Source organism: Oncorhynchus tshawytscha, linkage group LG08 (assembly GCF_018296145.1).
Source record: "Oncorhynchus tshawytscha isolate Ot180627B linkage group LG08, Otsh_v2.0, whole genome shotgun sequence".
NCBI lineage: Eukaryota > Metazoa > Chordata > Actinopteri > Salmoniformes > Salmonidae > Oncorhynchus > Oncorhynchus tshawytscha.
Window position 1 is genome coordinate 26,682,800 of NC_056436.1, and position 144,179 is coordinate 26,826,978.

General features: G+C 44.2%; 5 protein-coding genes and 1 long non-coding RNA gene across 8 annotated transcripts; 3 read left to right on the top strand and 3 right to left on the bottom strand.

The window, feature by feature from the left end:
• Positions 1–10,485: 10,485 nt before the first annotated feature.
• Positions 10,486–23,456, bottom strand: slc38a6 (solute carrier family 38 member 6). The gene is made up of 16 exons (XM_042325377.1): positions 23,137–23,456; positions 21,297–21,427; positions 21,079–21,152; positions 20,694–20,746; positions 20,452–20,491; positions 16,377–16,455; positions 14,292–14,377; positions 14,138–14,196; positions 13,989–14,054; positions 13,435–13,491; positions 12,751–12,830; positions 12,197–12,297; positions 11,815–11,939; positions 11,453–11,597; positions 11,120–11,214; positions 10,486–10,900 (listed from the first exon to the last, which is right to left on the bottom strand). Exons 1-16 carry the CDS (start codon positions 23,227–23,229, stop codon positions 10,817–10,819), a joined length of 1,368 nt encoding a protein of 455 aa, XP_042181311.1. The 5' UTR covers positions 23,230–23,456; the 3' UTR covers positions 10,486–10,816.
• A 121-nt stretch (positions 23,457–23,577) lies between these two features.
• LOC112256766 lies at positions 23,578–26,095 on the top strand. The gene is made up of 4 exons (XR_002954463.2): positions 23,578–24,341; positions 24,629–24,750; positions 25,599–25,895; positions 25,989–26,095. It is a non-coding gene; the product is annotated as an uncharacterized LOC112256766 (long non-coding RNA).
• Positions 26,096–26,201: 106 nt separating this feature from the next.
• mnat1 (MNAT1 component of CDK activating kinase) lies at positions 26,202–89,942 on the bottom strand. 3 transcript variants are annotated; one of them, XM_024430240.2, is made up of 9 exons: positions 89,864–89,942; positions 88,103–88,193; positions 83,750–83,902; positions 83,387–83,460; positions 82,831–82,934; positions 82,506–82,646; positions 78,946–79,074; positions 67,886–68,007; positions 26,202–26,584 (listed from the first exon to the last, which is right to left on the bottom strand). In XM_024430240.2, the coding sequence occupies exons 1-9, from the start codon at positions 89,871–89,873 to the stop codon at positions 26,464–26,466; spliced, it is 945 nt and encodes a 314-aa protein (XP_024286008.1). In that variant the 5' UTR covers positions 89,874–89,942; the 3' UTR covers positions 26,202–26,463. The 3 variants fall into 3 exon arrangements, with proteins under 3 accessions (XP_024286008.1, XP_024286010.1, XP_024286009.1); XM_024430242.2 differs by lacking the exon at positions 89,864–89,942 and adding an exon at positions 88,590–88,726; XM_024430241.2 differs by lacking the exon at positions 89,864–89,942 and adding an exon at positions 88,301–88,443.
• Positions 88,897–94,190, top strand: six4a (SIX homeobox 4a). The gene is made up of 3 exons (XM_024430238.2): positions 88,897–89,773; positions 91,420–92,099; positions 93,139–94,190. The coding sequence occupies exons 1-3, from the start codon at positions 89,046–89,048 to the stop codon at positions 93,756–93,758; spliced, it is 2,028 nt and encodes a 675-aa protein (XP_024286006.1). The 5' UTR covers positions 88,897–89,045; the 3' UTR covers positions 93,759–94,190.
• A 7,739-nt stretch (positions 94,191–101,929) lies between these two features.
• On the top strand, positions 101,930–104,114 carry LOC112255769 (homeobox protein six1b-like). The gene is made up of 2 exons (XM_042325378.1): positions 101,930–102,725; positions 103,447–104,114. Exons 1-2 carry the CDS (start codon positions 102,166–102,168, stop codon positions 103,739–103,741), a joined length of 855 nt encoding a protein of 284 aa, XP_042181312.1. The 5' UTR covers positions 101,930–102,165; the 3' UTR covers positions 103,742–104,114.
• Positions 104,115–137,640: 33,526 nt separating this feature from the next.
• On the bottom strand, positions 137,641–140,210 carry LOC112257160 (homeobox protein SIX6-like). The gene is made up of 2 exons (XM_024430719.1): positions 139,189–140,210; positions 137,641–138,123 (listed from the first exon to the last, which is right to left on the bottom strand). Exons 1-2 carry the CDS (start codon positions 139,758–139,760, stop codon positions 137,961–137,963), a joined length of 735 nt encoding a protein of 244 aa, XP_024286487.1. The 5' UTR covers positions 139,761–140,210; the 3' UTR covers positions 137,641–137,960.
• Positions 140,211–144,179: the final 3,969 nt, after the last annotated feature.

The window sequence follows — 144,179 nt, forward strand, 5'->3', positions numbered from 1 at the left end:
CACTTGTTGGACAATAATTGTACAAATGTAATGCCTTTATGGTGTCTGATGGAGTTGACATAACACCAGTTAGTTGCATTTTATGAAAAATAAGGTTGTTCCTTCACATGGTGTGATAGCTGATACTTGTCTATCCAAATATATATTTCAAATGTTGTTAATATTAACACAAATATTTGTTGAAAAAAGTTGAGATTGTCCCATCTTTCAAGAATCCCTGAGCTCTTAAAACAGCAACATTTTCTCTGACTCATAGTAAAATGTGTAAAATAGCATGAGATTTCTCAGACCTTGCGAACACCGAGAAATTCCATTATGCCACCGCTGACGCATCGACGCAACTGCACTGGACAGAGGTGGAAGTTAGGTAACGTCGGCTGTTTGACATGACATGAAACTAAACTACAGTTTTTAATCCCGGTGCTGAGCTAGTGTCTACCAGCTAATTGCTGTATGGCATGTGTTTGTAGAATTTTAAGTCACCTATCAACTGAGGTGACTGAAGCTACAGTAGCCAAGTTGATAATGGCTGGAGTAAATTTAGCTTATTTTTGCTGTTCTTCAAATTGTATTACCCTAGGTTTAGGTGAAATGATGCCACTGCTGAGTACCACTCTTTTCAAGTATGGTGGTGGCATCATGATACATCATGTTATGAATATGCTTGTCATCAGTAAGGAGAAGGGAGTTTTTGGGGGGATAAAAAGAAACAGAATAGAGCTAAGCACAGGCAAAATACTAGAGGAAAACCTGGTTCAGTCTGCTTTCCATCAGACACTGGGAGACAAATTCACCTTTCAGCAGGATAATAACCTAAAACACAAGGCCACATATACAGTGGAGTTGCTTACCAAGACTATCATTTAATATTCCTGAGTTGCTTAGTTACAGTTATCGGCTTGGCTGTCTTCCAATGATCAACAACCAACTTGAAGAATAAAAAATAATAATAATGAGCAAATATTGTACAATCCAGTTGTGTAAAGCTCTTAGAGACTTACCCAAAAAAGACTCCCAGCTGTAGTAACTGCCAAAGGAGATTCTAACATGTATTGACTCAGGGGGTTGAATACTTATCTAATCAAGATAGTGTTTTAGTTTTCATTAATTTAAAAACAATGTTAACATTTTCTTCCACTTTGACATTAGAGTATTTTGTGTAGATTGTTGACAGAAAATGACAGTTACATCCATGTTAATCCCACTTTATAACACAACAAAATGTGGAAGTCTAAAAAATAGACTCTTAGCTTTCATTTGACACCCAATTTGATATAATGCTATGAACTTCACATGTTGGTGCGCATGGGTCTTTTTTTTACATGGAAATGCCCTAATATGACTGGAGTGGTGTGAATGAGGGGACATCTGTGGACTTAAAAGAGTCCTCAGAGCGAGGAATGTTCTTAGTTTGACGTGAAAAGCATGGTTAGTGATACACCATGTAAATCGATTGGGGTTGAAGATGGTCTGGGGGATGGAGAGAAGCAAGGAGGAGGGGTTAGAGACAGCAGGATGACACGGTGGTTACGAAAACACAAGCTGTGGTGACACTGTCAAATTACATTATGTAGAGATCTATTATAGTATTTACAAGTAGATTCAGACTGTTCTCATGTCTGCGTGACATTCCACAATGTTAGAATAATGAAAACTCACACCGCCACTAGGAGAAAGTATAATATCAGAAAGTATTACAAGACTTCTTCTCAGTGCTGGCTTTGAATAGGTTGTAAAGGTGAACAGTAAGCAGGTGTCTTACAGGACTTAGATCTACTACAGTGCCAGATGTAGTAGATCTGGCACTGTAACTAAGCCACTGCAGTGAGCCTATAGTGACCGCTCCTCATCTGTTGCAGGAATGACCAGGAAGTGTGGCACTCAAGCAGAGGTTCTGCTCTCCCTCATGTCCACGCTCTCAGAGCCAACCACTGATCATCCTGGCTACTACCACACACCCTGTTACACCAGGACTACCTAAGGAAACCTGGACTGTCTGACCATTCATCTGTCTGGCCAGGACCTGTCTCTTCCTACTGGGAGGACTACAGGACATTATACTGGGTCCTCAGAATAGGAATACATTGAACTGGAATTCTTAGACTTTTGAAAATATGTATTTAAAATGTGCACACACACCCACAAACAGAAGGGTGTGATCATAACAACATACATCAAGTCCTTCCGTTCACCTGACTTAGAATTCCTCACAATCAAATGTCGACCGCATGATCTACCAAGAGAATTCTCTTCGATTATAGTCACAGCCGCATATATTCCCTCCCCAAGCAGACACATCGATGGCCCTGAACTAACTTTATTTGACTCAATGTAAACTGGAAACCACATATCCTAAGGCTGCATTCATTGTAGCTGGGGATTTTAACAAGGCTAATCTGAAAACATGACTCCCTAAAATATATCAGCATATCGATTGTGCTACCAGGGCTGGTAAAACCCTGGATCATTGTTACGCATATAAGGCCCTCCCCTGCCCTCCTTTCGGAAAAGCTGACCACGACTCTATTTTGGTCTTCCCTGCCTATAGACAGAGACTAAAACAGGAAGCTCCCGCGCTCAGGTCTGTTTAACGCTGGTCCAACCAATCGGATTCCACGCTTCAAGATTGCTTCGATCACTTGGACTGGGATATGTTCCGCATTGCGTCAAACAACAACATTGATGAATGCACTGATTTCGGTGAGCGAGTTTATTAGCAAGTGCATCGGCGATGTCGTACCCACAGCAACTATTAAAACAATCCCAAACCAGAAACCGTGGATTGATGGCAGCATTTGCACGAAACTAAAAGCACGAACCACTGCTTTTAACCAGGGCAAGGAGACCGGAAACATGACCGAATACAAACAGTGTAGCTATTCCCTCCGCAAGGCAATCAAACAAGCTAAGCGTCAGTATAGAGACAAAGTAGAGTCGCAATTCAACAGCTCAGACACAAGAGGTATGTGGCAGGGTCTACAGTCAATCACGGATTACAAAAAGAAAACCAGCCCCGTCGCGGACCAGGATGTCTTGCTCCCAGACAGACTAAACAACTTCTTTGCCCGCTTTGAGGACAGTACAGTGCCACTGACACGGCCTGCTACCAAAACCTGCGGACTCTCCTTCACTGCAGCCGACGTGAGTAAAACATTTAAACGTGTTAACCCTCGCAAGGCTGCAGGCCCAGACGGCATCCCCTGCCGTGTCCTCAGAGCATGCGCAGACCAGCTGGCTGGTGTGTTTACGGACATATTCAATCAATCCTTATCCCAGTCTGCTGTTCCCACGTGCTTCAAGAGGGCCACCATTGTTCCTGTTCCCAAGAAAGCTAAGGTAACTGAGCTAAACGACTACCGCCCCCGTAGCACTCACTTCCGTCATCATGAAGTGCTTTGAGAGACTAGTCAAGGACCATATCACCTCCACCGACACCCTACCCGACACCCTAGACCCACTCCAATTTGCTTACTGCCCCAATAGGTCCACAGACGACGCAATCGCAACCACACTGCCCTAACCCATCTGGACAAGAGGAATACCTACGTGAGAATGCTGTTCATCGACTACAGCTCAGCATTTCACACCATAGAACCATCCAAACTCGTCATCAAACTCGAGACCCTGGGTCTCGGACCCCGCCCTGTGCAATTGGGTACTGGACTTCCTGACTGTCCGCCCCCAGGTGGTGAGGGTAGGTAACAACATCTCCACCCCACTGATCCTCAACACTGGGGCCCCACAAGGGTTTGTTCTGAGCCCTCTCCTGTTCTCACTGTTCACCCACCACTGCGTGGCCATGCACACCTCCAACTCAATCCTCAAGTTTGCAGACAACACTACAGTGGTAGGCTTGATTACCAACAACGACGAGACGGCCTACAGGGAGGAGGTGAAGGCCCTCGGAGTGTGGTGTCAGGAAAATAACCTCACACTCAACGTCAACAAAACAAAGGAGATGATCTTGGACTTCAGGAGACAGCAGAGGGAGCACCCCCCTATCCACATCGACGGGACAGTAGTGGAGAGGGTCGTAAGTTAAAAGTTCCTCGGCGTACACATCACGGACCAACTGAATCCGTTATGATCACACCCTTCTGTTTGAATTTTCAAGTTTGCGGACGACACAACAGTGGTAGGCTTGATTACCAACAACGACGAGACGGCCTACAGGGAGGAGGTGAGGGCCCTCGGAGTGTGGTGTCAGGAAAATAACCTCACACTCAACGTCAACAAAACTAAGGAGATGATTGTGGACTTCAGGAAACAGCAGAGGGAACACCCCCCTATCCACATCGATGGAACAGTAGTGGAGAGGGTAGCAAGTTTTAAGTTCCTCGGCATACACATCACAGACAAACTGAATTGGTCCACTCACACAGACAGCATCATGAAGAAGGCGCAGCAGCGCCTCTTCAACCTGAAGAAAGGCTGAAGAAATTCGGCTTGTCACCAAAAGCACTCACAAACTTCTACAGATGCACAATCGAGAGCATCCTGGCGGGCTGTATCACCGCCTGGTACGGCAACTGCTCCGCCCTCAACCGTAAGGCTCTCCAGAGGGTAGTGAGGTCTGCACAACGCATCACCGGGGGCAAACTACCTGCCCTCCAGGACACCTACACCACCCGATGTTACAGGAAGGCCATAAAGATCATCAAGGACATCAACCACCCGAGCCACTGCCTGTTCACCCCGCTATCATCCAGAAGGCGAGGTCAGTACAGGTGCATCAAAGCTGGGACCGAGAGACTGAAAAACAGCTTCTATCTCAAGGCCATCAGACTGTTAAACAGCCACCACTAACATTGAGTGGCTGCTGCCAACACACTGACACTGACACTGACTCAACTCCAGCCACTTTAATAATGGGAATTGATTGGAAATGTAAATATATCACTAGCCACTTTAAACAATGCTACCTTATATAATGTTACTTACCCTACATTATTCATCTCATATGCATACGTCTATACTGTACTCTATATCATCGACTGCATCCTTATGTAATACATGTATCACTAGCCACTTTAACTATGCCACTTTGTTTACATACTCATCTCATATGTATATACTGTACTCGATACCATCTACTGTATCTTGCCTATGCTGCTCTGTACCATCACTCATTCATATATCCTTATGTACATATTCTTTATCCCCTTACACTGTGTATAAGACAGTAGTTTTGGAATTGTTAGTTAGATTACTTGTTGGTTATTACTGCACTGTCGGAACTAGAAGCACAAGCATTTCGCTACACTCGCATTAACATCTGGTAACCATGTGTATGTGACAAATAAAATGTGATTTGATTTGATTTTTGATTTGATTTGATTTGGTCCACCCACACAGATAGCGTGGTGAAGAAGGTGCAGCAACGCCTCTTCAACCTCAGGAGGCTGAAGAAATTTGGCTTGTCACCAAAAGCACTCACAAACTTTTACAGATGCACAATCGAGAGCATCCTGTCGGGCTATATCACCGCCTGGTAGGGCAACTGCTCCGCCCACAACCGTAAGGCTCTCCAGAGGGTAGTGAGGTCTGCACAACGCATCACCGGGGGCAAACTACCTGCCCTCCAGGACACCTACACCACCCAAAGTCACAGGAAGGCCATAAAGATCATCAAGGACAACAACCACCCGAGCCACTGCCTGTTCACCTCGCTATCATCCAGAAGGCGAGGTCAGTACAGGTGCATCAAAGCAGGGACCGAGAGACTGAAAAACAGCTTCTATCTCAAGGTCATCACACTGTTAAACAGCCACCTCTAACATTGAGTGGCTGCTGCCAACATACTGACTCAACTCCAGCCACTTTAATATTGGAAAAATGTATGTAAAAAAATGTATCACTAGCCACTTTATACAATGCCACTTAATATGTTTACATACCCTACATTACTCATCTCATATGTATATACTGTACTCGATACCATCTACTGCATCTTGCCTACGCCGTTCTGTACCATCACTCATTCAAATATCTTTATGTACATATTTTTCATCCCTTTACACTTGTGTGTATAAGGTAGTTGTGAAATTGTTAGGTTAGATTACTCGTTGGTTATTACTGCGTTGTCGGAACTAGAAGCACAAGCATTTCGCTTCACTCGCATTAACATCTGCCAACCATGTGTATGTGACAAATGAAATTGTATTTTATTTGAGTAGGGACATGGAATAAGAATTGGTGGTGGTACCTCACGTCCCGATCTCCAACAGAAGAAAAAACATGAAAAAAATAAAACTGACAGCTCTAAAAATTATGGGGCAAGCTGCAGCTGCCAACAGAGGTTTAATTTAAGCACCGTGTTCTCTCCTCCCCAATCCAACTCTCCTCCGTTAAGTCCATTAAGCAAAACAAAAACACTGAGGACACATGCATGAACCCTCCATCAAAACATCTCTGGTCTGCATTAACATACAGCTCAAACTCAGGGAAACGCTTGGAGAAAACTGCCGCATTTGGTTACATCTCTCTACCAAAGTCTACGTATACAAAGCACACAATGTCAACAAGCAGTGGTAGAGGTGGAGTCGAGGTTGCTGTGAGCTTGGTCAAACACTAGATGGTGCTTCTGTTCAGTGATTGAGGAATATTGACAACTTACTCTATACTGGTTCCTTTGGGAACATAAGACATGGCCATCAGTGTAGTGATGTTCCTGATTATCACCATTTCTGTAAAAACCTGTGTCCTGACCAACAGACAACAGTGGTGACAGATAGCTATGATATGTACAACTCATATCTGTTACTGTTTAACAAGCCTGTGTTTCTGCTGCAAAGCGTTACAGAAGAGCCTCTCTTTGCAACCAAAGTCGTCAGACAAGCAGACAAAGGATAGCTTTTGTTTGATCAGTTCACTGTGGAAATATGTAAAGTTATGGGGCAGATGAGAGATGAAAAGATCTCAATTGCGTACTCACATCCTTCTCAAAACCCAATGGATGAGAAAGCCAGGGGTCCCGCCACTCTTACCTTCTCCAATGAGTTTTGAGGCGGTGGTAAGGTGTATGCAATTGAGATTCTGCCCTTGGTTTCTATAAAGCCAAACTAGGAGATCCTTCCTCTGGGGTGCAAAGCCTGTCATAGGAAAGACACTGGACTCCTCACTGCTGAGGTAGACCAGAACTAAACCACATGTGAGCTAATCTAGCAAATCTCTACCAGAATACTCCAGCAATGACACACCATGTCCTCCCTCCCCTGACGATAGCAGATCTCCCATATGTGTGAGGAGTGGGCGGACTCCTGCTAGGCCTGGGGACCAGAGTACTCCATTCCTCAGATTAGAAGCAGCAGTGCAGCGGCCAGAGGTTCCAGAGGGTGCCGAGAGACAATCTAAACAGCATCATGATTGGAAACGTACTGGGCATTTGGCTTTCATTAGCTACAGACCCCAAACGCTACACTGCAGAGATTGTCCCAATGTCAATACAATGCATGCAAATACATGGTAGAGTGATTATTATTCCACAGTAAAGGAGATCGCAGCAGTACTCAATTAAAATTCCAAAGTCAATTACACAAGTCACAATGTTTCCCTTTTATTTTACAATAAATGTATCATGTAATACAGATGATAAACCATGATTAGCATTTTTAATGTTTAAAACCAGGTCGAAGTAAGACAGCAGGATAACTTTTCTACGATTGATACCTGAGGTGCAGTCAAGGAGTGTATAGTATATTCACTCAACACATCAGAGCATTAAGTAACTGAAAATGACATTGTCAGAGAGACCATGTAAACTACTAATATACACTGCTCAAAAAAATAAAGGGAACACTTAAACAACACAATGTAACTCCAAGTCAATCACACTTCTGTGAAATCAAACTGTCCACTTAGGAAGCAACACTGATTGACAATAAATTCCACATGCTGTTGTGCAAATGGAATAGACAACAGGTGGAAATTATAGGCAATTAGCAAGACACCCCCAATAAAGGAGTGGTTTTACAGGTGGTGACCATAGGCCACTTCTCAGTTCCTATGCTTCCTGGCTGATGTTTTGGTCACTTTTGAATGCTGGCGGTGCTTTCACTCTAGTGGTAGCATGAGACGGAGTCTACAACCCACACAAGTGCCTCAGGTAGTGCAGCTCATCCAGGATGGGACATCAATGCGAGCTGTGGCAAGAAGGTTTGCTGTGTCTGTCAGCATAGTGTCCAGAGCATGGAGGCGCTACCAGGAGACAGGCCAGTACATCAGGAGACGTGGAGGAGGCCGTAGGAGGGCAACAACCCAGCAGCAGGACCACTACCTCCGCCTTTGTGCAAGGAGGAGCACTGCCAGAGCCCTGCAAAATGACCTCCAGCAGGCCACAAATGTACATTTGTCTGCTCAAACGGTCAGAAAGACTCCATGAGGGTGGTATGAGGGCCCGACGTCCACAGGTGGGGGTTGTGCTTACAGCCCAACACCGTGCAGGACATTTGGCATTGGCTAGAGAACACCAAGATTGGCAAATTCACCACTGGCGCCCAGTGCTCTTCACAGATGAAAGCAGGTTCACACTGAGCACGTGACAGACGTGACAGAGTCTGGAGACGCCGTGGAGAACGTTCTGCTGCCTGCAACATCCTCCAGCATGACCGGTTTGGCGGTGGGTCAGTCATGGTGTGGGGTGGCATTTCTTTGGGGGGGGCCGCACAGCCCTCCATGTGCTCGCCAGAGGTAGCCTGACTGCCATTCGGTACCGAGATGAGATCCTCAGACCCCTTGTGAGACCATATGCTGGTGCAGTTGGCCCTGGGTTCCTCCTAATGCAAGACAATGTTAGACCTCATGTGGCTGGAGTGTGTCAGCAGTTCCTGCAAGAGGAAGGCATTGATGCTATGGACTGGCCCGCCCGTTCCCCAGACCTGAATCCAATTGAGCACATCTGGGACATGTCTCGCTCCATCCACCGACGCCACGTTGCACCACAGACTGTCCAGGCGGATGCTTTAGTCCAGGTCTGGGAGGAGATCCCTCAGGAGACCATCCGCCACCTCATCAGGAGTATGCCCAAGCGTTGTAGGGAGGTCATACAGGCACGTGGAGGCCACACACACTACTGAGCCTAATTTTGACTTGTTTTAAGGCCATTACATCAAAGTTGAATCAGCCTGTAGTGTAGTTTTCCACTTTAATTTTGAGTGACTCCAAATCCAGACCTCCATGGGTTGATAAATTTGATGTCCATTGATAATGTGTGATTTTGTTGTCAGCACATTCAACTATGTAAAGTAGTATTTCATAAGAATATTTCATTCAGATCTAGGGTGTGTTATTTTAGTGTTCCCTTTATTTTTTTGAGCAGTGTATTTATTTTCTACAGCACTTTCATTTACGAACAAGAATCTCAGTCTCTGAACGCCAAAACCAATTTAGGGATCTGGCAGTTCATGGTCTTCCACAGCTTCAAGTGATGTAACTCTACTAGTAGCAACGGTCCAGGGGTGTCATGCACCCATCATTTTAGAGGGGGCACAAAGTACATGAGGATATGCCTATTTTTCTGCATGGGTTATGTAAGCATACCTCTACCTGGTGTCATTTACCGGTTGTCGATTGTAATTTTGATGTGTCATTCTGACGGTTGTATATCACACATCTCGATATGCTGCACTAACATGCCTAGGATATTACACCAGTACATATGATCATTATCGTAAGGTGCCAGATTACATTTAAACTATCTATGTCTCTAGCGGTCTGGATCCTCCTGACCGGTGGTGCTTTTTTTAAAGAAACTAAATATGCTTCTCTGAATCTTTCCTTTCAATCTTTTACCCAGATTTTGGCAATGTGAGTCTTATTCAGTACATTTAGAAAGTCTAGCAACCTTGCCAGCAGGTATTCCAGCTAAAATGGTTAGATAAGATACTCTAATTTGACTGAACTAGCTACCAAGCAAATTGTGGTTGGTAGATTGGGAACCCATCTAGCTTAAGCTAACTTCATAAAATTGTTGTGGCTAGTACTACAGCAGAAACTAAATGTATTTTAATTTATTCATCAAGGAGTCAATAGGCTACATCACTTGTCAAATTAACTTATTAGCATACCACCTGCAAGTCCTACCCATCATGGCTCTATACTTTGCTCCATGGTTCACCTTGGAAGGAACCACTTACTAGGGAGAATTGGGGTGCCTCTTTGCCTGGTCCACTCAGTGTGCCCCCTCTGTCAAATATTGCTGACAGATCTTTTTTTAAAGAATTAAGGTAAAACATGGGCTTAAAAATTAAGTTGTCATTAACCTAACATCTGAAAAATTTGACAGATCTGCACATGCCCTTGTGCCCCCTATGAGCATGACACCTCTGTTGTCTGGTGATTGGCCGGTCTTCAGCATGGTCAGCCCCAATAAAAGAGCTTGGTTCGCTAAAGCATTATGAACTATTTCTTAATCTTGTCAATAATGAGGGAGTTTAAAAGCAGTTTAAAAATAATAGTATGAATAGAATAACTTCACCGACACTAATACGTCATCCCACATTCAAGATTTATTGTCAAGTGTACACATTGTCCAGAAGTAAAAAAGGCAACTCTGAAGCTTTAGAAGCATCATAGCTAAAAGGTACAGTTAAACATAAAAACACAAGAGCAGCACTGATTGTATGGGGGTGGTGGGCAGTCGAATGCTTTCAGAGTCTGGGTGAAGTGATGCAGTGATCATGCCACTGACCTGTGTTGTGGTCATACAGTTTTGTGGTCATGGAGTTCTGTTGTGCTGCCTAATAGTATTTCTTTGGCATAATTCTCCCTTTAGGCTCTATGGAGCAGAGCTGTGGGTGGTCTAGTTCTGCGGTCCTGTTCAGGGGTTCTGTGCCCAGGTGACCACGATGACACACAGACTGAGCAGTCCCACAAACAGGCCGAAGATCAGCAGACATACAGCCTGGGGGGGGGGTATATACTTTAGTATTAAAGTATATACAACCACAGGTAGTCAGAATCATTACATTGCCAGATGTTATTGTAGAATAACTGAGTAGATGGCTATATAAATTCAATAGTGGTGTTTTCTTGAGTTTCCAGCCATTACAAATTCCTATTTTCTATGAGTTGAGGCTAAACAACTATAGTATGAGGATGAATTGGGGAAGTGTGCACTTACCCCCACAGACTCCAGAGACTTGAGCGGCTGGTTGCTGAGCCGGAGGTAGAAGATCCCCGGGAACACAAACAACAGGCAGGTCGACGTGGTCGAGCCTGGAGGATGCAGAGGCGGTAAAACATCTCAACAGCTGAGAACATACAGTACACACACAATATATTTAACACCCAAATCTAACTATAGATTAAAAGACAGCCACCCTAAACAAGAGAACATTAACCAACCATTTGAAACCCATTTATCTGATAAGGACCTAATGTATGAATGCAAATGGTACAATAATAATCCCCCCCCTCAAAGAAAACCCCATTAGTTAAATGACTAAACACCTACCCACAACCCCGAACACATTCCTGATGTCAGGGACAAGGATGGCCAGCAGCATCACCACAGTCAGGATCAGGAGAGTGGAGAAGATATGATACACCCAGGAGAGAGGCCCATCTCCACAAAACAGCACTGACATTGCCTTCCGGGCCTTTAGGGCAGACAGCACAGGTTTAGAGCAGTCATACAACTGGACTAATTAAAATATGGTACTGTGATTGGAGGCAAGTCATAACTTTCTATGGGACAGACATGTACATTCTTGGTCATTTAGCAGATAGAATGTCCCAACTACACATATGGAAGTATAAGAGTGTAAGCAAACAAGCAGACGCAGAGCAGTAGTCTAAGAGGGGTACAGTACTTACAGGGAAATGGATGAGGGGTACAGTAAGCAGCACAGCCAGCAGGATGGCCAGACGCACAGCCATCACCAAGACATCACGCGGCAGGTACGTGTCGTAGCTTATCAAGAGCTCTGAGTCTACATGGCCTGTCAGAGATATAGCAGAGCTTGTCCTAATATTTCTTAATTCCATAACTTTTTAGATGGGTGTATTGTTAGATATTACTGCTAGGAACACAAGCATTGTGCAACACCCGCAATAACATCTGCTAAATGTGTGTATGCAACCAATAACATTTGATTTGAGTGAAGGACTGGTCCAACATTTTGGAAGGAGGGGGAGACACCATGGATTGAATAGTTTCAACCAGCGCTCTCTCTGTGAGGTGTCACTGTCCGCTTACTGTAGAAGGTGAGGTAGCCAAACAAAGCAGAGATCAGGTAGAGCAGGAAGCTCAGAGAGATGCTAACATTGGTCACATTCTGCATCCTCTTCTTACTGGGCCTAAACATACATCAGGAAAGTGATTAATAATTTCAGTATACATACATTTAAAAAGGCCCCACAATACATACATGATAACTGCAAAGGCCATGATAATTATCCATAGCAATATGCTGTGAATGTAAACAGGAAATGACTGCCCACTCAGCCTTGTAGTTTTTCAGAATGCTCTTCAATAGACAGAAACATGGCACAATGGTATTCAAGAGCAAAAACTTCCTAAAATGCATCTGGTAGAAGTAAATTCATCTACATACATTCATAAATAAAAATGACCAGAAATATATACATTTAGTGAGGAAGGATGAGGATAAACTGCGGCTGAGGTGATTATGCTCGATTAACAACAAGACAGAGAGCGACCCCATGCAGGCCGAGGGTTGTCGTAAGGACATCGAATACACAGGTATATACAGTATGATGTGTATGGGATGTGTCAGGCAGGGTACTGACCGGTCCATCTCACTGTAGATGGGCAACACGGCAGTGTGGCAGAGGAAGGAGAAAGCCAGGGTGGGGATGGTGTAAGCACTCTGAAACACACAATCATTCACCACACTGCAGTCATTTAGACCTTAGCAGTTTATAAGGTAACCCAGGGAGGGGGGAGCGGTTTATACGGTAACCCGGGGAGGGGGAGCGGTTTATACGGTAACCCGGGGAGGGGGAGCGGTTTATACGGTAACCCGGGGGAGGGGGGGACCCGGGGGGGGGAGCGGTTTATACGGTAACCCGGGAGGGGGAGCGGTTTATACGGTAACCCGGGGAGGTGGAGCGGTTTATACGGTAACCCGGGGAGGTGGAGCAGCAGTGTGTGTGTGTGGATCGAGTAGTTGAAGCATTAATAGTAGACATTACCAGCTAAACTGAAGTGTGGTAATGTCACACGTGTTATTCCATACACTGCACAATCCTGCACTCTTAATGATTGGGAAATGTCACCAGCGACCAACTAAGAACTAGAGAGACAGTGCCATTTACTAAAGTGCTAAAAGAGCCATAGGACTGCTTCTGCAACTGTCATCATTATACTGCACTACTTATTGCAGCTTACCAATTATTATATAGCTTCTGTGTGTTTTATGGACTACATATCCATGGTTGATGAAGACAACTTTTCAACCAATGCATACATACCTTACTGGAGATGACAAAGAGTTTGGGCGTACATTCCGATTCCGAGGAATTGGAAACCTGGAAAAATGTTATGAACAGAGAAAATGGAGCAAGGTTAAAGCTATTCCATTCTTTTTTTTCTTTTTTTAAATAAGACCAGTTGTAAAAGGTGGCTAAACATGTGAGCGTTGTTGCGGTAGATTAAATTCCAGTCATGGCTGTGGAGAATGGTAAATAGCAGCCATTTAAAAATGGACCCAAAGCCGTGACTGTGTACAAGGAAGCAATAGTGCTGCGCTTATACCCAACCAGGTCAACGGTCACTTCCTTGCACTGGCGAGGTCATAGGTACTTCCTCCCCTCCAGGACTGGCACCAATCACAGTGCAGTGTTCCCTGGTCTTCGTCATACATAACTAGCTCAGTCAGCCACCAAAGCCTCCCATTCAGAAATTCAATCTTGGCCTAATCCTATGGCCCTGAACCAGGCCTGCAGTAAAGCTCACAGCCTTCAGGTCAATGTGACCAACAGTATTTGGTGTTTGTGGCCAGGGCAGTTTGCATTGTGGTTGTTACCTGGTTGATGCTCAGGGTCACATTGCTTGGGAGGGGGCAAGGGATGGCCGATTTCTTGACCACAACCTGGGAAAGAGGCAACAGGTCAGATGGATTATGGAGGAAAAGAAACAAGTCTTTTACAAGCATAAAATTTGAACTGAACTCACCACAACTGTAAAGAAGAGAATGAAGAGGAATGCAAGGCTACTGGTGTAGCCCAAGAAACCTAGAGGTTGGAAGGAGAGGAATGGTGATATACACAGCCATCAAAAGATTTAGGGGCAAGAGTGCCAGATGACAAGACCAAACCAGGCCACTCACCAATCTTGGGCAGCAGAGCCAGAGGTAGAACCACACACACCGTCATCAGAATCAGCAACGTTTTGCCATCTTCATACCAGGCCCCCCTACAGAGAGATGGTCAGAGAGGATGACGGGAGAGGGGGAAATTAGAATATTGATAGTTGATATCTTCAGAACCCCCTCCCCACCAGTCTTATGATGAAGACACTAATGGGGAATCTCCCTCTCCCCTGGAACCCCGAACAAAAAAATTGTCTCCATTTCATGCTCAAATATAGCGAGACAGTCTCATCATGTGGTATACATTAAAGGCTTTAACTCTCACAAACCATAACAATTATGTAATTCACATGCAAACGTTCTGTCAGATGGGGCATGATTTCAATCGCTGTTTTTTTTCTGAGGGCGAATAATATTTTCCTTTGCTGAGGGATAGCCTTGGCAATTTATTCAGAAAGCGGGTGGTGGGGGAGCAAAAGGGTGACATGTGGAAGGCATGCTGGCTTCGCTGGGGTCGATCGGGATGGGAGCGAGCGGTGCTCTGGCTGCTGTGTGTTGGGAGGGAAGAGACGCAGTGTGGGGTCATGGGGGACTGGCTCCAGGGCTGTTTATGGGGCTCCCAGTATCAGCAGCACCTGCTCTGACCACATCAACACCAAGTGACTCGTTTGGCAGTTTCACGGCTCCTGGATTACCATAGTGGCCCAGTCTTCTGTCTGCACGGGGTGGACATTCTTTAACAGGATGCCATGTAAACAACCACTCTGACCCAAACGCCTGTCTCAGCTCAAACCTAAACCCTTCCTAGGACAATCAGGTTACACTACTGTTCAGTTCAGAACCTTTCCTCTGCTTCTACCAAAGGGAAGCCTATATCGCCACTGGCTATCTGGAGGATGTGGATCAACCCTGGTTAGATTACTCAATGGAGAGGGGGAAAAAAAGATTGTTGAAATGCCCGTGAAATGTGCTATAACAAGCTGCAGGATGGGATGGAGTTTTGACTAGCTCTGCCAATGAGTCCATCTCCACCAAGTGTTGGAGATTAGCATAAATCTGGTCAATGCAGCAGAAACCCATCCCAGCTGTCCATGACCGTGCCTGGCTTCGTCAGTGGCCTTTAACAAGGGCTCATTGACTTACTGTAGGCAGTACATAATTCACTACAGACACGACTCGAAAGCTCCAAAATAGACTACAACTGACTGCTTTTCACTCTGGGATACCAAGATAAATGAAAATGCTTTTTAATATAAATCAAGTTGGGGTATGCTATTTAATATAAATCAACTGGAGTATTTAGCATTTAATGGGCTTCAATATGAGCGTGTTAACATCCCAAAGCCACTCATCAACAGCACAGTTGTTTCCCTCAGCACGGCCGTAATTAAAATGGCAAAACTGATATCCCGTTGTATCGCTCTGATTCCAGGGAACATATGCAAGAGATTTGGGGCGAGGCAGTGCCTCTAATACAAAGCAGCTGTGAGGGGAAGAGTCAGATGTTGACGGATTGGGCCGAGACCAGCCACAGCTATCGCTCAGCTCAGTGTGGCTGATAATAAAGTGATAGAAGTTACAATCTAGGCCTTGGACTTCTCTGTGGGCTGTTCTCAGGAGGTAGGGAGGGGAAGGGGTACGTCTTCCAGGCAGCCAGGCCTAAATGAAGGACAGAACACTGATGGAGTCTGAGGAATGGTTCTCAGTCAGTCAGTGGTACAGTTCCTCCCCTGCTGCTCCACATTACACAACACCACTGAGGCTTTTCTCAAAGCCCTGCTAGACAGTGTTTTGTGGTTTGGTGACATATTTCCTCGACATTCTTCATGTGATCTTAGCTGAATCTGATGCCTGGCTAGGTATGAGTAGTTAATTCCAGGTTTAGCTGCCTTGTGGTTAGAATCCTTAGTCTTATGTCAGTTATTTGATCCAAATCTGCTCTAAATGGCATTTTACCGGTGTCAGTCATGTGATTAATGCACCATATGGACAGAAATAACTGTTAGTGATAAGGCAGATAAAACCACAGGAGGAATGTCTTAGTTTCTTGTTCGTTTGAATAAAAGCTCATTTGAATTGAAAATGCAGGAAGTGTATGCATACCCAGAGGTCTCTGGGCTCAGGAAGCTGGCAATGGCTGCAGGAAGCTCTGTTTTCAAGATGAACATGTATGACGACATGGCTGGGGAGGAATATCAGAGACGCTCATTATAGTTAAAACCACATTGTTCACACACGAGCAAATAGTCAAATATGCTGTTCCAACCAAACACAGGTCAGACAAAGGTTAAGAATATTAGTCCACATCTCTCCAAGCTGACAGAGGTGGGGCAGCAGACTCCGGGGATCACCCAGCTAAGCCCAAATTGCAGATACTATGCAGATGTTTCCACTGCAGAAGCCCCGTCAGGGCAGCAAGAATGGAGAGGGAAGGAATACTAACAATAATGATCCCTGACACTAATCCAGGTATTTCTCCTCCTCCCTCCTAGGAAACAGGATATTGTATGAGTCTCATGAGCAGCCCCCTCCCTCCCACCCAAACTCTTCTGACAGCCAATCATAGGCCAGGCTTTAGGTCACTTCCTGTGGGTCAGACTGCCCACCCCTAATATGAGAGAGCGGGACAGAGGGAGCAAATGACGTGAGGTGAGAAGTGCTTAGGTCAGGGTAAGTGAGAGAGTGTTAGTCAGTTGCTATGGTTAAGGGAGGCAGCGTTATGGGTATTAGATTGGGGAACGAGGGAGGGCCAGGGCCAGCTGCCTGGACCAGACTGCCCTGAGGCTGGACTTCCTGTCTCCTTTAAACTAAACTAACCTGTACCCTTATCCCTACTGATCCACTAATTGTTTTCATTAGAAAACGCTTCCAACACTACTGCCCACAGACAGCCACACATACAGATAATCATTAGGCGCCTATCTTGGACTCGCACAGATGAAATGAACACTGTGCCTTTAACAGTGTATTTTCTCATAGGATTTGAGGTAACCCCAGCATCAGATGCCAACTTGTCTCTGCCCTGGCCTTGATGAAGTGCAGTTACAGTGTTGGCATGCTTTACTATGGGGGTGCCAGGAATCTCCCTTCCTCAGACATAATAGCCCAGTGGTATGGCTACAGTGTGGGATATTCCTTGCTCACACGCTCAGTTCAGCTCACAGACACCATGGTAAATACAGTACATAACACCTAGTCTGGAGTTTAGTCTGACGTATGGACCACAGAACCCCGACCTTCCTTATGATCAGGCATAAAAATAGATTTGCATGTCCATACAGACATGGGGAACATGATGGAATTGTTTAGTCATGCAGTCATTTACGGTAAGTAGACAACGTCTTCCACAAGCCAGACACATTGGTAGTGGGGAATATACTTTCATCTCTAAACATAAAGGCCATGAGCATAAAAATGATATTCTTTCAATCAAAAGCTGTTGAATTATGGTCTTTCTCAACAACAAAAAGGAGAGTTGGTGTACTGTGTACTGTATTGGTGTATGTACAGTATGTACCCTGTGGACACAGTGGGAAGGTGTATTTAGCACAAGACAGAGGCACTTTCATTTCATTAAGCTAGTGGGTGGGGGTCTGAGAGAGTCCTAAGGACAGTGGTTCCCAACCCTTTCATTTACTGTACCACCAACTGAATTTTACTCTGCCTGGAGTACCCCCTCATGTGCATTTTACCAGTAGGTCTATGATCTCATGAGTCTTCTCAAGTACCCCCGTGGATAGGCCAAGTACCCCTAGTTGGGAGCCACTGCCGTAGGCCATGTAGTAATTAAGGTCGATAGGCCCATCAGCTTTTGGCAGGGTAGATAAGTGTTTACCCAGAGTGAGCTAATTGCACCCCTTACAAAAGGACGGACACGAGGGGTCATGGCAGTGCATAGGCCCCCTCTCAAGGACTGCCCCATGCGGGGACAACCACAAACATTTTAAAGGGCACTGCAATAATAATCCCCTCAGCCCTGCTGCTAATGACTGGGCAAGAGAGCACCTAGGCTCCCATCTGTGTGAGAAGTAGTGCTGAGGAAGGGAGGGGGTATAAGTGGGGGCTCCCATTAGGTCTCATCACTGAGGGGTGGGACTATGAGGGTCACCATCTGAGATCAATTAGTGCGTTTCAGACCCATATGGAAGGGGCCAGAGGAGACAGTGCCTTGAGGTTAAAGGTTATCAGGGACTCGGGCCAATGGCCACACCAGGAAGGGTTGTGGTGCAGGGCCCTTTGGTTTCCAGCAGGAGGCCCAGTAAGACTGCAGTAAACACGAGTCAAATGAAGAGTTTATTTACTATTATTTCATTTGACATTTACTGAACTAGGCAAGTCAGTTAAGAACAAATTCTTATTTACAATGACTGTCATTGATGCCTCTTGCACCAAGATTTTATTTATTTATTTTATTTCACCTTTATTTAACCAGGTAAGCTAGTTGAGAACAAGTTCTCATTTGCAACTGTGACCTGGCCAAGATAAAGCGTAGCAATTCGACATACAACACAGAGTTACACATAGAACAAACAAAACATACAGTCAATAATACAGTTGAACAAAAGAAAACAAAAGTCTATATACAGTTAGTGCAAATTAGGTAAATTAAGGAAATAAATAGGCCATGGTGGCGAAGTAATTACAATGTAGCAATTAAACACTGGAATGGTAGATTGGCAGAAGATGAATGTGCAGGTAGAGATACTGGGGTGCAAAGGAACAAAATCAATAAATAAATACCAGTATAGGGATGAGGTAGGTAGGTAGATGGGCTGGTTACAGATAGAGCAGTTTACAGATCACTGCACCTGTACTTAGCCTGACACCTGGTGCTTAAAGCTAGTGAGGGAGATGTGAGTCGCCAGCTTCAGAGATTTTTGCAATTAGTTCCAGTCATCGGCAGCAGAGAACTGGAAGGAAAGACGACCAAAAGGAGGAATTGGCTTTGGGGGTGACCAGTGAGATATACCTGCTGGAGCGTGTGCTACGAGTGGGTGCTGCTATGGTGACCAGTGAGCTGAGATAAGGCGGGGCTTTACCTAGCAGAAACGTGTAGATTACCTGTAGCCAGTGGGTTTGGCGACGAGTATGAAGCGAGGGCCAACCAACGAGAGTGTACAGGTCGCAATGGTGGGTAGTGTATGGGGCTTTGGTGACAAAACAGATGGCACTGTGATAGACTGCATCCAGTTTGTTGAGTAGAGTGTTGGAGGCTATTTTATAGATGACATCACTGAAGTCGAGGATCGGTAGGATGGTCAGTTTTACGAGGTTGTTTGGGAACATGAGTGAAGGATGCTTTGTTGCGAATTAGGAAGAAGCCGATTCTAGATTTAATTTTGGATTGGAGATGCTTAATGGGAGTCTGGAAGGAGAGTTAACAGTCTAACCAGACACCCAGGTATTTGTAGTTGTCCACATATTCTAAGTCAGAGCTGTCCAGAGTAGTGATGCTGGACGGGCGAGCAGGTGCGGGCAGCGATCAATTGAAAAGCATGCATTTAGTTTTACTTGCGTTTAAGAGCAGTTGGAGGCCACGGAAGGAGAGTTGTATGGTATTGAAGCTCGTCTGGAGGTTAGTTAACACAGTGTCCAAGGAGGGGCCAGAAGTATACAGAATGGTGTCGTCTGCGTAGAGGTGGATCAGAAAATCACCAGCAGCAAGAGCAACATCATTGATGTATACAGAGAAGAGAGAATCGGCCCAAGAATTGAACCCTGTGGCACACCCATAGAGACTGTCAGAGGTCCAGACAACAGGCCCTCCGATTTGACACACTGAACTCTATCAGTGAAGTAGTTGGTAAACCAGGCGAGGCAATCATTTGAGAAACCAAGGCTGCCGAGTCTGCCAATAAGAATGTTGTGATTGACAGAGTCGAAAGCCTTGGCCAGGTAGAGATGCCGTGCCTTAGACCGCTGCGCCACTCAGGAGCCCTAAAAGGAGTGGAGATGCCGGGGATTGAACCCAGAGCCTCATAGTTACAGGAAACATGTCCAGCTTTACAACCTCCTCACTCCCGCCAGTGACACATGATACTGTGACATCATTGAGGCTAAACCAGGTCTGCCTCACCGTAAGATGTTACTTCTCAATAGTGCTACCTCATTTCAAATGTTACAACTGCAGGATGCAGAATTGAGGAACTTAAGAGCAAAGAAACAAAGCTGACCTTACCTCCAATGTTTTGGATGAGAATACTGACTCCAACAAGAACCTACAAAAAATTTAAAAAGGGCGTTACATGAATGAGATTATTTCCTACGCAGGTACAAAAGTGAAATATCAGGGTTCATAACATTCCACAACTGTGTAGTACTATACTAGGCGTACAAGTCAAGCTTCATGTCTTACTTCCTTCTTGATGGAAACAGTGAATAATATTTATTTGTGACTTATGATTTGTTATTCGGACTCACTTTGCCTGGCTTCTGCAAGGCTCTGCCTCCTAGGTCTTCATATGAGGTGATACCTATGGGTGACAAACACATCAATCCACCATAAACAAACAGTGTACATTCTCTACAGTTCACACCTAATCTTAAACAGGAACTATATGGAAGCGTACTATAATTCAAATTCCCATTGACATCTCATCTAAACCAACTCTCAGGAGACAATACTGGTAGTAACATACTCAAGATGACTGAATTAGAGGTGTGCCATCATCTGACTGATCATGTGGGTTTATTTTAGCTTGTCTAAGAGCTAAGATGCAATGATCTAGATTGACATTATTACATTGTCAGCCTAATCATGCTATATCATACAGATGTTTGACATGAGATCTGAAGGCCAGCTCACCGGTTTGATCACACAGCTTCAGTAGGAGGTGTATAGAGTAAGCTGCCAGACTGGACACTAGCAGCAAGAGGATACTGCAGACATGGAGCCACATTCACATCACAGTGACATGCATAGAGATACAGTTGTAGAGCTTGTATGGGAAAGCTGAGCACACAAAGGATTTAAGAGGCAGCGCAATTATTTCTTAAAAATATGCCTGGATGTGTCCTACTCACCAAAAGCCCACTATGCCTGTGTTGGCCATAGCGTAGGCCAGGCCCAGGATGCCACTGCCCATGATGGCATTCATCAGGTTGAAGACCGAGGAGGTAAAGGAGGCCCCTTTAGCCCTTGGCTCCTCTGCTCTCTGGAGAGGTAGCGGAAGAGCGAGACGGGGGGGGGGCATAAGGAGAGCTCAGTCAATCACAAATCAATATACAACTCACTACACAATAGCTTACTTTTACTTGAAATCACAATTTATGATACAAAACATAATCAAGAAAGGGACACACGGACTGACTACTACTTAGGGGAAACCCTTCTGAGATACACTGATGTAATGGTGATGAGGATCACTGCCCTATAATGAAATGTAGGATGTGGGAATGGAATGAGGGATGAGTGGATTTGAGCTGCCTGAGCGGTGTATATTAAGGGTGATGCCTGGCTCGGCAGGGCCTCTATTAGGGAATACCCTGGAGAGATCCAGCCACAACCCTGGTGTCAGTGTCACAGCAAACAGGAGTATGAGTCTGGATTAACATACACGTTTTGGGAGCTGATATAGCCAAGGTTACAGCAGTGGTGGACAGGAAGTGCACTGTAATTACATAAAATGTTACTGGTCACGTGTTTAGCAGATGTTATTGCGGGTGTAGCGAAATGCTTGAGTTTCTAGCGCCGACAGTAAAGTAATATCTGACAATTTCACAACATACAACACACACACAAATCTAAGTAAAGGAATTGGATTAAGACAATATAAATATTTGGACAAGCAATGTCAGAGCGGCATAGACTAAGATACAGTAGAATACATCATATACATATGAGATGAGTAAGGCAAAATGTGAACACATTAAAAAGTGACTAGAGGGCTAAACATGAGGCGATATAGGGACTAGCAGAGAAGCCGTAGTAACATGTCTGAGGTGCTCCAATTCCCGTGTAAGTTAATTTGTTTCACAGCAATCAATCACCATAATGAGTAACCAGTCCAATCAATCATTTTTAAGACTAGTGTTGCAATGCTTGAACTTATTAGGGGCCATTATTTTCTTTGTCATGACCTCTAAGGTTCACTTTACAGTGGGATGTGTGAAAATGCCAAATTTAACAAATCATTCTAAATGGGATGTGTTCAGTACCTCCCTGGGGCCAAAGCATTCTAAATGGGATGTGTTCAGTACCTCCCTGGGGCCAAAGCATTCTAAATGGGATGTGTTCAGTACCTCCCTGGGGCCAAAGCATTCTAAATGGGATGTGTTCAGTACCTCCCTGGGGCCAAAGCATTCTAAATGGGATGTGTTCAGTACCTCCCTGGGGCCAAAGCATTCTAAATGGGATGTGTTCAGTACCTCCCTGGGGCCAAAGCATTCTAAATGGGATGTGTTCAGTACCTCCCTGGGGCCAAAGCATTCTAAATGGGATGTGTTCAGTACCTCCCTGGGGCCAAAGCATTCTAAATGGGATGTGTTCAGTACCTCCCTGGGGCCAAATCATTGTGAAATGTGGACTTTGCAATGCCAAACAGCCTGAGAAGAGAATGTGCATGATTTCCAAAGTGCTGAGGGAGACAATGCAAGTGAACTAAAGTGTCATGTGAGATAGAATTGTACAGATTGAGCATGTGATTCATGTTCACTAGCTGGGTCCTGCCTTCTATTTGACCGTTTCACTTTCTAACATAATATAGACTCCCTACTAGAGACCAGTTGTAGTAGGCTAGATTGGGATTGTAAACCGGTTGCCAAAAGTAACGTTACTGAAACTCAGACTGCCATTATCTGAGTGAGCACAAGGTTATTTAACGTATGCCTCTTAATTCCCGGCTAGAGCGGAGTGCTTACTTACATTTCCCAGGAGAGGGTTGGTCTCGCAGCCCATGTCATCCGCAGCGGCCCAATGGTCAGAGTGGACGGTGGTGCCTTCCCCATTGATACTCATGTCTCCAGGTGACTTACCCAAGAGCAAGGCGTTAGTATAATGTTACTTTCAACAACCAATACAATAGATACCTCATCTGTGCAGTTTGTGGTGGCTGTTCACGGCAAACCCTTCCTTTAACCAACAAAATATGCTCCACTATTAGAAACGTTCTAGCTGTGTTTGCAACTTCTCACAGTTGATTTGAGGTGGTCATATGACATGTTAACGCTTCCGCATGTATTCGTCGTCTTTATAGGTCGCACAACATTTTTATCAAATCAGAGATCGACAGTTCCATCTGACGAATCATGTGGCTGCAAACAAGTCCACTAATGATGACATAAAACATGTGCGCGTTATGCAGAGCCGATGTTGAGGTGATGAATGCGTTTCAATGTTTACATTTGTACTGAATAAAGTAATCTTTCCATGCAATATCAAACAGTAATCGTTCAGTGTTGTGTGTCAATTATCCGCTTTTTATTTTACGTATATTGTCTGTTTTTCATTTTCCTAATGTAGATGCTTAGGACAGGTAATATTTCAAAGAGACCTCTTCTACGATTTGTCATTGCAGGATTATTCCTAGAATATTCTCACTACTACAAATGTAAAACAGCTTGCAATCCCGCTATCGATACCGGACCCAGTGTTCTGCGGTCCCGAGCATCAACTTGTCCTGTGAGTTCCAGAATCAGATGCCTGTGCAGCAACAATACAGCGCGATGGAGCCCAGCCTATACACAGCTCCTCCAGAGGTCCGAGGTCTGACTTGTTTGGATAAAGAAGCCTTTGCCCAGACAGTTGTTGTCCCAGCCCTCCAGCGCCCAGGCATGTTAAAGCGTGTTTGGCGGTCGAAGGCAGCGATAATGACAGGCTCTTGCTGCTGGACCCTGCCAGTGTCTCCTCACCCAACTCATTCAGCGACGCCGAGGTGTTGCGGTCATTTGGAGTACCTCAAGAGCTACAGCTGCAACAAGCTACGGCTGACCTATGATAACCTGAAGAGTGAGGAGGTTCTATGCACTCTGCTTCCAGGGGGACAGGATTTCACTCAGGGTTTAGTCAAGTGGTTCACATTGCACATATGAACCTGCGGGAGCACCAGCTTCCCTACAGAAACATCATAGGTGAGAGTGCCACAAACATACTGTACTGTTCTGCATCACAATATAAGTAGTACTATCTGTCAGAAGACAGACACAGGCATGGGTATCAGAGATGCTGTTGACAGGTCATTGTGTATTTTACAAGTGATGCTTTCTTCATCCCCGACCACCCTCCCAAGATTGTGTTTCCTGAGTGGTCAATTAGCTACCGATGAAATACATTAAGTGTGTGTGTGAGGAAAACGATAGTGCTGATTCATTTTGTTTTACTGGCATGATGCTGTCTGCTGTTGCAAATCAATTTCCAGGCCAAGTCATAATGGATAAGAACCCTTGGGTGACCTGTGTGGTCAATAAGACCAACACCATCGACTCCACCTACCGCTCCTTCAAGATGGTGATGGTTGGAGAGGAAAATATGGTGGCCAAAGTAAGTCCAATGAAATTGTGATTTTGATTAAACATAGTTTGTCATGAAATCAGAGGCATTGCATTCATTCCTTATCTTCACTCTCCCTCTGCTATAGGTGCGTGAGAACGGTGTGACATATGAGTTTGATTTCTCCTGTGTGTATTGGAACTGTCAGGGGTTCACATAGGAGTCATGATCAGGGCTGTACCAAATGTTTGATGTATTATAATAATTGATTATGCTTATGTTATCTCCACCCGGCATAGCCAGAAGAGGACTGGCCACCCCTCATAGACTGGTTTCTTCCTAGATTTTGGCCTTTTTAGGGAGTTTTTTCTAGCCACTGTGCTTCTACACCTGCATTGCTTGCTGTTTGGGGTTTTAGGCTGGGTTTCTGTACAGCACTTTGATATTTCAGCTAATGTAAGAAGGGCTATATAAATAAATGTGATTTGATGTTGTATTAATAGAAGGGGAGGGGTTATAAGACCCCTCCCTCCTTACATTTACAGGGTCCTAGACTACAGATTAACAATATATATATATATATATATTCATTATAAAGGTTTAATATTGTTCCAGTCTTTTATAATCTCTGCCTCTTCTAAAGAAACTGTCTGAGAAATGTGTGACTGTGAAGACAGAACTCTGCAGGGGACTGTAAGAGATAAGAGACTAGTCAGACATTCCACTATAAATCAACGTGGACATTTACTGCTAAGCTGTTAGATAACACAAACTTTTGTTTAGCTATGCAGGCATGGGTTTGGTCTCATGGGAAGAAGGTAATGACGTAGGCAGTGACATCACTAAGATATATGACTGTAGGCATGATAAAACAACTTGGACCCTTTTCTATTTTGCAGAACTTACTCGGAAACACGCGTGCTATCTTCCTGTTGCCAACCTCTGTCTGCCTGCCCTGCTGAAGGGGACAGCCAGTGTACATGTGATGTGAAACTGCCGCAAGTGCACTGCTATGTGTTCTCTAAGGAGTACGACCCTCAGAGAAACATGGTGGAAAGGGCCTCAGCCAGCCTGGGGTTTTCCCTAGAGGGGCGGTGCTCTGTGCATCTGGTGAGGAATGTGGCCCCCAATAAGGAGATGTCTGTGACCTTCACTATCCCCAAAGAGGTGCTCTTCAGCAGTAAGAATACACACAGGTAGGTGAGCTTTCATTCACACAGTACTCACACATGCATGATTCATTCACTCTGAAAAACTGAAAATGCAAATACTCTTTCTCCTCTCCTCAGAAACCATAGAAGAACCAGCGCCAAAGAGATCTGGGGAGACGAAAGATTGAATATATTTGACCAAGGAAGTCATTCTGGGACATTAAAATTATACATTTTGTTTTTGATCTGTGAATGGTGTTCACATTTTAATTTTAAAGTGTCAATGAGGCGGTCATGATCTAAATCATGGTAACGTCTTGACTGGTCCATTATCCTGGTCAAACAATAAGGCATGGTTTCAAAAGCTTTATTATCCAACAAACGACATGGTTCAGACCACAACTGGCTAGTTTTTTAAATATTTATTTTAATAAAAATGAAAATAAGATAATACAAAAATAGCAACATATACATCCTGGTCTGACTTTAGACCACCATCCATAGCGGTCTATGGCTCCCTCCCCAATGTAGAGCAGGGTGGTGATTTGAGTCCTTAGACAAGAGTTTATATTGACAGCCTCATATTTCTGAGCTCCTCTCTGTTTTTGAGGGGTCAGCCCAGTGGATGGAAGAGCCCACTGAAGGCATCCTGGATGGCTCGATGACACGCCAGTCCTGAGTTGTATCCTCCAGCCATGTCCTGGGGCTGGGCAGTACGCACGTGGTTCAAATACCTACCAACAGAAAGAGAGAAGAACCATACCAGTAAAAAATATAATTTTGTAACAAAGCATTGTCAGCACCTACAGTGCATTTGGAAAGTATTCAGACCCCTTGAATTCTTCCACATTTTGTTACGTTACAGTCCGATTCCAAAATGTATTAAATGCATTTTTCCCCCTCATTATTTTACACACAATAACCCATAATGACAAAGGGAAATCAGGTTTAGACATTTTTACAAATGTATTAAAAATTTTAAAAACATCTACCTTATTTACATAAGTATTCAGACCCTTTGCTATGAGACTCGAAATTGAGCTCGGGTGCATCCGGTTTCCATTGATCATCCTTGAGATGTTTCTACAACTTGGAGTCCACTTGTAGTAAATTCAATTGATTGGACATGATTTGGAAAGGCACACACCTGTCTATATAAAGGTACCACAGTTGACAGTACATGTCAGAGCAAAAACCAAGTAATCAGGTCGAAGGAATAGAGTAGAGCTCCGAGACAGGATTGTGTTGAGGCCAGACCTGGGGAAGGGTACAATGGCCTCCATCATTCTTAAATGGAAGAAGTTTGGAACCACCATACACTTGCTGACTGCCATGCCAAACTGAGCAATCGGGGAGGAGGGCCTTGGTCAGGGCGTTTACCAAGAACCCAATGGTCACTCTGATAGAGCTCCAGAGTTCCTCTGTGGAGATTGGAGAACCTTCCAGAAGGACAACCATCTCTGCAGCACTCTACCAATCAAGCTTTTACAGTAGAGTGGCCAGATGGAAGCCATTCCTCAGTAAAAGGCACATGACAGCCCGCTTGGAGGTTGCCAAAAGGCACCTAAAGACTGACCATGAGAAACAAGATTCTCAGATCTGATGAAACCAAGATTAAACTCTTTGGCCTGAATGCCAAGCGTCACGTCTGGAGGAAACCTGGCACCATCCCTACGGTGAAGCATGGTGGTGGCAGCATCATGCTGTTGGGATGTTTTTCAGCGGCAGGGACTGGGAGACTTGTCAGGATTGGGGGAAAGATGAACAGAGAAAAGTAGAGATATCCTTGATGAAAACCTGCTTCCAGAGAACTCAGGACATCAGACTAGGGTGAAGGTTCACCTTCCAACAGGACAAAGACCCTAAGCACACAGCCAAGAGAACGCAGGATTGGCTCCGGGACAAGTCTGAATGTCCTTGAGTGGCCCAGCCAGAGCCTGGACTTGAACCTGATCGAACATCTCTGGAGAGACCTGAAAATAGCTGTGCAGCAACACTCCCCATCCAACCTGACAGAGCTTGAAAGGATCTACAGAGAATAATGGGAGAAACTCCACAAATCCATGGGTGCCAAGCTTGTAGCGTCATACCCAAGAAGACTCGAGGCTGTAATCGCTGCCAAATATGCTTCAACAAAGTACTATGTAAAGGGTCTGAATACTTATAAATGTGATGATTTTTAATATTAATAGATTTGCAAAAATGTCTAAAAAAACAGTTTTTGCTTTGTGGTTATGGGGTATTGTGTGTAGATTGATAAGGGGGGAAAAAAACAACTTAATACATTTTAGAATAAGCTTGTAACGTAACAAAATGTTGAAAAAGTCAAGGGGTCTGAATACTTTCCGAAGGCATGGTATATTAGTTTACTATCCCCTCTCCATCATCCCTATATTAGCATCACTTCTACTAACTGTATATGTGATGTGAAGATAAAATCTTCGGTCTGTCTTTAGAGGTGGTGAGGCCTTTAAAAACAAATCACCCAGTCAACACATCCAAAGCTTGGATGCAAAGGCATTGATGCAGTTGATGTGAAGCATTTCTTGAGCATTGGTTGATTTTTCCTCAGACACTTGGCCCGCACTGAAGGTTTTTCTAGCCCTACAGAATTCCCTCAGCACCATATGAAGGCAGGAGTAAACCGCCCGTCAACCCCACACAGTGCACACTCACAAACACCTTGTGCCTCGGAGCCCCTCCACCCTGCCTTATAGTATTATAGGTGTCTTTTATTTTTAAGTGCATACAGATGTTGCCCTAGCCCACCAGAGGATGGCGAGACACTGTTCATTTTCACTCTGAGCTGTAGATGGAAAAACAGCTGAGCTGTCTACTGTACCTTGTACCCTGGTCTCTGTGGTGACAGGGGTGCTCTTCCTGACTCTACCTCGCCTCCTCCTCACACTCAGTCCTAGGCTGTCAGTCAGCTCAGTGGGCACCAAGGGAGCGACCTCCCACCCCCACACGACTGGGCCTCCCTCACTGGGTTCTACAGTCTCTGACTACTAAGCTAACATAGTCCTCAAGCCACTGAGACCCAAAGCAACAGACAGCACACACTCACCCCTCTACCACACTCACAGCCCAAATACAGAGGGCTAAAGCCTCCACACGAGTTAAGCGTTGTGCCTCCTGTCCCTGAGAGCCAGGGAAAGTGAAATAGGAAGTGAGCACACAGACAGTCCTCTGATTTCTGCTCCAGTTCGGTCTGCTTTACAGAGTAACCCAACACATGGGGAGGCTCAGAGAGAGACTGTAGGAGTGGGAGGTGGTGTGTGTTGGAGTATGTGTTTATGGAGCATTTCTTTTTGGCAGTTTACATGTGTACCTGTGTGTACTTAACATTTGACATGATACACAGTACATGAAAAAAAATTACTAATATCTAAAAACCAACTGCTGAGCATAACGTATGCATGGTCAATATGGCATTTACTAATGTGTTATGCATTGACATGAACAGAAAATGAATTCTAGCCATCAGTGGTTAAGTTCCAGACGTAAGAAGAGAAGGACGGATCGGGTTTTGTACATAAAGACCACTCTTCACCCACTAGAGAAACAACACACAAGTCCAAAACAGGCATCCCAGTGATTAATAATAACTTCATTTAGCCTTAGCTCCTGTAGCCTGTCCTTCACAGAGCACTTGATGCCTTCTCCGATGGCTTCCTGCTCCTCTCCCCACAGCAGATGAGTGCTGACTATTGATTATACTGTACTGGGCCCTTTTAACAGTGAAAAAGTGGTCTATTTCCAGCCCGGCTAAGTCTGCTCTTCCTGCTAATCTAATCCCCAAGCTACTCGTGTGGTCATTCCTTCCAAGAAAGCTGAGAGCTCTGTGTAACTTTATACCAGCCTGCCCCTAAGGAGGGAGAGCGAAAGAGGGAGGGAGGGAGAATAATGGTGGGAGGAGAGAGAGAGAGTGGGAGGATGTAGAGTGAAATCACCTTCGAGTATCACCAGCGAGTCCACTAGTCTAAAGCCGTTAAACTAAACCAGTCAGTCTGCCTTCTGCTCCCCCCTAACGCCACACGTTAGTTCAGTTCAGCTCCATTAACTCTCCTCCTGTAAGTGCATCTCCTCTCAAAGCTCTACTTTACACACACACACACACACACATCCAGACAGACAGACAAATATTTTACATGGGTGCTTCATAAAACATTTGCAAACAGACAATGAAGTTTAGTAATTGGTACACAGCAACAGACATATACTGAATGAATGAGACACTCAACAGTATACATGGTGCACTGAACCAGCTTTGCTGCTACTATTTCACTATACTGTGTCTGTACTTCACCTTCTGAGACAAAGTTAGGCTTACACCTCTCCCCCACCACTCCTCATTCTCTTTCTCCCAGAGGACTGGCTGCCTTTTGTTCACAGGCCCCTGAAACCCAAGCCGTTTCGGCCGGTAACATCTTTCACTCTCCGGGCCCCACTGGAGCATTAGCTGCAACTCGATCTGGGCCTTTTCAAAGCCTCCTGTTATTGGGTAAATATGGGTCACTTTGGACTGGTCCATTATGTCGCTTAGGGGGGCGGGAATAGACTAATGCAGGCGATAGAGATGACAGAATGACATTTGTCAGCGTGATTTTAGTTGGTTCTTTAGTCCATACAAAAACCCATGATAACGTATGGATCCTATAGCACGTCCAGCTCTTTGTTATACTACACTGAACAAAAATATAAAGTATTGGTCCCATATTTCATGACCTGAAATAAGACCTAAAAAAATGCTCCATGTTCACAAAAAGCTCATGTCTCTCATATTTGGTGCACAAATATGTTTACATCCCTGTTAGTGAGTGTTTCTCCTTTACCAAGAAAATCCACCCACCTGACAGGTGTGGCATATCAAGAAGCTGATTAAATTGCATGATCATTACACAGGTGCACCTTGTGCTGGGGACAATAAAAAGCCATTCTAAAATGTGGAGTTCTGTCACACTGTTTCCAGAGAATTGAATGTTCATATCTTGTCATTCTAGAGAATTTGGTAGGATGTCCAACCCGCTTCACAACCGCAAACCATGTGTAAGGCGTCGTGTGGGCGAGCGGTTTGCTGATGTCAACTTTGTGCCTCATGGTGGCGGTGGGGTTATGGAACGGGCAGGTATAAGCTACGGTCAACAAATCCAATTGCCTTTTATCGATGGCAATTTGAATGCACGAAAATACTGTGAAGAGATCCTGAGGCCAATTTTTTTCATTTTTTTTTTCATTATCTGTCACCAGATGCATATCTTTATTCCCAGTCATGTGAAATCCATAGATTAGGGCCTAATTAATGTATTCCAATTGACTGATTTCCTCATATGAACTGTAACTCAGTAAAATCAAATCAAATTATTGCATGTTGCGTTTATATTTTTCTTCAGTATACATTGTCCTACACGGCCTAGAAATGGAAAACTAATGATCCTACTGTTAAACCTAAAAACATGAACACCTTGGATCAGTGTATTACCACAAGGGAGTAATAACAATATTACTCTAGAATTCGGTTTTCAGTGTTCATGCTACCATTCAACCCTTTCCGAGAACCAAATGCCTCCAAACTGTTGGAGCGAACAGCATTTTTCCTCTGGCATGGAACGGTGAATACCTGGGAAATGTCTCCTGCTAACGCTAATAATCGTCTTGGATTTCCGGTTGGAACCTCAAAAGTATTCCCTGCTTCAGTTGCCTGGAAAACTACACGGAGGCACATCTCTAATTCAAAGTGAAAAGATAAGTGCCGAAATGTTCCGGAAGGTTCCGCGTGGTTATCATCTGAAAATGTGTGGCTTCTCTTTCTGTTGTGCGAGTGCGTGTGTGTGGAAGGCTGGGAGGGTGTTAGACTTCAGTGAAATAGCTGAAGGACTGAGGCTGAGTGAAAACGGCCTGCTTTGGAGCAGCTACCTTATGTGAGGGACTGGCAAAGTGGCTGGATCGAGGCCCTCGTCTAGACTCCATGTGTTGGCTGTGGGGAAACCCAGCCATGATGTAAAGAAGAGAGACCCAGATATAATGCTGCCACAACCACACTTGCCTATAGATGGCCAACAGTTGGTGGTGCTCTCACAAACCACATACACAAGAGACAATGTATTAATTCATTTGGACCAGCCTTATTAAAACATTGCTGATTGACACTGTGGGATTATGGCAGGTTGCTTGGTTGTAGTCCTCTATGAAAACATCCCTGTATGTAGGTCTGAGTGGGTTGTGCTCATATACAATAGCGTATCAGTATAAATTAACTCCACTGCGAATGTATAAGAGAGGCCCCTGTCAGAAAACCATGAATCACTGAAGCATGGCGTCTAGTAGTGGTAGCCAGCTGTTGTTACAGTAAGTCTCCGTCTCCCTCCTCCTGCTACTGCACTTTACTTTCACAACGGTCTGGTCACTGACCCCAGACCAGGCTGCAGCTCAGCACCTGTCTGCTCCCAGACCACACTGTCTGATCCTGGGAATGCAGTTGTTTTTGCAGCACAAAAGATCAGAGAGAAGTGTTACTTCCCATCACTCGTGACCATGGTAGAGACGGAGCATCTTAACTCCCATCACTACCGCACTATGGGACAAAACAGGGACAATTCTACTCTGTACACAGTGAGAGAAAAAAATATTTAGCAATGTCAAAACTCAATTAACTTTCAACTATCCAAGACTACAGCCTTCTGGTTGAAGGTGGTGGAGGGTTTTGTGTAAGATATCAGGGCTGAGGTGTGTGGTGACAGTAAAGGGTTATTAAGGTCAGTGTTTGGGAGGTCCTGGCTGGAGCTCTCCACAAAGACCTGTTTCATACTTCTGAAAGGCCAGTCATGAGCCTCTTGGACAGCAGGCCTCATGTCCGGAAGTCTTCCTTTAGCGCTTCGATCCAGCAGGGGTTGGAAATCCTGGCCTGGGAATGAGGGGGTGGGGGTGCAGAGCCACACACCTGCCGGATGATTTGTCATTATAGACGGGTCAGCACTCAGCTGTCAACCCCCTAATCACCCTCCCCACCCCAACTGCTCCTCCAGAAACACCCCTGCATTCCTTAGCCAGCTCCAGTTACACTCACAGCTACACACACACACACACACACACACACACACACACACACACCACTGCCCTAAAAACAAGAGCACCGCTGTGTGTGGGTGTGTGTGTCTCTATGTTACAGGGTACAGTGACCTGCATATCTTTCCCAAAACCTTACTAGCAATATACTTCCTCTCTGCAGAATTTACTAGAAGGTATGCTAGCTAAAACACACCCATCCACCCAGGAACAAAAAACCCTGCAGTGGAGACGAACATAGAGCACTCTTACAGGTAAACTAAATATGTCAACAGCAGCCTTTCATCATCAGGGGCCAGAGACCAGTCTCATCTCCCTGGGATGGAGTTTCCTTCAGGACATGAGAGTGTGAGATTATATTGTGAACCATTTGGATGATATGGCATGGCCCAAAACCCTGTTGTACACTGGAGAATTGGTCTGTGACATCACACACACGCACGCTTGGTCATCGACTCCTTATCCTTTATCACGTATCTTATCATCACTTGCAGGTCAACTCCACTGACAGAGGGTGTCTCTCAGAGAGCCATAAGGGGCATCAGTGACACTTAGTTAAGGAGGGCCACTTTCAGGGTGTTAACACAAGCATTGTATGACACTTGACATTAACACTTATAGAAATACACTCATTTGTGATTGACAACCGGCAAGCAGAACCTATAAGGCCGGTTTACATTAATCACAGCAAGAGTATGAATGACATTTTTGTGTCTGTGATTTTAAGGCATTAAAGAACAGAGGCTTAAGTAGACGCCTAAAACTTAACTATACTTCCTTCACAAAGTGTCACCTGTCACCGCTCCTCCAGGACTGTCTGTGTCACAGACCTGTTCTTTCCATGTCTGGCCTGATGGTGGCGGTAGAGGCTGCCTGACAGCACAACAGGACAGCCCAAACTCTGTACTTCAGCCATGGCATGGAAACCCACCACTAACTAGCCACTTGACACAGGAATCCACGTTAGGGCAGTGAGATGCCAGGCAGGTACTGCGCATCTATCCCCTGGAGAGCCGGGAGAATACAATCAGGGTCCTCGTTAACCAAATGGGCCCATAAACAAGGGAAGGGCATATGCTCGTCACCAAATGGTTGTTAGCGCGGGACACAGCCACAAAACACACCACACGGGAGTGTTGATTGTCATATGTAGCAAATTGTGAATAGAACACTGGTACACTGCGGAATAAAAACCTTCTCCCAGTTGGGTTCTGAAACACTGGTATCAGTTTCCACGGACCCTCAAGCTTTAGGGAGAGGCCAGATAATTTCAATTAGAGGGTGGGAAGGAGATTCAAACATCATAATAGAAAGGTACCTACTACAATTAGCTGTGTGAGGCAAGTCCCCACAACACAGCACCAGATGACGGGAGTTTGTTTTCTTTCCCTAGCTCTTAAGAGGGAAAAATGAGCCAGCTAATCTCCCTGTACATCACTGAACCCTGGGAGGGAAGGAGGAGACACACAGCAATCCACTGTGCCAATATGTGTGTGTGTGTGTATGCCTATAGCTAGGGTGAGAGGAGCCTGCCTTACACACCTCTGCATATACAGTGGGGAGAACAAGTATTTGATACACTGCCGATTTTGCAGGTTTTCCTACTTACAAAGCATGTAGAGGTCTGTAATTTTTATCATAGGTACACTTCAACTGTGAGAGACGGAATCTAAACCAAAAATCCAGAAAATCACATTGTATTATTTTTAAGTTATTAATTAGCATTTTATTGCATGACATAAGTATTTGATCACCTACCAACTAGTAAGAATTCCGGCTCTGCTTTGTAAGTAGGAAAACCTGCAAAATCGGCAGTGTATCAAATACTTGTTCTCCCCACTGTATTAGGGGAATGTATAAATAGTAAGGAGATATCGCCCCTCTCTCTCGTTCTTCTGGGAGTTGACCCTGCAGTCTCTAACCAGCGCCACAAATAAACAAAGGAGGCAGCAGACAGCTAGCTAGCTATCCCTAGTCTGCATCACTGTGGCTGGCCTGTTGTGTGTATGGGAACACCACCCGCCTGCCTGGGGAAGAGGCTGGCAAGGGGACCTAATAAGAAAAACAGAAAACAGCCCTTTCTCCATTCAAACCCACAGACAGATCCCAGGAACACCCAGTGGAGGCCTGGCATGGCGACTCCCTTGCTTTCTGCTGTTTTTACAAACAAACCCATAAAGCTAAAGAGCTTTCTACTGTCAGCAGAGAAGCCTCCTCCTCCAATCCACTGGCCTAATGACTCACACTCAATCAATATTTGCACAGATCACATTAAGAGACAACAATAAATCCGGTTTATACAGAGCTATGCTTGTTTTGCTTCCGTTTCCTAGGACAGAGAATATTCTCTGTGAGTGCAGGTCAGGACAATGAGTGGATTCTGTACTATACAACATTCACACAATACCCTGGGAGTAGCACAGCTACCCCTGTAACGGAGAGAACCACCACCACTCCCCTTCCCCCTATTTCCAGGCTTGCCCCACGAAAATACAGCACCTGGCCATGCGAGAGTAGCGATAATAGAAAATCAGAGCTGAGTGTGATGCTGGGTAACAGCTCATACTGTGGGTTTGCCAGTCAACCCTGCATTAAAGATCTGGCTCCCATACTCTCATATACTCCCTGCAGTATCTTTTGTCTATGTAAATGTCAAATCTGTGAGCTACAGCTTTCACTCGTGCTCACTGCTCTGAGAGGGTGTGGATAGAGCATCCAGAGAAGCAGTATCTTGCAATGGTTTGCTTTACCCAGCTAGCTGCCAGCAAAAGTGACACTTTCAGCCTGAGCTTTTGAGAAACAGAAGGTATACCATATTTGTTACACAAAAGTATCCTATAACATAAATCTTTATGATTCATTGTTGTTACGTTATACATTTCAATCGCCCCCACAAAAGCTTGAATAAATTAGGGAAGGTTATGTAATTGCAGTAAAAACCAGATGAAAGACCTTGGATTCATCAGATCATACTAGACAGCGCTTTTCTCGCCTTCATCCAGCCCCATAACTCAATCATCAAAGCTACATTGTGTGTGTGTGTGTGTGTGTGTGTGTGTCCAGTATGCGAGGCCTTCACTGTGAGGTGCCGTCACGCTCCTCTGTCCCAGGCAGCCCCCCAGGACCCTGTGAAGACCTCAACCCCTCCCAACCCCCTCTCCCTCCCAGGCCCAAGGCCCATCAAGTGGATTTGATCTCAGCTGTGATCAGAGAGCCGTGGGCCGTATGGAAAAGCCATTTCAGGCAATTTTGTGTAAACAGTCCCTCTGGAGTGGTCCTCAGCCAAGCACACGCCTGCTGCTCTCCACACACTCAGAGAGCGAGACGCACGGGAGCCACAGTGACTAAGATTTACTGACTCCTACTAGTGAGGGAAGTGGGGAGGGTGGGTGGTGAGAGAGTGAGAGGGGGGGGGGGGGAGAGAGAAAGAAAATGGAGAGAGACAGAGGACAATTAACCCCCTAGGTCGATGTCCGCGCCCCTGCGGAAATCTAATTAGTATATAAAACAAGAATCCCCATAAAAATCTCTGTTTAAGCTAGAAAATGCTGTGAAAAGTGACAGAGCTAGAGCGGTGTTTGTCAGACCATGAGACATCACAAAAATCAGTCTTCTCACGAAATCGTCTATAGCGTCCGAACGGTTTGGCCAACTATCACGAACACGATGGTGTTCTGCGTTTTGCTCTACGACCCTAGCAAGCGTAATTGGAAATCGTCTGAAGTTGGTGCAGCCGAATACCACGAATGAGACCCCTGTGTAAAGTTGAGACTCTCATGGACACATACATATTGGTTAGTTTGACTCGTCTGAAGGTCCCCTGGTACCAGTCGAACACAATTATGGAAGACTATAGCGACTGTTTAGTGACAAAAATAAGTGGTTAAAAATCTAATCAATTCTAATTGTATTTGTCACATGCCCGAATACAACAGGTGTAGACCTTACTGTGAACTGCTTACTTAAAAGCCCTTAACCCACAATGCAGTTCAAGAAATAGTTCAAATAAACTAAAGTTTAAAAAATCCAATCAAAAAGTAGCACACATTTTCATAATTAACGAGACTATATACAGGGGGTACCAGTACCGAGTCAATGTGTGGGGGTACAGGTTAGTCGAGGTAATTTGTAAAGTGACTATGCATAGATAATAAACAACGAGTAGCAGCAGTGTAAAAACAAATATAAACAAATGTAAATAGTCCGGGTGACCATTTGATTAGCTTAGTTGTTCAGCGATCTTATGGCTTGGGGGTAAAAGCTGTTAAGGAGCCTTTTGATCCGAGACTTGCTGCTCCGGTACCACTTGACGTCTGGTAGCAGAGAGAACAGTCTATGACTTAGGTGAGTCTTGGATGTCAAGAAGCTTGGCTCCTGGGATGTACTGGGCCGTAAGCACTACCCTCTGTAGCACCATACCATCAAATACTGAGCAGTTGCCATACCAGGCGGTGATGCAAATGGTCAGGATGATGTTGATGGTGGAGCTGTAGAACTTTGAGGATAAGGACCCATGCCAAATCTGTTCAGTCTCCTGGAGGGGGAAAAGTTGTTGTGCCTTCTTCATGACACCAAGCAAACCATGTCGTGGTGTGCTTGGACCATATTAGTTTGTTGGTGACGTGGACACCAAGGAACTTGAAGTTCTCAACCTGTTCCACTGCAGCTCTGTAGATGAGAATGGGGGCATGCTCAGTCCTCCTTTTCCTATAGTCCACAATCATCTCCTTTGTCTTGATCACATTGAGGGAGAGTTTGTCCTGGCACCACACAGCCAGATCTCCTCCCTATAGGCTATCTTGTCAGTGATCAGATCTACCACTGTTGTGTCATCGGCAAACTTGGTGTTGGGAGTCGTGCCTGGCCGTGCAGTCATGAGTGAACAGGGAGTAAGAGGGGACTGAGCATGCACCCCTGGGGGGCCCGTGTTGAGGATCATCATGGCAGATGTGTTGTTGCCTACCCTTACCACCTGGGGGCAGCCCGTCAGGAAGTCCAGGATCCAGTTGCAGCGGGTGTTTATTCCCAGGGTCCTTAGCGATGAGCTTTGTGGGCACTATGGTATTGAAAGCTGAGCTGTAGTCAGTGAAGAGCATTCTCACATTAGGATCTGTTGGGGCGGTATGCAAATTGGAGTGGATTTAGCGTTTCTGGCATGATGGTGTTGATGTGAGACATAACCAGCCTTTCAAAGTGCTTCATGGCAACGGACGCGAGTGCTACGGTGTGTTAATCATTCAGGCAGGTTACCTTCTCTTTCTTGGGCAGAGGGACTATGGTGGTCTGCTTGAAACAGATATTACAGACTCGGTCAGGGAGAGGTTGAAAATGTCAGTGAAGACACTTGCCAGTTGGTCCGCTCATGCTTTGAGTATACATCCTGGTAATCCGTCTGGCCAGCGGCTTTGTTAATGTTGACCTGTTTAAAGGGCTTGCTCACATCGGCTATGGAGAGCGTGATCCCACAGTCGTCGGGAACAGCTGGAGCTCTCATGCATGCTTCAGTGTTGCTTTCCTCAAAGAGAACATAAAGGCATTTAGCTAGTCTGGTAGGCTCTCGTCACTGGGCAGCTCACGGCTGCGTTTCCCTTTGTAGTCTGTAATAGTTTTCAAGCCCTGACACATCCGACGAGCATCAGAGCCGGTGTAGTAGGATTCAATCGTAGTCCTATATTAACGCTATGCCTGTTTGATGGTTAGTCAGAGGGCATAGCAGGATTTCTTATATGCGTCTGGAATAGTCTCCCGCTCTTTGAAACTGGCAGCTATAGCCTTTAGCGTGGTGCAGATGTTGCCTGTAATCCATGGCTTCTGGTTGGGAAATGTATGTACGGTCCACTGTGGGGATGACGTCGTCGATGCACTTATTGTTGAAGCGGTTGACTGAGGTAGTATACTCCAATGCCATTGGATGAATCCCGGAACATATTCCAGTCTGTGCTAACAAAACAGTCCTGTAGCATAGCATCCACGTCATCTGAACAATTCGTTATTAAGCGAGTCACTGGTGCTTCCGGCTTTAGTTTTTGCTTGTAAATTGGTTTAAAGCATCGGTTTGTGGTGGTAAATAGATGGCTCCAAATATTATAGATGAGAACTCTTGGTAGATAGTGTGGTCTACAGCTTATCATGAGGTATTCTACCCAAGGCGAGCAATACCGCAAAAGTTCTTTAATATTAGACATCGCATGCCAGCAGTTATTGACAAATAGACAAAGACCCCCACCCCTCTTCTTACCAGATGTAGCTGCTCTGTCTAGCCAAAACGCATACAATTGAAGTCAGAAGTTTACATACACCTTAGCCAAATACATTTTAACCTGTTGAGTGTAAGGGGCAGTATTTGGATGTTTGGATGAAAAACGTACCCAAATTAAACAGGCTATTTCTCAGGCCCAGGAGCTAGAATATGCATATAATTGTCCGATTACGATAGAAAACACTAAAAAGTTTCCAAAACTGTCAAAATATTGTCTGTGGGTATAACAGAACTGATATTGCAGGCGAAAACCTGAGGAAAATCCAACTAGGAAGTGCCTCTTATTTTGAAAGCTCCCTGTTCCATTGCATGCCTTCCCTCCATTTAAAGGGATATCAACCAGATTCCTTTCCCTATGGCTTCCACATGGTGTGAACAGTCTTTAGACATAGTTTCAGCCTTTTATTCTGAAAAATGAGCGAGAACAATCACATCGCGTCAGTGGATGGCTGGGTGCCAGCAGTTTTGCATACGCCAACAGCTTGGAGCAGAAATTTTCACTCTCTCTCCTATTGAAACAGCTACGGTCCGGATAAAATATTAGCGGTTATTTATTGTAAAAACAACCTGAGGATTGATTCTAAAAACGTTTGAAATGTTTCTACGAACTTTACGGATACTATTTGGAATTTGTCTGCCCCGTCATGACCGCTAGAGCCTGTATTTTGCCAGGTATTTTGGATATAAAATCATCTTTATGGAACAAAAGGAACATATATTGTGTAACTGGGAGTCTCGTGAGTGCAAACATCCGAAGATCAAAAGGGAAGCGATTTAATTTACTGCTTTTCTGACCAAACTACTTGGCTGCTAGCTGTTTGTTATGTTTTGTCTGCTGAGAGAGATGTCCTTACGTAAACGCTTGGTTTGCTTTAGGTGTAAAGCTTTTTTGAAATCTGACACGCCAGGTGGATTAACAACAAGCTAAGCTGTGTTTTGCTATATTGCACTTGTGATTTCATGAAAATTAAATATTTTTAGAAATTTAATTTGAATTTGGCGCTCTGCAATTCAGCGGATGTTGACGAAAATGATCCCGCTAACGGGATGGGTGTGCTAAGAAGTTAACTCAGTTTTTCACAATTCCTGACATTTAATCCTAGTAAAAATTCCCTGTTTTAGGTCAGTTAGGATCAACACTTTATTTTAAGAATGTGAAATGTCAGAATAATAGTAGAGAGAATGATTTAAAGATTTTAGTTCATCACATTCCCAGTGGGTCAGAAGTTAACATACACTCAATAAGTATTTGGTAGCATTGCCTTTAAATTGTTTAACTTGGGTCAAACGTTTTGGGTAGCCTTCCACAAGCTTCCCAAAATAAGTTGGGTGAATTTTGGCCCATTACTCCTGACAGAGCTGGTGTAACTGAGTCAGGTTTGTAGGCCTCCTTGCTCGCACACGCTTTTTCAGTTCTGCCCACAAATGTTCTATAGGGTTGAGGTCAGGGCTTTGTGATGGCCACTCCAATACCTTGACTTTGTTGTCCTTAAGCCATTTTGCCACAACTTTGGAAGTATGCTTGGGGTCATTGTCCATTTAGAAGACCCATTTGCGACCAAGCTTTAACTTCCTGACTGATGTCTTGAGATGTTGCTTCAATATAGCCACACAATTTTCCTTCCTTATGAAGCTATCCATTTTGTGAAGTGCACCAGTCCCTCCTGCAGCAAAGCACCCCCACAACATGATGCTGCCACCCCGTGCTTCACGGTTGACCAAATACTTATTTTCCACCATAATTTGCAAATAAATTCATTAAAAATTCATTAAAAATCCTACAATGTGATTTTCTGGATTTTTTTTCTAATTTTGTCTGTCATATTTGAAGTGTACCTATGATGCAAATTACAGGCCTCTCATCTTTTTAAGTGGGAGAACTTGCCCAATTGGTGGCTGACTAAATACTTTTTTGCCCCACTGTATATGCATAACAATTCAATTGTTCTACCTTGTTCACAAGCAAATAGATTAGCTGACTATTCACTAGCATGTGGGCTTGTGCTTGAGAGACTGTTGATGAGACCTGTGTTCATTTTATTGAATGTCTGCTACAAGACGTTGGTCATTATTAATGGATGCACATGGTTCTGGTTACATTTGCAACAAAAAGGGTGATCAGTGATTATTGCAACAGCAAAAAAAGCAAGTTAAACTATTTTGGTAAAAATAATTAGTGGGTGTTAAGGTTGTGGGAGGCTTATATTTAAGCCTAGGGATAATTTTACAAGCCCTGAGTTCATGAAGTTATTTCTGACTGTTTGACATGCAGATACATATGATGAATCAGAAATAACTTTGAAAAAAATTAAAGAGATGTGATTTTTAGGCCATATGGCCCAGCCAGCGTGGCACGAACCTTTGCGATACATTGGCACATGACAATTATTAGAATGTCAAATATTTGTCAATTCTTGCATGCTGTCCATGCTGGCTTTTGCGGCTTACCTGAGACATGAAACAGATAGGGCATGCATGCTGTTGCCAACTTATTAATGAGCAATTTTCCAAAATGGGTAATGGAAAAAGTTTATTTTTATTTGACATAGTAGGTTTTTGCCAGAATTATATATTTTTTTGGTTTGACCTCATGTCCAGCTGTTTTTAAAATCGACACAAAAATGTCAAATGGACACACACTCTTACAGGCAAATGTCAAATCTATTTTCTATGCAAACTTTCTAAATGTCCACAAAAGTGAATGGAAACATAGCTTATGGTAGCTTAACAACAAAGCGTCCTTTTCTCTATATGTACCAATCAATCCCCTCCATCCATCCCTCAGAGAGCTTGAACCCTTAAAGCCATACTCCAGTGAGTCTCAGGAGCCTCCATGGCTCAGGATCACTGCTTCCTGGTCTGCAGCTCAGCTTAGCTCTGGGTCCCCTGGAGAGGAGCTCCAGACTAAACATCGAGCTCCCCCCTCCCCCTCACTCATCTGCTCCCCTTCACCCCAACCAGGTGAGGAGAGACGGCCGCCTGACAACCAACCTCTCCACGACGAAAACCTCACTTTTTCCACCAATTAGGTAGAGCTGGGAGGGAAGAGGGGCGGGGGTAAAACTTCTAAATATTATCTACATTGGCAATTAAAAAGTGGCGCGTTGAGCAACCCCTGTCACAGAGATGGACTAATTTCAGGGCAACCTGTGCCAACACAAACAACTGCTCTCTCTAGCTTTCATTGTCAGCACTTGAGGTTTTAGTAGAATGTTTGAGTGTGGTGCTGCCAATTTCTCCTTCTCCCTATTTTCCCCCCACGCGATTAGTCATTGTCCAAGATTTTCTCCCCTTTCTCTCTAGAGCGGCAGACAACTTGGGTCTGTCATCGCCTACACAGTCAGAGCTTAAGAAGTGCACTAGAAGAGACACACACACACACACAGAGAGAGATCAAAGACAAGCACACATAAACATGCTCCCTCTTTCCATTTCTCAAAGACACACAACAAGACCAAAACAAACCTTCTCTAACAAACACACAAACCGTACATGACTTCCAAAACAGTAACATATGTTCATAATATACAAATGTACCATTATTCAGGTTCTCTTTTCATCCACAGACAGCAGAAGAACAGATAGTTCAATGGCATCCCTCTGTGGTGTGTGGAGTCAAGTGGTGAAACCTCAGTAATCAGTTTCCAACCATGTCACTGGAAGTCAGACTGGGCTGAGGCGGCTTGGCGTGCCAGGAGAGGCCAGTATTGACCCAGCCACACCTGTCCCGAACACCCGAAGTTCTAAGACTACAGTAAACCACACCTTCAGTGGTCCAGATCACAGTGTAGGAGGAAAATTCACATTATGATCTGTTATGGTAATGCACAGCAAAAGGTATTTTCGGTGCGGAATAAATTAATACATGTGCCAATCAGTGAAACAGAATGTGTGACGCTTCCTTTTCATAAAATGTCTTCACACTATAGGGGGCCTCCTCTCTTCTGTGGTTTTTAAATCACACACAGAGACACATGCACAAAGACATGCACATACAGAGTGTGTATGTGTGTTGGTGGGGTGGGGTGGAAGCTGAATGGACACTTTCGGGGGCCCCTGTTGCCTGAACATGCAGCCTTCTCTCTCCCTCATTAGTGTGGCAGCTGCCTTTAATAAGAGTTCAGCCCATATTTATTCAGGTACTGAGCGCGAGAGAGCGCCGAGAGACCGACAGGGCACGCACCAGCAAGAGAGACTGACAGACAGAGCGAGCGCGACAGACAGAGCGAGAGCGAGCGAGCGCGACAGACAGAGCGAGAGCGAGCGAGCGAGACAGACAGAGCGAGCGAGCGCGACAGACAGAGCGAGCGAGCGCGACAGACAGAGCGAGAGCGAGAGCGAGCGAGCGCGACAGACAGAGCGAGAGCGAGCGAGCGCGACAGACAGAGCGAGAGCGAGCGAGCGCGACAGACAGAGCGAGAGCGAGCGAGCGCGACAGACAGAGCGAGAGCGAGCGAGCGCGACAGACAGAGCGAGAGCGAGCGAGCGCGACAGACAGAGCAGAGCGAGCGAGCGACAGACAGAGCGAGCGAGCGAGCGCGACAGACAGAGCGAGCGAGCGAGACAGACAGACAGAGCAAGCGAGCCAGACAGAGCGAGCGAGCGAGAGAGCGAGCGAGCGAGACAGACAGAGCGAGCGAGACAGACAGAGCGAGCGAGACAGACAGAGCGAGCGAGCCAGACAGAGCGCGACAGACAGAGCGAGCGAGCGAGCGAGCGCGACAGACAGAGCGAGCGAGACAGACAGAGCGAGCGAGCGAGACAGCGAGCGAGCGCGACAGACAGAGCGAGCGAGACAGACAGAGCGAGCGAGACAGACAGAGCGAGCGAGACAGACAGAGCGAGCGAGCGAGACAGACAGAGCGAGCGCGACAGACAGAGCGAGCGAGCGAGCGCGAGCGAGACAGACAGAGCGAGCGAGCCAGACAGAGCGAGCGAGCGAGCGAGCGAGCGAGACAGAGCGAGCGAGCGAGCGCGACAGACAGAGCGAGCGAGCGCGACAGAGAGCGAGCGAGCGAGCGCGACAGAGAGCGAGCGAGCGAGCGCGACAGACAGACAGAGCGAGCGAGCGCGACAGACAGACAGAGCGAGCGAGCGCGACAGACAGACAGAGCGAGCGAGCGCGACAGACAGACAGAGCGAGCGAGCGCGACAGACAGAGCGAGCGAGCGCGACAGACAGAGCGAGCGAGCGCGACAGACAGAGCGAGCGAGACAGACAGAGCGAGCGAGCCAGACAGAGCGAGCGAGCGACAGACAGAGCAGACGAGCGAGCGCGACAGACAGAGCGAGCGAGCCAGACAGAGCGAGCGAGCGAGCGAGCGCGACAGAGCAGACAGAGCGAGCGAGCGACAGACAGACAGACAGAGCGAGCGAGCGCGACAGACAGAGAGAGCGAGAGCGAGCGACAGACAGAGCGAGAGCGAGAGCGAGAGCGAGCGCGACAGACAGAGCGAGAGCGAGAGCGAGCGAGCGACAGACAGAGCGAGAGCGAGAGCGAGCGAGAGCGACAGACAGAGCGAGAGCGAGAGCGAGCGAGCGACAGACAGAGCGAGAGCGAGAGCGAGCGAGCGACAGACAGAGCGAGAGCGAGAGCGAGAGCGAGCGACAGACAGAGCGAGAGCGAGAGCGAGAGCGAGCGACAGACAGAGCGAGAGCGAGAGCGAGAGCGAGCGACAGACAGAGCGAGAGCGAGCGAGCGACAGACAGAGCGAGAGCGAGAGACAGACAGAGCGAGAGCGAGCGAGCGACAGACAGAGCAGAGCGAGCGCGACAGCAGAGCGAGCGAGCGCGACAGACAGAGCGAGAGCGAGAGCGAGAGCGAGCGAGCGCGACAGACAGAGCGAGAGCGAGAGCGAGAGCGAGCGCGACAGACAGAGCGAGAGCGAGAGCGAGAGCGAGCGCGACAGACAGAGCGAGAGCGAGAGCGAGAGCGAGCGCGACAGACAGAGCGAGAGCGAGAGCGAGAGCGAGCGCGACAGACAGAGCGAGAGCGAGAGCGAGCGAGCGCGACAGACAGAGCGAGAGCGAGCGAGCGCGACAGACAGAGCGAGAGCGAGCGAGCGCGACAGACAGAGCGAGAGCGAGCGAGCGCGACAGACAGAGCGAGAGCGAGCGAGCGCGACAGACAGAGCGAGAGCGAGCGAGCGCGACAGACAGAGCGAGAGCGAGCGAGCGCGACAGACAGCGAGAGCGAGCGAGCGCGACAGACAGCGAGAGCGAGCGAGCGCGACAGAGAGCGAGAGCGAGCGAGCGCGACAGACAGACAGAGCGAGAGCGAGCGAGCGCGACAGACAGAGCGAGAGCGACAGACAGAGCGAGAGCGAGCGAGAGCGACAGACAGAGCGAGAGCGACAGACAGAGCGAGAGCGAGCGAGCGCGACAGACAGAGCGAGCGAGAGCGACAGACAGAGCGAGCGAGCGCGACAGACAGAGCGAGCGAGCGACAGACAGACAGAGCGAGCGAGCGACAGACAGAGCGCGACAGCGCGACAGACAGAGCAGAGCGAGCGAGCGACAGACAGAGCGAGCGAGCGAGCGCGACAGACAGAGCGAGCGAGCGACAGACAGAGCGAGCGAGCGAGCGCGACAGACAGAGCGAGCGCGACAGACAGAGCGAGCGAGCGAGCGACAGACAGAGCAGAGCGAGCGCGACAGACAGAGCGAGCGAGCGAGCGCGACAGACAGAGCGAGCGAGCGAGCGCGACAGACAGAGCGAGCGAGCGCGACAGACAGAGCGAGCGAGCGAGCGCGACAGACAGAGCGAGCGAGCGAGCGCGACAGACAGAGCGAGCGAGCGCGACAGACAGAGCGAGCGAGCGCGACAGACAGAGCGAGCGAGCGCGACAGAGAGCGAGCGAGCGAGCGCGACAGAGAGCGAGCGAGCGAGCGCGACAGACAGACAGAGCGAGCGAGCGCGACAGACAGACAGAGCGAGCGAGCGCGACAGACAGACAGAGCGAGCGAGCGCGACAGACAGAGCGAGCGAGCGAGCGCGACAGACAGAGCGAGCGAGCGAGACAGACAGACAGAGCAAGCGAGCCAGACAGAGCGAGCGAGCGAGCGAGCGAGCGAGCGAGACAGACAGAGCGAGCGAGACAGACAGAGCGAGCGAGACAGACAGAGCGAGCGAGCGAGCGCGAGCGAGACAGACAGAGCGAGCGAGCCAGACAGAGCGAGCGAGCGAGCGAGCGAGCGCGACAGAGCGAGCGAGAGCGAGAGCGAGCGAGCGCGACAGACAGAGCGAGAGCGAGAGCGAGCGAGCGAGCGCGACAGACAGAGCGAGAGCGAGAGCGAGAGCGAGCGCGACAGACAGAGCGAGAGCGAGAGCGAGAGCGAGCGCGACAGACAGAGCGAGAGCGAGCGAGCGCGACAGACAGAGCGAGAGCGAGCGAGCGACAGACAGAGCGAGAGCGAGCGAGCGACAGACAGAGCGAGAGCGAGCGCGACAGACAGAGCGAGAGCGAGCGAGCGCGACAGACAGAGCAGAGCGAGCGAGACAGACAGAGCGAGAGCGAGCGAGAGCGACAGACAGAGCGAGCGAGCGCGACAGACAGAGCGAGCGAGCGCGACAGACAGAGCGAGCGAGACAGACAGAGCGAGCGAGCCAGACAGAGCGAGCGAGCGAGCGAGCGAGCGCGACAGACAGAGCGAGCGAGCCAGACAGAGCGAGCGAGCGAGCGAGCGAGCGAGACAGACAGAGCGAGCGAGCGCGACAGACAGAGCGAGAGCGAGAGCGAGCGAGCGCGACAGACAGAGCGAGAGCGAGAGCGAGCGAGCGCGACAGACAGAGCGAGAGCGAGAGCGAGCGAGCGCGACAGACAGAGCGAGAGCGAGAGCGAGAGCGAGCGAGCGCGACAGACAGAGCGAGAGCGAGAGCGAGAGCGAGCGCGACAGACAGAGCGAGAGCGAGCGAGCGCGACAGACAGAGCGAGAGCGAGCGAGCGCGACAGACAGAGCGAGAGCGAGCGAGCGCGACAGAGAGCGAGAGCGAGCGAGCGCGACAGACAGAGCGAGAGCGAGCGAGCGCGACAGAGCGAGAGCGAGCGAGCGCGACAGACAGAGCGAGAGCGAGCGAGCGACAGACAGAGCGAGAGCGAGCGAGCGACAGACAGACAGCGAGCGAGCGCGAGACAGAGCAGAGCGAGCGAGCGCGACAGACAGAGCGAGAGCGAGCGAGAGCGACAGACAGAGCGAGCGAGCGACAGGCAGAGCGAGCGACAGACAGACAGACAGAGCGAGCGACAGACAGAGCGAGCGAGCGACAGACAGAGCGAGCGAGCGACAGACAGAGCGAGCGACAGACAGAGCGAGCGAGCGACAGACAGAGCGAGCGAGCGACAGACAGAGCGAGCGACAGAGCGAGCGAGCGACAGACAGAGCGAGCGAGAGACAGACAGAGCGAGCGCGACAGACAGAGAGCGAGCGAGCGCGAGACAGAGCAGAGCGACAGACCGAGCGAGCGCGACAGACAGAGCGAGCGAGCGCGACAGACAGAGACAGACAGACAGAGCGAGAGCGAGCAGACAGAGCGAGAGCGAGCGAGCGCGACAGACAGAGCGAGCGAGCGACAGACAGAGCGAGCGACAGACAGAGCGAGAGCGAGCGAGCGCGACAGACAGAGCGAGAGCGAGCGAGCGACAGACAGAGCGAGACAGAGCGCGACAGACAGAGCGAGAGCGAGCGAGCGACAGACAGACAGAGCGAGCGACAGACAGAGCGAGAGCGAGCGAGCGCGACAGACAGAGCGAGAGCGAGCGAGCGCGACAGACAGAGCGAGAGCGAGCGAGCGCGACAGACAGAGCGAGAGCGACAGACAGAGCGAGAGCGAGCGAGCGCGACAGACAGAGCGAGAGCGACAGACAGAGCGAGAGCGAGCGAGCGCGACAGACAGCGAGAGCGAGCGAGCGCGACAGACAGAGCGAGAGCGAGCGAGCGAGCGCGACAGACAGAGCGAGAGCGAGCGAGACAGACAGAGCGCGACAGACAGAGCGAGCGAGCGCGACAGACAGAGCGAGCGAGCGAGCGCGACAGACAGAGCGAGCGAGCGCGACAGACAGAGCGAGCGAGCGCGACAGACAGAGCGAGCGAGCGCGACAGACAGAGCGAGCGAGCGCGACAGACAGAGCGAGCGAGCGCGACAGACAGAGCGAGCGAGCGCGACAGACAGAGCGAGCGAGCGCGAGAGCGAGCGAGCGCGACAGACAGAGCGAGAGCGAGAGCGAGCGAGCGCGACAGACAGAGCGAGAGCGAGAGCGAGCGAGCGCGACAGACAGAGCGAGAGCGAGAGCGAGCGAGCGCGACAGACAGAGCGAGAGCGAGAGCGAGCGAGCGCGACAGACAGAGCGAGAGCGAGAGCGAGCGAGCGCGACAGACAGAGCGAGAGCGAGAGCGAGAGCGAGCGCGACAGACAGAGCGAGAGCGAGAGCGAGCGCGACAGACAGAGCAGAGCGAGCGAGCGCGACAGACAGAGCGAGCGAGCGCGACAGACAGAGCGAGAGCGAGCGAGCGCGACAGACAGAGCGAGAGCGAGCGAGCGCGACAGACAGAGCGAGAGCGAGCGAGCGCGACAGACAGAGCGAGCGAGCGCGACAGACAGAGCGAGCGAGCGCGACAGACAGAGCGAGCGAGCGCGACAGACAGAGCGAGCGAGCGCGACAGACAGAGCGAGCGAGCGCGACAGACAGAGCGAGCGAGCGCGACAGACAGACAGAGCGAGAGCGAGAGCGAGCGAGCGCGACAGACAGAGCGAGAGCGAGCGCGACAGACAGAGCGAGAGCGAGAGCGAGCGAGCGCGACAGACAGACAGAGCGAGAGCGAGAGCGAGAGCGAGCGCGACAGACAGAGCGAGAGCGAGCGCGACAGACAGAGCGAGAGCGAGCGAGCGCGACAGACAGAGCGAGAGCGAGCGAGCGCGACAGACAGAGAGAGAGCGAGAGCGACAGACAGAGCGAGAGAGCGAGCGCGACAGACAGAGCGAGAGCGAGCGCGACAGACAGAGCGAGAGCGAGCGCGACAGACAGAGCGAGAGCGAGCGAGCGCGACAGACAGAGCGAGAGCGAGCGAGCGCGACAGAGAGCGAGAGCGAGCGAGCGCGACAGACAGAGCGAGAGCGAGCGAGCGCGACAGAGCGAGAGCGAGCGAGCGCGACAGACAGAGCGAGAGCGAGCGAGACCGACAGACAGAGCGAGACCGAGCGAGACCGACAGACAGAGCGAGACCGAGCGAGAGCGACAGACAGACAGAGCGAGAGCGAGCGAGAGCGACAGACAGAGCGAGAGCGAGCGAGAGCGACAGACAGAGCGAGAGCGACAGACAGAGCGAGAGCGAGCGCGACAGACAGAGCGAGAGCGAGCGCGACAGACAGAGCGAGAGCGACAGACAGAGCGAGAGCGAGCGCGACAGACAGAGCGAGAGCGAGCGCGACAGACAGAGCGAGAGCGACAGACAGAGCGAGAGCGAGCGCGACAGACAGAGCGAGCGCGACAGACAGACAGAGCGAGAGCGAGCGAGCGCGACAGAGCGAGAGCGAGCGAGCGCGACAGAGCGAGAGCGAGCGAGCGCGACAGACAGAGCGAGACCGAGCGAGAGCGACAGACCGAGCGCGACAGACAGAGCGAGAGCGACAGACAGAGCGAGAGCGAGAGCGACAGACAGAGCGAGAGCGACAGACAGAGCGAGAGCGAGCGAGCGCGACAGACAGAGCGAGAGCGACAGACAGAGCGAGAGCGAGCGAGCGAGAGCGACAGACAGAGCGAGAGCGAGCGAGCGCGACAGACAGAGCGAGAGCGAGCGAGCGCGACAGACAGAGCGAGAGCGAGCGAGCGCGACAGACAGAGCGAGAGCGAGCGAGCGCGACAGACAGAGCGAGAGCGAGCGAGCGCGACAGACAGAGCGAGAGCGAGCGAGCGCGACAGACAGAGCGAGCGAGCGCGACAGAGAGCGAGAGCGAGCGAGCGCGACAGACAGCGAGAGCGAGCGAGCGCGACAGACAGCGAGAGCGAGCGAGCTCGACAGAGAGCGAGAGCGAGCGAGCGCGACAGACAGACAGAGCGAGAGCGAGCGAGCGCGACAGACAGAGCGAGAGCGAGCGAGCGCGACAGAGAGCGAGAGCGAGCGAGCGACAGACAGAGCAGAGCGAGAGCGCGACAGACAGAGCGACAGAGCGAGCGACAGACAGCGAGAGCGAGCGAGCTCGACAGAGCGAGCGCGACAGACAGACAGAGCGAGAGCGAGCGAGCGCGACAGACAGAGCGAGAGCGACAGACAGAGCGAGAGCGAGCGAGAGCGACAGACAGAGCGAGAGCGACAGACAGAGCGAGAGCGACAGACAGAGCGAGAGCGACAGACAGAGCGAGAGCGACAGACAGAGCGAGAGCGACAGACAGAGCGAGAGCGACAGACAGAGCGAGAACAGAGCGAGAGCGAGCGCACTCAGCCCTCAAGTGGGTGTAGGACATACTGTGCAGAGCCGGGCCCTAGAGGCCACAAGGGGTGTGCATGGCTAATCGCCCAAATCTCCTGTCCCCCCCCAAATTTCCCCTGTCCTAGACAAATTGGGCCCTGGGCCCTGACCAAGAGGAACAGCCCTGTTAAAGATAACACCCTAGGACAGTCCCTGCTTCCCTATTCATATTGTAGGTCAAAAGACTGACGCTCTGGCCCAACGCTGCACTGGAGAACTCCCTTCCAACCTCTCCATAAACTCCCACTGTTCTCCACACGCCTTTCAACCACATCTGTTCTGGCCAGAAATGCAGACTAGGACGTGTGTGTGTGTGTGTGTGTGTGTCACTATGCAAGTTTTTGGTGTGTGTCTGTCAGACTTTGGCGTGCGTGTGTGTGTGTCCATGCACGGGCGCATAAACTCTGAACTTAGCTGAATCACAAAACTGCCAACAATGCAGAAGTGTCAGCAGCATTCCAGCTCAAGCTAACAGAGCCCACTGCATCATGGGAGTTGTGGTTTATTTGTCAAACTGGGCTACAGTAGTCTGTATGGCTGCCTGCGCCAGAGGGACTGGGGTTCCTCATTGAGAGGAGCCTCATTTATCTCAGTGTCAGGGCCCTTCCCCACCAGCCTTGGTCCTGCAGGACCCCTGAACTGCTGACACCAGACACCACCCCCTCTTAACGGTGTGTTTCATCTGCATATTGATCAGCCTGGCCAAAAGAACAAAAACCTCAGCATTACACTGCATATATAATGTACACTACCGTTCAAAAGTTTGGGGTCACATAGAAATGTCCTTGTTTTTGAAAGAAAAGCACAGTTTTGTCCATTTAAAATAACATCAAATTGATCAGAAATACAGTGTAGACATTATTGTTGTAAATGGCAATTGTAGCTAACTGGCTAACTGGAGAGACGCAATCCGAAGCGGTGCAGCCAGCGGGTTTCTCCACGCATCGCGCCGACAGAAACAAACATCTTTCTGGTAAGAAGAGGGGCGGGGGCGTATGTCTTATGGCCAACGTGACATGGTGTGATGAAAGAAACATACAGGAACTCAAATCCTTCTGTTCACCTGATTTAGAATTCCTCACAATCAAATGTAGACCGCATTATCTACCAAGAGAATTCTCTTCGATTATAATCACAGCCGTATATATCCCCCCCCAAGCAGACACATCGATGGCTCTGAACGAACTTTATTTAACTCTCCGCAAACTGGAAACGATTTATCCGGAGGCTGCATTCATTGTAGCTGGGGATTTTAACAAGGCTAATCTGAAAACAAGACTCCCTAAATTTTATCAGCATATCGATTGCGCAACCAGAGGTGGAAAGACCCTGGATCATTGTTACTCTAACTTCCGCGACGCATATAAGGCCCTGCCCCGCCCCCCTTTCGGAAAAGCTGACCACGACTCCATTTTGTTGATCCCTGCCTACAGACAGAAACTAAAACAAGAAGCTCCCACGCTGAGGTCTGTCCAACGCTGGTCCGACCAAGCTGACTCCACACTCCAAGACTGCTTCCATCACGTGGACTGGGAGATGTTTCGTATTGCGTCAGACAACAACATTGACGAATACGCTGATACGGTGTGCGAGTTCATTAGAACGTGCGTTGAAGATGTCGTTCCCATAGCAACGATTAAAACATTCCCTAACCAGAAACCGTGGATTGATGGCAGCATTCGTGTGAAACTGAAGGCACGAACCACTGCTTTTAATCAGGGCAAGGTGTCTGGTAACATGGCTGAATACAAACAGTGCAGCTATTCCCTCCGCAAGGCTATCAAACAAGCTAAGCGCCAGTACAGAGACAAAGTAGAATCTCAATTCAACGGCTCAGACACAAGAGGTATGTGGCAGGGTCTACAGTCAATCACGGACTACAGGAAGAAACCCAGCCCAGTCACGGACCAGGATGTCTTGCTCCCAGGCAGACTAAATAACTTTTTGCCCGCTTTGAGGACAATACAGTGCCACTGACACGGCCTGCAACGGAAACATGCGGTCTCTCCTTCACTGCAGCCGAAGTGAGTAAGACATTTAAACGTGTTAACCCTCGCAAGGCTGCAGGCCCAGACGGCATCCCCAGCCGCGCCCTCAGAGCATGCGCAGACCAGCTGGCCGGTGTGTTTACGGACATATTCAATCAATCCCTATACCAGTCTGCTGTTCCCACATGCTTCAAGAGGGCCACCATTGTTCCTGTTCCCAAGAAAGCTAAGGTAACTGAGCTAAATGACTACCGCCCCGTAGCACTCACATCCGTCATCATGAAGTGCTTTGAGAGACTAGTCAAGGACCATATCACCTCCACCCTACCTGACACCCTTGACCCACTCCAATTTGCTTACCGCCCAAATAGGTCCACAGACGATGCAATCTCAACCACACTGCACACTGCCCTAACCCATCTGGACAAGAGGAATACCTATGTGAGAATGCTGTTCATCGACTACAGCTCGGCATTCAACACCATAGTACCCTCCAAGCTCGTCATCAAGCTCGAGACCCTGGGTCTCGACCCCGCCCTGTGCAACTGGGTACTGGACTTCCTGACGGGCCGCCCCAGGTGGTGAGGGTAGGCAACAACATCTCCTCCCCGCTGATCCTCAACACTGGGGCCCCACAAGGGTGCGTTCTGAGCCCTCTCCTGTACTCCCTGTTCACCCACGACTGCGTGGCCATGCACGCCTCCAACTCAATCATCAAGTTTGCGGACGACACAACAGTGGTAGGCTTGATTACCAACAACGACGAGACGGCCTACAGGGAGGAGGTGAGGGCCCTCGGAGTGTGGTGTCAGGAAAATAACCTCACACTCAACGTCAACAAAACTAAGGAGATGATTGTGGACTTCAGGAAACAGCAGAGGGAACACCCCCCATCCACATCGATGGAACAGTAGTGGAGAGGGTAGCAAGTTTTAAGTTCCTCGGCATACACATCACAGACAAACTGAATTGGTCCACTCACACAGACAGCATCGTGAGGAAGGCGCAGCAGCGCCTCTTCAACCTCAGGAGGCTGAAGAAATTCGGCTTGTCACCAAAAGCACTCACAAACTTCTACAGATGCACAATCGAGAGCATCCTGGCGGGCTGTATCACCGCCTGGTATGGCAACTGCACCGCCCTCAACCGTAAGGCTCTCCAGAGGGTAGTGAGGTCTGCACAACGCATCACCGGGGGCAAACTACCTGCCCTCCAGGACACCTACACCACCTGATGGAAGGCACACAGGAAGGCCATAAAGATCATCAAGGACATCAACCACCCGAGCCACTGCCTGTTCACCCCGCTGCCATCCAGAAGGCGAGGTCAGTACAGGTGCATCAAAGCTGGGACCGAGAGACTGAAAAACAGCTTCTATCTCAAGGCCATCAGACTGTTAAACAGCCACCACTAACATTGAGTGGCTACTGCCAACACACTGTCAATGACACTGACTCTACTCTAGCCACTTTAATCATGGGAATTGATGGGAAATGATGTAAATATATCACTAGCCACTTTAAACAATGCTACCTTATATAATGTTACTTACCCTACATTGTTCATCTCATATGCATACGTTGATACTGTACTCTATATCATCGACTGCATCCTTATGTAATACATGTATCACTAGCCACTTTAACTATGCCACTTGGTTTACATACTTATCTCATATGTATATACTGTACTCGATATCATCTACTGTATCTTGCCTATGCTGCTCTGTACCATCACTCATTCATATATCCTTATGTACATATTCTTTATCCCCTTACACTGTGTATGACAGTAGTTTTTTTTGGAATTGTTAGTTAGATTACTTGCTCGTTATTACTGCATTGTCGGAACTAGAAGCACAAGCATTTCGCTACACTCGCATTAACATCTGCTAACCATGTGTATGTGACAAATAAAATTTGATTTGATTTGATTTGATTTAGCTGGAAATTGACGATTTTTAATGGGATATCTACATAGGTGTACAGAGACCGATTATCAGCAACCCTCACTCCTGTGTTCCAATGGCACGTTGTAGCTAATCCAAGTTGATCATTTTAAAAGGCTAATTTTAAAAGGCTAATTGATTATTAGAAAGCCCTTTTACAATTATGTTAGCACAGCTGAAAACTGTTGTGCTGAATTTAAAGAAGCAATAAAACTGGCCTTCTTTAGACTAGTTGAGTATCTGGAGCATCAGCATTTCTGGGTTCGATTACAGGCTCAGTCTATTCATGTTGAGAAATGAAGGCCACACGAGAAAATGCCAAGAAACTGAAGATCTCGTACAACGCTGTGTACTACTCCCTTCACAGAACAAACTGGGCCTAAACAGAATAGAAAGACTGGGAGGCCCCGGTGCACAACGGAGCAAGAGGACAAGTACATTAGAGTGTCTAGTTTGAGAAACAGACTCCTCAAGTCCTCAACTGGCAGCTTCATTAAATAGTAACCACAAAACACCTGTCTCAACGTCAACAGTGAAGAGGCGACTCTGGGATGCTGGCCTTCTAGGTTCCAGCTAGAATAGTCATTTACAACATTAGCAATATCTACACTGTATTTCTGATCTATGTGATGTTGTTTTAAAATGGACAAAAATAAGAAAAAAGTGCTTTTCTTTCAAAAACAAGGACATTTCTAAGTACTGCAAAGTTTTGAACGGTAGTGTAAAACAAGTCCCCGTTATTCTACTAAAGCCTCCTGCAATCCTTTAAGGAAGGTTTCACTTCAATTAGGTGGCTCAGGACTTCATTAGGGAAATGAGAAATGATTTTATTTTTAGTTACTCATAGGGCATTTTTATTACATATAAAATGTTGACCATGTTGATTGTTGACCATATCGGAATCGGCCGATATTAGCTAAAAATGCCAACAACGTGCGTACATAACATCATCACGCCAAGTAAAATGTTGCGCTACACTTGCAACACAGCATTCCTAACCTAGCCCACAAGTTCTGTGGTGTGGATCGAGCAGTCAACAAGTCGAGCAGTCATTTGAAAGAGTAAGAACATTTCAGTGAGACAACTCAAAAGGCGAAATCCATTAACGCCAAGACAATGGAATTCATTGCCCTTGACAATCATCCGTTCTCTGTTGTGGGTGATGTTGGCTTTCAGACTGGTCAAGCACCGCTACACACGACCAAGTGTGCTATTTTTCAGCGACTCCTACCGGAGTTACACAGTAATAGCATCACGACATACATACTATGGAACGCCGTTTGTGTCTTTGAGTGTCAAAAAAAGATACAGTAGCACTGTCAAAGCTGTAAAACAAAAATACAAAAATTAAAAAATAAGTCTGCAAACAAGCAAACACCGGCCACGAACGATGTGTTTACAATACCACGTTGGTAATAAAGCATCATTTGTTTGACCGCAACGTCTGGGGTAGCTAGCTTTCTCTTGGTACCTAACTAGCACCAATACAACCAGCCTGAAATGACTAGTAGAAACTGCAGTCATTTTCATTAGTTCTTAGCAATGATTTAGGAATCCTTGTGAGTAAGTATTAGCTAGGTTGCCACTTGTTCGCCAATGGAAATTGAACTTCAGTTCATGAAAATAAATAGCTAGCCAGCTACTTAACCCTGTTGCCAAAAGCTAACGTTATAAACCTCTATACCATCCACTGCATCTTGCCTATGCCATTCTATACCATCCCTCATTCATATATTTTTTTATGTACATATTCTTGTTCATTCCTTTACACTTGTATGTGTATAAGGTAGTAGTTGAGAAATTGTTAGGTTACTCGTTGGATATTACTGCATTGTCGGAACTAGAAGCACAAGCATTTCGCTACACTGGGTTATATGTTGTGAAGCTAGCCACAATAAGGATTAGGCACAAGAGGAATTTGCGGTATGCCTTCAAAATAAAATAGTAGAATTGTGTCATTTTTAATTTGAAGGCTAGCCGCAAAGTCCACTATTGTGGCTAATTCTTATGGTGGTTAGCTTCACATAGATGGGTCCGACCACCATTAATCAAATAAGAACTGTATTATAAATTAGGGTTTTTTAGATGTTGACACCTAGCTACTGAAACAGATTGTCATTTTATGTTTTTGGGCAAGAACATTGTTTGCATCCATGAGCTAGGTAGCTTTTTTTGACCAGCAATGTAGGTGCGCGAGACAACTTTACCAGCATCATAGCATACGGATCGATGAATCGTTGTGACATATGAAATACGAGTGTAATCAATGTGTAATAATTACGTTAAAAAATGTATGAACGTGTTAAATTATTGTGACGTGCAGTCATATTCATGTCCTGATTGGTCAACAAGCTTATTTCACATGTCAGTGTGTTATTTGACGTGTATCTTTTTTGACACGCAAAAACCCAAATCAGCGCTCCATAGAAATCCTGGTTGAGAATGAAACGACTGAACAAATGAACAACGAATCACAGCAAGTAAGTGAAAGAAATAGGTTTTGATTTGGTCTTACTGGTAATGGGGAAATATGTAAAAGCCAACCAAATAACTTTTTGGTCAGTGTGGTGTGTGTGTAACCTTTATTTAACTAGGCAAGTCAGTTAAGAACAAATTATTATTTACAATGACGGCCCGGACAACGCTGGGCCAATTGTGCACCACCCTATGGGACTACCAATCAAGGTCGGATGTGAGACAGCCTGGATTCGTACCAGGGACTGAAGTGACGCCTCCTGCACTGAGATGCAGTGCCTTAGACCGCTGTGTCCATGTGTTAATTATTTAACTGTACTAGAAAGCTTAAAAGGCCGCAAAAGTTCTAAATTACACATTTTTTTTTTTGGTAAGGAAAATAACAGAATCGGCCAAAAATGTCATATCGGTGCATCACTAAAATAAAATAATTTAAAACTCAATGGAAACGGCAAGATAATCATCCCTCACAAGGGTCTGAAATTCTTCCTTGCAAGACTATCATCTGGAGGCCACATGAAATGTAATCTCTGCTGAATGATGGTAATATGAGGTAGATACACTCCATAAGTGTATTTATTTGGACAGTGAAGCTAAAGCTTTTAATTTGGCTCTATAATTCAGGATTTTGGATTTGAGATCAAACGTTAAATATGAGGCGACAGTACAAAATGTAATTTTATTTGAGGGTATTTTCATACATATCTGTTTTGCCATTTAGAAATGAAAGCACTTTCAGTAGAGTTGAAGTCAGAAGTTTACATGCACTTAGGTCGGAGTCATTAAAACTTGTCTTTCAACCACTACACAAATTTCTTGTTAACAAACTATAGTTTTGACAAGTCGGTTAGGATATGTAGATATGTACATTGTGCATGACACAAGTCATTTTTCCAACAATTGTTTACAGACAGCTTATTTCACTTAAATCACTATTCCAGTGGGTCAGAAGTTTACATACACTAAATTGACTGTGCCTTTAAACAGCTTGGAAAATTCCATAAAATTGTGTCAAGGCTTTAGAAGCCTTTGGTAGGCTAATTGACATAATTTGAGTCAATTGGAGGTGTACCTTTGGTTGTATTTCAAGGCCTACCTTCAAACTCAGTGCCTCTTTGCTTGACATCATGGGAAAATCTAAAAAAAACAGCCAAGACATCAGAAAATAATTGTAGACCTCCAGAAGCCTGGTACACCCTTGGGAGCAATTTCCAAACGCCTGAAGGTACCACATTCAACTATACATACAATAGTACGCAAGTATGCATGGGACCAAGCAGATGTCATACCGCTCAGGAAGGAGACGTGGTATGTCTCCTAGAGATGAACGTACTTTGGTGCAAAGTGCAAATCAATCCCAGAACAGCAGCAAAGGACATTGTGAAGATGCTGGAGGAAACGGGTACAAAAGTATCTATATCCACAGTAAAACAGGACTGGTGCACATCAAAAAATGGATGGATTCATGAGGGAGGAAAATTATGTGGATATATTGAAGCAACATGTCAAGACATCACTCAGGAAGTTAAAGCTTGGTTGCAAATGGGTCTTCCAAATGGACAATGTCTCCAAGCATACTTCCAAAGTTGTGGCAATGGCTTAAGGACAACAAAGTCAAGGTATTGGAGTGGCCATCACAAAGCCCTGACCTCAATCCCATAGAAATTGTGGGCAGAACTGAAAAGGCGTGTGCAGGCAAGGAGGCCTACAAACCTGACTCAGTTACACCAGCTCTGTCAGGAGGAATGAGCCAAAATTCACCCAATTTGTGGAAGGCTACCCAAAACGTTTGACCCAAGTTAAACAATTTAAAGGCAATGCTACCAAATACTAATTGAGTGTTTGTAAACTTGACTCACTAGGAATGTGATGAAAGAAATAAAAGTTTAAATAAATCGTTCTCTCTACTATTATTCTGACATTTCACATTCTTAAAATAAAGTGGTGATCCTAACTGACCTAAGACGGGGCATTTTTACAAGGATTAAATGTCAGGAATAGTGAAAAACTGAGTTTAAATGTATTTGGCAACTGTATCTAGTCCATATGAAGGTGTCATAAGTACTTGGACAAATTCAATTTCTCTGAGTACACAAAAATCCATGTAAAAGCTATGATCGCTTATTGGATGTCACTTGTTAAATCCACTTCAATCAGTGTAGATGAAGGGGAGGAGACAGGTTAAAGACAGATTTTTAAGCCTACCATAAAGCGGGCAAACGCAAGTATTTCCCATGACTGTGTCTCAAAACCAAATGTTTACCTGGCCCACCACTCCACTCTGGACTTGAACAGTCTTTATGACCAGGTCCACCTATACAAGGCAGCAGTGCCCACCTTCACCCGAAAAGGACATCGCCCTCAAACGCAGCCCCAACACTTGACCAAGGAGCAACAGATCAATACACACCAGCAAGACACTCCCAGACCTGCAGGACGAAGTTACAGAAAGCTAGCAGTCCCATCCACCAAACTACCAGGTGTGAAACAGGGAAGGGATTTGGTATAGAACAGACCTGCTCACTCTATTAAATTAATCAAAACAGGACCATTTAACATTTGGCTAGAAATTCAAAAGGATATTATCTCAAAATGTCCTCCTGTGTGCTACCTACATCACCCCACTAGAATCCCCATACTTTATTAAAGACAGCTTCTCCATCCTGGAACGAGAAATCAATCATCTTCAGGCCCAGGGACTAGCCTGTGGCAACCTAAATGCCAAAACTGGACAGGAACCAGACACACTCAGCACACAAGGGGATAAACATCTGCCTGGAGGCAACAGCATTCCCACCTCCATATACACCCCCTAGCACAAGTACAACAACATAACCAATAAAAATGGGTAGAACCTTCTGCAGCTCTGTCGCACACTGGGTATGTACATAGTCAATGGTAGGCTTCGAGGGGACTCATATGGTAGGTACCCCTTTAGCGCATCTTTGGAAGTAGTACTGTAGACTACTTTATCACTGACCTCAACCCAGAGTCTCTTAGAGCGTTCACAGTCAGCCCACTGACACCCCTATCAAATCTAAGCAAAATCAGTCTACTTGGAACAAAGCAATACTCAATCATGAGGCATCAAAGCCAAAAGGAACTGAATAATATAGATGGAAGGAATGTAGTGTGGAAATCTACCAAATACAATAAAGCAACAACAAATCCATTCCTTTTTAGAGAACTTCCTAGACAAAATATTCCACTGTAATAGTGTAAACTTGGCAGTAGAAAACCTAAACAGTATATTTGACCTCTCAGCTTCCCTATCATATCAAAAAAAAGAAAACCGAAGAAAATGAACGACACAATGGCGTATCCAAGAAGGCATAGCAATCGGATACGTGTGTGTCTTTGTCTTATCCCATGTAAATAGACCGTTTTTTTTCTCGTCTCTCTTAATCTCACCTATCTATGAACTAAATATACTTTCCTGCAACCCGCCTCACCCAATGTGGTATGGACCTGCTATTTTTATTCCTTATAACTGGAACCTCCATCGGGAGCTAGCCAGCTATCAAGCTACAAGTCTTTGTTAGCCTCGGCTAGCGGTCTTCACCTTTTTCTCGGTCACCAGCCAGCCTAAGCTCGGACAATACCTGCCAGTCTGCACAGCACGATATCAACTCAGAGCCTATCGGACAGCTTCTCATAAACCACATCACTGGATTCCTGCAGCTCTGGATCATTACACCAGATCGTCACAGCAAGCTAGCTGCAATCAAGTGGCTACTGTTATCTAACGCCGCTGTCCCGAAGCAAGCACCAGTTAGCCTTGAGCTAGCCTCGAGCTTGGCCCATATACCAGCTAATTCTAGGTCTACAATACCTTGTTTGCCAATTGGCATGGACCCTTTATTGTCGACACGGAGCCCCGCCAATCCATCACGACTGGACTGCCGACGTGATCGCCCGATGTGGTCTCAACAGGCTATTCTGTTACGATGTTGCCAAATGAACCATTTGCTAGCCCCGGCCCACTAGCTTTCTGAACGCTGCGTCCCCTGTTCGCCTAGCGTAGTAGTGACTACCGAACAGCACCCTGACTCACCTATTGCGGCTCTTTTCAATAACACGGTACCTCATATTGTTTACATGTCGGCCCCAGCCTCGAACTCAGGTTGTGTATGTCCTAACCAACCCGCTCTGCACATTCATCGCTATATACCCGTTGTTGTCATAGCTCTCCTGGCCTGTGATTGCTTTATGCCTCTCTCTAATGTCAATATGCCTTGTCTACTGCTGTCTTGGCTAGTTCTTATTGAATATGTGGACAACAAATACCTAGGCATCTGGTTAGACTGTAATCTCTCCTCCCAGACTCACATTAAGCATTTCCAATCCAAAATTAAATCTAGAATCGGCTTCCTATTTCACAACAAAGCCTCCTTCACTTAGGCTTCTAAACATACCCTCGTAAAACTGACTATCCTACCGAGCCTGGACTTCGGCAATGTCATTTACAAAATAGCCTCCAACACTCTACTCAGCAAATTGGATGGTGTCTACCACAGTGCCATCCGTTTTGTTACCAAAGCCCCATACACTACCCAGCACTGCGACCTGTATGCTCTCGTTGGCTTCATATTCGTCACCAAACCCACTGGCTCCAGGTCATCTATAAGTCTTTGTTTGGTAAAGCCCCGCCTAATCTCAGCTCACAATAGCAACACCCACCCATAACACATGCTCCAGGAGGTATATTTCACTGGTCATCCCCAAAGCCAGCTCTTCCTTTGGCTGCCTTTCCTTACAGTTCTCTGCTGCCAATGACTGTAACGAATTGCAAAAATCACTGAAGCTAGAGACTTATATCTCCCTCACTAACTTTAAGCATCAGCTGTCAGAGCAGCTTACCGTTCATTGCACCTGTACACAGCCTATCTGTAAATAGCCCACCCAACTCCCTCATCCCCATAGTGTTATTTATTTTTTTGCACCCCAGTATCTCTTCTTGCACATCATCTTCTGCACATCTATCACTCCAGTATTAATGCTAAATTATAATTCAATTTCGCCACTATGGCCTATTTATTGCCTTACATCCCTAATCTTACTACATTTGCACACACTGTATATAGATTTTTCTATTGTGTTATTTACTGTACGTTTGTTTATCCCATGTGTAACTCTGTTGTTTGTGTCGCAATGCTTTGCTCCATCTTGGCCAGGTCACAGTTGTAAATGAGAACTTCTTCTCAACTGGCCTCCCTGGTTAAATAAAGGTGAAATTTAAAAAAATGGTTTGATGAAGAATGCAAAAACCTAAGAAAGACATTGAGAAATCTATCCAACCAAAAACAGAGACCCAGAAAACCTGAGTCCACACCTTCACTAAAATGAATCACAAAAACAATACAGAAATACACTACGGAAAAAGAAATAACAGCACCTCAGAAATCAGCTCAGTGTAATTGAAGAAACCATACACTAACCACTTCTGTGAAAATTGGATAACAACAGAGTTATCTAAAACAGAGATGGGTAAACCACTTCTCCAATCTTTTTGGCCCTATAACAAAGAACAAACAGAAAAGCCATATACATGATCAAATACACATCTTAGACTACCAGAACCCACTGGATTCTCCAATTACATTGAGTGAACTACAGGACAAAATACAAACCCTCCAACCCAAAAAGGCCAATTTAAATTGGCTATACTTAAACTCTAATATCATCCTCAGCTCTGGCATCTTCCCCAATATTTGGAACCAAGGACTGATCGCACAACAAAAGTGGAGAAATATTTGACCCTAATAACTACAATGGGATATGAGTCAACAGCAACCTTGGGGAAAATCCTATGCATTATCATTATCAGACTCGTACATTTCCTCAGTGAAAACAATGTACTATAAAATCCATGTACACAAACAACAAGTGAGTTAAACAAGTTAAAATTGGCACACAAAAAATATATTTCCACAGGGCCGTGGGGTGAGACAAGGATGCAGCTTAAGCCCCACCCTCTTCAACATATATATCAACGAATTGGCAAGGGCACAAGAACAGTCTGCAGCACCCAACCTCACCCTACTAGATTCTGAAGTCAAATGTCTACTGTTTGCTGATCTGGTGCTTCTGTCCCCAAGCAACGAGGGCCTATAGCAGCACCTAGATGTTCTGCACAGATTGTCAGACCTGGGCCCTGACAGTAAATCTCAGTAAGACAAAAACAATGATGATCCAAAAAAAGGTCCAGTTGCCAAAACCACAAATACAAATTCCATCTAGACACCGTTGCTCTAGAGCACACACAAAAAAACTATACATACCTCAGCCTAAACATCAGCGCCACAGGTAACTTCCACAAAGCTGTGAATGAGCTGAGAGACAAGGGCCTTGTATGCCATCAAAAGGAACATAAAATTTGACATACCAATTAGGATCTGGCTAAAAATACTTGAATCCGTTACAGAACCCATTGCCCTTTATGGTTGTGAGGTCTGGGGTCTGCTCACCAACCAAGAATTCACAAAATGGGACAAACACAAAATTGAAACTCTGCATGTAGAATTCCACAAAAATATCTTCTGTGTACAACGTAAAACACCAAATAATGCATGCAGAGCAGAATTAGGCAGATACACGCTAATTCTCAAAATCCAGAAAAGAGACGTTAAATTCTACAACGACCTAAAAGGAAGATTCTCCCAAACCTTCCATAACAAAGCAATCACCTACAGAGAGATGAACCTGGCGAAGAGTCCACTAAGCAAGCTGGTCCTGGGGCTCTGTTCACAAACAAACCCCACAGAGCCCCAGGAAAGCAACACAATTAGGCCAAACAAATCATGAGAAAACAAAGAGAGAAATACTTGACACATTGGAAAGAATTAACAAGAAAACAGAGCAAACTAGAACGCTATTTGGCTCTAAACAGAGAGTACACAGTGGCAGGATACCTGACCACTGTGACTGACCCAAACTTAAGAAAGTTTTGACTATGTACATAGCCTTGCTATTGAGAAAGACCGACGTAGGCAGACCTGGCTCTCAAGAGAAGACAGGCTATGTGCACACTGCCCACAAAATGAGGTGGAAACTGAGCTGCACTTCCTAACCTCCTGCTAAATGTATGACCATAGTGACACATATTTCCCTCAGATTACACAGATCCACATAGAACTGGGGAAAAAACTATTTTGATAAACTCCCATATCTACTGGGTGAAATAAGTGTGCCATCGCAGCAGCAAGATTTGAGACCTGTTGCCACAAGGAAAGGGAAACCAGTGACAAACACTATTGTAAATACAACCTATATTTCTGTTTATTTATTTTACCTTTTGTACTTCAACTATTTGCACATCGTTACAACACTGTATATAGACACAATGACATTTTAAATGTCTTTACTCTTTTGGAACATCTGTGAGTGTAATGTTTACTGTTCATTTAGTTTATTATCTACTTCACTTGCTTTAGCAAATTTTAGCATATGTTTCCCATGCCAATAAAGCCCTTAAATTGAATTAATTGAGACAGATTGTGCGAGTGCCATTCAGAGGGCGAATAGGAAATGCAAAAAATGTAAGTGCCTTTCAACAGGGTAGTAGGTGTCAAGGTGTCAGGCACACCGGTTTGTGTCAAGAACTGCAACGCGGCTGGGTTTCTCACACTCAACAGTTTCCCGTGTCTATAAAGAATGGTCCACCATCCAAAGGACATCCAGCCAACTTGACAACTGTGGGAAGCATTGGAGTCAACATGGGCCCGCATCCTTGTAAAACACTTGACACCTTGTAGAGTCCATGCCCTGACAAATTGAGACAGTTCTGAGGGCAAAGTGAGGTGCAACTCAATATTAGTACGGTGTCAATGGTTTTGTACACTCAGTATATGTGTATTCAAGTAGTCAGATGTTTAGTATTTGGTCCCATATTCCTAGCAAGCAATGACTACTTAAAGCTTCTGACTCTACAAACTTGTTGGATTTACAGTTTGTTTTGGTTGCATTTCAGATTATGTTCTGCGCAATAAAAATGTAATGGTAAATAATGTGACACGCTTCCTCAACGCGTCTGAAGTTGAAGACGCGTGCAATTGGAATGCAGACTGCATGAATGTTCACCAGAGCATTTGCCAGACAATTTAATGTGAATTTCTCTACCATAAGCCAGCTCCAATGTCATTTTAGAGAATTTGTTGTCAGTTTGTACAACCAGCCTCACAACCGCAGGCCACGTGTAACCCCGCCAGCCCAGGACCTCCACAACTCATTCTGATTGGTAAGGCCAGGCTCCCCAGTCACCTGTGGGATCGTCTGAGACCAGCCACCCAGACAGCCGAAAGTTGGCATCCTATGACGGTGCCACGTTGAAAGTCACTGAGCTCTTGAGTAAAGGCCATTCTACTGCCAATGTTAGTCTATGGCGATTGCATGGCTGTGTGCTCGATTTTATACACCGGTCAGCAACGAGTGTGGCTGAAAATAACGAATCCACAATTTTTTAGATAAAAATATGACACCTTGAAATGGGGGGACTAGACACAGTGTTTTCATTTCTAAAACATACACAGTACCAGTCAAAAGTTTGGACACACCTACTCAAACAAGGGTTCTTCTTATGTTGTAGAATAACAGTGAAGACATCAAAACTATGAAATGACACATATGGAATCATGTAGAAATCCCCCCCAAAAGTGTTAAACAAATCAAAATATATATTTATATTTGAGCTTCTTCAAAATAGCAATCCTTTGCCTTGACGGCTTTGCACTCTCTTGGAATTCTCTCAACCAGCTTCATGAGGTAGTCACCTGGAATGCATTTCAATTAACAGGTGTGCATTGTCAAGAGTTGTGCTATGACATGGTAGGGATGGTATACAGAAGATAGCCTATTTGGTAAAAGACCACGTCCATATTATAGCAAGAACAGCTCAAATAAGCAAAGAGAAACAAAAGTCCATTACTTTAAGACATGAAGGTCAGTCAATATGGAACATTTCAAGAACTTTGAAAGTTTCTTCAAGTGCAGTCGCACAAACCATCAAGTGGTATGATGAAACATGCTCTCATGAGGACCGCCACAGGAAAGGAAGACCCAGAGTTCTCTGCTGCAAAGGATAAGTTCATTAGAGTTACCAGCCTCAGAAATTGCAGCCCCAATAAATGCTTAACACAGTTCAAGTAACAGACACATCTCAACATCAACTGTTCAGAGGAGACTGGCAATAGACATTAGACAGGTGGAAATCTGTTCTTTGGTCTGAAGAATCCAAATTTGAGATTTTTGGTCATTCTAAGGCATTCTAAGGCCAGAATCCCAGAGTCACCTCTTCACTGTTGACATTGAGACTGGTGTTTTGCGGGTACTATTTAATGATGCTGCCAGTTTAGGACTTGTGAGGCGTCTGTTTCTCAAACTAGACACTAATGTACTTGTCCTCTTGCTCAGTTGTGCACCGGGGCCTCCCACTCCTCATTCTATTCTGGTTAGGGCCAGTTTGCGCTGTTCTGTGAATGGAGTAGTACAAGATCTTTCTCGCATGGAATAGCCTTAATTTCTCAGAAAAAGAATAGACTGACGAGTTTCAGAAGAAAAGTCTTTGTTTCTGGCCATTTTGAGCCTGTAATCGAACCCACAAATGCTGCTGCTCCAGATACTCAACTAGTCTAAAGAAGGCCAGTTTTATTGCTTCTTTAAAAATCAGAACAGTTTTCAGCTGTGCTAACATAATTGCAAAAGGGCTTTCTAATGATCAATTAGCCTTTTAAAATGATCAACTTGGATTAGCTAACACAACGTGCCATTGGAACACAGGAGTGATGGTTGCTGATAAAAGTAGATATCCCATTAAAAATCAGCCATTTCCAGCTACAATAGTAGTTACAACATTAACAATGTCTACACTCTATTTCTGTTCAATTTGATGTTATTTTTAAAAAGGGACAAAAAAAAAGTGATTTTCTTTCAAAAACAAGGACATTTGTAAGTGACCCCAAACTTTTGAATGGTAGTGTACCATCAAATAAAAAAGGTGACATTCTGTACGGTCGCCTGATATTAGAAATGTTCTCAAATACAAAATGCTGGAGTAGAGCCAAATTAAGTTTTAGCTTCACTGTCTAAATAAATACAATAACAGTCACCTCCTTACACCACTGAGCGCTCTAATTCGTCTCCATGTGCCACTCTCCACTAATTAGATCAGGGCTCTTGGCAGGTGGGAGGGCCTTAGTCAAGTCAAATCAAATCAAATTGTTTTTGTCACATGCTTCGTCAACAGCAGGTGTAGTTTAACAGTGAAATGCTTACTAGTGCCAGCCTGTCCCCGTGGAGACAGACGGCTGGGCACTGTCTGATGGATGGGCTGTGTTGGGTGATGAGAGGAGAGGGCCAATGACGTCGACGAGTGTTTGGCCCAGGGGGCCCGGCATTGAGAAAGCACTTCCTGTGTGTGCTGACAGACAGCAAGGTCCAGGAGAAGCAGTGAGAGGGAAGGGGCAGAGGGCTGGTGCAGGGGAACTGGTTGGCTGTTCCCCTTTACTAACCCTTGCCCTCCCCCCACCTCTCACAGCTAATCAAGGGCAACTTCAGAGAAGAAAAAAAAACAGACTTCCAGAGCAGCCTCACTCCCAGTTAAATGCCTTACTGTACCACATCAGATATGCTGTGCAAACTAGGCCAGGCCTTATACTAAGCTGGTCAACCTTTGGAGGTGCTGATTACACTACTGTTCACTGAACAATATAAGCAAGGCCTTACAGTGTGGTGCTTTCCCCTGTAGTTATTTATCAAACCATTGGCATCTCCAGATTATTTTGTGCAGCAGCTAACTTTGCCAGTTGTGCAGAGCTGTGTGTGTTACAGGATGGGTTCTTACCCGAGTCGCCCCAGCTGCTCCAGCTCAGGGACGGGGGGTCCGTATGTGTGCATGTGGATGGGCTGGTAGTGGTACAGAACCTCTTCTAACCGGTTCACAGTCAGCAGCGACACAGTCTGACCCTGTAGTACAGGAGAAGCGACACATTACAGTCAAACATGTTTGCCGGTGTGAACATCACTAATAAATCACCACAAAGACATTTAGCAGTTGTAGAACAAATATGCAACCCAAATCCTTAAGGAAACAACCGGTGGTCGTCAACCTATGTCGTCGTAAGAAGGCATGCTAGATCGAACAGCATTGACCAAGTCCAAAACAGCCCCCAAAGTACACAGCAAGAGTTAAGCAGTGAACAAAGCTATTTTTCTCAATAGTGAAAATAGCCTACCCTAAGTTAAACCCTCTGGTGGTGATTTGGATAGGGAAAGCCTGTGCTTATGCTAGAGCTCGAATTGTACAAAGCAAGAGAGCTACTCAAAAATAGTTCTGAACCAAAGTAAATACTATAAATACCCAGAATAAATCCTGTGGAGAACAAGGTAAGTAATGATGAGAAATACAGAACACAGACTGCCCAGAAGGTTCCGGTGATTCATGATAAATTAACTTTACAGGAGGGAGGCAAAGTCATGGAGGAGAGCAGTAACCGTCCGTCCGTCCGTCCGTCCATCTGTGTGACTCCAATCAACGGGAGCTTTAAGTGGATTCATCCAGAAACACCATCATGGCACGGTGGGTGGCCAACCAAATTACCTGAATGACATCACTGCCATTTGGTACGCTCTCCGGTACGCCAAACGACCCACATTAATCTGTCGTGTATCCTCCAATCAGAAAATATGCTGTGAAACAGATTTGATATCTGCATATTCTCTTCCAATCCATGAAGGTTGAAAGGGGTTTCAAATTTGTCTGCCTTGCCTCGCAGTCAAAATGCCCTTGACTGTGGCCATTGAGCAAGAAACATGATCCTTCTTCAGGACGTTGCAGCATTGTTCGATCTCAGCCTGTGCCATTAGTCAGAGGGACTTTCCGGTCGGCCATGTTCTCTACTGAGTTTCAGTCTAGCTTTAAAGCATTTAGACTGGAAGAAGGGTAATGGATGAGTTTGGATGACAATGAAACATAGATAATGTTTAAACAAAAATAGAGAAACAGAGTAATAAAAAGAAGAGAGAAACAGAGTGATAAAAAGAGAAACAGAGTGACAAAAAGGAGAGAAACAGAGTGATACAAAGAAGAAACAGAGTGATACAAAGAAGAAACAGAGTGATAAAAAGTAGAGAGAAACAGAGTGACAAAAAGTAGAGAGAAACAGAGTGACAAAAAGTAGAGAGAAACAGAGTGACAAAAAGTGAGAGAAACAGAGTGACAAAAAGTGAGAGAAACAGAGTGACAAAAAGGAGAGAAACAGAGTGACAAAAAGTGAGAGAAACAGAGTGACAAAAAGGAGAGAAACAGAGTGACAAAAAGGAGAGAAACAGAGTGACAAAAAGGAGAGAAAGTGACAAAAAGGAGAGAAAGTGACAAAAAGGAGAGAAAGAGTGATAAAAAGGAGAGAAAGAGTGATACAAAGGAGAATAGTGATAAGTGAGAGAAAGAGTGATAAAAAGTGAGAGAAACAGAGTGATAAAAAGTGAAACAGTGATAAAAAGTGAAACTGATAAAAAGAAAGAGAGAGAGAAAGAGTGATAAAAAGTATGAGAGAGAGAAAGAGTGATAAAAAGTAGCGAGAAACAGAGTGATAAAAAGGAGACAAAAACAGGGAGACAAAGAGCATAAACATTACAGTGAAAGGGGAGCTGATGAAAACCAACTGAACTAGTAACATGTGGCCCCTGGCCTCCGACTGCTGTTCTAACGCATGCTGCTGGCCAGGCAATCATGCACAATAGAATGAACAAAGCTGGGGCTGACTCAAGCAACACAGTCCGGTGTGACACACAGCTCAAAACAATGATTCAGTGGTGTGGGACCATATAAAATATCTGAATATTATGTGATAAAAATCAAGATATTGCCACCAACAAATAAAACAATCATAGGTTTCTATCCAACTGGCGACAGATTTTCAGAAAAATATTCTAAAATCTGCATAAAAACAATATGCGCATTTTCCGACCAGGTGTTTCCATCAAACTGACTTGTTTTGCAGATAAAATGGCCTGTGCGTGATGACATAGCGTAACATAGCGTTTTTTAAAGCACTTTGGCGGTCCAGTTCCCATGACGAAAATGTGTTTAATTGCATTTCCAACTCCACTGATGGTTTGTCACAAAAACAACTGGTCTGATTAATAGCAAACTAGTTAGCTGATGAAGTGCACAGGGTGTTATATGAGATATGGAAAAGAGCAAGATCATTTTATTTGATCATTGGCAGCCAAGCACTGATCATCATGTCACAAGCAATCAAATAAGAGCCTACCCTCCATATTTAGCATATGGGTAATTTGCATGATCACTGTGCACTTTACTAGCATGTGAAGTTCATAACTTATTTAATCTGCTTATTACACATCATACTTTTCCTTGTCGTGGTGGTAGGCCTACAACAGCCTGATGTGATTCTATCAATATTGGCATTATCACCTCAATTTTTCTGAAACAAGAAGTTCCCATGTCAAACTAACAAATTGTCTATCGACATTTATGAAATTGCACCATAATTTCCTGTTTCCATCAGCCCTGTCATGACTTTGTGTGTCAGGTTATTCATCCACATGAAACGGTTAGATGGAAATCTGGTTATTGACAGTCAAACATTCACTCCACAAAACAAAAATACTCTCCTCCTCCCACGCATACATTTCTCTGCTGCTGCCACTCAACCTTTAACCCTGTGGGGCCAGTGACCCAGGCAGACTCTTCCCTCCCATTCATCCCTACAACACTTCAGCCCCAACACAAGCTAATCAAACCCAGACCGGCCACTCTCTCTCTCCCCGCTCTCCATCAATCTTCTTTCAGTCTTTCTTTCAGCACTGTATTACTCCTACTCTCCCCTGCACCAATCACCCAGACAGACTAGAGTGATGGTGGGGTGTGAGAGAAAGCGAGACAGAAAGTGAAAAGAGAAAGAGTCACAGATGGTGAAAGGGCAGTAAATCTCATTTGACAGACAGACAAACTAGAGCAGTCCAGAGAAGTTTGTTGCATTCCTTTCCAAAGGCACCTTGAAAACTGGCAGGAACACACACATACTGTATCGCTCACCCCTACACCACACACAGAGCTCCCCTGTTAAATGTGTCTGCATCACTGGAACATCAGTATTGTCAACATCCAGTTCATTCACTAGCTGCCTGCAGATTGTACAATGGGATTGAAAAACAATACCTAACAACAAAGTGTTGACTGGTTTACAACTGCCAGACATCGAGAATGATGACCACATACATGACAGGTAGCATCACAACTGCATTTAAATATTAAAATGAGTAAAACAAATAAACATCAACAGTTAAGTCTCAATGATCGTATCTCTCCCGCATGTGTGACAGAAACTCATCACGTTCTATTAAAAGCTGTGTGGATCAGTGTAAATGGTTGTTTTCCGGGCGCTCACTGTCAACACAGCAGAACAACTCGGAGATCTAGGCTCCCGTGGCCCACGTGACTGTCCGAGAGAGAGAGCACCACTACCACAGGGCCAAAACAAACATCTGCAAACTATATTAAGAGGCCAATCTTAAAACCCAAGGAAAAAGTGTGTAATTGCGTGTGTGTTTAAGATTCCCAAAAAGTCCCATGTGACGCTATAGTAAAACTCTTGGGACCATCCATCTTAATTAAACAGCAGGGGAGGATAACTTGAGGAAATCTCAGTGTCCCTCACTACTCCCTTCTAGTTATCCCTACTCCGGTACGGTCCACATCAGGTTTAAGATCACACCATCTTTATTTAACTCTCAAGATACTGAATTAGCCAGCCATTGTAGCCAGCATATGATTGTAGAAAAGCAACCCACATTCAAACATGGGAGCTACTTAGTCAGTGCTCTGCTCACACACACACACACACACACACTCTACCCCCAGGGAGCCACTACCTACGCCACACAGTCCACTTGCTCTCGTGAGCAGCCCCTCTCTATCACCACAACTGTGGAGCTCTGCGGGACATACCAAGATCGCTGGAGACAACCCCCCCCCACCCCCATGGGTAGCCTAACTTCAGCTGAGCTCTATGTAACCCAGGCAGAGCCACAGGGGGCTCCATTCACTAATGGCCAGTGATAATTGCTGCAATCAAAACAGAGTGAGGTGGCGGGAGTAAGACGGCCACTGTGTGGAATTGTATTGGGGATAAGTCTAATGACCAGAGTTAGGATGAACTGCACCAGCGAGCGAGAGGGTCAAATCCTCCCACGTGTGATCCTCCTGCCTCCCTCACCCTCTCTGCCACCCCTACCCGGTCACGGATGGTGCTTCTGTGTGGATAAAAAGCTTTGTGGCCCCCTCTGGCCCACTGAGCACAAGTAGCAAGTGTAAACGCTCCTGCCTTTGCAGTGCCTCCCCTTCCCTCGGAGGGTTAAATATAACCATCCTGCAGGCAGCAGCTGCACCAGCGCAAAGCCCTTAAAGCTGACAACTATCCTCTGGGCTGGGCCGGCCTGCCTGTAGGGTTCTGGGGCCAAGCAAAACAAGGCCAAACCAGAGGCAGGGGCACAAGTGTGAATGAATGCCCACAGATGGTGCCAATCGGGGGGGGGCTACTATCCTTTACCCCAAAAGTCATCTCCCAAACCCCCAGCCCACACATCCCTGCCCCACAGCCATGGGACTCCGTGCCAACAATGGAATATAAGAGCAAAGGTGAAGGGTCGAGCCCTCTCCCACATAAAACAAGCCAGGCTTTGAGATGTGAATGACACACTAGTCAAAATGAATGTCAATCACGTTGGTGGGGTATAAAGGGAAACATGCTACTAACATATACAACCACACGTTTAGAGACCCGTGTTAATACACATAATGGAAGTGTTTAAAAGAAAAAGAAGAAATCTGAGCAATGGCTAAGTGGAGCAGCAAGAGGAGGAACATATCACAGCATTGAGAGAAGAAATGGAGTGCATGATTAAGACTCAAGAGTGAAAGAGAAAGAGTGAGGGGAAGTAGCTGTGTGGTGTAGCTGTAGCAGACTGCCTCCACAGTAGAACAGGTTGAGCCAGTCTGCCAGACAGAGCTTGGCTTGGCCTTGAATGAGGAGCATGACTACCCAACAAAGGTCACTGCAGAGGACAGCACACTACCAATGAAAAACAGGCCAGCCCAAACACACACCGAATGTGTGTTCACCAAGGCCCTTAAATTCCATTCTATGGAGTCAAGCCAAAGAGGACCCTGAGAATTGTAGCAAGGTACACATCTGTGTTAAGGGATAAACTTCCCACATGCATTTGACCAAGTATTAGTTTTGCTCTCGCGCTCTCATCAAGAGCACACGTCAGGCATGTCAGCTGCTCTGCTGGCCACGAGGCGTGCATCTCACCCCTGTGTCAGTGGGACGTTTTATTTAAGATGGCGCTGAAAGCTGGACCAAGGTGGAGATTCTCTACAGGTCAACAGCAAGCAGGCATGGAAGACTGTTCTAGTCGGTCTGTGTGTGTGTGTGAGACAGCTGCAACACACACAGTTACCTAGGCTACTTCCATGAACCAGTGGATAATTGAACTAAAGTAACACAATTTAACCAAGGTTTAATTTTGCAAACAAGCTTGGCTATGGCAGACTATAGCTATCAGACTATAACAAAAAGAGGGAGAGAGCCATCATCAATAGCTAGTTTCAGCATGGAAGGGTTACCTCCCACATATCCAATTTCTTTTGATTTCAACAGATGTCTACTTTAAAAAGAGAACATGCTTCACTTTGGTCTTCGAAGGATGTTTGCCCAGGCTGGGTAACGTGTGTGTGTGTGTGGAGTACACGGATGTGTGTGTGTGTTTGAGAGACATCAAGGCAGGGAGGGAGAGTCTCTTTGTTCAGTGGAGTGCTACAAAGTCAGGGATTACCCAGACTGACTTTGGACCATTCAAGTTCACATGCACAAGTACAGTGAAATGCCTTTCTAGCAAGCTCTAACCCCAAAAATGCAGTAAGCAATAACAATGTAATACTAAAAATACCATAAGGTAGAACAAAAACATACAAGAAATAAACATATACAGGGTCAGTTCCAATGCCATGTTTACAAAGATACTGGAGTGATAAAGGTAGACAGTGTAGGTATAGGGGTAAAGTGACGAGGCATCAGGATATACAGTGCATTTGGAAAGTATTCAGACCCCTTCACATTTTCCTCTTTGTTACGTTAGGTTTTTAGAAATTTAAAGTTAGAAATGTAAAGTTAGTTAAAAATGAAAAAACAGAAATACCTTATTTACATAAGTATTGAGACCCTTTGCTATGAGACTGGAAATTGAGCTCAGGTGCATCCTGTTTCAATTGATCATCCTTGAGATGTTTCTACAACTTGATTTGAGTCCACCTGTAGTAAATTCAACTGATTGGACATGATTTGGAAAGGCACACACCTGTCTATATAAGGTCCCACAGTTGACAGTGCATGTCAGAACAAAAAATAAGCAATGAGGTTGAAGGAATTGTCCGTAGAGCTCCAAGACAGGATCGTGTCGAGGCACAGATCTGGAGGAAGGGTACGAAAAAAAATTGAAGCTCCCCAAGAACACAGTGGCCTCCATCATTCTTAAATGGAAATAGTTTGGAAATAGTTTGGAACCACCAAGACGCTTCCTACAGCTGGCCACCAAGCCAAACTGAGAAATCGGAGGAGAAGGGCTGCATCACATCCGGCTGTGATTGAGAGTCCCATAGGGCAGCGCACAACTGGCCCAGCATCGTCCAGGTTTGGCTGTCATTGTAAATAAAATTTTGTTCTTAACTGACTTGCCTAGTTAAATGAAGGTTAAAAAGGGGTTGTCAGGAAGGTGACCAGAACCCAATGGTCACTGACAAAGCTCCTCTGTGGAGATGGGAGAACCTTGCAGAAGGACAACCATCTCTGCAGCACTCCACCAAATCAGGCTTTTATGGTCGAGTGGCCGTTCAAAGCCACTCCTCGGGTAAAAAGACACGACAGCCCGTTTGGCGTTTGCCAAAAGGCACCAAAAGGACTCAGACAATAAGAAACAAGATTATATGGTCTGATGAAACCAAGATTGAACTCTTTGGCCTGAATGCAAGCGTAACATCTGGAGGAAACCTGGGACGATCCCTACGGTGAAGCATGGTGGTGGCATCATGCTGTTGGGATGTTTTTCAGCAGCAGGGACTGGGAGACTAGTCAGGATTAAGGGAAAGATGAATGGAGCAAAGTACAGAGAGATCCTTGATGAAGTCCTGAGTGCTCTGGAGCAGGTTATCAGACTGGGGCGAAAATTCACCTTCCAACAGGACAACGACCGAAAGCACACAGCCAAGACAAACGCAAAAGTGGCTACGGGACAAGTCTCAAAGTCCTTGAGTGGCCCAGCCAGAGCCTGGACTTGAACCTGATCGAACATCTCTGGAGAGACCCGAAAATAGCTGTGCAGAGACGCTCCCCATCCAACCTGACAGAGCTTGAGAGGATCTGCAGAGAATAAATGGGAGAAACTCCCCAAATACAGGTGTGCCAAGCTTGTAGCATCATACACAACAAGACTCAAGGCTGTAATCACTGCCAAAGGTGCTTCAACAAAATACTGAGTAAAGGGTCTGAATACTCATGGAAATGGGATAGTTATTTTTTTAATTTGCAAAAATGTCTAAATGTCTTTGTTTTGTCATTATGGGTTAGTGTGTGTAGATTGAGGGTGAAAACAACCATTTAATCCATTTTAGAATAAGGCTGTAACAAAATATGGAAAAGGTCAAGTGGTCTGAATACTTTCCAAATGCACTATATGATAAGAACAGAGTAGCAGCAGCATATATGATGATTGTTTGAGTGTGGGTGCGTGTGTAAAGCAGGGTTTCTGTTAACCTACAGTTGCCGGCTTTTGGCCGCATTTTTATTTTTAAGCTGCAAATATATATATAATGCTGGCCAAACCGGGCTATTTTAGATTTTTGTTGCAAAAAAAGGCTCTTTATTCATTGATGGAAATACATTTGACCGTCATGCCTATGGGTCTTTATCCCGCACAACTATCACATATGCAGAGCAAACAGAGCCCATCTATTGTGGGATTTCTCCTGCTGCTCCTCTGCTGGTTGCTGCTGGAGTAAAACTTGCTTTTAAATCAACCCATTCAGTGCGCAACAATTCTAAAGGCAATCGCATGTTAAAAACAGTTTTAGTGCATGATTAAAAATAGCTACCATTTTTATTTCTCAACTGGTAATTGAAGCGTGCCTCCCAATCACCATTCAAGTGCAGGCAACAGGCTATCAGCGCGTCACCACTTTACAATGTGAGCTGGAGGCCGTACGCATTTTGAAAACATACTTAATTGTTTGAAATCTGAATGTATTTCTCATATTATGAGGAATGTCTTACCTTGCTTCAAAGTAGACAAAAGCTAAATCCAACCATGGAAACGTGGAGGCAATTATTTTCTAAAGACTTCATAGGCGGCACGTGAGTTTCAAGTTTGTGCAAGTTAACAATTTATCCTGACATTTCTACCGTTCTGCGTGCCAGTTATGTTTTTCATGTGCATTTTTGTGAAAGTTTAATTTCAATAACAGTTTTCATTTGCTCAATAATTGTCCTGTGGTAATCATAAAAATCTGAATCTAAATTAATGTTAAAGTCAACTATGCGAAATCACTGGCCTCTGCCATATGGACACATTGATACACCCTGATCCATTGGCAGCTAAAGAAATTAGCAAAATGGAACTCATAGCCTATAGGTCAATGCAGCAGGAGGCCAATAACTTCCATTGCTCTTTCACACCAAGGATTGGTGGTTATCGTAAAGATTTTTTAAATTACTTACTGAGGAACTACACTCGGCCAGTTTATTAAGTACACCACCCCATTCACGAAAATACAGAGTTCCTACAGAGTGAGTCACGTGGCGGTGGCTTGCTATATAAAAGCAGGCAGACAGGCATCGAGCCATTCACTAACTGTTTAATTGAGCGTTAGAATGGGCAAAATGAGTGACCTAAGCGACTTCGAGAGTGGTATGATCGTCGGTGCCAAGTGCGCTGGATCCAGTACCTCAGAAACATCCGCTCTCCTTGGCTTTTCAACTACGACAGTGTCTAGGGTTTACTGAGAATGGTGCGACAAACAAAAAAAACATCCAGTCAGCAGCAGTCATGTGCGCGACAGCTCGTTGATGAGGGAGGTCGAAGAAGAATGTCAAGAATTTTGTAAGCTAACAGGCATGACACAAACAGTCAAATAACGGCGCCATACAACAGTGGTGTGCAGAACGACATTTCGGAATGCACAACTCGCCGATCCTTGCAAGAGACGACCACACCGGGTTCCTCTCCTATCTATACTGACAGCTCACCTTGGCCTGCCTGCCAGGAGAGACTCTTCAGTGTGAGGCCAAACCCCCTGCCAAACCCCCTGCTTCCACACCCCCAGAGGGGTGTCTGCTTCTATCTCCAGGATATGATAGTTAAGAGGAGCGCGAAGCGCCCTTCTTACAACCATGTGGTGCCTATAATTGATTAATGGCGAGATAATTTGTTAATTCTCTTGCTCTCTCGCTCTCAAATGACAGCAACATGACTCTGCATCTTCTCTTTTGAATCCTACTTCAACAGGACACCAAAAATGAAGAGATAAATAAGACTGCGTTCTCCAGGAATCAACTGCGACATCTTGAAACGCCACCAAGTCAAACAGCAGTCTTCTGGACTGAGGTGAGTGGAAAACAAAACCACACTGAAACCAAACTGAAGCCTCAACTCCTCTACCCCACCCCGAGTCAGAGTGAGGAGAAAGAGGGGTAAAGAGGGAGGGAGGAGAAAGAGGGGTAAAAGTGACTGGAAAAAGCCAGAGTCCGAGCCAAGAGCAACAGCATCTTACAACCTTCTCTCCATCAGCAAGTAGCACTTAATGCTGCATATCCAGTCAGTTAGAGAGAACCACATCCTCCTGAAGCCAGCCATACTGGAGCAACACTTTTTCCAACGGTGGAGGAAGACTGGACGGTGGTCATGTCTTTGGGTTTAAATGGATATCAAATAAACTCATGGTACAAATATATTGCCCAGAGGATTACCCATGCTAGCTGGGCTGATGAGACAGAATAAAAGGTTTCTAGATTCTGCAAGCAAAACTAGTATATAGGTATGCGAGTGTGTGTGGAGAAAGACAGCTGGACAGAGAGAGACTTCACAATTCTGTCACGGATTTGGGACTAGTTGAGCACAAAGACAAGATTTCTCCCACGCAACATTGCACCCTGAGAAGTCAGCCACACCTCCCATATGGGCTTGTGGAGAGAAAGGTGGGGGGATATCGCTTTATCTCGTCATGGTATAATGAAAATAAACTAGTGTGAAGGAAAACATAGCCGTTGCCAAATGGAAGGAGGCCTCAACAGCTACCCTGAACAACAAAGCTGACAACTCAACAAAACAAGAATGAGCCCTCATTCTGTCTCTGAGAGCTGCAGGTAGGAATGTGATGAAACTATGGATGAGATGAGGGCTTGTTCCCACACCAGGCAGAGAAGCGCACTAAGGGATTGGACACAGTGCACTGCAGCAACACTCTCCTTCAGGGGCTCCTCAACCATTAGCATGAAGCTAAATCTAAACTGACCACCACTGTAATATGCTAACAATGAATTAGCATTTACCTAAATGGCAGTGTGTGTGCCCCATTAAGCTAGCCAGCATTGGGCTCTGTTTAAGTATGCTAACAATGCGTTACTTGAGTGAAATCATGCAGGCAGAGTGTTCGTATGACCTTATCATGCTTTAAAGCTAGCTAAAATAGGCCGACCTAGGGTGCATGCTGGACTTTCATTAGCATTTCTGTGTGGGTGCTGTTTGTATGCTAACTATGCGGTAGGCTTAAAGCATCCTTCACAGTCAGGACAGTCAGCGTGTTTACACGTGGCGTGCGGTACTCACCATAGGGATGCCGGTGGAGAAGATGGTAGTTTTGACCACCTGTTTCTGCTTCTCAATCTGGGTCTCCAGCTGGGCAGCCCGGTCCTTGTGTTGGGCCAGCAGGATGGTGGCGGGGACATGAGAGCGCTCCTGGAGGGGAACATACAAATACAGGTATGAATATATCATCATATTTCTGTGTGTGTGCGCGCATTTTCAAAAACCACTGACTAGCCATGATCTAGCCTCAAGCAAAACCTGTATTTAAGCCAAGTAAAAGATGGGAGGAGATTCAAAGACTGCCACCTGTAAATGAGATGTATAACTTGGGAACCTCGGAGTTTACAATATCAATCACACACATCTCCCTATAACTGCACAACTAAGAAACCAAGGTGCTCTGAGGCGAGTCATTAAATTATTAATGCAGGCCAAGTTAAAAACAGTAGTATTATGTCGCTCTGCGCCATCTTTACCTCCAAAAAGACAATGCATGGTGTTCAGATGAAGCAGGACGTTATTGTCGAGGTATACAGGCGGTATGGACAGAACTGGGAGTGTTTTCATCACTAGGCAGGAAGGAAAGTGTGGCGCAGAATAATTAACAGCTGGAGGTGATCAACCGATGTATCCTTATCAGGATCTATTGCAAACACGATCAGTCTATGATCGTTTGTGCGTGTGTGTGTGACCCCGACCCTCAGAGATTGCTAGTGTAAATGCCAACACACAGCAGCATGTCCCCGGGGGCTGACTGCTCATCTCCCAACAGACGAGGCCCAGTGTTTAAACAAACAAACAGCTCAAACTGCTATCTGTGATCGCGCTTTACCAGGCAGCTCTTCAGGGACAATCCCTTCCACAGCCTGTTGCTAAATAACAGCTTTGCACACTTGGCATTCTCTCAACCAGCTTCCTGAGGTAGTCACCTTGAATGCATTTCAATTAACAGGAGTGCCTTGTTAAGAGTTAATTTGTGGAATTTCTTTCCTTCTTAATGTGTTTGAGCCAAACAATTGTGTTGTGACAAGGTAGGGGTGGTATACATAAGATTAGAGGTCGACCAATTAAATCGTAATGGCCGATTTAATTAGGGCCAATTTCAAGTTTTCATAACAATCGGAAATTGGTATTTTTGGACACCGACTTGGCTGATTTTTTTTTTTTGTTGATTTTTTAAAATTATTATTATTTATTTTATTTTTTTTACACCTTTATTTAACTAGGCAAGTCAGTTAAACACATTCTTATTTTCAATGACGGCCTAGGAACGGTGGGTTAACTGCCTCGTTCAGGGGCAGAACGAAAGATTTTTACCTTGTCAGCTCAGAGGATTCAATCTTGCAACCTTACAGTTAACTAGTCCACCGCTCTAACCACCTGATTACATTGCACTCCACGAGGAAACTGCCTGTTACGTGAATGCCAAGGTAAGTTGCTAGCTAGCATTAAACTTACCTTATAAAAAACAATCATAATCACTAGTTAACTACACATGGTTGATGATATTACTCGATATTATCTAGCATGTCCTACGTTGCATATAATCTGACTGAGCATACAAGTATCTAAGTATCTGACTGAGCGGTGGTAGGCAGAAACAGGCGCGTAAACATTCATTCAAACAGCACTTTCGTGCGTTTTGCCAGCAGCTCTTCATTGTGCATCAAGCATTGCGCTGTTTATGACTTCAAGCCTATCAACTCCTGAGATGAGGCTGGTGTAACCGATGTGAAATGGCTAGCTAGTTAGCGCACACTAATAGCGTTTCAAACATCACTCGCTCTGAGCCTGTGGTTGTTTCCCTTGCTCTGCATGGGTAACGCTGCTTCGAGTGTGGCTGTTGTCAATGTTTTCCTGGTTCGAGCGAGGAGAGGGACGGAAGCTATACTGTTACACTGGCAATACTAAAGTGCCTATAAGAAAATCCAATAGTCAAAGGTTAATGAAATACAAATGGTATAGTCGGAAATAGTCCTATAATAACTACAACCTAAAACTTATTACCTGGGAATATTGAAGACTCATGTTAAAAGGAACCACCAGCTTTCATATGTTCTCATGTTCTGAGCAAGGAACTTAAACGTTAGCTTTCTTACATGGCACATATTGCACTTTTACTTTCTTCTCCAACACTTTGTTTTTGCATTATTTAAACCAAATTGAACATGTTTCATTATTTATTTGAGGCTAAATTGATTTTATTGATGTATTATATTAAGTTAAAATAAGTGTTCATTCAGTATTGTTGTAATTGTCATTATTACAAATAAATAAATCAGCTGATTAATCAGTATCGGCTTTTTTTGGTCCTCCAATAATTGGTATCGGCGTTGAAAAATCAGAATCGGTCGACCTCTACATAAGAGTCCTATTTGGTAAAAGACCAAGTCCATATTATGGCAAGAACAGCTCAAATAAGCAAAGAGAAACAACAGTCAATCATAACTTTAAGACCTGAAGGTCATTCAAAATTGAACATTTTCAGAACTTTGAAAGTTTCTTCAAGTGCAGTCGCAAACACCAAGTAGTATGATGAAATTAGCTCTCATGAGGACCGCCACAGGAAAGGAAGACCCAGAGTTCTCTGCTGCAGAGGATAAGTTCATGAGTTACCAGCCTCAGATTGCAGCCCAAATAAATGCTTCAGAGTTCAAGTAACAGACCCATCTCAACATCAACTGTTCAGAGGAGACTACGTGAATCAGGCCTTCATGGTCAAATTGCTGCAAAGAAACACTACTAAAGGACACCAATAAAAGAAGAGACTTTCTTGGGCCAAGAAACGCAAGCAATGGACATTAGACCGGTGGAAATCTGTCCTTTGGTCTGATGAGTCCAAATTTGAGATTTTTGGTTCCAACCGCTGTGTCTTTGTGAGATGCAGAGTAGGTGAATGGATGATCTTCGCATGCGTGTTTCCTACTGTGAAGCATGGAGGAGGAGGTGTGATGGTGCTTTGCTGGTGACACTGTCAGTGATTTATTTAGAATTCAAGGCACACTTAACCAGCATGGCAACCACAGGATTCTGCAGAGATACGCCATCCCATCTGATTTGCTCTATCATTTGTTTTTCAACAGGACAATGACCCAACACACCTCCAGACTGTATAAGGGCTATTTGACCAAGAAGGTGAGTGATGGAGTGCTGCATCAGATTACCTGGCCTTCACAATCACCCGACCTCAACCTAATTGAGATGGTTTGGGATGAGTTGGACCGCAGAGTGAAGGAAAAGCAGCCAACAAGTGCTCAGCATATGTGGGAACTCCTTCAAGACGGTTGGAAAAGCATTCCAGGTGAAGCTGGTTGAGAAAATGCCAAGCGTGTGCAAAGCTGTCAAAGGCAAAGGGTAGCTACTTTGAAGAATATAAAATATATTGTTTTAAAAAAGTGGTTACTACATGATTCCATGTGTGTTATTTCATAGTTTTAATGTCTTAAAGAAAAACCCTTGAATGAGTAGGTGTGTCCAAACTTTTGACTGGTACTGTATGTCACCTGATTGTTTTCTCTATTTGCCTGTGTGGTGCTATGTGGCAATCTGTGTTTATTAGTGTGTGTGTGTGTATGTCTCACCAGTTCATCCAGTAGAGCCTGCTTGCTCTTCCTCTTAGCCTGTAACTGTCTCTGTTCTTCCTGCAGAGTCTCCAGCCTGCGCTGCTCATTCCCCTGCTGCTCCAACAGCAGCAGCTCCTCCAACTCCTCCTGCTCTCGAGTCTGACAAAGAGAGGGAGAGGAGTCGGAGAGAAAACAATCAATATCATAGTAGACAGAGTATTGCAGAGGAGGAGACAGAGGTCCAGAGAGGAAGCTTGACCATTTAGTACAACAGAATAATGCATAAGTGATGCGTTTCACCAGGCAAAGCAGAGTGAGTCAGTGTGGGGTTACAGGTACCCACCAGCTTGGCCTTGTTCTTCTGAATGATGTCTCTATTCTCTCTCTGGTAAGCCTCCATGATCTGTTTGGTCCCCTCCACCTCTAGGTTGTTGGTCAGGTTATAGACTGGAGAGAAGGGAGCAGGGCAGCCCTCTATCAACATACTAGCATGGACTTCACTTCAAATGATTTAGGACTGATACTGGAAATCGGATTTGGCACAAGCTGAATTATGATGTTGCAAAGCATCTGACTAGATACTTATTTAATAAAAACGCATTGAATCAAGGTTTAATGTTGAAATTGTATATATTCCTATTTAAAAGAAACAATAGAAACACATAGGGTTTGCCAGTGCATTTCTCTAAAAGTAATTAGCCATGTTTCTGACGATGTAAGCATAGGGGACAGTAGGAAAGGTACAACACATTGTCACAGTGCAAACACCATCTGACAGAAATCTCTGAGAATTGGCACAGAGAGACTGGTGTGTCTCTGACCCTGGCACTGAAGCCTGTAAAACATCAACATCCAGAGGCAAGGCCAGATCAATCAGGCTACACCCTTCCCTCTCTCACCGATCTCCTCCACTCGCTCCAAGTAGTCATTGTATTCTCTCAAGTTGGAGAAGTCAAAGTCTCTCTTGTTGTAACTGAGGGAGAAAGCGAAGAGTTATTATATGCATTAGGCTTAATGCTTGTTTACAGACATTGCATTGAAACAGCAGAGCTAAAGAAATAAAGATGAGGGATGGATGGAATAGGAGGGGCTGAGAGAAAAGTATGGCAGGGAAAGAGCTTTCCTATTTGAGCAAACCCTGGGGGGGCCATTGTCTACAAAACAAACAGCATCATGACAATGACAAAGGCAGCTTAAGGAGAGGTAGGAGTGGGCTGAACACACAGAGACACACCCTTCTCCCCCCCGTGCCCCTCACTCACATCTTGAGCACCTTCTTACGGATCTCCACCTCCTTGTCGACGGCAGGGTCTTCAAAGAGCTGCACACGGAAGTTACTCTTCCTCAGGGGCGTGTCGCACTGCACACAGTTCCCCGAGCCGCGCACAAACAGCATGTCCACACAGCTCTCACATCTGAGAGGAGACAGACATAGTAAACCAGCCTTTTCCCATACTTGGTCCTCGGGACTATGCAGCTGATTCAAATTATCAAAGCTTATTGATGAATTGATTATTTGAATAGCTTGTGTAGTGCTAGGGCAAAAAAACGAATGTGGCAAACACACACAGCTGTAGAGGAAACTATATTATATGGAGCATGCATGTCAACTACTGCCTACTGTATGTGCATGTCTAATGCACTTTTCCTTAGCAAAGGCCTGGTGGTATATTTCAATTTGATATTTTGTTATCAGCCTCACAGCATGTGATAATGGCCATCTTGTATTTTTACAGTAGGAATCATGAATGGAATGTTGATTTACCCCCCCACACACACACACACACTAATCTGACACCCCTGCCATTGACTGTGTCTGCACTGGAAAAACAGTTGTTTTTTTTCATTTCAAAGGAACTGCATAGGATATAGAATCTAGTTCAGCAATGTACCCACAGCTCCTCTCATCACTAAACCATTTCAAATTCGACTGATCCTGAAGTTCCCTAAAAAGCTCTGGGTTCTTTCAACATTGTCAGGATTGTAATCATTTTTAAAATGACCTTGAAAGTGCTCTAGCAATTGACCTAATATGAATTAAATCAAAACAATTGCAAAACAGTTATAGTAGATTTAGGCTAAATTACGTTAGGCTAGAGATGAATATGTCATAAGGCATTATGAACTGCATCGATAAAGAAAGTCTAACCACATGACTACTATTGTTGCATGATACACAAATCCCATCTCATCATTAAGTCAATTTTGACCAAAAGGAAAGCATTCCAATGCAGCAGGTTCTATCCTCCACAAACCATCAGGACAACACAGCCATAGCAACGACAAAAGCCAACTTTGAACCGAGCAACACTTACTAATCAATCACACCTTTCAGCAGATAGGCGTTTGTCCATGAAGACAATGGAAAAGGCCTTAATTCTTCCCTAAGTAGGCGGCAGGAGAGGTGAGCAGGGGGGGCTGAATAAACATTTGCACAGTCCACTCTTAATTAAGTCTCTGAGAAGCTTTATTCCACTGGAATTCACCTTTGTAGGCTTCCTGCTCCTAGCTGCCCACCTTCAAAAGCAAGCCCCAACATCTGGTTTCCAAATGGCCACATCTAGGGTGACTACTGCCGTTTTCACCCCCAAAATGTTGTTGCTTATTCAATGTGATGAAATTCTGGAGGAAATCATCTTGTGTCTCCATGTTTTTTTAATTTGTTTCCAAAGTCACATTGCTTTCAAAACTTCTTTAGAACGCAAGTCCTTCCGGCCAAGTTGCAGTAAACTCTTTTCACCTCATCAGCAAGATTCTCAATTAAAAAGCAGTTATGGGAGAATCTGCAGAAACTACAGGGCTTTGCCTGTTTACATATCGGATATGGATCAAACAAAGCAAACCTGCCAAAAGATAATTAACACCAAAACACCCTCTAGTATAGAACAGAGCTCACAAAACATTCACAAATAGGCCTAGTGTTCAACAACCACTTGATTTAGCACAAAAACATAGATGAAACAAATTATCCTATACGTGGTTGGTCCCCAGGACCATGAGAGAGCCTTCTGATCAAGTGCAGCCCAGTGGGGGCAGATGTTCACTGTGGCCCCAGGCTACAGGAGATGTATAGGCCTGGCCATATGGAGGTAGAAGGGGGAGGGGTGTTGCTTGTTTCCACAGGCCCACAAAGAGCCCATTCATCAAGCAGGGCCAGGAGTGGGGCATAGCTTGCCCCCTGCCCCATAAATGGACCACACAACAGACCCTCCACAGGGGAAATCCTGTGTAATTCTAGAGCGAAGAGGTGAAGCTATGAGAAGATTGAAGGGAGGAGACTTTCAAAGTGAACTTGCCATCTTTAGGCTAGCCATCTGTATAGGACCCTCTTTCTGATTGTGCCCTTCTCCTGCTTCTGGGCATAAGGGCTTGGGAGAGACCATATGTCTAGCATCATACACACAGTTTCTCTGGCATATGCTCTCTCTCTCTCTGTTTCCTTCTCTCCCAAGGCTATTCTCACTGCAGCAAAGTGGTGAGTGAGCCCTGCACCCCCAGCCCTCACCTGTCCTGTTCAGAGCTCCTGGCTCATATCTCTCCCATCTGCAGCTGTCAGCAGGTCAGGGGGAGGTAAACAGGGGCCTGGCAGGGCAAAAACAACCCCCCCACCACCACAACCCAAGGGCCAGTGACATTGCCTGCCTGCCTCCCTCCTCCTCTACGGTAGAGAAGGTAAGTACAACACAGCCACATAGGGGCTAGTTCACCCGCTTCTCCCATGAAGCCCTCTCCATGCTCTGGACTGGGCCTAGGCCCAGACAGGAGATCCCTTTGTGTAGTAATCACCTGTAGTAATCATCAAACACTGCTAACCTGCTGTGATGCCCCTTTCCTGCCTGTGACACCCACCACCTGCAGAGCCACAGCCAGAAAACACTGGGACACTTGATTGGCTCTTAAAAATAAATGGGAAGAGGAATTTCATAAATTACAATGTACATTGTCAAGCATGGGAAAGAGTAAAACTTCCTAAATTAGTTTGATTAAACTACACCGATCTGCCCTCGAATGGGTAGGTGGCTGACAGATATAAAGAACCTAGCCTCCACCTGCAGAAGTATCCCTATCACACCTTCCTCAATCTCTACATACACACCCTAATGTACCTGGCCCACAGTCATCTGTGCTGTGCCCAGTCCCTGTTTCCAAATGCCAAAGGACATAGGCCCTGCATCATGGTGTGTAGGTAATAAATAACATAAGGCCAGTGTTACTGGCGACGGGGACACTAAATGTGCTGCTGTGTGATTTAAATTTAGACACAGGGTGGAGCGGTTACATATAGCGTGTGGGGCGGCCTACACCGGAATGGCTTCATAGCGTTGTCAGCAAGACTCTCTCCCCAGTGCAGATAAGACCTTGCCACAGTTTGACAAACCGTCAGTCAGACCAACGGACAGACAGGAAGATAAACTGGTCGGCACAGGATATTTTTGTTTCTTCAATTTCATTCAAACATAGTGAATCATAATCAACACATTGTCTATGAAACTTTTGTCAAGTTTAGGCTCTTGTGTGACAGATCAAATTTGGTTCTGGGTTCCAAGATAGCATAAATATTGTGCATCAACAATAGCACACCAAACCTTGAAATCATGAGTTATCAAATGACCAGCAGTCAGGACAGTCAAAAACAATTACCAACGTGTGTGGTTGCAGTTTCCTAGCAGCACCCAAATAATCTGGTAAACAGTTCTTAAGAGCACCATCAAGGTGAACAGAGCTAGGGAAGGGTGATCCTCTAAATTGCTTTATTGCAAAGTTATTTACATTTTCTCCCAGTGTGACCCTGCGTCCAGATAGAACAGAAGCCCTGAGTTATGAGTGTGCTGACTTGATGACGAAGCACAGCCACTTCCTGATGGTACGGATAATAAAACAAACAGGGTCAAGCATATGCGCCAACAGACACCAGCATTTTCCTCACCCACTGTCACTGCATAACAACACCCATAAAAATCAACCCGTCTCCTCTCCTTCATCAGGGAGACTGGGAGGATGTCTGGGCTTACAAACAGGGGATGTAATTGAGGACAGCTTTCTTGCCATCTTTTTATTTAACTTCCATAGAGACTGAGGCAGTACATCAACCTGAGTTGATAGCTATATGGTTACGTTTCAGTATCACATGTTCTTGCAATAAAAATAAACAAGCCAGCGTTGTCTATTTAAGTGATTAATGCCCGAGAAGCCAGTTTTTGGAGGATATATTGGCACGGGTGTTAAGCCAGAGACGAAAACATTTACTTGTGCATTCTGTACAACTTGTAATCAAGACACGCTGAGACAAGGGGAAGTGTTTATGTTGCAGATAGAAAGGGATGAAAAACAAACATCGTGCACCTAAAAAAAAAAGGTAATAGTTCTTCACGTTCAGCTTTGCTAGCTACATAGTAACGCCAACAGATTAAACTCCACGAGTTTAGTCGACTAGCTAACGTTACATAGCAGAAGTACTACTAGCTAACATTACATTTTATATTCCTTGTTGTAATGGTCTGGCTAAATAACATATTTAACGGGTTGAAAACCTGCAGCTATATCTGTGAAGCTAACTCGCTCAGGACACTGCTGGGCTTGTTAGCTAGTTAGCATGAATGGATAACGTTACTCACAGCGTGTGGCCACAAACATTCACCATCAGTTTCAGGGAAGGATTCCTGTATTTCGTTGTCTTGCATCTCGGACACCCTTGGTCGTCCATCTCTACAAAGCACAGTAATGAGAGAAAATAGAACTAAAATTAACTAGCCAGCTAGCTAATAAGTTAGCAATCTTTCTTGACAGTTCACTCAAGCGGTCAAATGTGTCACCTTCAAATAGTCCCGATAAGAACGTCGCTGGTAAGAACGCTTCCTAGTTAATGGTTCCTCAAAGTGCGTCGCACAAAGTGGACAAATGCAACATAGTGATAAATATTGTTATTGTCCAATGATTACAAGAAAAAACTCACACACACGAACATTTCAGAATTCCACAATGTTTAGGCCTACCGGTATTTCAAAAATGTAACTCATTAGCCTAACTTTCATCAGTTCACTTTTTTACATTAATCGAAGGTGGAATTGAAGGCAAAATGGCAAGGGTAGGCTTTCATCTCACCGAAAATGTATTTCTTTCGCTAAAAGGGGCAGTCCATTGTCACATAGCTCAGTTGGTGCAATCAAAAAAGAATATGCCATAATGCAGGCAAGATGGATAGTCTTTTCCGCTCCCATAACAAAATCCCAAACACATTCACCTTGTACAGGTAAGCCTCTGAAATACTGTACGTCATGTCTGAGTGACAGATGCAAACCAAACACTCGTCTCTGAATCGTGGTCGCTCCTCCCTGGTATAGCCCGTCGTAGCCAATTGGGTGACTCTCAGACAGACCCCAATGCCCCATCTTGCTACAGTTCCCGCAGAGTAAAAAACACATTGGAACTAAAGGGGAGAGCTATCCATTTACAGCTGCTGCCAGACATTCGATCGTGTTCGCATGGCGAGGGGGTAACCTGATCGGCTGAAGGCTTGCCGAAACCAGGGAGGAGTGACTTACAAGGAAGGCTTGAAAAATGTCTTCTTCTTCAGGAGAAGTCACAATTTCAAATAACATCAAGAAGGAAAATGTGAAGACGGACAAGCGAGATTGCATCAAGCTCCTAGCGCTGGAAACCGCGGAGTTGTCTATGGAGCGCGCAACTTCGAACACTGATGCAGTCCACAGTGAACTTCTGGTGAGCGCGGCTTCCTCGCTGGCATTCTCCCCGGATCAAGTGGCGTGTGTCTGCGAGGCTTTGCAGCAGGGAGGCAATGTGGACCGGCTGGCCAGGTTTTTATGGTCCTTACCACAGAGTGACCTGCTACGTGGCAACGAAAGCATCCTGAAAGCCCAAGCTCTTGTCGCTTTTCATCAAGCTCGGTACCAGGAGCTCTACAGTGTTTTGGAGAACCACAACTTCAGTCCATTCAATCACTCCTCGCTGCAAGACCTCTGGTATAAGGCACGGTACACCGAGGCAGAGAAAGCGCGGGGGAGACCCCTGGGCGCCGTGGATAAATATCGCCTGCGGAGAAAGTACCCACTACCCCGGACTATCTGGGACGGGGAAGAGACCGTATACTGCTTCAAAGAGAGGTCCCGCAACGCGCTGAAGGATCTATACAAGCAGAATAGATATCCCTCTCCAGCCGAGAAAAGAAACCTCGCTAAAATCACCGGACTCTCCTTGACGCAGGTCAGCAACTGGTTCAAAAACAGGAGACAGAGGGACAGAAACCCGTCCGAAGCACAATCAAAAAGGTGAGAAAATAATCCGTTTGATTGCTTGATTTTACGCAAATGGCACAGTGTGCATAATAGTTTAAGAAATTAAACTCATAAATTCATTACCAGGAGTCATTTTGAGAGATTATTGCTGGCAAGGTCGAGCAGGCTTGCCTTGTATGGTACATGCACACCTGACTGAAGCCTCTGACTATTGCATGGTAATCGCTCATAGAGCTTGGTGTGCGAGTTGACAGCGTAAATCATTAACATTATAATATAGGCACAAAAAAATTGTGCAGGGTAGCTTACACGCCGCCAATGTTTTGAAATATGAGGCTGTTGCCATCCAGATCAGGTTTCATTTGCGTGTTAGGGCACTAAGAGCATGGACCCCAGTCCAACAAAAGCCCACTCTATTCTAAATATAACTTTTATACTCTAAATTGTGTTATAAATAAGTTGCTTTTTTAGATGTAGCCTATACATATGAATAGTCTCCGTTCGTGTGTTAGGGTTCACAATTAACTGAATCCAATTCTCACCACATAAATCACTTTGGCAATTTTCTTTCCCTCTTATCAAACCAGGGGAATTAGAACACCTCCCTTTCATTAGAAAATCCCCCAGACAGATAGATATTATTCCCTTCTTTTTATGTTTTCTTCTCGCGCGCACCTGGTGGAGGTGACCTCTTACCCACCCTGCAGACATTGGTTGAATCAACGTTGTTTTCACGTAATTTCAACGGAATTACATTGAACCAGCGTGGAATAGACTTTGAATTGAGGTCTGTGCCCAGTGGGTACTCTCTCTCTCACCACAAACTTCCCCAAAATAATGCTATAAATTGATCAAAGGCATTTGTTTTTGCAATCCACTTTATTCCAGTTTGTGGGGGCCAATAATTATATTGCCACTGACTAAACATTATTGTGCTTTGAGTGACAAAATAAGTGATTATAAGCCTGAGCTAATTTATGGAGAAGATGAATAGGATTTATGCTTTACTAACATTATTAACTTAAAAAGTGAAGCTATGCAAACATAAAATAAAAAGACGTTATATGCCAATGACCACATGAGAAAATACAAATAAAGGTATTTGACCATGTGTTGTCACGCTGCGACCGCTTGCATTTGTCACCCCGGAATTTATTACGCCAAATGGTAGACCTGAATGAGTTTTTTCTAAAGGAGGGCTATAATCCAATTTACTCTCCATGGGGTAAAACGTTTGGTAGTCGACTTTCCTCATGTTTGAGAGATCTCCATTGATCCCACTGCCCACAAATATTGTGTGCCAATAAAATTATATAGCCTGTGTAATGTGGTTGTATCATTGTTTTCATAGGCTAAGAGAGTTGAGGTATGGACAAAGTTGCTTTGACATATCAGCCATATTTCTTTGTATGCAAATAATGTCTTTCTATGGTTATTTCGGTTTCAAAATCTGTCTGTCACTCACTCTGTCAGTAGTAAGACTCAACCTGTGCACTCACCAATGACAACAACATAAGTCAAACCAGAAGGACAACTTACTTCGCTGAGCTCAATTCTTCCTCACACAATTCCATCATTAAAGTCTACCAAGAGTTAAGAAGAGGACATATTTTCTTCAGACAGTCCCTGAGCTGCTTTCAATGTCTCACTCTCTTCTCCCCCCTGCATTTTTTCCACAGTGAATCTGATGGCAACCACAGCACAGAGGATGAGTCTAGTAAAGGGCAGGGGGAGCTCTCTCCATGCCCCCTCTCCAATTCATCTGACGGGACGATGACCCATGGGGTCCTCCCCCTGCAGACAGGGTCTCTGGACAGTGGTGTAATCATCCAACAGATTGGAGACATCAAGATACCCCCTGGATCCAGCAGCGAGGTGCTCTTCAACGGAAACCTAGTGACAAGTAACCCCTCCACTGTCTTCCATAACGGTGGCTCGTCTTACCTCCAGGCCCCCAGCAACATCCTGTTCAATGGGCTCAACCTGGGCATCCAGCCCTTGGCCTTCAACTCCCTGCGGCCCTCTGGGGGGGTCTTGATGGGGGGCTCTGGTGTGGACATGCAGATGCAGGCAGGCCAGGAGAAGGGGCTGGGCGGCTCCAGTGTGGACTACGCCTCCTATTCTGGCTGTGTAAACGGAGCAGAGGTGAAGCTGGAGGGGGTTTACAGCATGGCAGCTCAAAACGGCGGCTCGTCTGTCCTCACGTTCAGCTCGTCTTCAGGGGCGCTCCAGCTGGGCGGTTACAGTCTGGTCCACGTGCCCAGCGGCGTATCCAACGGCGAAGGGACGTCACTGCTCAACAGCAACTTGGGTCTTCCTCCTCTGCAGCTCCCCTCTGACTCCTCATCACTCTCACAAGGTGGGTTGACTTTACCTCATATCTGTCTATGTGGTGGTATGTGTATCAGGGGGTGTTGGGAAAGGCAGAAGACACATTTCCCTTCTAACCAATGGACAACAATGTTGTATTTTATTCTATTCTACATTGAAAACAAAAAATCCACATTGAAGTTTTGCTGGAAGCAGTTTCCGAGGTATTGGTGACAACTAATGACTGTTCTATATATAGTATTATAGCATTTTAGGTGCTCTTCCAACTGCTAATAGAGAAAGAGAGAGTGCATTACAGTAAAATGGTGGTGGTTGACCCTAACCTTTCAAACATCTAAAATATTAGAGCAACTTAACCCCGCTCCCCTGAAAAAAGAAAATAGAGTCCTGGGTTGAAATGGAAATGGGTGTAGTCACCAGCTTTGTTATGCATTCTATAGGTCTGAGCTGTCTTAGCAGATGCTTTTTACTACACTGCAATGAGTTGGGGCTGGATGCAAAGGCCACACACAGACATATTTTCTTGTGTGGTGATATATGGTGGTCCTGGAAAACTATAGAGATGAATGGAACACAGGTTCTGAAGTCATCATCAGTCATCATCACTGCACACTCCTGACCTCAGGGGGAGAGAGGAGGATAATCTGTTTAAGACAATCACAGGACTGAAAAAACGTACTAACGAGGAGAGAGTCATTACAGCACTTAATTTGACACAAAGCAGAGAACTCATACCAGGACAACAGGAAAGTAAAATGGAAAGAAAAAAGCCTTCTTGTTGGCCCCTAGCAGGCTTTTACAGCAATACGACTCTCCTGGGTCTCACAGGGCCAGCTTCCAAAACCAGGAGTTGTGAGAGAGACACAGCAGAGATTTCAGATGGAATTCTGTTGCAAGTTAGAGTAAGAGTGAGGGACAGTAAGAGTGAAGCCAAAGATTTACAGAACTATGTTATAGTCAAGGAGGAGAGGATGTTATAGTGGTTCAGAGATTCAAATATAAAGTACTGTTAGATGAAGGAAGTATAAAATGTTTAGTCTTAATAATCTGTCATTTGAATATCCCAGGTACAATCCAAATGAACAATGTAGCAGTCAGTTCTTCTAGTGAGGACTCCTACCACCATCAGGACAAGCTGGCCATGGCCCCCATGCACCCCAGCACGGTGCTCTACAGCATGGGCAACGCTGGACAGACCTCCATCAAGAAGGAGCCCCTGGAGGGTGGTGGGGGTGGAGGGGTGTACTCCTACCACCATGGCCTTCACCTGGACCCCAGTGGGCAGCTCAGCTACTCCTCAGACCCACTAACCTCAGAGGAGGTCCCCTCCAGCAGGGGCTCCTCCTCTGACGTAACCACCGTCAGCTCCTCCAGTCCAGAGCCTGAGGTCTACACCAGCCTCACCGTCAGCACCCCTCTGATGGCCCAAACAGACCCTAACGGACACCAACTCCAGCCTGGGGAGTACCTCAGGGGCCACAACCCACAACCTGTCCCCTCCTCACACCTTCTGGGCCCTGGCATGAACAACAACTACATGTCTGTGTCGGAGAGTAAGGTGGACGCTAGTGGCGGTGGGGTGAATGAGATGGTGCGGGTCATGTGTGGGGAAATGGATCCGGGGGAGGAGAAGGAGCTGGCCAAATTACAGACAGTGCAGATGGACGAGGACATGGTTGACGTTTAACCTGTAACCTATGACCTTTCATAAGCACTCATATCTGCCCAAGCAGTGATGTGGTGAATCTTTTTACTCTTTTTTTTACCATTAATTTCCTCTAACTGTTAAATTATTTGCTAATGTTGTGTTCATTTTACCTTACAATAAACTCTATTCAGATACAAACCCCTTGGATTGGCACCATGAAGTCATCCTAATTAAATATTTTAAAATCCCCCGATCTTTCCTCTATGCCTTGCAGAAAGGCATGACTAGCTGTTATTTTCGAAGTCCCTTGCATGCATTTGAACCACATTTGAAGTGTGCATTTTTTTAAAGACAACACCTGCTACTTCCTGTTGAGTGGACTTGATCTGCAGAACAGGTGTTGGAATGGCCCTGGTCATGTGACCAGGATGTTCCTCCAAACTAAGTGCATCATCTGGGTGAAACCAAAAAGGTAATTTAGTAGGGGCAGGGGTAGCGTCTCTGTGAAAAGGTTCATTAAAACCACTAACGCTGCACTGAAAACCACACATGAAACCACATACGAATAACAGGAAACCACTGTGCACAGCAGTTGCGGATTTATGCAATTTAGTCCTTCAATAAGAAATTAATGTACATTTCTGCCTCGTAAAATGTCAGACTTCAAATGGGTGGCAGGTAGCCTCAAGGTTAGAGCGTTGGGCAAATAACCGATCCGGTTTGAATCCTGGGTCTGACAATGTGAAAATTCTGTCTCTATGCCTTTGAGCAAGGCACTTAACCCCATGGGCGCTGGACAATGGTGACCCTGGTCGTGACCCCACTCCCTGTGGGTGTCTCTGGGGAGTTGGGATATGCAAGAACCACATTTCCATTACACACACGTGTAACAGGACAAATATAAGACCCCCCCCAAATTATTATTATTATTCACTGACCACTCCCAATTTGCACTATAGCATCAAAACATAAGATTGTAGCTTCAAAGAACATACTTTGTCCTCTGGGGGGAAACATTAGCAAATCAATACTGTGACATTTGTTATGTGTAAAACATATTTCAAGCTTCATATATTTCAAGCTTCAACCATTATTGGAGACAGGGTGGGGGCCTAAAAGGGCTGTTACACAGTCCAGACTGTGTCTAAATGAACATAGTAAAACCTCTATATGCTGTTTGGCAACAGTATGTCCCATCATTCATTTCTAAATGTCTCTTAAACTGTCTCTGTGAAAAAATACATCCAAAATATTTTTCTACAAGGTAAGACCGGCGTGCCTGTTCGTGTGTTTGTATGAGAAACTGGGAGGGGGGTATTGTGTTTGATGGAGGAGAACCACATGCAGTCTGATGTGTTTTATATGGAGAGAGATTTCTATTGTGTCCCTTATCATGGCAAACTGAGTTAACAATATTAGAATGTCTTACTACTAGTGCCTTTTACTTTTAATTGTTATTTGTAAATACGATTGACTGTGGCTAACACGTTCTCTACACTTTATGATTGATGTGTAGGTGCAGAGTGTGACACATGCAATGCATTAATGGGTTTCTGATAAAGCTTAGCTATTCCACCTTGGGTAATTTCCTGGTTTTGTCAGATAGGGGCATAAGGAAAACATATCCTGTTATATTAATGTAGATAGTAAGTGGACATCATCAGTCAACAAATACATGTGGAGCACACAGACACACAACACAAAACCATTATATGCCATGACCAGCAGATGTCATTTACACATAACAGTAAGACAGTAAGACACAGATCCATGTACATAGAGTGGCCAGTACATTTTTCTTTGTCAGGTTCCATGACCTAAACCCCCATTCAGAGTAGTGCTATGAACAGACTGCAAACTGACATAAAGATGACATTACAGAACAACTATGTCTACTTGCTCTGATGTCACATACCAAAAATGAGCCATAGGCATATGCTAAAAACAGATTGTTTTTTATTTGATCTTGAACTGTACATTTGTAATCTCAAATGATCTGGATGTATTTTTTAAAATCTACATACTTCATTAAAAGTTTATATTTATAAAAATACAAAACTGTTACACTTTTTTCAATTTTTTTTCTCAATTCATTTTTGATTAAACATGTGAGTTGGGTTCGTGTTTAATGTTATGTCTACAGTGGACCTAAATTCTCGAGACAGGAAGCATATATCTTCTATATATTTAAAAGACTTAAAAAGCCAAACTCTGTGAGGATAGGGGTATAACAGTCGTGCCCTAATCCAACAAGCCTACAACCTCGCTCTGCAAACCTGCAGTGATCATTTGCACATGCCTGGCAACCTGGAGTTCATTAGCCCTCCTTTTCTCATCTCAGCCCCCGTAATTCAAATAAACAGCAATGAGATTTCCAGAGGTACTGCTCTTAGGGGTGGGGGGTCTACAGCTCCAAAACACCCTGTCCCAGGGCCCTCTCCCTGGGCTAACCCAGAGCAAGCCCTGCCTGGCTCACTCAGCCAACCCACAAGTGGACGAATGAGTCTGAAGTGCTGTCACTCACAAGCACTGTGTGTCTGTACAGAGAAAGCCTGAACTGCTCACATGGCTTAGGGGGATTTTACATTATCTTCAACCCAATTCTGATTCACTCCATCGGATCCCAAGTAAGGTTAAGTAAGATAGTGTGTGTGTGTGTGGGGGGGGTAGATGGGCAAATTATAGTGGTTTAGAGACCGAACTATTGGCCTTATGCTCTTTGTGGATCCTTTTTATGGGTTCTATGCAGATGACCCAAATAAACAGAAGGTGTTTGTCTCTGCTCACTCAATGGTGATGAGGCCCGGACAGAGACGGGGGAGAGAGTGGGAGAAAAGGAGCTGGAGAGGCAGGTTGCTGGTGTATGGTTACCTGTGCACAGGTGACCTTGCCACAGACATTGGATTAACTGATTGTTAGGTATCAGGTAACGCCTCCTGTAATATTGAAGAAGGCTTTGTTGAAGCCCTGAACAATGTCCCATTGGCAATGGGAGCCCATGTTCTGTTGGTCTCACGGGGTGGGGCCCCCAGAAAGCTCGAAATTGCACATTTTTATTGTGTCTGTAGAATAGGAAAAAAATGAACACCACACTCAGTCCATTTTATGGAAGACTAAACATTATTTTGAAGAACATGTCACATCTGTTTGTAATATTGCTATTTTATTTTAATTACAGTAGCCTACAAGGCAACCTTGTTAGATGTATTGCATATTTTATTTTTCCATAAATATTTCACTTTAAAATTACACACTTGTTTGTATAAAATGCATCCAGCATCTATCGTTTACGATCAAGTACACTCCAATCCAACGACATAATGTTACCAAAAAGTAGAAGAAAAAATATGTAGGCCTATCATTTTTTCCGCAATTTAAAACGTGCACTGTAAAACATGCAAGGGCGAGCAGTAAAAGAAGGGAAACCCCCCAGAACCGAGGCCTTATTAAAAACGGTGACCTCTGATCTCTTGGATAGTTTCAAAGATGACATTTAATGCGGTGCAGCAGACTGCAAGCCATATGTAACATGACCTGGGGAGCGCGGTACTGCGCTGATCCACGTCCCACTCACTAATGAGAGGCCAGGGGTCGCTGGGTGCCGCACAGCTCCAACAGACCCACCACCAATACTTTCCCCACTGATATTCATTTGTTGATTCCGAAAGAGAGAAGTAAATAAATGAAAGTAAAGTTAGTAAATATATGTAAAATTATGCATCATTGGGGAAAACGGGCATTCTACGGCGCTTACGATGTGAGATGTGTCTGTGCGTAAAATCCATTGGGAATGACAGAGGTTAGGCTAGTTGTTTTCACCATCAAAACTACAACGCAGTTTTTAACTTCGACTTCAGATAATAGAGTTATCAGGCGTGAGAAAATATCTGCACATGTTCAGTCCATCATCCACAATCAAAGAGAAGGGGAAAGGTGCGACCTGGGGCGATTTAATGGTCGGTTCTGCACTATAAGGGCAACGAATAACATATGCGTGAAAACGGTCCAAACGTGCACTAGTAAACGTCCCCTGATTACACGTGCCCGTGTGTTTCCATCCATCTCTATATCTCTCTCTTTCTCCCCCTCACTCTCACACACACACACACACACACGTTGTTCGCCACTGAACAGTAATATGTTGAGAGAGAGGCAACAGCTGGGAGGCCGCATCATCTCCACACCACACGGGTCAGATGGTATTTCCCAGAGAAACACACCACTTTGTAACAGGAGCGACGCAGATAAGACTCATATGACTATTGAGGAGTTAGACTTCGTCTCAAAGCCATTAAAGCATGACAGCTTCTTTCGCCATGCCGAATGTCACCTGCCCAATATATGTTTTATTAGTTGTGTTTCCAACACTCACAGACATTTTAAATTCATTTAAAATATAATTTAGCACATTGACACTGAAGATAAGCTACTCTCCAAGTAGCCTAATTCAACGGAGGCTTCGTTTTAGCCATTGTGAATATATCACATCTCGATCTGTACATAAGGCAATTGGATTGTCGTTTATAAGCTGGCGCCCCCTCCCTGCCAATAACCTTACACGTTGTCTGAAACCAATGGTTTCAAATGGTTTAGAAAATAAGGACAACACGACAAAACATTGTGGTTATTTTAATAACACAACTCGTACAGGCCTACGGTTTAAGCCTCTTAATCGAATGATATTTTAACAAGCGTGTTTACTGACCTGCTGTATAATAACCTTTCGTAGCCTATGCGCTGGCCCTGCGAGGTAAGTGAGCCGTAATGATTTTGATTGGGGGTGACCGCAGTGCTATTATAAAATGCCTAATTTTCTAACATGATAGGATCCTATGTTACGATGATAATTGCGGCTGCAATTTGATTTACTCATTCATGTCAACGGTTGTGTTTTGAGAAAGCAGTAACTAATTCGGAGTATTGCACTAAAAGTGATGAATAGGCTTGTATTTTTACTATATAGGCCCTATGTAGGGCTGAGCCTATAGGCCATTACAAACTAACAGAATCTATATCAAATCTAAGTCGTGGTAATTAATGAATCACATATTTTCGTCACAGGTGAGGGAGTTAAATGATCAATTATATATTTAAAAAATAACAATAATACAAGATTTTCGTTTATACAGACACGACATTTGCCTAAGCCTATATTGGGTTATAAAAATATAGACAATCTAAAACAGATTTGATGTAACCTAACAAAATACATGTTTGTTTAAGAATGCTTGTTGCATACTTTGCATAGTTTGAATATATATAGGCCTATGCAACGAATTGTACGGGGTGGCAAATATTATAGGCCCACTTTTTAATTGAAAAACGTTTTACAGCCATTATTAGGCCTGGGCTATAGGTATATGTCTCGAACTATTTTGATTTATCCAAGTAGGCTGGATATCTTAAGGAAAGCCACTGGACTACGTGCATTCCATATTTTTCAGCCAATTTGAACAGTATCAGCATTGTTCCATTCAACAGCTGAAATAGCAGTTTTGATTTAGCGAAACCCATCTGCTAGCCTATTGTTTGTGTTAAGCCTGCTTTGCTGGACTTTCATAATTTTACTCTCTCCCCTTTTAATGAAGAAAAGGCTTCACTCACAAAACGCCACATATAGACGGTTTGATATGAAATATGGTGACGTTTTTATGAAGTGCTTTATGTTTTTGTGGCTCGGTTTCTTTCTCCCTCTCGTTGTGTGCAGAGACGTGGCCCGTCGTCATCGTTTCTCATGGGCATTGGAGGGGTGTCCACATCTTGAAATAATCACGATCTGAGATCGAGCACGTCCCCCTGGCTTCTCCGGTTAAAGGAGGAGGCGCGGCGCAATGTGGTAGAGATATTAGAGAAACCTGCGAGTGGCTCATTTGCTGGTGCATGGGGTTAGAGAACTGAACGGAGCGCACCCCATAGGTAGGCCTAATGTCGAGGACCGGCAGGCCAACCGCACATTATGCACCTTTTTTTAAATGCAAAATGATGGGCCCTTTGTTTTCGATTGTAGCCTATCCCACATTAATTCATAACTTATTGTACTGTCTGATTTGTATGGCAGAATGCACATCTCTTAACCGACGTTAGGCTACTTGGGATGCTCGTTTGATTTTGTTTTCCTTTATAATCAGTACAACTGGGAAGGTCGAGCAATTATATCTCCTCATCAGGAGGCAGTTATGTTGAGATCATAAAACGTTCTCAGCAAAGCTTTGAGTCTTAAACTTCATTCATTGCATACCCTTGTTAATTAGATTGTATGATGGAAGGTTCATTTACAAAAAGTGCACCTAAGTCAATATTATAATATTTCTGGTAATAGGCATTATTTCCAGACTGATGAAGCACGATGTAGCCTACAGTTTGTTTTTGCAGGTGTCTGCGACCACAAAAACAATTGATAAAACCAACGCTCGATTAAACCTTAACTGGCAGTGGTGTATGGAATACCAAATATGTTACCAGTAAATTAGACTATATTTCATTAGCAATATCACATATTGGTTAAATATGTAGCCTAAAGGACAGCAGAAATAATATTGGCTGCCCTCGAAATGCTCCTTTCGGGTGTCTAGTTCTCAACGTGTTGCCCGAGAGTCACGTTGCAAAACCTGGGAAAGATAAGGAATTTGATCTATCCTTCAAAATAACGACTCAACGACCAAGAGCCTGTGACTCACATCACTAATGTACTAATGGATAGGTGTTATGTTTCACGCCACAACATTGAGGACAGCAAGGGGAAAGACGATTTCCAAGAAAATAACCTTGGGAGAGCCCTGAATATAAATGTACATCATTTCCTAGAAATATAAAGTTTTCACACCATAATAAATGAACAATTAGTGCAATATAGTAGGCCAGTCTAAAATTGACTAATGCGAATTGAAACGAAACAACATTAAAAAAACAGATATAACAGAATATCCTAATGATTAAATATAAGCCTAATGATGTAGGCAAGGCTTTTGGAAATTGAAAGAATTAGACTGGTTGCAAAAAAACTCAAATACATAAATTATCAATGTACATTTCCATCAATGTGCTAACACATTTTTAGGTTCAGCCAGTCAGGTAGGCCTATGCATTGGTGCATAGAGAGGAGTCGAGTCACACAAGTAAAATATAATGCAATAGCCTACTTTAATACTGATGTACAAACTGAATAGCATAACGTTGGGTTTATTAGGGCTATTATTTGGACGTTAAATAAAAGGAGAGGAAATATATTCCATAATCTATACCACATTATTATTTTTGGAAAATGTCCGTTGTAAACTCAGTGAAATAACGTGTAAGAATGCCACTACTCTACATTATAAGGTATAGGCCTATAGGTTTCTTTAATCAATAGACCATCATGCAATATTTACATACAGAGGCCTTTCAAATAACTATCCTAAGTTATTTTTGAAATAAGATAGCATTGGTGCTTTAAACCCATGCCAGTTTATTTACAATATCGTTACAATTTTGCACCCCACTGGGCATAGATGCCATTTCAACGTCTAGGTATTATGTACATTTGGTTGTTTTCAACTAACGTGAATTCAACTTGAAATCAACAAAAAACTTTCACCATGTCATTGGATCTAAGTTAAAATGCCTGTAAGTTGATGACTTTTTGCAACTCCAATAAGTGTTCCGCGTTGATTCAACGTCATCACAAAGATTTTTGGGGTTAAATGACATAGAAACAACGTTGGTTCAACCAGTTTTTGCCCAGTGGGATGTTTCTTTACCTTTCTTTCCTATCTGAAAGCCCCAACCTTTGTGGCAGGCACTCATGACACGTATAACTAGCATAAGAAGTTCTAAAATTATATCACCTCATAAAATAAACTACTTGTAATTAATAGACTATGAAAAATAGCAGGGAATTACACAATCTGCGTGCTATGAACGCGAATGCAAGATGAGGGGGGTTGACAGTGACAATAATGAATCATGCATGGTGATGCAATAAATTACTTCAGCTATATCCATCGATCTCTTACTTAACTTCAAGCCCTGTCTGAAACTCTCCAAAAACATGGCGAGGACATGATAAAAATGCCCTTTAAGCGGTCTGTAATAATTGATTAGCATTTAGGTACCTCTGCTCCCTCCGCTAACGCTGGAGAGGAGTACAGGGTGAGGGGGGCTCCAATTTCAGCCCCTGACGTATTCCCTCCAGGGAGGAAACGGAGCTGCAAACTCAGTTCTGCTCGGCTGCCAGGGTATAGGGCAGTGGAAGAGCCAATCAACGAATCGCGCAGCGCTCTCTTTAAGCCTGACATATCTCCAACAGGAACAAATTGTCCCAACAATCAACATCCGAATCTCCCGTGCGCATCAGGGGTTGAGTGGATATTGCCCGGGCGGATTGTACAGGGTTCTGGAACACAATAACAGTGAAGAATATTTTGACTCTCATCATCCTTCTGGATTGGGCTGGGGACCGGACATCATGTCAATACTACCTTCGTTTGGGTTTACCCAGGAGCAAGTAGCCTGCGTCTGCGAGGTCCTGCAACAAGGAGGGAACCTGGAGAGGCTCGGTCGTTTTCTCTGGTCTCTCCCAGCGTGTGACCACCTCCACAAGAATGAAAGTGTACTGAAAGCAAAGGCGGTGGTCGCCTTCCACCGAGGGAACTTCAGAGAGCTATATAAGATCCTGGAGAGCCACCAGTTTTCCCCGCACAACCATCCCAAGCTGCAGCAGCTGTGGCTGAAAGCGCACTACGTGGAGGCGGAGAAATTACGCGGCCGACCGCTTGGAGCGGTGGGGAAGTATAGGGTCCGCAGGAAATTCCCTCTGCCCCGCACGATCTGGGACGGCGAGGAGACCAGTTATTGCTTTAAGGAGAAGTCAAGGGGTGTTCTGAGAGAGTGGTACACGCATAACCCCTATCCCTCCCCGCGAGAGAAAAGGGAGCTGGCCGAGGCCACGGGACTGACCACTACGCAGGTCAGCAATTGGTTCAAAAACAGACGCCAGAGAGACAGAGCCGCAGAAGCTAAAGAAAGGTATGCTTAGATCAAAAAGTAAAATGTTGCCATATAGGCCAATAAATTAATAGTAGAATATAATAAACGGAACATCATCACATGCGTAATCTCCCAGGTGGAATTTCGTTGAATAAATTCCCAACTTTCTAATTCATTTCCAGTGACATGTCCTTATGCTGATTTTTAGATGGCCCAAATAATATTAGAGTAAATGTATGCTGAATGATTTGTCCATTGTAAGTTAGAATTCATCCACAGTAAATTACATTTCCAACATTTAGTGTGATAACCCTAAACAAAGCCTATGGCCTGCAAACATTTGAAATGGAACCAATGACAGCCTATTGACTATCATTATTTCGATAGTGTTCTAAACATTTCTGGCATCTGAAGAAGTTATAGCTATTTAGATAATGTTACATATACAATTGGAGCTACAGGTCACGCGTTTAAGTCGTCAATATATGGAATCAATATGATAAGATATATTATTCTAATGGGATAATTAAAAGTATGTGACCAAAAGTTTACATTTTGCAATTGAAATGTACAAATAATTAAAACGGATTTAATATTTTCTAAATTGCATTCTCCTAAAGTTTAAACCAATATTGTATTGGATTGTTGTTGTCTTATTATTGAAATTTATGGCTTGTTTTTAGCCTATACGACTATAGATTCTGTAAACCTGTGTCCAAAAGGCCTTCATCACTAATTTTGACATGTCTTCCCTTCTCAGAGAGAACAGCGAAAACAATAACTCCGGCAACAACAAACAGAACCAGCTGTCTCCCCTCGACGGCGGCAAGTCGCTCATGTCCAGCTCGGAAGATGAGTTCTCTCCACCACAAAGCCCTGATCAGAACTCTTTGCTTTTGCTCCAGGGAAATATGAGTCACCCCGGCGTCTCCTCTTACCCTATGACCGGCCTCGGTGGCGCACAGCCGCTGCATGGAATGCACGGACACCCGCACCAACTCCAAGACTCGTTGCTGGGACCTCTAACGTCGAGCCTTGTGGATCTAGGCTCCTAAAGGCAAACTGATACTATCTTTGAAAAGACTGCTAACTCTACCAGATTGAATAGGCCTACATATATGAAATTAAACTGTGGTAACTTATAACTAGACTGACTTTTGTCTGTCGTTAAATTTGGTTACAACTATAACGCAATTCCTTTATGCGCTTATCCGATTTAGGAGGTACCCTCCTGCCCGTTAATGTACAATCAACCCCCTTTTACGAACTCTTAAGTCAACGAGACACTTAAACTGGACTGCCCTTTGCTTAATTTATGATATTTTTGTTCGGATTAAATGTATAGCAACTTCCTGCTATGGAAACTAAGAAACAACGTTTTCATTAGAATCATAATAATGAGTTTCCAATAAAACAAAAAAGACGTCACATTTGTTTCATGTGTGTTATTTGTATATCCACTCAATAAAATAAATAGTATTATATATTCATATACTATATATTAATTCATTCCTCAAATATATTTAGGGCATGCAAAAAATATGGGCTAAAATCAACCAAAACATATTGGTTAGGTTTTCCTCCATTTTGTAGCCTTGAGGCCTCTACAGTTACGCACAGCCATGGCAGGAAACAATAAAAAATAATATATGTTAAACTTTTGTAGACGGAGTTATTCGAAAAGCAAATGCTGTTACTTAGGCGTCAATGTCACTTGTCACTGCTCACTGACAACATGAGTGAGATAGTGAGGAATTGGTGTGTGTCACTCTGGATGAAGTTCTCTGTTCAACTCTCCGGACCAAAACTACATATTTCATATTTCGTGGAAATTGTTGCTTTAATTTTCACTCAATGTCGTGGGATTTCAGAGATGCTAAAGGCGTTGAAGCAATCCAGAATAACTAACGTTAGAAAACATCCGGATTGGGAACGTCTAAAATTTGGGCCCAAAATCTAATCGGTAAAAAGGGCCATGATATGAGGTATGCACAACAGAGCAGTTTTGTTGAGGATATTTAAAGCCATGTTTTGCCTAAGGCGAAGCCTAGTTCTCGCCCGTGGTCCATGAGCGCTGCGGATCATTACGTCTGTGTTGCAGTGTTTACTTTGCTCTCTCCAAGTGTTTGTTCTGTCGGTTCTGGGCCACGGGAAAGCCACACCATCTGTGAAAGGCGCGCTCACGCGATGATCTTACATGAATCTGTGGCCTATTAAGAAGAACAAATAGATGTATATTTTTGTAATATTTCATTCTTACACAGATACGTTCAACATCATGCACAAATGTTAGAATTACAATACAATTACTATTGAACCCTGGTATAACCCTGGTATCACTCTTGTTATAGTCTAAATGTCCTATAATAATTGTGGAAATTGAAAGGTTAATTATAACACCACCATCACCAACAAGAATAACAACAGTAGCTTAATCTGAATTTTGTTGTTGTTATTAGTTATTAGCATATTACTATATTTGTCTAACAATAATACTAATAATATACTAATAATAACACTACTAGAATAATATTAAGAATAATTGCTGCAAGGCTGATTTGTATAGGGTATTACTAGGGCCTAAAGTAGCGTGAGTTAGCCCATATGGCAATCGTCAATGGACAATAACATTTATAGCCTACTGCCTGAACCAAATATCTGCTCATATTTTGAAACTGATTTTCTCACTTGCACTAGAAAAGATTCTGGTAACCTCCTCCGTCCCCCACCCCCTACCCATTCGGCTTATGTCAGGGTGAATTGTTTTGAACATAGAGCACCAAGGATTTCCTGAGCCTAATCTGAACCAGTTGTTGCTAGCTTTAGAGCCTGATTGTGAAGATTGCAGGTCTATGCCCCTCTGTAGCATGAGGAACCCTGGCCCGGGGCAGTCTGCATCCCGGAGGAAGTTGTCATTTGGGACTGTTTCTCAGTTATGATTAACAAATGCATTCCACAGTGGAGTGAATATTTACCACTTACAGCTACGCATTTCATATTGTGAAGTGATGCGGTTGTTAGATTTTTGAGTAGTTTTCCAATAATATGTTGAGAAACTCTTTTTCATGCCACTTCGATATGGAAGATACTTTTTTGTAGCAGGTTAGGAGATCTTACGCAGCAGGTTAGGAAAAATCATGTAGCAGGGTAGGAGACTGAGGTTAAGGTTAGGAAAAGGATTAGGGTTAGCAAAAATGCTCTCTTAACCTGCTACAAAAATCTATTTTTTATCAGTGGCATGAAAAGAGTGTGCCCCATTCTATGTTAAACTAGCCCTAGGTCTACCCTACTACAAAAGGCAACTTGACACAATGCCTCAGGATTCCCTGTATGTACATGTATCCTTTAAATCTTACAAGAAAGAACGTTTGGACCTCGTTTGAACTCCAAAAAATCAGGAACCCCAGTGTATTTGATTCACAGGAGACACATAAACAAGTTTATGTCTTAAAAAAGTTTAAGTGACTCAAAAATAGGTTTGGAATATTCTGCACTCTACCTCCCACCCACAAGCAATGTGCAGCAAACCTTTGACTAACAAAATAGATACTTCAGACCAAATTACAAGAATTCTCCCATGTGGCTGCAGGCAGAGAAAAACTAACAGGTAATTGGCTAACAGGTAAAAACAAGGGACCAAAGCAGACATGCAAGTTAAGTCTAAGGGCAATATGTCCGGTAAAGGACGGATACACAGGAGATTACTATGTGCCATACAGGAATGCAGCCATCAATGTCACCTCTACAGGGGGTATAAATAGAATATCAATTCAATCCCTTGCGGAAACTCGGACAAGGCTTTTAATTACGCCTGAATCCCACACTTCCGATTCCAACTGAACACACTGTGCATTTACACTGGACAGTTAAGACAGACACACAGAAAATGTCAGTCTACTCTATCTGGCACACAGAGAATTCCACAAGTGCAGCAGTGCAGCATGTCTAGGAGGAGTAGCCTTGGCCTCAGCCTTAGCCACTGGGCTCCTTCTGCACTAGGGCTGGATGGGATGTGGCATCAGGTCTACTGTGAGCTGACTGGTGTCAGTAACAACAGCTGCTAATGGACAGTAGAGAAGTCACAAGGGCATTTTGTTTTTTGTGGATATAACTTGCAGTCCCATTAAATCAATGTCAGGAAAGGCCTTTTCAGTTGTAAATAAACATCAAGAAGAGTAAATTAATGTACACAGTCTGCTATAGAGCGTGGGAGAGGGGTCTGGTATGTATTTTTTTGGTAAGCACTCAGAGTGAGTAAAACAATCATATACAATGAGGACAAAAGCCAAAGGTAAGGAACTTGGTCTCGGGTTGGCTTTCTCAGGTCTAGTGCCTGCAGGTATAACCTTACCCCCACATGGGAGCATCATGTGAGACAATCCCAGGTATCCATAACCACAGACTGTATGAGGGGTGTGGGCTTGGGGAGATGGGGGTAGAAGGGGGGTGATGAGGGACAAAAGGATCTTTTCAGGTCTGCCGCAGAGAGGGAGGTGGGGCGGGGGTTGACGGGCTTGTGGGGAGATTTTCTTACCAATGATGCATGGATCTGACAACGCTCCAGCCTGGCCTGGCCTGCCCCAGAGGCAGACTAAGATTGTGTGTGTGTGTTTGTGTGTTTTTGGTTTTATATTCCTTGTGGGGACCAGACATCTCCACAAAGACAGTAAGCAAGGACAAAGTGGGGACATTTTGCTGTTCCACACAATGAAAAAGGCTATTTTAGGCTTAGGAGATAGGTTTAGGGTTAGGGTTACAATTGCAGGTTAGAGTTAGAATTAGAGTTAGGGATTAGGGTTTAGGGGTTTGGGGTTAAGGTCAGGGTTAAGGTTATGGTTAGGGGTTATGGTATTTTGAATGGGAATCAATTGTTTGGTCCCCACAAGGATAGTAGAACAAACATGTGTGTTTGTGTGTGTGTAAGAGAGAGAGAAAGTGTGTACTATAATACAGTGCTATAACATTTAAACAGCTGTTCTCCGTAGTGTTTCTAGGTAAATATTGTGTGTGTGTGTTGTTCAATGCAAACAGTGAGCGCCATAGAAAGTCTCTTCTCAGAGTGGTCCAGCAGGAAGCCTCTGGTACAACAGGAAGCTCCTGGTAGCGTTGGTGAAAGAAATATTTATCTCTATCTCACTATGCTGAGTGATGCATGACCCAGAGTTCAAAGACAAGGAGGAGCACAGACTATGAACCCAAGCTATTATTGTATAAGATAGCATGTTGTGTGTCAAATTAAATGTGTCAAGTAGAGCAGACAATGAATGGGAATTTTAATATCTTTACAAATAGAAAAGGTGGAGGACAAGATGGAACTCGATTCTGACGCCTTTGAAAAAAGCTTGTAAAGAGAAATATAGCTGGAAGGCCTGGGCTCATGTAACCGACCCTCACAGAGACAAAGCTAGGTTTCACAGAATCAGATATCGGTATTTTGGGACCTTAGTAGGAAAAGCGATACGTAGATATTTTTTTCTAATATTGAATTTTGAACACAAGAAAGTGACTTCAGTCTGGGATGTTGGAACTGAATATTTCCACAAGTTGACAGCCCTTGTTATCCTGTGCCAATTCTAGTTTGAGCACACTACTGTGATATGCCTCAGAGAAGGTATACGCACACACATACAAATACATGTACATATACACATGAACCACGCATTATTCTAAACTAAACTAAAGAAAAGCATGATATTAAAAAGCAATAACATTATTCCACAATAAAAATACTACAAATATTACTATCCTTAGTAAACCATCCATCCCTAGAGAGGCCTGATGGAGCTAATGTTACCTGGCTGCATGCAATGGCCCTGGGGGCGTAAGGGGCACAGGCAGACACAACAGGAGGAAGTGTTATGGGATATGGGATAATGAAATATACCCCACTGTCCCATGGGCCATCACGCACCTACCCCAGGGGTTCACAAACAGCTTATGTGACCCCCCAGCCCTAAATCACACCCCTTCCTCACCCCCAGATTCCGGTGCAAAATGTAGTTTGTGTTTGTTTGGTGACATGAGAGACAAGTCCCAGAAATCTAGATTCCATCCAGTTCCCCGCTCCCCTCGCCCCTCATTCCCATATGCCAGCACAGGATAAAATACCCTTGTTGGGTCCTCCAAAAAATATTTAAGGAAATGAAAGTTGGAACACGATCGTCTGTGTGCCAAACATCTCCTTGAGAAGGAACAAAAGGGAGAAAAAAAATCTGCTCAGGCTATTTTAGCTTGCAGATGACAGAGGGAGAGAGGGAATGGGAGGGAGGGAGAGACAGAGAGAAGGAGGGACAGAGAGAGGGAGGGAGGGAGAGAGAGAGAGAGAGAGAGGGGGAGAGAGGGAGCAAGAGAGAATGAGGGACAGAAACAGAGTGCAAAAACAGAGGAAAAGGTGAAGTGCAAGAGAAAGAAAGATTCAGAGAAAGAGGTGGTGAGAAGACGTAAGAAATAATACAAATAAGGAGAGACAGGAGAGAAAATAATATTGTGTGGGAGAGGGAAGGAAAAGGATAGAGAGGGGGATGGAAACCGTTACCAGTACTTTGGACACAGGACCCCTATGCCGCAGATATGCGTGCACTAAGGAATATAAACTTCTCATTCCTGTCCTATATCGCCAGTAAGCCTCTCTTGTGGGAATGCCTTTGTGGCTCGTCATTCATAAGAGGTTCACTGGTTATGCTCTAGTTAAGTGAGTCCAGAAGAGAGAGAGAAAATATTATGTTAACCTACTGTGTGTTTCTGTGTGTGTTTGTGGGTGTGTGATTGTGTACATGCACGAGAGAGAAAGACCTCTTTCAAGAACAGAGATAAATGTATGCATTCCCCTCTTACCTCTTACCTCTGACCACTCCCACCTCATCTGTCTTGCTACTCTCCTGATATCTGTGGCAAGTTCCTCTGCACCCTTCCCTGACCTCACAGATGGAACATGGACCTCTCAACCTGTAACAGAAGACGGAATCCTTATGAGCATCTTTAAAGGCAGACAACATTGCTAGATTGCTATTGACAGCATGCCACCTTAGGTAGAGGGATACATATATGATCAGGCATGGTTAGGTATACGGTTGGGAATATAATACACTTCACCAATGTAACCAACAGCTCAGCCTCATTGATAGGGACATGAAGGCAGAGGGATGAGAAGGGGTTAAAAATGTCCTGGTTGTGATGTCCTGTGCATTCGCTGCATTGTGACAGTGGCCATGGGTAATTACAGCGCTCTCCATGGGTTACCCCCCTCCACACCACTTACAGCAGCCAGAGGGACTGAAGACCACCCTTACAGAGCTTTGGTTTATAGGTCTACCACTAGATGCAGATATTTGTTATGTGCTCAAAGGCTCAAAAGCAGACAATGTCACTCCTTTGGGTATGCACTACAGCATATCTGTGAACATGCATTGGCACAGTGGAGAACAGCAGAGAGGAACTGTTGCTGTCATCATGACCTAGCCAAGCATAACCATAAAACCAACCGAATGAAAATGTAATTGACTTAGGCTTTGTGTGTGTGTGGTTTAACTTTACTATCCTTTATCCTTTTAGGAAAACAAGGTCAATTTGACAAGTGGGGACATTTCACCTGTCTCCAAAAGGAAAGGTCCTGTTTTAGGATTAGGGTTAGGTTTACAATTAGAGTTACAATTAGGGTTACGGGTAGGATTAGGGTTAGTTTTAGGGTTAGGGTTTGAGGTTAAGGTTAGGGTTAAGGGTTAAGATTAGTGTTAGTGTTAAGGGTTAAGGGTTAGGTGTAGGGTTAATGTTAGAGTTAGGGACAATATGATTTTCAATGAAAAAGCAATTGTTCTCCACTTGGATAGTAAAATCAACATGTGTGTGAGTGTGTGTGTGTGTGTGTGTGTGTGTGTGTGTGTGTGTGCCAATGGAGAAACAATGAGGGGTAAACAGATACAGCATTACATCCTACACCACAGCCCTGATGGGTAGATAATAAGGAAACGTACCTGCACACCTACAGTGCTGTTAATATGACTCCTAGGCAAGCACGGGCATTGGGTCAAGATTTCTAATGGCTGTGAAACAAATGCTGATGCGCAAACAACAAGTGCGGTGTTTACATTTGTTTTACCAACGCCCCAGACAGTAAAGCCACTCCCAAGTTTGAGAAGGATGCTGCTAAATCTATTAGATTAGCCTTAAATTAAAAATAAACATCTCAACATAAATAAAAGAGATTACAAATGAATACACATTGTGTGCACAGGATTATGTTGTGTTCACCTGAAGACAGTCTCATTCACATTCCAAAGAAACTTAAGTCCAATAAAATGTGAACGTTCTGTAAACACCCGTGCCACTTTTCCTCATCCTCATCCTTATCCGGGTGCATTATTCTACCCTTCCCTGAAAGGTGACTACAGTGATCAGGTAAGAAAGAGTTGTCTACGGTACGTGTTAGACTCCGCTCTTACTAGAATGTCTAGCTATTGTCCCATGTCAAATGAATTACCTACTTACAATAACCAGTTCCAATATGTAGTTGAGAGTCAGAGAATTGAGTAGGCTTACATGCATGTTCTGCAGACAGATACATTCATTGATCGATCACACTGCATGTAACTAAGTGGTATTAATGCAACTTTATTCAATGACTTAAAGCTGGGTACAACTAGCTGACAGAACTGGTGGTTCGCGGCAGCAGCTGTGTGTGATGGGAGTCACTTGTGCACAGGGGGATGACATGTTCAACAGGGATGTTCTGCTGAGGGGGCACCGCCACCGCCTCAAGGGTAAGAGAGAGTCCCTCACTGTCACTCTCTCTTAAAGGTTTGGCAGGTGTATAACTCTAACTCAAGAGCAGTCTGAGAAAAGCTAAAGGTGCTGAGCTTAAACTTGGTGACAGCTGCAGAAACTAGAGACCAAAGTGTTTAAATATAGAACCCCAACTGGAGCACTTGCACTTCTCAACACACTTATTTACACATTGATATTCACACCCACTACCATGATACAGTGCACACAGTGATATAGGCTAAGCAGTCATACATTAAAACTCAATAATTCACTCAATAATAATCATAATCTACTGTAGTGTGCTGCTCGATAGTAAAGCACCATATTCATTGACATAGAGTACTATCATGCAGTGATGCATGACTTCAGACATCGACACAATGGCATATGCAAACACACCTGCTTTACCCTATACAGACATGCAGACAGTAATCCACACAGTAATCCACACAAAAGACAGAGACACACAGATGAGGTAGCCCTGACTCGCTCCTTTGTGTTATGTACTTCTCGGGACAATCTGGTAGTCTTGAAACAGTTCCATCTTTCAACATCATGATTTGTGAAGCTAGGTGTTGCTACGAGATCTAATATCATGACATGATGATCATATACGTCACAAGCCCTCAGTAAAGTAAATGGGTTGCAGCCAGGCTTGGTGCAGTTATTTTGGCAAGGGATTTGCAACCAAATACTAAGCTTTGTAGTACATACATTTATTTTAAACTGATGTCCAAATACTTATGAAAGGGGGGCTAAACTCAATTAAGAAAACAAGCATAAAACTACATCCAGCTAAAGGTGACATTCTGTACTTCTGCCTCATATTCATAACTAGATTTTAAATTTGAATTGCAGGGCCCATATGAATAAAGCGTCTCAGAGTAGGAGTGCTGATCTTATAGTGCATGAATAAGATTACATGGATTAGTCCACCAGCAGGTGAAATAGTCATGCATTTTATAATACAATTATCAATCTTGGTACACTAATACTAAATACTATAAGGAAGATTTCAAACATTTGGCGGCAGTCTGGAATCCTGTCAGTCAACCAGGGTGGCCATTTTAATCATACCGCTGCCATTTGGATTTCCTGTGAGAAGAAAATAGAGTAAAATCATTCCAAACAATATCAAAATGACTTTGTAATATTAACTACCCACTAAATAAACCCAGCAGATAATGTAGACGATAATTCTGATCATAAAGTACTCTTAAGACCTTCATGGGGCTTGTCTTGAGATCATTTTGAGCATAGTCGAGCTGCTACATAAAAGAAATGGTGCACTTTGTGATAGAGCCACCAAATTTTACACACAGCTATGGCATGTCTAAAGACGTACGTTATTTGTGGCTATATTGCCCTCACAGTTTTAGTCCACTACCCCTATGGTGGCTATTTCCAATATGGCCCCCAACAAGCGGCATGGGGCCATATTGGACACGATTCACATGGCCACATTTCTATAGATAATTGGTACATTGAATCCAATAATGGCTTAAAACGTTTTATGGGGGTCTGGAAAACACAACAAAATTGCCAAAATATGCCTTATGTACGTATCCTGTTAAGTAGAACGGTGGTGAAAATGAGTGCCAAATGATTGTTTTCCGTAAATGTTTTAATGGCTATTTCCAATAGTTTACATGTAAATGCTCTAAGAAATTATATGAGTGTCTACTGATTGCAATGATACATAACGTGATTTTCTGTTTTGTGCCAATTTTAAGAAATGTGACAGGAAATTTGCCCAGAACACGTCACTTTCTGTAAAATCACATTGGAATGCATTATGTCCAGCAGAGAGGCAGGTAACCCAATACTTTGTACCCATTTTTCTCCCCAATTGGTAGGTACAGTCTTGTCCCATCGCTGTAACTCCCGTGAGAGGCATGCGTCCTCTGAAACACGACCCCGCCAAGCCATGCTGCTTCTTGACACACTGCTCGTTTAACCCAGAAGCCAGCCGCACCAATGTGTCAGAGGAAACACCGTACAGCTGGAGACTGAAGTCAGCGTGCATGCGCCTGGCCCACCACAAGGAGTCGCTAGAGCACAATGGGACAAGGACATCCCGGCCAGCCAAACCCTCCCCTAACCTGGAAGAGGCCGGGCCAATTGTGCACCACCTCATGGGTCTCCAAGTCACGGCCGGCTGCGACATAGCCTGGGTGACGGCTCTAGCACTGCGATGCAGTGCCTTAGACCGCTGCGCCACCCCAGGTAACCCATTTTGACAGAATTTTATGATGAGTCCTGTCAGGCTACACAAAGTTAGTAAAAGTCCAAATACAGATGTCTAGCTGTAGCGCCATTGCAGATTTCACCAATTATACTCTAAAGGACCAGTTTTCCAAAATCATCATCAACCAGCTACATTGATTCTAATTGTACAGGATTCGTAGCTCCATATATCCATAAATAATTGGTACATACAGCCCAATGATTGCTTATATAGGAATGGCTTTGTCTGTCGTTCCTTTTTCAACATTCTAGTACAAGGAAGTAAGTACAGGGAAGGTTTCTTGTCATATTTCTAGAAATGGACAAAATACAGAATATAATATTATATATCATTGTAATTAGTAGACTTTAGGGAACACCCATTTCACCGTTTTCTTTCTTTCTTTTTTTTCTGAAGGTGTTTAAATGTAAAATACTGAAAATTAGGATGAAAGTGTGTTCAAGAATCAGAATTTAGGTAGGTTTCTGGGCACTTTTTTGCCACTTTTCTACAAAATCTTTAAGGATACATACATATGGCTGACTATTGTGTTCTCTAGATCTCCCTCAAACATTTTAAGCCCTCATTGGGCTCTATGTACCAACTATTTATGGAGATATGTGAATCCTGCCCAACATGGCTCTATGGAGCTGGAAGTCATTTTGGAAAACTAGTCATTTAGAGTACAATAGGTTCAATCTGCAATGGCACTATAGCTTGACATCTTTATTTTGAATGTTACTTACTTTGTGTAAAGGCTGAAAGGTCTCATCATAAAACTATTTTGTTAAAATGTGTTACCGTTCGCTCTGCTGGACATAATGCATTCCTATGGGATTTCACAGAAAGTGAGGTGTACAGGGCAGGATTCCTGCCACATTTCTATAACTTTTAGAGTGTTTACACTAGCCATGAAAACTGTGTTTTCCAGACCCCCTCAAACATTTTAAGCCATCATTGGGCTGTATGTACCAATTATTTATGAGATATGGCCATGTGAATCATGCCCAATATGGCCCCATACAGCTGGTTGGCGCCAAGAGGGTAATAGACAAAATAGACTAAATCTGCAATGGCAGGCCTCCCGAGTGGTGCAGGGGTCTAAGGCACTGCATCGCAGCGCTTGAGGTGTCACTACAGACCCGGGTTCGATCCCAGGCTGTGACACAGCCGGCTGTGACCGGGAGATCCATGAGGTGGCGCGCAATTGGCCCAGCATTGTTAGGGGAGGGTTTGGCCAGCTGGGATTTCCTTGTCCATCGCGCTCTAGCCACTCCTTGTGGCGGGCCGGGTGCCTGCAAGTGGACTTCCGGTTGCCAGCTAGACAGTGTTTTCTCCAACATATTGGTTGCGGCTGGCTTCCGGGTTAAGCGAGCAGTGTGTCAAGAAGCAAGTGCGGCTTGGCAGGGTTGTGTTTCGGAGGACGCATGGCTCTTGACCTTCGCTTCTCCCCAGTCAGTAGGAGAGTTGAGCGAAGGGACAAGACTGTAACTACCAATTGGATATCATGAAAAAGGGGTAAAAATAGTTTCAAACTATGATTTTGGGCAACTCTAATCCTTGGGCGCCACAGAGTCTGCTGGTTTTGGTTATTTCCTTCAAATCAATGACTGGAAAACCATGTGTGTGCACTTTCTGAACAATTAGTGACATGAATGGATCAATAAAGTGTAATGGGGAAGAGAGAACCAGCAGGCACTGCAGCCTTCGAGCGAGGCTGGAGTTGAGTTAGGACATATAACACTGGTCTTTTCCGCCACCATGTGGCAATGTTGAATTACTGCAAGATAAGACGTTTTTACTGGACAATGTGAGATGAGGTGGACTACCTAAAACCTGGAGAGCTCATGTGGCCTGTCCCATACTTAACATACACATGCATAGTGTTTAATTCAAGATGAGTGGAGTCGTGTACTCATCAAGATGTGCACAAGTGTGAGCTCAGTGATACACCATGATGACACAGTGATTGACACACCCTTTTTTCTGAAATCCATGCTTTATTGACAGAGACTTTATTGACAGAAAAATAGTGCTGAAAAAACAACCCACTGGGCACCACTGAGCCCTCCAGAAGGCAAATACAATAGCGGTTCACTCTTCCCATCCACTCCACTCCGAATTCCAGCTCCTTCCCTCTGGACACAGGTACAGTCTCTTTTATTCTGAATGCAATTCTGCAATTCAACAAAATGTTGGACTAATTGCACTTAACACTTGCGCTATGAAACTGCACGTACCCTGCCTATTTGCTTGAAAATATCCGTTGCTATTTATTTGAAATGTTTATATGTGATATGTTTTATGACCGCTGCAAAATGAATTGACTCTCTAAGGACATTAAAGTTTTCTGAATCTGAACTTGAATCAGTGATGTCACTGTTAGGCTATTTACTGGAACAAAGCATATTCTCTTTGATGCATCTTTATAGTCACAGTCTCCATCTAGTGGGTGATAATATTTCACACGAGCCTTTGTTGTTCTACTCTCCGTTTCAAAAGATCAATTTATGCATTCTTTAATGAATCATGGAATCTAAACTGGCATTTTATATATGCCCTTAATTCTAACCTTGATGTCACATACTCAAGTTATATCATCAAAATGATTCATGTCTATCATGCCTTGTGTGTGGTAATTTTAGTGGATGTGGAGAGTAAGAGAGAATAAACTGGAGCACTTTAAATATATGTAAATGCAGTTTTTTTGGTAAAATTAAGTATAATCCCTGATCTTGAACTTTGAACCTTAGCAGATGTAATAAGTCAACGTAACTGTATGTTTGATCTAAATAACAGCATTGTTGCAGGAGGATAACCTGATTGGACGTCAGACCAGCCTTAAGTTATGGATGAGGTCATGTCTGTTATACAGTGCATTCAGAAAGTATTCAGACCCCTTGTTATGTTACAGCCTTATTCTAAAATGGATTAAATTGTTTTCCCCCCTCATCAAACTACACACAAACTACACACATAATGACAAAGCAAAAACAGGTTTTTAGAAATGTTTGCAAATGTATTAAAAATAAAATACATTTACATTTATTAATTTCCTTTACTCAGTACTTTATTGAAGTACATTTGGCAGTGATTACAGCCTTGAGTCTTCTTGGGTAAGACGCTACAAGCTTGGCACACCTGTATTTGGAGAGTTTTCCCCATTCTTCTCTGCCGATCCTCTCAAGCTCTGCCAGGTTGGATGTGGAGAGTCGCTGCACAGCTATTTTCAGGTCTCTGCAGAGATGTTTGATTGGGTTCAAGTCCGGGCTCTGGCTGGGCCACTCAAGGAAATTAATATTAGTCCCGAAGCCAATCCTGTGTTGTCTTGGTTGTGAGCTTAGGGTCGTTGTCCTGTTGACAGGTGAACCTTCGCCCCAGTCTGTGGTACTGAGCGCTATGGAGCAGGTTTTCATCAAGGATCTCTCTGTACTTTGCTCTGTTCATCTTTCCCTCAATGCTGACTAGTCTCCCAGTCCCTGCCACTGACATCCCCACAGAATAATGCTGCCACCACCATGCTTCACTGTAGGGATGGGGCCAGGTTTCCTCCAAACGTGACGCTTGGCATTCAGACCAGGCATTTCATCATACCAGAGAATCTTGTTCCTCGTGGTCTGAGAGTCTTTTTTTGTGTGTGTCCTTTTAGCCCTTTTTCTCCCCAATTTTGTGATATCCAATTGGTAGTTACAGTCTTGTCCCATCGCTGCAACTCCCCTACGGACTAGAGAGAGGCGAAGGTCAAGAGCCATGTGTCCTCTGAAACACCCCCTGCAAAGCCACACTGCTTCTTGACACACTGCTCGCTTAACCCCTTGACTTTTTCCACATTTTGTTATGTTACTGCCTTATTTTAAAATAGATTAAATCGTTTTTCCCCCTCTTCAATCTACACACAATACCCCATAATGACAAAGCAAAAACAGGTTTATACGAGTTTTAGCAAATGTATTCAAATATAAAACAGAAATACCTTATTTACATAAATATTCAGACCCTTTGCTACGAGACTCGAAATTGAGCTCAGGTGCATCCTGTTTCCATTGATCATCCTTGAGCTATTGGAGTCCACCTGTAGTAAATGCAATTGATTGGTCATGATTTGGAAAGGCACACTCATGTCTATTGTAGTGAAGCACCGATATGACATTTTTGGTCGATACCGATATCCGATACTTTCCATGCCAAAAAAAAACTGATACCGATAACCGATATTTAACATTTTTGCGGCCAATTAAGCATTCTAGTACAGGTAAATAGTTAACACACACACACAAACGCAGCGGTCTAAGGCACTGCATCTCATTGCAAGAGGCGTCACTACAGTCCCTGGTTCGATTCCAGGCTGTATCACATCTGGCCGTGATTGGGAGTCCCATAGGGCAGCGCACAATTGACCCAGGGTCGTCCGGGTAGGCAGTCATTGTAAATAAGAATTTGTTCTTAACTGACTTGACTAGTTAAATAAAGGTTACACACATACACCACACTGACCAAAACGTTATTTTATTGGCATTTACGTACACTACCATTCAAAAGTTTGGGGTCACTTAGAAATGTCCTTGTTTTTGAAAGAAAAGCACATTTTTTTCCTGTCCATTACAATAACATCAAATTGATCAGAAATACAGTGTAGACATGGTTAATGTTGTAACTACTATTGTAGCTGAAACAGATGATTTTTTATGGAATATCTACTTAGGCGTACAGAGGCCCATTATCAGCAACCATCACACCTGTGTTCCAATGACACTTGTGTTAGTTAATCCAAGTTTATAATTTTAAAAGGATAATTGATCATTAGAAAACCCTTTTGCAATTATGTTAGCACAGCTGAAAACTGTTGTTCCTTTTAAAGAAGCAATAAAACTGGCCTTCTTTAGACTAGTTGAGTGTCTGGAGCATCAGCATTTGTGGGTTCGATTACAGGCTCAAAAGGGCCAGAAACAAAGACTTTTCTTCTGAAACTCATCAATTCTTGTTCTGAGAAATGAAGGCTATTCCATGCGAGAAATTGCAAAGAAACTGACGATCTCGTACTACGCTGTTTACTATTCCCTTCACAGAACAGCGCAAACTGGCTCTAACCAAAATAGAAAGAGGAGTGGGAGGCCCCGGTGCACAACTGAGCAAGAGGACAAGTACATTAGAGTGTCTAGTTTGAGAAACAGATGCCTCACAAGTCTGAAACTGGCAGCGTCATGAAATAGTACCTGCAAAACACCAGTCTCAACGTCAACAGTGATGAGGCGACTCCGGGATGCTGGCTTTCTAGGCAGAGATGCAAAGAAAAAGCCATATCTCAGACTGGCCAATAAAAATAAAAGATTAAGATGGGCAAAAGAACACAGATACTGGACATAGGAACGCCTAGAATGCCAGCATCCTGGAGAAACAGGATGCTCTTCACTGTTGACATTGAGTCTGGTGTTTTGCGGTTACTATTTAACGAAGCTGCCAGTTGAGGACTTGTGAGGCATCTGTTTCTCAAACTAGACACTCTAATGTGCTTTTATTTCATAAATAAGGACATTTCTAAGTGATCCCAAACTTTTGAACAGTAATGTATATCCCCTTTACCAGTAAAACATAATCAAAACCTATTTCTTTCACTTACTTGCTGTGCTGTTTTGTTGTTCATTTGTTCAGTCATTTCATTCCCAACCAGGATTTCATCATACATGTCAAGCAGTGAAGTTTCAACTCTGTCTGTCTGTGGCCTCTCTTCCTCGGTGCGCACTGTCACTGTGTCCGTTTCCATCCTGTCCAGCTGTGTATGTAACATTTCACGTAAACCCTGTTTCTTGCCTGCATCGAAGTAGCGGTCCTTGTACATAGCATCGAGCATGGTGGTGACACAGTAAAAAGAGAATGCCACCGAATCGCTTGTTCACAGCCTGTGTCAGCAGTTTTGTTGAGCAGGCGTTTCAATGCCATGACAGAGGGTATCACATCTGCTGCAGGTGCAGTTGATGAGCTTATTTCTCGAGTCAGTTGTTTGAATGGAGCTAGATGGTGTGTTCATGTTTCAAACATGTTCTCAAATGCCATTGAAATGGCAGAAGCGGTATGACAACCAGCACATTCATGTGCGTGAAATACGACTTTCCTCAGAACGAAATCCTCGACGACCCACTATGTTGTCAGACTCAGCATGCTCATGGGGCTGATATCACTGGTCCAAATGTCAGTCGTGAAGCTAATAGCAGTGATGCTATTACTGTGTAACTCCGGTAGGGCAACATCTGAAAAATAGCGCACTTGGTCATGTGTAGCGGTGCTCAACCAGTCGGCGAAAGCCAACATCACCCACAACAAAGAACTGTTGATTGTCAAGGGCAATCAATTCCATTATCTTGCCGTTAATGGATTTCACCTTTGCGTTGTCTCACTGATATGTTCTTACAAATGACTGCTCAACTTGTTGACTGCTCGATCCACACCACAGGCATTGTGGTCTAGGTTAGGAATGCTGTGTTGCGCGTGTAGCACAACATTTGCGTGGCGTCATTACGTCGGTTTTGCACATCGCTGTTAAACTAGACAACGGGCCGACGTCAATGTTGGCATTTTTAGCTAATATCGTCCAATTCCGATATATTCACTGATATATCTTGCATCCCTAGTCTATATAAGGTCCCACAGTTGTCAGAGCAAAAACCAAGCCATGAGGTTGTAGGAATTGTCCGTAGAGCTCCGAGACATGATTGTATCAAGGCACAGATCTGGGGAAGAGTACCAAAAAAAGTCTGCATCCAAATTGAGCAATCAAGGGAGAAGTGCCTTGGTCAGGGAGGTGACAAAGAACCTGATGGTCACTCTTACAGAGCTCAAGAGTTCCTCTGTGGAGATGGGAGAACCTTCCACAAGGACAATCAGGCCTTTATGGTGGAGTGGCCAGACAGAAGCCACTCCTCAGTAAAATGCACATGACAGCCCGCTTGGAGTTTGCTAAAAGGCACCTAAAGGACTCTTGGCCTGTCTGTTTTTGCTTAGTCATTATGGGGTATTGTGTGTAGATTGATGAGGGGGAAAACAATTGAATCAGTTTTAGAATAAGGCAAAATGTGGAAAAAGTCAAGGGAGGGGGTGGAGTCTGAATACTTTCCAAATGCACTGTATGTAAGAAAAAACTATAATACCTATTATTTACTTAACACAAGAAATACACTTCATTTTTCATAACAATGTGCAGCATGCTTGGTTTGGAATAAACAGTCATGCATCAACATTTAAAGATTTTTTACAGACTAAAGTCTATGACTTTGCTGTCGGCAAACTGACCTCAATCTACCAGCGTGTCACACCCTGATCTGTTTCACCTGTCTTTGTGCTTGTATCCACCCCCCTCCCCATTATCCCCAGTGTATTTATACCTGTGTTCTCTGTTTGTCTGTTGCCAGTTTGCTTGGTTCGACAAGCCTACCAGCATTTTTCCCCTTGCTCCTGTCTTTTTCTAGTTCCTGTTTTCTAGTTTTCCTGGTTATGACCATTCTGACTGCCCTGACCCTGAGCCTGCCTGACGTTCTGTACCTTGTCACACTACCCTGAATTACTGACCTCTGCCTGCCCTTGACATGTTGTTTTGCCTGTACCCTGTTTTAGTAATACACTTGTGTTACTTCAATACTGTCTGCATCTGGGTCTTCTCCTGAAACGTGATAGTACGAACTGGCCTTGACTAACCCAGCAGACTTGGGCCAGCTCCGCAACGCCATCTCCTCCCAAGGAGCCACCATTGGAAGGCACAAGGAGTTGCTTCGTGGTCTTATGGAAGGGTTCCAGACCTTGGCCAAACGCCATGACCGAGCGTTGAACACATTGCTGGTACAATTCTGCAGCTTGTCTGTTAGGCAGCCTACCACGATAGTAACTTTCTAGCCAGTAACCCGGCTGCAAGCAGCACCGCCTCTCTGGCCACCACGATTTCCCAGGAACCACGCTTACATCCCCAGAACGCTTCAATAGAGAGTCAGGCACCTGTCGGGCGTTCCTTGCTCAGTGTTCCCTCATCCTTGAGCTGCAGCCCTCCTCCTTCCCCTCAGAGCTCTCTAAGATAGCGTACCTCATCATGCTGATGTCCCGGAGGGCTCTAGCCTGGGCTAAGGCAGTATGGGATCAACAGTATGCTTCAGTCTGGAGGAGTTTGTGTCGAAGGTGAAGAAAGTTTCCGATGCTTCATTGTTCGGGAGAGAGTTTGCCCAGAAGCTAATCCAGATTCGTCAAGAATCTGCACGTTGGCAGTTGAGAGTACCTGGAACCCGGAAGTGTTGTTCGACATGTTCCTGCAATGAGTATCGGAGGAAGTAAACTACGAGCTTGCAGCCCGGGAAGCACCGACGGCTCTCGACTCGCTCATCGCCTTGACGGAAGCAAAGGAAGGAGAGGAGGTTCAATTTCACTCACCCGCCCAAGGTTTCCAACTCGCCTCCAAGACATCCCGGAAGTCCCTGATGGCTCCGTTGCCGAGAGAACCCGAGGCTACCCAAGTTCCCCAAAGGGTCTCCGAAGTCTACCACTTCACCTCCTCCTGAGTTGATGCAACTAGGCAGAGCTAGGCTGTCCCCAGCCAAACGGCTATACAGGCTTCACACGAAGAGTTGCCTGCATTGTGGGACTACTGGTCATTTCATGGCCACCTGTCCACTAAAAGACCAGGCTCACCGGTAGGAGCGAGTACTCTGGTGGGCCATACGGACAACATTTCCTCTCCCCTTACCCGCACACCTTTTCATGCCATCTTGCTGTGGGGAAACCCGTTGAAATCTTTCTGGGTACTTATCGACTCTGTGACCAATGAGAGCTTTATGGACGCTACCCTGGCATCCGAGCTGGGCATCCCACTCAGCCCCTCTCCATTCCCATGGGCGTTAAGAGCTCTGGACGGGAGCTCTATAGGCCGGATCACCCACAATACCACCCCCATTAACCTACTGTACATGTGTCAGGGAAACACAGCGAGATGATCCAATTCACGCTTAGTAAGTCTCCTCAGGTTCCCGTGGTATTGGGATCCTCTTGGCTCCAGCGACACAATCCCCTTATTGACAGGTCTGCTGGTGCCATCGTGGCCTGAAGCCCGTTCTGCCACGCTCATTGCCTGAGATCAGCGCAGCCTTCCCTGGGGAGTCTTCCTGGGGGCTCGGAAGTTGCCCCGGACCGCTCCACCATTCCCGTGGAGTACCAGGACCTCCGGGAGGTGTTCAGTAAGGCCCAGGAGACTTCGCTTCCACCGTACCAACCCTATGACTGCGGGATCGACCTTCTCCCAGGCACCACTCTGCTCCGGGATGGCTGCACTCTCTGTCGGGTGCAGAGACCAAGGCTGTGGAGACCTATATTGTGGACTAACTCTAGCTGCAGAGTTTATCTGTCCTTCTGCCTCCCCCGCCGGCATCAACTACTGGGGCCTCAACAACATCACAAGGAAGAACCGCTATCCATGAATTTCATCGCTCTACCATCCCCTTCTGGGTTACATCATAGCTGCAGGGAGTGTACAGATTAATTCTGGGAAGGTAAGAGTGGTGGTGGATTGGAGAGTGCAAATGCAACATTTCCTGGGATTTGCCAGCTTTTATCACCGCTTTATCTGGGGTTATAGCGCCCTGGCTTACCCCTGTCTGCACTCACCTCTCCCAAGGTTCCGTTCACATGGTCCCCTGCTGCTGACCGGGCGTTCCAGGATCTCAAACATTTTTTCACCACAGCTCCCATCTTGGTTCATCCTGACCTGTCCTGCCAGTCATTGGTGGAGGTCGATGCTTTGGATGTCGGAATGGGGGCTGGCCTTCTTCTCCCATCGCCTCAATGCCATGGAGAGGAACTATGATGTGGGAAATTGTGAGCTTCTCGCGGTGAAGGTGGTGTTGGAGGAGTGGAGGCACTGGCTGGAGGGGGCAGATAATCCGTTCATTGTGTGGACCAACCACAAGACCCTGGAATATCTCCACACCACCAAGCGTCTCAATTCCAGGCAAGCTAGGTGGGCCCTGCTTTTCACCCGGTTCAACTTCTCCCTCTCATACCGACTGGGATCTAAGAATGTAAAACCGAATGCGCTGTCACGTGCTATAGCCCCGCGGCTACACCCCCGGAACCCGAGACCATCCTTCCCACCTCATTGCCTGGCGACAGCACTCAGCTGGGTAATAGGGAAGCAGGTTCCCAGCCGAACCCTGGGGGGGAGGACGCAAATAACCGGATATTTGTTCCTGACGCTCTCCGCTCCTCGGTTCTGGAGTCGGCCCACTCCTCCAAGCTTGCCTGCCACTGTCGGACCCTGGCCTTTGTGCGACAACGCTTTTGGTGGCCTGACGTCTCCGCGGGTCTCTCGCCCTTTGAGTGTTCCCTGGGTTATCAGTGTTCCCTGGGTTATCAGCCGGCCAACCGGCATACACAGTGAGGCTGTCCTGAAGGTTCGACCTCGGGGTAGGGGATTCCAGTGCCTGGTTGACTGAGAGGGTTTTAGCCCGGAGGAGAGGTGCTGGGTCCCCAGGCATCATTGCTGATTTCCAACACCGGCACCCCAGTCAACCAGGCATGCACCCCGGTGGCCCCGGTCAACCAGGTGGCGCCCCTAGAGGGGGGGGCGGTACTGTTCCACTCTGATCTTTCACCTGTCTTTGTGTTTGTCTCCACCCCCCCGCCAGGTATCGCCCATCTTCCCCATTATCCCCACCTGTGTTCAATGTTTGTCTGTTGACAGTTTGTTTTGTTCGACAAGCCTACCAGCGTTTTTCCTCTTGCACCTGTCTTTTTCTAGTTCCTGTTTCCTAGTTTTCCCGGTTTTGACCATTCTGCCTGTCCTACAGCGTGCTTCGTGCATCCCTTGATAATAGAACACCGCCACTGGTGAAATTTCTATTTTTCCGACTTGCATGTGTTCTTCCCATTATTTCCCTTTCACATATTTCAACCCCTATTAATTTCACAAAACTCTCACCAGCGATTGTCAAAACAATATCCACTTATTTCTAATAATTGTTTGAGGCAAGGAAGTTGACAGAGGATCCAAGTTCACATTAGGCCCTTTGTGTGCACAGAGAATCTTGATGATATGCACATTGATTGACTTCACTACATAGGCACCAGTCAGATAATAGCTCCATATTTCTGAATTGTTTCTTGTAACAAATGTGAGATTGTGAGTGAGGCAAGAGGGACCAGGCAGACACAAACTATTGATCTGTCTGGAGCAATGTAAAAAGCACAATTTACAGCATGATGAAAGGGTGGACTTGGAAAACTGAATTCTTTAAGACATACTTCTACAACACTTGAGAAACTGTTCTGTTCTGTAGAATTAATTTGGAATGCCTGTTCTTATTGTCTATGTATGTTTCTGTTTATTGTCAAATATATGTTTATTGTAATAAACATATATTTATATATATATATATTTACATATATATATATATATATATATATATATATATATATATATATATACAGTATATATACATATATACTGTTCAAAAGTTTATCTAATTCATTTATCATTTTAAAAGGATAATTGATCATTAGAAAACCCTTTTGCAATTATGTTAGCACAGCTGAAAACTGTTGTTCTGATTAAAGAAGCAATAAAACTTGCCTTCTTTAGACTAGTTGAGTATCTGGAGCATCAGTATTTGTGGGTTCGATTACATGCTCAAAATGGCAGATGCCACACAAGTCCCCAACTGGAAGCTTCATTAAATAGTACCCGCAAAACACCCGTTTCAAAGTCAACAGTGAAGAGGCGACTCCAAAATGCTGGCCATCTAGGCAGAGTTGCAAATCTCAGACTGGCCAATAAAAAGAAAAGATTAATAAGATGGGCAAAAGAACACAGACACTGGACAGTGCTAGCATGCAGGAGTCGCCTCTTCACTGTTGACGTCGAGACTGGTGTTTTGCGATTAAAGGGTTTTCTAATGATCAATTATCCTTTTAAAATTATAAACTTGAATTAGTTCAACTTTTGAACAGTATATATGTACATATATATATATTACATAAACATATTTTTACAATAAACAGAAACATACTTAGACAATAACAATAGGTATCTTTTTCTCAAACTAGACACTCTAATGTACTTGTCCTCTTGCTCAGTTGTGCACCGTGGCCTCACTCCTTTTTCTATTCTGGTTAGTGCCAGTTTGCTCTATTCTGTGAAGAGAGTAAGTAGTACACAGCGTTGTACCAGATCTTCAGTTTCTTGACAATTAGTCTCATGGAATAGCATTCATTTCTCAGAACAAGAACACACTGAAGAGTTTCAGAAGAAATTACTTTGTTTCTGGCCCTTTTGAGCCTGTAATCGAAACCCACAAATGCTAATGATTCAGATACTCAACTAGTCTATAGAAGGCCAGTTGTATTGCTTCTTTAATCAGAACAACAGTTTTCAGCTGTGCTAACATAATTGCAAAAGGGTTTTCTAATGATCAATTATCCTTTTAAAATGATAAACTTGAATTAGCTAACACAACGTGCCATTGGAACACAGGTGTGATGGTTGCTGATAATGGGCATCTGTACGCCTATGTAGATATTCCATAAAGAATCATCTGTTTCCAGCTACAATAGTCATCAACATTAACAATGTCTACACTGTATTTCTGATCAATGTGATGTTGATGTTCTTTTAATGGACAGAGAAAAATGTGCTTTTCTTTAAAAAACAAGGACATTTCTAACTTTTGAACAGTAGTGTATATTACAAAAAATGTATTCATTTGGAATGAGTTCATGAGAACATAAGCGTAGGCTTCCTGACTGTTTCAACCCTTTAAAAAAAACATGAAAAAAATCACACGTGTAAAGTTTCACATGGATTTTGTAAATGTACATTTTTCACGTGAACAAATTACTTTACATGACCAAAAGTATGTGGACAACTGCTTGTCGAACATTTCATTCCAAAATCATGGGCATTAATATGGAGTTGGTCCCCCCTTTGCTGCTAAAGTATAACAACCTCCACTCTTCTGGTAAGGCTTTCCACTAGATGTTGGAACATTGCTGGGGGGACTGGCTTTCATTTAGCCTCAAGAGCATTAGTGATGTCAGGCACTGATGTTGGGCGATTAGGCCTGGCTCGCAGTCGGCATTCCAATTCATCCCAAAGGTGTTTGATGGGGTTGAGGTCAGGGCTCAGTGCAGGCCAGTAAAGTTCTTCCACACCAATCTCGACAAACCATTTCTGTATGGACTTCGCTTTGTGCACAGGGGCATTGCCATGCTGAAACAGGAAAGGGCCTTCCCCAAACTGTTGCCACAAAGTTGGAAGCACAGAATCATCTAGACTGTCAGTGTGTGCTCTAGAGTTAAGATTTCCCTTCACTGGAACTGAGGGGCCTAGCCCAAACCATGAAAAACAGCACCAGACCATTATTCCTCCTCCACCAAACTTTACAGTTGTCACTATGCATTCAGTTAGGTAGCGTTCTTCTGGCATCCACCTAACCCAGATTCCTCCGTTGGACTGCCAGATGGTGAAACATGATTCATCACTCCAGAGAATGTGTTTCCACTGCTCCACAGTTCAATGGCTGCAAGCTTTACACCACTCCAGCTGATGCTTGGCATTGCGCATGGTGATCTTAGGCTTGTGTACAGCTGCTCGGCCATGGAAACCCATTTCATGAAGCTCCCAAAGAACAGTTCTTCTGCTGACGTTGCTTCCAGAGGCAGTTTGGAACTCGGTAGTGAGTGTTGCAACCGAGGACAGATGACATTTACGTGCTACCAGCTTCAGCATTCGACGGTCACGTTCTGTGAGCTTGTATGGCCTACCACTTCACGGCTGAGCCGTTGTTGCTCCCAGACATTTCCACTTCACAATAACAGCACTTAGAGTTGTAGCAGCTGTAGCAGGGCAGACATTTGACTAACTGACTCGTTGGAAAGGTGGCATCCTATGACGGTGCCAGCTGAAAGTCACTGAGCTCTTCAATAAGGGCATTCTACTGCCAGTGTTTGTCTATGGAGATTGCATGGCTGTGTGCTCGATTTTATACACCTGTCAGCAATGGGTGTGGCTGAAATAGCCAAATCCACAAATTTGAAGGGGTGTCCACATACTTTTGTATATATGTAGTGTATTTGTGAAAACAAAAAAATCCTGTTCTTTTTTTAAAATTTAGCGTGTGCTTTTGTAACCGCTGGAATTAAAACCTAGGTCTCCCACGGGAGAAGCCAATGTCTTGACCATTAGACCAAGAGAGCCAACACTAGGTTTCTCTTCCAATGTACTGTATATTTATTATACATTTATCTCAATGTCAGAATACTGACCGTTCATTTCAAAATAGGTCTGTCAAACATATAAAATGTTTATTGAGTTAATTGCAGGATTTTGCTCAAACTGAGCTGTAATTTATATAAAAAGCAGTATACGAATATTGACATCTTGATTTTGTCCAAAGTAAAGGTCAGCAAAATCAGGCAAATTGATAAACGCACGTTTTCTTTCATCTCAATGTCAACTTGTTTTGACATCCCATTGATGTTTTTAGCTGTGTAAATTATGTATTTTGGATGTTTTCAGTGTATTTTGAACTCTTTCAGACAATGTCATTAATCACGATTTAAAAAATGAGTGCACTAAAATTACAAAAAGTTAACTGAGTTAACTGATTAAAGCTGACAGTCCTAATTCAAAATTATCTCTTTGTAGAAAAGTGTCTATTTACATTCATTCCAAAAGCAAACACATTCACACATTTTTCAAATACATGAAAATACCCTTAAGCCTGTATATTAAAAGTAACAAAAACCAATGGACAGCTAATAATAACAGAAGCTAAAAATAGCTAGTTATAGCGTGGTTAATATGTACCCATGTAAATACACTCAATTTGAGCCATCGTTTGTAAAAAAATAAAACCATTTAAAAGCCAAAACTTTTATAATGGGAATAAAAAATGTTACGAAATGCCATCTTGTTCTCATTGACTTGAATACAAAAGTGAGCTTGAATACTTACCTTGGTTACATTCACGTGAATAGGAAAATCTCATTTGTTTTCACTCAGACAAAACAATTAAATAATTTTGAATTAAAATTGACCAGAAAACTCAACACAGTTTAGTTAAACGTGTTATCTCTAGATTTTGAAAACGTAACCATGCATATAAACCAGAGAACAGGATAAAGAATTAGGAGACACGGAGAGCTAGCTTCTCTGTTTTTTCTCTGGGCTTCTTCCAATGGCCACGGACACATTAACACTCTGAATGCCTCTTCCTCGTGGTTGCGCTAAGTATACATGTATATCAATGCAATCCCATGGAGGACTACATTAACAATTGAGTGGACAACTCAGAAATGATAAATAATATTTCTTTATAATGGAATTATTATACTCATATTATACTCTTGAGGCAGAATGTGCTATTCCACATGTGGAAATATTGCTACTGTCTGTAACATGTTAACACCACCTTTCACATGTGAGGAGAATAGCACTTTCACCCCCGCATGTTTGTTTTTTAAATGTTTGATTATTTGTGGACTGTTTGACATTATACTGCATTTTTAAGAGATAGTAACATAAGCATTTCGCTGCACCCACTATAACATCTGCTAAACTGTGTCCACAACAAATACAACTTTGATTTGATTTGACATGTGAAAGTCAGATTTTCACATGTGGAGATTTCTTACATGTGAAACTGCAAATGAGATTTTCACATGTTAATGTTTTTCAAATGTGAGGTAAAAACATGTTATTCTCCTCACATGTGAAAAGCTGGTTTTAACATGTGATCTCTAAGTTGAATACATGTGAAAATATGGTTTCATATGGGAAATTTAAGCTCAACATGTGAAAACAGCCTGTTCACATGTGTAAAACTGCAAATTTCACATTTCTTTTAAGGGAATGACATGCAAACACTAGGTTTAGGCCTGACTGCTAATAACCAAATTATTTAATCTTGCATTTATATTACGAAGCCTCTGGATAGGCTGTAATAAAGGACCAATGGTTTCTGAAAAATAAGCATGTATGGTATCCCTCCATAGTGAATCAAACTGGGACATCGCTTTGTGGTAATGGTGAGAGAAACACTTAGGGTCTATGTCTATATAGGTGGGTATAGGCAAAAAAACTATCATAAACAATATCTGCAGGACTGCTCATAGCATCATAATACCAAATGTAGGCCTGTCTATAGGCATTGTGATTTTTAAACTACCATAACTGGTCTGGTACAAGCCTTTATGCCTATGCCTACTCCTAAAATATACAGTGTTTTTAATGAACCATTAATGACCAAACATAAATGGAAAAAAAAAATTAAAGTGAGAAGTAGGCATTGGTCAGATTTTTGTCTGGTCTAGACCGACCTTGATTTGTTCCAAACCTAAAAGACAGATTAAAAACATTTAACATCACACATTTTCCATCCACAACAACAACAAAATACAACAACAAAAAACAGTCCCCATGTTGGCTTTAAAATAATAGAAGCAAGAAGTTCAACATTATCATTATTATTGATTTTTTAAATAATGGAAAATAAAATACAATAAATACAAACAGCTAAATAGTGTAAAATACAAACAATCAAATAGTAGTAACCTACAAACAGCAACAAAAAAGGTTAATAAGTGGCTACAACCCTGCTGTTCCTTAAACCACTTTTTAACTTTTTGTGTGAACTCACGAACACTATAGCCACACGTTTGAAGTTTTCTGTAGTTGGTTCAAGTGGTGAACAGCTTTTAAAGAAAATGCAGACTGGGCAAGTGCTATTCTTCACACTGGAACTCTACAGTTGCCATTCACTGCTCCCTTAGAATGTGACCCTATAGATTATAGAGTAGTCACTTGACTACTTAAGGGTTGTGGAGCAAGTCGACATAACCATTTAAAAAGCAGCTTTATCCACGCTTGTACAGAGATTGCAATATTTTGATTGTCATATCTCCTGGTTGTGACCGATTTGAGACATAAACCATAGCAGCATTAGTGTTAAGGCAGTTTCTTATATGTCTAAAGTTAAATTTCACAGTATTGACCAACTTCTTAACATTATTTTTAAAAGTCTGTTTAGAGTCCAATAACACACCCAGGTATGTATATTGAGACAGAATTTTTGTATTTAAATTCTGCCTTCATAAAGATGTCAGGAAAAGTTACATGATGTCCCCTTCTGGAGAAAGACATACCAACAGTTTAGTTAATATTTAAACTAAGACATGACTGATGTGAACTGCCATAGCTTCACTTAGTTTAGATGCAACTTCTTCTGCAGTTGTGGCATGTGTACATATAACATTATCATCTGCATACATTTGTAAATCAACACCATGACACACATGAGGCAGGTAATGTATATATAAGCTAAAGAGTAAAGGCTCTAAGATGGATCCCTGTGGGACCCCCATTATGCTGTTGCCAGACAATAAGACTTTCTGATTGATTCTAACACACTGAATTCTGTCAGATAAACATTGTAGCCTCTCATAAGAGAATCGGCCAAAGGCTAATTGTGGCAGACATTAGGCTATCTATCAAACATTCATTCTGTGATAAATTAAACCATGATCGAACAGCCTATTGCCTACCATGCAGATAACATTTCAGTAAATGTTTTAGTCTATCACCCAGAAATCAATGCTTTAATGATTTAATCTAAATTAAATGTGATGCTTAGGCTACAAAATCATCTTTAATTTGAAATACACAACAATGGTTAAAATTAAAATGTAGGACAACATGTATTTCTATACTCATCCATCAGCCAGTGCACATTTCATAATCTGTAGGCCCACTCTTAGAAAAAAGGGGTTTATTTGAGGTTCTACATAGAACCTCTTGAGGATTTTTGCCAACAACAGCTAACAAAAGATAAGACAGGCAAGTCAAACTCAGAAATGACCTCTAACTAGCTACCTTTAATTTGTTTTAGCTGTTTTGCATTGACATTTATATCCATATTAACTATCCTACTGCATGAATTCGCCTGGTCAGAAAAATGACTAGCTCTCGTCCGACACCATTCACTCACTATGGCAGGGGGAGATCGAATTCCTATTTTGCAACATTGTTGCCGAGGTCAGAGTGGCAAACAGCAAGGTTCATACAAACCTGGGCTGCTGCAAACTAAATGCTAGCTAATAAAATCATCCCACTGGGCAGACACTGGTTGAATCAATGTTGTTTCCACTTCATCTCAATGAAATTGCGTTGTTTAATTGATGTCTGTGCCCAGTGAGATACACTTACTGTGGTTATATGGCCTATGGAACCTTTTTTTCTGATTGAGGTGTTGTGTATTTGTTTTTACTCCGGGAGGCCATCCCAGTTGAGAGATAGCATAGTAAAAAAAACACAACATGCTATTTTAAATATGGTCGTGCCTCAGCAGTTTTCCTCTTGTTATGTCAGTCACTGACAGTCAATCAATTAGCCCATACCAGATAACATGTTATACATTTCTAGTTAAGTTAATTTAGCCAGCTATCTAAACCTTGTAGTAATCATGGCCGAATTACTGACTGGGGACCCAGGGCATGGGCCCAGGGGCCCCAATTGATTTTGTTAGTCACTCTCATTCAGATATCATATGCACACGGCATAAGTCATGGCAAAATGTGTAGAACTGCAGGCAAAATAGCATTAAAACTGCAACAATTTTACTCCAACCGTTGGTATAACGAGTAGATTGCATTAAACATGCTTTAAAACTGCAAAATGTTATCCACGCCCCATAGCAAAATATGTAGAATTGCAGGAAACTTACTTTAAAGCTGGAAAAAGTTATTAGTCTTATAAACATAGAAACTTGGTTGCAGTTTCTATGATACAATGGTAAAAGTTTTTGATTTTGTTATACTCTTGTGAATTCTATGGTTTTCACTAGATTACTTGTAGTTTTTCATGTTGTTTGTCTGTAATTTTTGTAATGACTTGGTGCTGCCTATCTTGGCCAGGATGCTCTTGAAAAAGAGATTTTAAATCTCAATGAGCCCTTCCTGGTTAAATAAAGGTTAAAAAAGTTGTCATTCATATTTAATACTGGTAATCAGACTGTGTTGTTAGGGGTCAAGTTATATGGCTACCATTTGATTAATGTTTGAAGTGTCATTTTAGGATTACTTTTTTTTTAAGATCCGAAAAAGCCATTGTTTACCTTATATATTTCTATATAAATTATGTATATTTGTTCGGCCTGAGGCCCACCGCTTAGATTATATTTTGGCCCGCCAAGCACAAAAGTTAGATCACCCCTGCTATACAAGCCCAAAAATTGTAGCACCCCTGCTATATGCCACGTTCATGTGCTAGTCAGAACTAGGAAACTCGGAAATGTCCATGGGTGCATGGGTGCCCTACCGGGTGCACTCCCTGTCCATGGTGCTGAAACGCAGTGCCCTCCCTGTCCATGGTGCTGAAACGCGGTGGCCTCCCTGTCCATGGTGCTGAAACGCGTCTCCCGAATTCTATGAGGCCTACACATCATCATAATTGCCGTTGACTGCCTCTTTCCAGAGGGGTGCGGTGCAAGACGATTAGACAAAAGGTTAGGGTGGGACTATGTCACATACTGTGAACAACTAAGTGAAACCCGTTGCTTCTTTGTATTTTTTTAAATTGTTTTTGCTGGTGTAAACGTATATATTTTTTTCATTTTTACCTTTATTTAACTAGGCTAGTCAGTGAAGAACAAATTCTTATTTATACACCGGCCAAACCCGGACGACGCTAGGCCAATGGAGCGCCGACCAATGAGACTTCCAATAACGGCCAGTTGTGATACAGCCTAGATTCGAACCCGGGTGTCTGTAGTGACGCCTCTAGCGCCGAGATGCAGTGCCTTAGACCGCTGTGCCACTCGGGAGCCCTACATTTTAAAAAAGGTGCATGCGTGCAGAAAAAAGCCAGTCTTCAGACGGACATCAGTTTGAAGATATTTTGTGAGACATAAAACAACAGGTTATGCGGAGGGTATTAGGCTATGTTTGTTTTATTAGAGCTTGGAGGCATTCCAGAAAAATTGCTTTTGAAAATCCTAATGCATTCTAACACAATGGAACCATTTTTATTTTAAATGATTAGGATGTGTGATTGTAAATAAGTAGGCTACCATGACAAGCGGCGTCTCTCAACTCCAGTAAGCAGTAGAGTAGGCTACCACCCAATATCACCACCAGAGGTCATCCGTGGCATTCTCTGGGAGCCTACTGTGAAACGCATGCTTTCATGCAATTTCTTAATGTAAAATGTTTATAAACGTGAATACATGGTAAATAGACCTTCACTATAGTCATTCTGTGAACGTCATTTATGAAAGAGACAATGTTCCAGTGAAGAAAGTGCAGTATTTCACTTCAATAAAACACATGCAACAAAACGCGAACGAACATAACTGACTTACAGACAAGCCATTTTCTAGAGTATAAAATATATTCAGGATTCTTATTAATTTTAATACGAATATTGATAGCTGAGTGTTTCCAGTGAGTGAATGTTCTGTTCTTGCTGAACGAACGAGCAGCAAAGTTGGTGTGGCCCTGGCCGACGATATAGCCAACAATAATAGGCCTACCACACCAATAAAACAAAGATTGAGAAGAATCCATGAAATTGTGAAATTCAAGCTAAGAAGAACAAACCAAGAGATATAAAGTTTTGAACGACAGTCATTGCAGAGACGACATCAAGAAAGTGGTCAAATCAAATTAACATATTGTGGGGAGACGGGACAGAGTGTTTATGGGAAAGGGATGGAGCAGTGTGGGGTCCTCCTTGAGAGCTTTGCTAATTAAGGAGGAGGACAAGCTCTTAAATGCACTTATGTTTCTACGTAATTTAATGACCTCATCCGCTTTAGGGAAAACAGGAAAAACTCAGGCAAGAGGTGAATGGTCTACTCTATGGCAAGTTAGGCTACTAAGTCTGTTTTACGAAAAGGGCCTATACTACAGGTGATAATAATAATAATAATAATAATAATAATAATAATAATAATAATAATAATAATAATAACAGTAGGCCTACTAATTATAATAATAATAATACATATATTTGAATATGTTTTTCACAGGACCATACCTAGTCTATAGCAGAGCCTGTTAAATAAAAAATACGCCTAAAACCAGGGGATTTAATATAAACATCAAGAGGCAGAGTGGAGAAAAATATGTCAGAGATTAAACCAATCAAAATAGAAATTGTAGAGACTACTATCACCGTTGGAAGAAATAGGCATAAAATAACCCTGTGATAAACTAACATTGATTAGTGATCATTACGAATCAGTTCAAGACAAGCGTGTAGAAATACAGACTAATGTGGTAAATAGCCAGATAATATCATGTAACTGCTGCAGGAGAAATAGCCCACGTAGCCATAGCCTACTGTTAGTGCTGACACGAGCTCGCACCACGTTGTGTATCACTGCTGAACTGCTATGATAGATTCGATCATAAAGACTCAACAGCATAAGAGGGATTGGAGTTCAAGAGAAAGAGAACCTTCCTTCAAATTATGGTTGACATAAAACATTGAAATTGGGGTCCCATCTGCTTTCATTTTTATATATAGATTACAAACTACACAAAAATCAAGAAGATACCATGTTACCAATATATAAAAGTGCTGAAGGTCTAAGGAAAAATAGTCAATGAATTTCGCCCGATTCAGTGGTTATATATCTAACATATTATATCATATTTTCTTCATTATTCAAAATGTTCGTCATGTTTATTGGAGCACAATTAACGTGTTATGACTGTTGCAAACGTACAAGTCAGTCAGAAAATAGTCAATAAATAGATAATTAGGCTAAATCCTTTTAATCGTCCTACTTGCGAATTCACATTGCAGCAGCTGCCCCAGAACACACACGCTAAACAAAAATGCTGACTTCCGTACCCAGGCTGGCAGACTATACCATGACAGCAGTTCATTCTTTGAAGAGGTACAAACTCGTGTTGCTTCCCCTAACAAAACATTGGGAGCGCCCCTTTATTTGCTCGGGGACCGTAGACCACATCATTAGTGCTGATTACCGCTGACAACTTTATTCACTGCTAAAAAATACTTTTTTATGTGTGTCCCCTAGTTGCCCTGATTTTCAATAGAAACGGAAATATTCAGCCATTTTGTCCCCATGATTTGAAAGAAACTCAAGGCCCCCCCTTTCTTCCCCTCACTTGCTTCCTCTCTCTTTTTATCCAAAACCCGAAACACTGCATTTATGTGTTGTTCCAGCTGAAAGACGTTTCGAGGAATACATCTTGTCTCTTTCACTGGCTACTGTAATTAATTGCAAATTGGATGAAAACCCAGGTGTTTGTCCAAAACCAGAACTCTGGAGCCATTGAAAAAACACTAGCCTACTTCTCATTTTCGTTGCTCATTTGGGCTGACATCCTGTTAGCGCGTATAAAGAGGGAACAGACCGTTTAACCTCAGGTGTATGCACGGTTTACCCTCGTCTTTACGTTCCAATAGAACATTATTTGGCATATATTCATCATAGGCAGGGATGTGTGCTAGTGGTAACATTTTTAAATACTAGCCTAAACCGTAATGCAAAAAAACAACAGTAACAAAAACACTAAGGGCCTATCTATAGACGGTTAGGTCAAACCCTATCTCAAAATAATAACTGCATCACGTCTGATCATAACATCAAACAACCACATGTATCACAGCCATTGCGTTTTTTTTAGCCTACCGTAACATGGTCTGCTTCAAGCATTTCTGCCTATACCCCCTAAACACGTTACGTGTTTAACTGAACCATTAATGACCAAATATAAATAACAGACTTTACTCAAATACCTGAAACATGAAATATGTTGTAAGCTATCAACCTTGCAGACTCTCATAAGAACATCGCCATAGGCCTAGTCGTGGCAGACATTAGGCTAGCTAACATATATACGATAAAGGAAATATGGTTCAGATCAACGGTCGAACCTGTCACTTTTCTTGCAGATTCAATTCTAAGAAATGTTTTAGCCTATCACCCAGAAATCGATGACTATAGCCTATCTAAATGAAATGTAATAGGTTTTAAAATGATCTTTGATTTAAAATAATAAAATGGCCAATACCTATTTTTATAGGCTACTACTCATCAGTCAGCCAGAGCACATTTCATATTCTGGTGTTGTGTAAGGCTATTTGTTTTTTCTCCGGGACTAGGAGATCATCCCGTTTTGTTTGACGGCCTTTCTCTGACCTCTCGCTGTCATGCCACATTACATGACGCGAGGCATGTTGGCAAATTACGTCGAGGACCTGTCAGGGCACTATTAAGTGTGGCATTATAAAGAATAAAACTCATTTTCTCACTCAGAGTCCACACACATATCAAGATATTTGGTAGTTAAGCAGACTACTTATTGACATGTCTAAATTCTCAGATATATAGACCACTCCATCAGGCCAAAGCAGAGGCACAACATAATACAGTAGGATGCACCACACCTGTCATAGGACGATATTTGAAATATTCTCTCACACATATATCATATTCTAAATATCGTCCCAAACCCCTAAAATATAATCTAATGTATCATGCCAAATTAGGCGTTACTCGATAATAATATCAAGTAGGCTAATAATCGGGTAATACAATATCTGCAAACACCATTCTCAATATCTGTGAATAAAAATACTGATGTTTTGTTCTTTTGATCAACAATAATTTTATTAAGTTTCTTTATGCTACTTTTTTGTCTTTTTTACTGAAACACATGTTCACTAAAGCGCACATGCTGAACGGGTTCACCTGTGGACAAGGTAAACATAAAAACACCAAGCAAAACAATATCAAATTATAATAGCGCCTATCATTTAAATAAGTAAATAAACATTATTTATACAACTTTAAAAGTAAAGTAAAAATATTACAGCGTCTTTTCAACATGAAATACCCACAGAAAATAGCAGGTTAGGCGCTCGAATGTCTTCTCCTTTTTTCCTTATTTTGTATTTATTTAGAGTTTCAACTTGAGGCATTGGTTTATTAGTCATCCCTAAAAAGGGATCGTGAATATGAATATGTTTTTTCTTTACATTTTCTTTCAGCTTGCATTAGCTTCAGTCATCCATAGTGGAAAACGAAAAAAAAAATGAAAGTAGCCTATAGCTTTAAGACAGGGCATTCCGTTAGAACCCTCATGTTTTGGCAGTCATCAAAGAAGAACAGTTTCTTTCAATTCAAACGCAGGCACTATGACTGTTTTTATGTTAGATTGTTTTTCAGGATCTCCTTCATTTATATACTGTCAATTTATCCTCTTCCTCCTCTCGACTGCTTTGTGCGCCATTAGATGTCACATTCACTGTCGCTGGAAGTGATAGAGATAGCCGAGGTGGCGGCTTTGCTCGACAAACTTGCCTCGGGGCTGGAGGCGGGACCGAGTCGATCGACGGTTCCATCATCATCAGCCAAAGACCGAACCGAGCCTTGGGACAGCCCTTGCTGTAGCCTGGATAAAAGACAGACGTTGAGGGAAAACTGGAATTAACCACAATCCAATACGAATAGGTTCTGTCAAAGTAATCCTTAATTGAAACATAGTTATTGCTGAGGCCTAGCAATCCGATGCACAAGTGCCAGGCTAGGAGCCCAACAATGCAATTTTATGCTAGTAAACACACAAACACAAGCAACACACAGTAACCCAGGCCCATTTTATGGATTGAGCACATGTTATAGATAGACAGACTAGCCTTGTAATTCCAATATCTTCTTAAAGGAAACAATTCAGATGTATTCAATACACCTGCTACCTTTATGAGTTGATCAACACAAATTACATTATACATGATTGAACAAATAATATCGTATGGCACCTGTGTTTCTGTCTTTCATTGAGCAACATCCATAATACAAAATGTTTCAGACATATTGCATGCTTATTGTTAAATTAGGTTTAAAGACTTGGGCCTACACAGACAGCTGTCAATACAAGCAAAATGCATTGTGGAAAAAGACAGATAATCTGAACGGAATTATTGAGACATTGACCTATAGCCCTATATGCTTTAGCTGTTTTGCTTCTGGGAAGGATATAGGCTACCATAGATAATGGTCAATTTGGGAAACTCTGTGATTGTATTTACACTGTAAATACACATTATTGGAAAATCTATATTGTCAACTTTGCAATGAAAATGACAAGGGCAAGTCTCACAGTGGAGTTTGTCATACACTTTACTTCATTTCAATAGGCTACAGCGTTTATGGTGTCATTTCCGTAAAGATTATTTATGAACAAAGGTAACTGAACTATAGGGTAGCCTATTGATATGTTATAGACAGCTCTATTTCAAAGTTTACTCGAAACAACATAACCTTATTCAAATAATTCGATTTCAAATTTTGCCCGAATAATTGCTCGCATTGAAACAAATGCAAGTGCATAGGCTGACTGCGATTCATTCGCAATACAGGGTTGTTTTTGTTAAAAAAGATTACAATAAATGTTGAAACAACTTCAGACCATCTTTGATAAAATACAAAGGTAAGCTACAGACTGCAGCATACATACCTATTTTTCGCAGCCGCCGCTCTATCCCTTTGTCTACGATTTTTGAACCAGTTTCCGACCTGTGTGGGAGTAAGTCCAGTAGCCTGCGCGAGCTCCCTCTTTTTGCTCGGGTTCGGGTAAGGGTCCTGCAAGTACCATTCGCGTAGCAAATGTCGGGTTCTCTCCTTGAAGCAGTGGGTCTTTTGCTCTCCGTCCCATATCGTTCTGGGCAGAGGGAACTTCTTCCGCACCCTGTATTTGTCCACAGGCCCTAGCGGGCGGCCCCGCAGCTTCTCTGCTTCTTGGTAATGCGCCTCCAGCCACAGGGCCTGTAGTTTAGTGTGAGACTCTTTGGTGAACTTGTGGTTCTCCAGGATGTGGTAAAGTTCTCGGAAATTCCCGGTGTGGTAGGCCACGATTGCCCGCGCCCTAAGCACCGACTCATTCTTGTTGAGGACTTCGCAGGCTGCCGGGGCAACGGGCAGAGACCAGAGGAAGCGACCTAGGCGCTCAATGTCCCCGCTCTCTTCCAGGGTCTCGCAAACCCCCGCAACCTGCTGGGGGCTAAAATTTAAGATAGGCAGCTGAAACATGGAGGCTTCTCGTTTCCTCTCCGTCTCTCTCTATCACACGCTCCCCTCTCGCGCTTATCCTCTCTCCCTCTCGCTCTCTCAGGCAAAAAGGCAATCCTAAAGTGAACAGATCAACCGTTAAAAACACTGAGGAACTATGCCCTCTGACTGGCTACTGCAGCGATCGGCTGGTGAACTTCGTAGGTTGAAAGTACAAGAGGTATAAAAACTAAAACCGAGATACATTTTGAACAGGGAAAAGACAGTCAGCCCCTCTGCTGATTTTCTATTGGACTTGGCAGATTGGTTTCGTGGTTGCCATGGATGCCCGTCAGTAACTGTCAAGTTTACCAATCACGCGGAAAGGGCCACTAAGGGATTTCAGCACCTCCCAGTGCTCAACAGCGCCTTAGAATGTAAACATTTTGACCTTAGCTTTTTGTCTTCAAACCTTTCATTGGATTCCATGTTTTCCTACGTCCTCTACTTTGTAAGTCATAGCTGTGAAGAAGAAAAGCGACGAGCCAAATAAAACGCAATACATTTAACAAACGCTTACCTCTCATTGGAAAATAACATCCAAGCAGCAGGCATGACAGATATTATCATAAAGCATACCGTTTTTTAAATTCTGAAAATGAAGAATAAAAACAACAGAGAACGAATGTTCTGAGACTACAATAGCAATGCATCCTCTTGAATGGTGCTAATGCAGACTGAAAATCTAGCCCATTCACCCACGCTCTAGAATTGTTCGACTCATTTGATAATCAAAAATATGGCTTTATTATGCGATGTTCAGTCTAGGTTTTTATGCAAAAACAATTGGATTGATTCACTTCAAATTCGGTCCTACTGATAACGTACATTGATCGACATATCACAGTCGACATTTAATAGTCTTTATTTGATACGCTGTCACATTTTATTCACATCTGTTTCGTCTAATAAAATCCCTGCTGCTACATTGGTTTCTTATTTACACAGTGCACACTACCCATCAACGAGACGTGATTTACTAAACACTGCAGGAAAAAAACGGAATGTGTTTCCGTATAAAACTATCGTGTCACTGCCGGGCTACTCGGGTTTAGTATCAGATACACTACGTTTTGTGCACGGGATGATTTAGTAAATAAGAAGGCGGATAGATAGCGCAGATGGTTTTAAGTGTCGGGTCAGATTATTTCGTGGCTGGCTACAGTGGTAAAATTCATTCTGACGGAAAACACACAGAGAGAGAGAGAGAGAGAGAGAGAGAGAGAGATCCCTTCGGGCTTTTTTTTGCATGAATTATGGGAGGCTCATAGAGCGCGGTTATGAAACTGTCTTCATTCTGCGCGTGAAGCTTTCCATTCTCATACTGCGTGCCATAGCTTCTCCATCATTCACAGACATACGCCCAAAATGTTTGGTTTTTTTGCTGAATTTTGCAGAATGGACATAGTTTAAATATATTTCGTATTTTCAAACATCTATACATGTTTTATCGTAGTATCGTAATAATAATCAAACACAGAAGTTGGTTTGAATAAAGAAAACATTAGCACATTTGTCATCAAGTAGGCATTTAGCCTATACTATCAGTGTGCTGTTGCAAAGTAACCAGATAGACATACTCTAGAGGCTATATGAGAGCAGTAGACGGATTAAGACGATTAAAGGGGTCACTATTCATGAACCCACATAGGTTTAGCACCTCACTTCTAAGTTGGAAATATAGTAAATGTAAGACTCACTCTCAAGACTGGTTGGTACTAGAGGTTCCACGGGTCTCCTCAGAGTTAGTAAAAACTAATTTCAGTCCCTATGCCCCTCAGTCCTGGAATGACCTACCTTTCACTCTAAAACTTGATTCATTGGCCCCGAAATGTGAATTTAGCTCTCTGATTAAAAAAAAACGTGACCAATGAAAACTGCACCTGCTTTGATTGACTGAATATATTCATTTCTACTGCCTTTTTTAATGTAAAGTAATTTACTTGTAGTGATCATGCTTAAATGTGTTGCTCACATTGCTTGAACTGTTTTTCTCAAGGCACCATTGGAAACGAGACCATGGTATCAATGGGTTCCTTTCGTTAAATACAGGTTAATTATACAAATAAAAAAATAGGCTAATTATCGGTGAATAAGCCTAACTATAGGGCCTCCAGATAGGGAACAGTCGATGGAAAACAGTAGGCCTTATTGTGAAGATGAGTGACAGGGTGCTGGTTTGAAATATTTAGATGCCTTTAAATATTTCATCCTGTAGGCCTATTCTAACCTACATTTACAAGGACACTTGAGTGCATGAATAAAAGATGGGGACATTTTGGATATCATAAACGGAGGTCTGTCAATAAAAAATTACGCAGACAATGGAACAGCGCGCATACTTAGGCCTACCGGTAGCCTAAGCCATATGTCCAAGGTTACAGTAAGCCTGCCTATATGGCGGTGTAAATGTTGATTTCATATGGAAACATAGTAATTAACAACATGCTGTTACTATTTTACTTAGCTTAGACATAACCTATATATGAAGTGATAAGACTGCATTCACGTTTTTAGAAATTCAAATAAAAAACATACATTTCTTGAGGGACTAATAGACACATAGGCTAAGCTAAAACCAAAATACTGTAACTAATTGAAATAAAACAATCAATATACCACGTATATGGTTCTGTTTCGGTCTATGGGAAAGGTTTTGTTAAGTATAAGCTTATATGCTTAAAACCACATTTTCGTATAATGTTTAATGTGTGCATTTTACATTATTTTAATAGGTATAGGTCTTTAATTGGATAACAAAGGTAAAATATGAAATAATACATATTTTTCGATGATTGACACAAAAATAATAAATTAAGCTACATTGCCAGTCAAAGTATGGAATACTTATTAATTGTATAAAATACAGTTTGAGGTAGAGCTACAGTGAACATATTACAATTACATACACAACTGTGCCAAAAGACAGCATCCTGACACCGATATCCCCGGATGGAAATTCACCAACTCAACCACACACAGACAGTGGATTTCATACAGCGACTTCGGTTCTGTCAATTGCTTTGTTCGTCATAGACCACACAACCCCATCCACAACCAAACACGACACTGTCTGTGAGCATGATTAGACAAACCAGGTCTGGTATTGAAGCGGGCACATTTTCATTGTTAGATGGGATACCGTCCATTCTATTTGTCTAAAAATTCCAATGTACTGCATAACAAAAATCACACACACACACACACACACACACACACACACACACACACACACACACACACACACACACACACACACACACACACACACACACACACACACGCACACACGCACGCACGCAACGCACGCACACACACACACACACACACACATATTCATTGAGAGAACAATTGTCTCTCAAAGTCATAAATGGGACAGGGACAGGCCAGCATCTTTGTACCATAAACTGGATTCTGGATAAACCCGAATTAGAAGGTAATATGATAGACTGTGTGTGTGTGTGAGAGTTTTGTTAAGCAGTACATTGGAATTTTTTTATGCTTATGGAATCACGTAGTAACCAAAATAGTGTTAAACAAATCCAAATATATTTTATATTTGAGATTCTTCAAAGTAGCCACCCTTTGCCTTGATGACAGCTTTGCACACTCTTGGTATTCTATCAACCAGCTTAACCTGGAATGCTTTTCCAACAGTCTTGATGAAATAGTCCCTACACAGCCTGGAGGTGTGTTGGGTCATTGCACTTGAATAAACGTTCAAAGTTCTTGAAATTGAACTTGAAACTGACCTTCGTGTCTTAAAGTAATGATGGACTGTCATTTCTCTTTGCTTATTTGAGCTGTTCTTGCCATAATATGGACTTGGTCTTTTACCAAATCTGTGTTCAAATACTCATACTTACTGCACTAAGTGTACTATTTGTGAAGTAAATTGAGTATGTAGTATGTTTATTGGTCATAGTATATATATGGTTAGTATGCCAAAAGTTCCCGGATGTCGTACTAAATTAGTCAAAATACGAAGTATACAAGCAGTGGACACTATTTCCGTGCTTTTAGGACCCATAATGCAATTCTTCAGAAAATGGGCTTCACAACATTTTCAGAATTGAAGAAAATGGCAGAAAATATGCAGCAGAAGTCCAACAACAGCAGATACAAATTCATTGCTTTAACTAATTATGACAAATGTTAAGAAAATGTTAAGCAATGTAATAAAGTAATGACTTCAAAAAAGTTACGTTACACGTTCTGTTGGCTGACAATTTGCTAGCTATGCTATCCATACAAAACGCACAGCATTACAGCTGTATGTACCGGTATGTTAGCTACTGTTCGTTACCTAACGTTAGTTGGTTACTATTACATCGAACCTGCCAGGCAGTATATTAAGTATAATCTAACTAACTACTCAAAATTTATTGACTTGATTATTCA

What these genes read in the sequence shown, in the direction of transcription:
- slc38a6 (XM_042325377.1), bottom strand. Translation starts at nt 23,229, where the DNA reads ATGAGTATCAATGGGGAAGGCACCACCGTCCACTCTGACCATTGGGCC. An exon ending in CCAACCCTCTCCTGGGAAAT is followed by an intron (nt 21,428 to 23,136) that starts GTAAGTAAGCAC and finishes CTACCTCTCCAG; the next exon opens with AGAGCAGAGGAGCCAAGGGC. An exon ending in ATCTACAGTGAGATGGACCG is followed by an intron (nt 12,298 to 12,750) that starts GTCAGTACCCTG and finishes ATGTATGTTTAG; the next exon opens with GCCCAGTAAGAAGAGGATGC.
- six4a (XM_024430238.2), top strand. Translation starts at nt 89,046, where the DNA reads ATGTCTTCTTCTTCAGGAGAAGTCACAATTTCAAATAACATCAAGAAG. An exon ending in TCCGAAGCACAATCAAAAAG is followed by an intron (nt 89,774 to 91,419) that starts GTGAGAAAATAA and finishes TTTTTTCCACAG; the next exon opens with TGAATCTGATGGCAACCACA. An exon ending in CTCCTCATCACTCTCACAAG is followed by an intron (nt 92,100 to 93,138) that starts GTGGGTTGACTT and finishes TGAATATCCCAG; the next exon opens with GTACAATCCAAATGAACAAT.
- mnat1 (XM_024430240.2), bottom strand. An exon ending in AATGTTTGTGGCCACACGCT is followed by an intron (nt 83,903 to 88,102) that starts GTGAGTAACGTT and finishes GTCTCCTCTCAG; the next exon opens with ATGTGAGAGCTGTGTGGACA. An exon ending in GAGCAGCTGGGGCGACTCGG is followed by an intron (nt 26,585 to 67,885) that starts GTAAGAACCCAT and finishes TTCTGTTGGTAG; the next exon opens with GTATTTGAACCACGTGCGTA.
- LOC112255769 (XM_042325378.1), top strand. Translation starts at nt 102,166, where the DNA reads ATGTCAATACTACCTTCGTTTGGGTTTACCCAGGAGCAAGTAGCCTGC. An exon ending in GCCGCAGAAGCTAAAGAAAG is followed by an intron (nt 102,726 to 103,446) that starts GTATGCTTAGAT and finishes TTCCCTTCTCAG; the next exon opens with AGAGAACAGCGAAAACAATA.
- LOC112257160 (XM_024430719.1), bottom strand. Translation starts at nt 139,760, where the DNA reads ATGTTTCAGCTGCCTATCTTAAATTTTAGCCCCCAGCAGGTTGCGGGG. An exon ending in GCGGCGGCTGCGAAAAATAG is followed by an intron (nt 138,124 to 139,188) that starts GTATGTATGCTG and finishes TCTTTTATCCAG; the next exon opens with GCTACAGCAAGGGCTGTCCC.